A 144,179-nucleotide genomic window follows, 5' to 3' on the forward strand; every position below is an offset into this window, starting at 1 on the left:
CAGACGCTCAATGCAGGAGCTGCCCCTGGTGGTCAGTGCGCTCCCACAGGGGGAGCTCTGCTCAGCCACAAGCTGGGCTCATGGCTGGTGAGCGCAGCAGCAGTGGTGGGAGCCTCTCGCACCTCTGGTTCAGTGCTAAGGAGCAGTGAGCCAAGCAGTTAGGAGCAGCGAGCAGGTGGGCGGTAACGAGCTAGGGGTCCCAGACTGCAAGAGGGATGTCCCGGACTGCGAGAGGGCACAGGCCGGACTGAGTGATCCCCCCACCCCAGTGCAAGAATTTCATGCACCGGGCCTCTAGTTAGAAGATAAAGTGTTTTGCTTGACAATATGTGGAGAAAAGTGTTAGCTTGACAGTATGTGGATTTTTAAGTACATTCACAGGCTTTAATATATACAGAAGGAATCTAATGGGAGAAGATCCATTGTCAATGTTGAAATTAATAGTACATATGTCCATTCATCAAGTTTAGTTACAGTTCTCATAATACAAAACTAAACCTTGAAATGCTTGGTAAATATGCTGATTCTGGGTACAAATGAATCCTCCACTTCTGAAGGCTTGATATGGGCTGCGATTTAGGTCTCCAATACATGTCCAGCGATTTTTGGTGCCCTTTTGGGAAATACACCACTTAGCATGATCCTGATAAGAACTGAAATAAGATTGTCCAGATATCTTAATTGCTTTGACATTGTAGACATGGTAAGGAAGGGAGCAGTTTGAAGGAAGCTCTTGTCTCTTTCTCTGCCAGGTTTCGGTAAGCAAGTGTGTCTTCAACTGTTGAGCCATCCAGGCTGCAAAAATGTCTAGAGTTTATAAGGAGAAAGATAGTTAGGTTAGTATTTATATTTAGACTACAGGCCTGATGCATGAAATTCGTGCACTCAGGGGGTCCCTCAGCCCGGCCTGTGCCCTCTGGCAGTCCAGGACCCCCTTGGGGGATGTCCAACTGATGGCTTAGGCCCGCTTCCCACGGGGAGCGGGCCTAAGCCAGCAGTCTGGCATCCTTAGCACTGCAGCAGAGGTGGAAGAGGCTCCCACCACCACAGCTGTGCTCCCCCTGTGGGAGCACACTGACCACCAGGGGGAAGCTCCTGCATTAAGTGTCTGCCCTCTGGTGGTCAGTGTGCATCATGCGACCAGTCATTCCACTGTTCATTTGATTTGCATATTAACCTTTTATTATATAGGACTAGAGACCGTTTTCAGTCTGGCCACACCCCCTTCAAGGTGGGGGTCCCCACTGGGGTGCCTAGCCAGCCTGGGTGAGGGGCTGATGGCTGTTTTCAGGCTGGCCAAGCCCCTCAGCAGGGACCCTCACCCCATGGGGGTTTGGTTAGCCTGAGTGAGGGGCTGAGGGCTGTTTTCAGGCTGACGACAGCCCTGGGCTGGGAGCAGGTATCTGAGATTTATTTATCTTCTATAATTGAAACTTTGTAGCCTTGAGTGGAGGTCAGGGCTAGCAGGGCAGGTGGGAAGCTTGGCTTCTTCCATTGCCGGGGGCAACCTAAGCCTCCTGCTCACTCCAGCTCTGTGGCTGCCGCCATCTTAGTTGGGTCAATTTGCATATTTGGTCCTGATTGACTGGTGGGTGTAGCAGAGGCACAGTCAATTTGCATGTTTCTCTTTTATTAAATTAGATAAGTATCTGAAAATATCCTCAGGAATGAAAATCATCATTCATCTCTGATATGTGGATGTCACAGATAACAATAATAACAACATAACTGAGATAGTGGATGGAAGAACATTTTGTAAATGCTAAAGTAATATGCAAATAAAAGTTATTATCATTATTACTAAGATGATACTTGTGTCTGAAAATGTTCTTTCCCCCCCTTTTGTACTTCTTTTCCCCTGAATAATCATAATATTTCCTTTACACAATCCCAAATGAGTTCAATAGCAGAGTTATATAGCATATTGTTTGATGATGGTCTTTCATACCATCAATAAAAGAATCAGACTTTGCAAAATGGAGGAAGTTTTGTCCCTGGGCTGACTGAAGTGTGGCCAGGTGCCGGGCAGGGGTCTCTGAAGAGCTGGACCTGGCACACAGCTGGGGCATGTGAACGAGCTCCTGCTGAAATGTAGCCGGGATGGAACAGCTATAAATGTTTGGGTTGCAGATCAAGAGCTGAGAGTCTGAAAAAAAAAAAAAAACGATCAAGAAAATCTGAGAATTAAGATACAAATGGAAGTCTTGTTATATTATAGATCTTTTGTGAATTAAAAAACAGAACAAAAGTATTCCCTTCTTTAAGAGCCAATAGCTTTCACATAACTTTTGAGTTAAGATAATTGACATCTATTCAGCATTTGCTACTTTGCAGGCATTGTTTTACAAATTTTACGTGGATTTACTAATTAGTCCTCATAGCAATCTTATTATTAGGTAAGTTCGTTTATCATGATCCTCATTTTATAGGTGAATTAATGGACAATTCATGTCACATGCCCATAGTTATAAAGCTTGTAACTGATGGAGTTGCTATGTAAACCCAGGCAATTTGGTATCAGAGGCCATATATATATATATATATATATATATATATATATGGCACCCATGTTCCAATCTCCAGCTTCAGGAATGATCAATTCATGATGTGCACACCTAACCTTTATGTTATTTGGCTGTCTAATGATTACATGAACTCCACTAGTTAGACTGGGGTTTGATTTGGCTCAGAAATCCTTGTCATAAGATGAAAACTGGATGAAAATATTTCTAAGCCTTTTATCTAGAGGCAAGTCACTCTTTGCTGCTATTTACTAGTAGCAGCCACCTCAGTAAAAAGTGATTGGTAAAATGGTGTTCCTTCTCCTACTCCTTGTCTATCATAGTTTTCCAAAGCCAACTAATTGGACCATTTGAGCTTGAGGCCTTAAAGGAAGATCATCTGGGGACTCAGATGGGTCAGATTGGCAGGCTACAGGCAACATGAGATCTGTACTTTTTTTTTTTTTAAAATCTTGAAACCATATTTAAAAAGCAGTCTCTCTCTCTCTCTCTCTCTCTCTCTCTCTCTCTCTCTCTCTCTCCTTTGAGAGAAGCTGGGGAGAGTCAGCACCCCAGTTTGTCACTATACCCAATGCCCATTCAACATTCACCTGTTTTACCCATTTCTGTTACCTGTTTGGCCACTATAGACATTTGCAACTACTATCCCTGATCAAGTTCATAGAATTCATGGAAGGACCCAAGAAACCAAGCTCTAGTAAATGAGCTCTCCCCAGGCCTCACCATGGCAAAGCCAAAATCAGAATGTAGGTTTCAGAAGATCTATGAATAGAGAAACAAATGAAGTGACCAATTTATTCATATAGCCCAAATCTATATATATAAAAGGCTAATACGCAAAGTGTCCCATCAGGAGTTCGACCAGGAGTTCTATCACTCACTATGATGTGCGGTGACCACCAGGGGGCAGCGCAGAATGAAGGAAGGTCCTGGCCGGCATCTGGAAGGCCCTGATTGGCCTTGATTGTCGGCCAGGCGTAGGGACCCTACCCATGCATGAATTTCATGCACCAGGCCTCTAGTACACTAATATTGCCCCTTCTCCAACATTGCTATCTCTTTTTGCACACACTAATGTTACCTATGGCTTCATACTGGTTATACTTGAAAGTTACACAGATGCCAGTTTGTCCATTTCGTCTCCCTGTCGGTGGGTAATCATAGCCTTCTTCAGGGATTGGAGGAAACTGGGGAGTAGAATGAATCAGCCAGAACCCCTGGACTCTGTTCCACAGCAGTAAACCTACCAAAGACACAGTTAATTCAGATACATTAGAAAAGCAAATCTCCTTTTTCAAATAGAGTTCAAAGTTACATTTAAGCCCATTTATACTTCAGGCTAATATATTATTAGGCCAATAATCACAAGCTATTTTTTTCAGATTTCAAAACCAATTCAGGCACAATTGCCCCATTTCTGATAATAAGCCACCACAAAAGGGGGCCCAGGGCAGCCATCCCTTGAAGAGTTAAAGGAATTTCTTGTTGAAACCACAGAGAAAATTTGTTTTGACAGAATGCAAATTTGCTAAATTGGAATTTGACCTTGTTAAACTATATAGTTACCTGGTAAGCTTTAGATATGCCTTCACTGCTAAGCAGCTAAGTTATTTTTAAAAGCTGGCCAAAAAGCAGAGTTGAAAGAGAAAATATCAAATGAAGAAATGTACTTGCACTAATTTGTTGTAAGGAACTAGTGATCATATATTTGCAGAAGAATCATCCAATTCCACAAACCAGGAAAAAAAAAGAATCAAAGAGAAAAAAAGGAAAACCATGCTGAAGCATTTCAGTTAATTGTGTTTATAAAAATCTCTAGAGCCAAATAACATGAAAGCCAGCAAAGAAGAAAAGAAATTTTCATCATCTTGTGACACGGCAAAAAGAACTCGGTCTAACAGGTATCTATGACTATTTCTGTGTTTATAAATATACTAGAGGCCCGGTGCATGAATTCGTGCACTGGTGGGATCCAGTCGGCCCACTCTGATGGGGACTGATCAGAGGCGGGGCCGGCCAGGGCGAGGGGCTGCAGTTGTTCCGGTCATTCAGTCATTCTGCTATTCAGTCACCGGGCTTTTATTAAATAGGATTAGTCAGCTCAGACAGCCAGAAGAAAATATCATAAATTTGTGTGGCCTAAACAACAGAAATGTATTTTTCTCACAGTTCTGGAGGCTAGAATTTGGGGTCAGATTACCGGCATGGCATCATCCCATACACCAGAAAGTGGTGAATTGATTGCCAGTCAGGGCACATGCCCAGGTTGCAGATTCAATACCCAGTCCAATGAGTGCAGGAAACAACAGAACAATGTTTCTCTCTCTCTTCTTCTTCTTCTTTCTGGGATCAATTAAAATGAATGATAAATAAATAATATTCTATAAGTATGGTTTTAACAAGAAAGACATTAGTGATCTATGAAGTGAAAAACTCGTTATAACATATATACAGCTTGACCCCATTTAAAAAAATATTTATTGATTTCAGAAGAAGGGAGAAGGAGAGATAGATAGAAACATCAATGATGAGAATCATTGATCAGCTGCCTCCTACACGCCCCTACTGAGGATCAAGCCTGAAGCCTGACCAGGTATCATATCATAACCTCCTGGTTCATAAATCAATGCTCAACCACTGAGCCCCACCAGCTGGGCCCCATTTTTATCAGTACCAGGCACATGAGATACATTGGCAAGATCTCACTCCTAGACAAAAGTCTGAAATTGCCCAAACTCCTTTGCAGCTAGGTTTCTGGATATGAATTTATTTCTGCCGATTGGATGCGCTTGCACAATATTTTGAAGGCAGAAGTGGGGCAGAGGCATCGTCCTGCAGTTTGGGCTGTTTGCTGCTGGTGATCATGTTTGCAGAGATGTGAAGGTTTTCTGCAGCGGAATCCAGGCTGTGCACAGGCAGCTGTGGCAGAGGCAGTGCCCAGTGACCTGTTTTGTGGGAGCTAGAGGGCACTTGCAAGGGCAGCAGTTTCCTGAACCCCAGGTCACAGCTGTGCCAGAGTGTCCTAGAATTCAGTTGTGACTGAGGGGGCAACTCCTTCCGCTGGGCAGGGAGTCTTTCCTGGGGGCCTAGCCTAATACCTGCTCCTCCAGCTTTCTGATGATTTCCCAAGCACCAATTTCCTGTGCTAAATTCTTTCCTGCCTAAAATAGCAAAGATCTTAAAACATTTCGGATCCTCTATTTTCAATGAAAATAATGCTGCACAGGGTCAGATATGAGAAGTGGGTGAGGTGTTGCGGAAGGCTCCTTTCTTTTAGTCTCAGCTTCCTCTTCTGTAGAATGGAGACCAAAGATTATCTGTTCATAGTTACTGAAGACTGTGGCAGTTGTGTTTCCTGGAGATGGCCACAACATTTCCTATCCCTCCTGTAGCCTTGCCATTTTCCACCATGTCCTCTCCCTTGAAGCAGGGCTGGTAGCCAGTACACGTGTTGCCCGCAGAATTCCAAGGCCAAGGCTGAAAAGGTTCGGGGCTGCAGCCCTGCCCACTCTGCCAGGGTTTCCATCTCTGGCCCCGCCCACAGTGCTTGGGGCTCTGGCTGGCGCGAGGCCTTGCCTCCTGGCTCGCTTCCCCTCCGGTGGGCGGCCCAGCACCTTGCTTCACACCATGGCTCACCTGCTGGTGCTGCTGGGCCCAGCGGGCAGGGTAAGAGCCCAGGTCGGGCCTCACGCCTCCTGGCTCCTGTGTGCCACTGCCCCCTGTGCCCCGCAGCCCCTATTCCTGCCACAGCTCCAACTGGGGCCAGACACCTGGGTGCTGTGCACAGCCCACAGAGACTGCTGTGGCCACCCACCGGGAAAGCCTCCCCACCCCATCCCCAACTCTGGTTCCCTGATCCTGGGTCCACTTCTGCCAAAGGAGAGCTTTGCCCTTGCAGCTGCCCAATACCGAGCACCTCCCAGTTCCTGGACCCCAAATTTCTGCCAATAAGGCAGTTGGCTGGCTGGCCCCACCCTGATTGGGGTGTTGGGGATGATCCGGCCTGGATCAGGCTGGTTGCCTGCCACAGTGCATATCATAGTCACTGGTCATTCTGGTCGTTCCGCTGTAATGGTTGCTGGGTTTCTATATATATAGATTAGGGTAGTTTTGGTATGCTAACAAGACTTTCTGGTTTGTATATGACCATTCACGTTTGCCTTATTTTTAAGTGGAAACCAAATGCTTGCCAGTTCTTTCTCTTTCAAAAACACACTTAAGAAAGCACAATATTGCTCTCTCAATGCATATAGAATCAATACCTGTGTATGAATAGAAAATGTTCAAAATTCTGTTGCTTATCTGAGCTGGATAACTTTCAGGGGCTATCTTCTGCTCAGATGAGTGTACTATTTGGCTGAAATCTTGACCTCCTGGTATGAATGCCACAGGATGTCAAGACACCTGCTGGCAAAGAGAACTCCTCCACTTGACATTAAGTCCCAATCCTTTTCCAGTTGCTCTCCTCGCCCCTGCCCGCCCCCCCACCCCCCACCGCCCCCGCGCGCCAAATCCCTGTAGCAGCTAACAGAGTGGATGAGAGTGGTGGTGGGAGGTTGTTGGTGAGAAGTTGGAGGATGTGGCATATTATAAAAATTGTTGGGTTCCATACAAATAGGAGGGCAACTTGACTAAATCAAAAGCATTCAATGCTCATGACATTTGACAGCCATTACAAATTATATTCTTAATCAGAGGTTGCAAACTGGCAGCCCACAGGGCAAAACTAGCCCACAGATCCATATTATTATGCTTGCAGAGTATTTTTAAAGCTTTGAATTAATTGCCAACATTTACACACTGGGGAGATTTCCCACAAATACTAATTTTAAACATCCTCTGGAAAATTGCATTCCGATAAGACATGCTAAGTAGTAACTGCCCTTTTAGACCAAGGACAGTTACCTTGCTTCTTCCACCCACTTAACTTGCTGACATCTCTTGCCCGTTCCTGAAGACATTTGGGTTTGGAACCTTTTGAATGCTTGCTGCCATGAAAAGTTATTCATAAGATATTAAGTTGAAAAAAGGCTGAAAACTAGTCGTAATGATAGTTTTACAAAAATGCTTTAAAATATGTCTGATAAATAAGGTGGTGAAGACCTGTGAGCGGTGGGTAGGGGCTGGGAGAAGGGGGGCAAAGGAGGAGAAAGTGGCAGATATCTATAATACTATCAACAATAAAAATATATTTAAAAATTAAAAAAATATGCTTGCTAGAAAAATTTAGAAAACATTAAGTGTGATTATCTAATGTGTATTAAGATGACAGATTTCTTTCTGTTTACTGGCATTTTGAATTTTTCTAAAATGCATGTATATGTGCAGATGCATAGCTTATAAATAGAAAAATACTAAAAGTTACTATAATAAAAATTACTATAATATGTAATAACAATATATAACAAAAACTACTATAATGTAAAAACTAATTAAAATAAATTTCTAAATTTATAAACATTTAAAAGCAAATGTTCAAAGGCAACTAAACACTAAGAAGAGTAAGTTTTACTCTATGTAAATTATAACTTAACAAACCTGATTAAAATGTGTGGGTATACACACTGAGACACACATACATGTATATATACTAGTGGCCTGGTGCATGAAATTTGTGCACATTAGGTGGGAATTAATTAGAGGAAATATTTTAATATTGCTATTTGCCCTTTCTCTATAATAGAAGTGTTAGAGATGAAAGAAAATCAGTAAAATGTATATGAAAATCTTCCTCCCATCAGAGTCTGGTGTGCGCCATGGGACACAGAGTCAAGTCCCCACCCACCTGTGTGCACCTCGAAATCGCGTGAGACCCAGACCCGGCTGGCCCCACCCCCATCAAGCCCCACAGGGCAGGGGGTACAGCCTCAGGTCCCCCGGTCCCAGCGTGACAGCATGATGACCATTTGCATATTAGCTTTTTATCATATAGGCTAGTTTTCCCAGTAGTCAGTACATGAATTTTTGTTATAAAGCATATATCTAAAAATATGTTAAGAGAAAGGCATTTGTGAAAAGGAAATTGTGTAATTATAACTTGTGATAGAGAAATCCCATTTTTATAACTTAAAATAAAGCATTAAAAAATAAAAGCTCTCTTTTTAGTGTGGAATATAAGAATATTGAAGACAAAATGTTTAAGAAAATGTTGACTTTCAGTAAGAAAGAGAAACTAAGAGCCTTTGTCATACCTTTGGAGTGTCCATATTTTCTGCTGTAATTCACAGATTTAGGGACTCCGTCATTGTACATTAGATAGGCGGTGTTGTTATTCTGCAGGAACATGTTAGGGTTACAATGGTGTAAATCTTCCACTTAAAATGCTCACAACATTTCTACCAGCTACCTAGCCTGCAATGCAGAGCTTTCATTAATATGCATGAGAAATTACCCATTCTCCTAATGGGCAGCTTCCCCATCAGTCTGAATTCTGGGACCTACAAGACCAGGGCCAGAAAGTCCATTCACACCCAGGCATGGCTTTGTCCTGTTTGACAGGAGCCCTATGCGTTGTGATGTGTGTGAGGATTGCATTTCTATTTCCCTTGGTTATTTTGGATCTATGCTTCTGATTTGGCAACCAGTGTATAATAAAAAAGTAGTTAAGTATTTGTTCAGGAAATGAAGTAGGAACAACCAGTAGTTAAGGATTACACCAGGGATTCTCCCATTGATAGTGCAGGCACGATGCAGAGCAGGTTGTCAGGATCTGATTTCTTCTGCCTGCTTTGTGCTCCGCTGCTTGGTCGCGGTGCTGTGTTGAATCAGGATTTCTCATTCTCGGCTCCTCTACCTCACTGACCAGAGAGGATTTTCCTTCGGTCCCTTTCTCTATCGCTTCATCTTCCTAAACTGGTATTTTCCTGCTTAGAAAAAGTGGTGAAACTGAAGGCGTGGTATTGGGTTTCCTCTGGTAACCCAAAATACTAATAAATTCTCCAAAATTAAGCTACCATTTTGAGAGTGTCTCAGTGTCATGTTTTAGAAACTTACTTCTATTTGCTCTGTGTGGTTTCATTTCATTTCTGTCATGAAGCAGTGATCTTTATTGAATCCAATAATGTCGATATTTTTAAAAATCTGTGACAATGAAAAGCAGAAAAGGACAATCCATTTCCTTAAGAAAGGCCTTTGCTTTTCTCTTTGAAAAAAAAAAAGTCAATAACTGAATCTCTTATAGCTGCTTAATTATTTGATGTAATCTAAAAACATTTGTAAAAAATTGTGCAGTATAATCTGCATAGCATTCTTGGCTACTGTAGTTAGAAACATCAGGGCGGTAAGCTGTTTTCTCACCCTCATTTTCCACAGTCAACCATAGCTACCGTTGGCGTTTGCATCCTTCTCTGGAGACCTCTGACAGTTCTTCGTTAAGCCTGCAGCAAATGTGGTAATGAGGGCAGAGGTGCTTTTGGGGTGCAATGTGGAGGGGCTCTGGAAAGATTCAATGAGGAAATGTATTTTTTATAATACGATGACATGTATTATTCTAACCAGGTTTGAACAGCTAGCTAAGGTTATAGGGATTGTAGCTGTAGTTGGAATAGCGGCTCTCTGGAAAGATCATGGACTTAAGAATAGGCAGATGTAAGCATGTGCCTTTGGACAGCTTTATTCCTTTAACACATACGTTGAGTCTTATTTTGACAAGTGGATGTTGAACAAGAAGGGTCAGGTCTCTGCCTCCAGGCTAGCCGGAATATAGACAGACAGGTACAGACAACAGCAACATCATTTGGTGTTATTAGGAAGGTGTATGGAAGATTCTTGTTTACAGAGGCAAAAGAAGAGAAACAATTTTAAATGTAATCCAGATATTGGTTTAGGTCACCTTCACATGTGAGATTTAAAACCAGTTGGTCTGGCCTTGCATTTTACTCTCAGAAGTTCAACTCCATATCAAAAGGTGGGGAATTATGTTCTCACGGTCACATAGTTCTAGTTTCCAAAAAGCACCCAATCTCACCTGGATATCACCCACTATTGTCATTCTTCATTTGGTTCCACGCCAATCAGACCTGGAAATCAGCCCTTTACTGTAATTTCTTCCCTAGAACCATCACTGAAGGCATTGTGTATGAGCAGGTTTTCATGAAGGTATGAACATTGAATAGTTGTACATGATCATGCTGACCTGCCCCCAATTTCCCTCCACGTTTCTTTTACTTTTTAATTCCTAGCTCCCATCTACCCCTTTTTCAATATTGCAGAGTAGTTTAGCTCTCTTGCCCTCTTAGTCACTGGAGCTACTTTTGAGCCTCCAAATATCAATATTATATTCTGCCAAACTGAGAACCTCTGCCCCAACTAAGGTTGCTGAGAGAGGCTCAATGCTGCTCGTCTCCACTCCCCCGTCTCCCCCCGCCACCCACCCCTATTCAGTCTCTAAGACTAGAAGGGAACAATGTGTGTGTGTATTTTATCGCTGCTGAGTTGTGTTCTGGGCCTTCAGCCCCAGCCTTGGAAAGCAGAAGCAGCCGCGGGCGATTTTGACTTTACATAATAATCTATTCAAAACGGAGTTGTGGCTGAGATAAAATATTCTTTGTAAAGCACCTAGAGCAGTACCTGGCACAGCACAGGTGCTCAAACAGCTTACAAGTAAGTTTTGACTTTGAAACTTGGCTCTGAAGGCTGGTCTTAATGGCAAGTGAGAAAAATGAACGTTAGCAAACACAGTGACAGCCTCTGCACATTTTGAATAATACTCAGATCCACATGCACAGCAGTGTCAGAGTCTAATAGTACTGCTGGGGGATTAATTAGTTAATGTGTGGAAAAGCCCAGAACATTGTAAGTGCCGAGTCATTTTATGTATTTACTTCTCTGTAAGTTGTTTGTTAGCAAATGCATACCTGAGTGTAATTGGATATTGATTATTGTTTGATTTTACTCATCACCCCTGATGGAAAGCGGTATCTTGTCACTGAACCGCAGATTGCCAGGGACACTGGGAAACTGCCCACGTTGAGCCAGCAGCCTACTTACCTCACGTCTCTTTTGCTGGTTAGCTCATCGCCTGATGAAGTTCAGATAGCAGGTTTAATCTCCATTCAGGCAACTTAGATCTAGGGTCTTGAACAAGCATCTAGCCCTCAACCTACCATTTTGAAAAAGATTAATGAAAAGAAGACTGGGGGACCCCTTACATACATAGTAGGTCACCCCCATTCGTGGCTTAAACAACTCCATAACTAATGCCACATTGATCAAAGATCTGCATTGCATTGTTCCAGGAGCGGGTTCTTCTCCATAGTTCCATTAGAGGGATGAGATAGCAAGCAATGAATTTGGCAGCCAGAAGACTTTGCTATTTAATTAGTTCACACCTTGCCCAGTGATACCATTGGACATGGTGCTGAATGTATCAACAATTTGCATTACTGCAGAGCAGTGATTTTCAACCTTTTCCATCTCATGGCACATATAAACTACTAAAATTCTGCGGCACACCAAAAAATATATTTTTTGCCAACCTGACAAAAAATAGGTATAATTTTGACTCACGCACACAAGATGGCTATTGTTGTCTTAGCAGTGGTCATTTTTGATTTGACAATCTAAGGAAAAAGAGGTCAGTGCCCCTGACTAACTAGTCAGGTATTGCATGTTTTAAAAATTCTTGCGGCGCCCCAGTGCGCCTGACGTGGCACACCGGTTGAAAATCGCTGCTGTAGAGCCCAATGACATATTCCCTGAGGTCTTGCTCAAATCGATCCAGACTGTGGTTGGGGGTTGGGTGGCTGAGCAATTAAAATTTTTTTGGAAGCTTTGGATTCTGTTTTGTGCATTTTTATATGATTTAAACGAATACTTAGCTATCACATACCTTGGAGGCATAGGCTTCATACAGCTGCTCTAATGTCCTTCCCAAAACGCTCCCGGTGCTGTTCATTAGCTGCTTGCTCTTCCTCCAGCTTCTGGTTGTAGAGTCCAGGTACAGGTACTCTAACCCAGTCCTTCTGCTTTCCTCATTTTGCCTTTTAGGTAATTTATAAAAGGTAAACCTAGCAAAGGCAATCATTATGAATGACTGACATATAGTGGCTGCTTCCCTGATGGCAGCCACAGTGTTTATCACTTAAATACATCATTTCACTTACGTTTCACAAAGGCCTCTGAGTGTTAGGAAAGGAATATGCTCAAGCCCTCAGCCTTTTTCCCTACCCTTATTCTTTTCTTTTTTAAAATATAGTTTTTATTGCATTCAGAGAGGAATGGAGAGGGAGAGATAGAAACATCAGTGGTGAGGGAGAATCATTGATCAGTTGCCTCCTGCATGCCCCCTACTGGGGATTGAACCCACAACCAGAGCATGTGCCCCTGACTAGAATTGAACCCGGGACCCTTCAGTCTGCAGGCCAGTGCTCTATGGGCTCCCACCCTTATTCTTGCTTGTTCCCAGAGAAGGAAAGTGAATCTGACTGGCCATATTCTAAGACATTAACCGGCCTGCTGGTGGGATTCCTACAGTGATAGTCCAGGAATATTGAGAGTGCCGCTCTCTGTCATTTCCACAGTCCATTTTGCCACACTGGGGAGAAGGCCAAGGCCCAGGCCTAGACTGGAGACGTCTTTGATGTATTTTTTCTCATCTGCCCTAAGTTCTTGGATGCTCACCTTTGTGACTGGCTGACTGGGTCTGAGATTTGGGTTTGGGCTTTCAGGTAGGTGGAGGCTCCCCTGAGCCTCTGGCCTAAGCCACATCCTTCAGGTTGTAAGAATGCTCTCCATTGAGAGTTCAGGGCCAAGTTAATTTGAGCTGAGCAGACAGTGAGACAGTCTAAAGCTGCTACAACTTACTGTGAGAGTTAAAGGTGGAGTAATACCGGTTAATTAAGTAGGCACCACGCTTTCCTTCACTACTGTCTCCTGTTTGTGTATCTCCTTTGGGGAGGAGAGGTGGTTGGGCCAATGTAGCATGTGGGCATGTTTGGATCATCTAGCTCAGGGTTTCTCAATGTGCTCTATTCACATTTTGAACCCGATCATTCCTTGTGGTGGAGGACTGTCCAGTGCATGGTAGCATCTCAGGTTGCCACCAATTAGATGCCAATAGCACTCCCCAGTTGTGCCAATAAGCATTGTCTGCAGACATTGTTGAACGTCTCCTGAGGGCAAAATCACCCTGGTCCAGCCAAATACTCCCTAATGGTACAAACCCCACATCTAATCCTCCAACACTCACAGTAAAGCAAACGTTGTCATGAATTTACTATTACCCCACAACAGTGCCTCAACTGCCCATAAAAGCCTCTCACTATTTACTTGGTTTTCTTTAATCTTAGGCTTCTAAGTAAATTTTTTCCTGCCCTGACCGTGCTTTCTTACTTTCAGGGCAAGCTCCTCACATGTGGTAGGAAGCAAGAAAATTATTCTTTGGTGCTGACTTAAGTAAGTTGTAGCAGCTTTAGACTGTCTCACCGTCTGCTCAGCTCAGCATTCCCTCTGACTGACATTGCTAAGTAATAAGTACATTTAGTTACAGCAAGAAAAAATTTTAAATATTTATAACAATTTGATGCCTCCCCCTTCCCCCCTCCCCCCAGTGAAAGGTGTGTAAACTATCCATTTGCCATGGCACAGCAGTTGAGAACTAGTGCTTTTACATATATTTCCTGGGTGAGCACCTCCAATTACATGTTGATGATTCCCTAAATCAATTTCTAGCCCTGATCTATATGCTGAGGTCAGATAAATCTAAATGCAAGACTGTTCCAGAAATGCTCATCATTATATTTTTGAAACCAAGTTTGTGATATTTTGCTCCAAATCTCCTCACCGCCCCGCCCCCCCCCCCCCCCCCATTAGGGAACACATTCCCGCAGTCACAGAAGCCAGCAACCTGCAAGTTATTTAACTTCTCCCTTTCTCTTACGACCTTCAGCCATCCATTTCTAAGTCTTCTCAGAGTGTCCCCTCCTCTCTGTTTCCATGACCACTTCTCTAAGTTGTGTCTACTCCTCTTCTCATGTGTAATACTGCAAAGGTCCTATTGGTCCTCATGACTCTAGACCAGTGATGGCGAACCTTTTGAACTCGGCGTGTCAGCATTTTGAAAAACCCTAACTTAACTCTGGTGCCGTGTCACATATAGAAATTTTTTGATATTTGAAACCATAGTAAAACAAAGACTTATATTTTTCTATATTTATTTTATATATTTAAATGCCATTTAACAAAGAAAAATCAACCAAAAAAATGAGTTCGCGTTGCCACCTCTGACACGTGTGTCATAGGTTTGCCATCACTGGGAATGATCCCCAGCTGTCCAGCTGTCACAGCACTGCTAGCGGGCTTTCTAAAATATGAATCTGGCCACATCACATCTCTGCCTGAAGTCCTTTAGTAGCCCTTTCAAAGTCAAGTTCAGACTCTGTGGGGCTCAGCACATGAAGCTCTTCACCTATCTCCCTAAACTCACCTCCTACCATCTCCTCACCTTCTCCGTATGAGTCAGCAATATTGAACTGCTTTCAAACTTTCCCCCTTGTTTTTTGCCTCTGGACCTTCTTATTGCTCCTTCTTTGGCCTGAGAAGCCCTTGCATCTCCCTTGTTTTCCTAACTTATCTTTGTTCTTAAAACTTACTTCCAAAAACTACTTACACAGAGAAACCTGTGGGCTCTACGCTCCCCAATGCGCCACCTATGCCCTTCCCACATAACTATGAGCTCATTAGGGCAAATATGTTTTGTTTATATTTGTATATTCAAAGCTCAGCACAGGGCCTGCTATGAGCTCAGAAACTGTTTGCTGAGAGGCTGAGTGAATGTGCCTGCGTTCTCCAGCCTGAAGTTTACACAATGCTTGACGCCAACCACAGTGGCAAACTAAAATACCCTAATTAAAGAGTGAGAAAGTGATCAAAGCTTTGGGGGAATCCATGACCATGATGCAAAGCTGTGTTTAGTCTCTTTGATATTGCTCAAGAGGCCACTGACCTACCCGCAACGCCAATAGCTGCTTGTGCTGCCTAATAAGTGAGGCGAACCAAACAGGACTGTGTACGATCGTGTCCTCTTCCTCATTGTCACAATGAGAAGCGTAAGCTCCAGCGTCAGAAAGAAAGTAATTGGACTTCTCTCCTTTGTCAGTCTCTAAAAGGATGCTGGAAGGGTTCTGTTAGCAAAGCCACAATGCAATGAAAGGAAATTGCCAACCGAGAGAAACTGTCAGCTCTGCCCCACACCTGTGCCCACCAGCTTTGCCCGCTGAGAGCAGTGAGTCAGGCCCACAGGGCTGCTCAGCTCTTTCTCAGGGGGGCGCTCCCTCACTCAGAAGCCGATCTGGATATTTGGCCCATTTGCCCACTTTAATTTCCTCTCTTTTTAAGGGAGAGGCGGGTGGAAGTCCCCCTGGGGAACTTCACAGTGAACCAGTTTGCCTCTACACTCTGGCTTTCTATTTGCATACACAAAACCTTACATTTCTTTTACCTACCAATCCACAGCGTCACCGTCTTCATTTCTGCATGATATTGTCGCTTCCAGGACCCCGAAGAGGCCAAGGAAGAGCAAAGCAAGGGTTGTTCTTAGAAGACTTGCTGTCATTTTCCATCTACCACCTCCACTCAGTGCCACAGCAGAGAACTTTCCCTATAGATTGTGGAGTCTGAGTTTCAGGTCTCTCGCAGGCTGTGCTGGCTCTGACATGTGCTTTCATTTACCTCTGCTGTTCGTGGCATTTTCAGAATGGGACGAATCCCACATAGTCCTGTGATTCTGTCACAACACACTAGCGTGACTCCGGATGTCTTTGTGCTGAATTGTTGACTGGTCTGCAAAGTCATCAAAAAGTCCTAGAGAGAAAAAGGGACATAACTTAACCCTTTGGAGTGAGCGTTGTATAATATAAAGTTCAGTCGACAAGGGAATTCCATGTTGATAAATAGATGCTGAATTAAATGTATTTCATGTTTTTCCCCTTCATGATTGTCTCTCTATGATTTTGTGGTTTACTCATTAAATAGAAATGACAACAACTTATGGTTTAGTATTAACTAAGATCTATCACTTGTAATATTCTCTATCTTGAGGAAACGGTTCCTGAAGGGTATTTCAAAGGGTTGTTTCAAAGTAAGAGCAAACTCAGTTGTATTTTACCAAAGATGTTTACATATGCTCTCCACCTCCTGGTTTTAGCCACTCAGCCTGGTACTTTAGTGAGGCCTTGGTGTCCAATTGGCTGTAATGCAATCAGGTAAACATATCGACCGCTTACTATTTAGGCCAAATAAAAAATGTTAGAAATATCTGTTTTGCCCAAACTAGTCTTTCTCATTTTTGAGACTGAATCTGAAGTAGAAGGCCAAGAGAAAATGGCACATTACCATAACGACTATAAGAAGGTGAGACCATTCTCTTTTTAGAGGAGGGGAGGGGTAAAGAGGCATATGAAAAGAATTCCTCTTTGATGCTTTTGAATCCGTTATTAAAGATGCTGTTATAATAAATAGCAGTTTACCTCACACTTAGAAATCCTTGTGGCTCTGATAGTTCCTATACGCATGGATCCAGATCAGAGCCACTTCATGATTCAGATCAAACTGGACCCTTGTGAATCAGATGAGTTCTGTGGTTAAATGGGAGTTGTTCAGGGCTCTCAGGGTTTATAGGAAAGGGAGGGCTTGGGGTTCTATTTCTCCTAAAAAAGTATTTTGTGAGGGATGTCTAGACCGCCCACTCACATTTTCCCGTGGTGCCTGTGAAAAGGGCAAAATTCTGGGCTTTACCTCAAACCTGCTAAATCAGAATCCTTCCAGTTAAGCTCAGGAGCCTACTTTTTTCACAAGGTTTTTGGTAATGCTGGTGTACCTTAGACTCTGAGACTCGCTGCCCGAGGCCAAGGCTATGCTGTGTCTGGTAGATGCACAACCCACCAAATTGGTATACCAAGGAACAGTTTTCTGACCATTTCTCCATAGGTACTGTTTTGTTTTATATATGTTTTTACTGCATTCAGAAAAAAAAAAGGCATCTCAACAACTCCAACCTTTTCATCAATTTTAAAAAATTTTTATAGTCTGAAGTTTACTTTTCTAAGTTAAAATAAAATAAAATTAATTTTATTTATCTTGCAATACCTTTTGGCATTACAATGGTAATAGCTGAGTATGCCAGGCTTACAATTCAGTGATACATTTAGAGAATAAAGAGAATATAAGCATCTTGTTTTTAGTTATGTAGGCTAAACATTTGTTGAATAAGATAGAAAATAATTTCTGCTTTCTCCTCATTACATGCTTAGCCCATTGCCTGGCAAATAGAAAATGATCCACAAATATTAGCTAAGATGATTTTTATTACAACCTGTGCCCTTTCTGTAACTGAGCTGGGGTACATCTGAATTAAGATGGTTTTTGCTAAATCTAATTTTATTTCAAGGTCTGGAAAAATACTGGTAGGTTATTTACTTTCAAATGTTGCTTTCAGTAAGCTTTCTTATCTCCCATTGTTGCTGACGAGATCATGCCGATTTCAGCCAACAACCTTCCTTATGCAATCACTAGCGGTTGCACACTGTATTGGATGCTGTGGGGCTCCACGGATTTCAACATCACCCTAAAGCCTAGATTCCAACGTGTCCCAGCTTTTACTAAAAATAGCAAAATAATCTTGTGGACAGAAACACAGTGAATTTGGTATAGGGAGAAAATGTAACCTGGGCAGAATGTTTTTCACAATATTTCCTACCTTTTAAGCCCAAGCAATGCAATATTATAAATATACCATCTCTGCCTCACAACATAATCACATCTAAAAAATAGTAGAAAATCCCTTCCTTGTAACTTGGCCAAGTGTATTGAACAAGAAAGAGTTCTTCACTCATTAATGGGCTTCTTATTTTATGGTTAAAAGTTTACATTCATTCATTCGTCCAGTAATTCTAGAAAATCTCAGTCTTGATCTCTTGGAATTCTGCCTCTTTCACATTTGCTCTATTATATATTTCTAGTACATTTTATATCTCTTCCATGTCTCCCGTACATCTGCATTAATCCCTGCTTCTTTATTTGGATCTATCTTCCATTTCTTTCTTTCTCTCTTTGGCACCATTAATCTGTTACTTAATCTGTCCCTTCCAAATAACTAATCCACTTATCAATGAATTTCTAGAAGGGTCTACTGCAGCCGTGGGCAAACTATGGCCCGTGGGCCGGATCTGGCCTGTTTGAAATGAATAAAACTAAAAAAAAAAAAAAGACCGTACCTTTTTGTGTAATGATGTTTACTTTGAATTTATATTAGTTCACACAAACACTCCATCCATGCTTTTGTTCCGGCCCTCCGGTCCAGTTTAAGAATCCATTGTGGCCCTCGGGTCAAAAAGTTTGCCCACCCTGGTCTACTGGGTTCTTTTTCAAATTTACTTGGTCTTTTTCATGGTCCCTTGTTTCTTGTTCAAGAGAAGCTACACTCTTATCTCAAAAAAAAGATAAATTCATTCTTCTCTCTTATGTCTATAAAAATATTAAGTATACATTTTTGTACTTTATGTCTGATAATTTTAATATCTGAAGACTTGGCAAGTCACACTTTGCTATCTGTGGTTTCTACAACCCTCTCTCTCTCTCTCATTGTGTACTTTTGATTTTGGACTATGAATTCAAGCTCCTTGAAACTTAATCTGTGATAACTTTTTGAGACTGAGATAAAGTTAAGTTTTTCCAGATCCTGGTCTGTGTTGGCTTCATCAAAGTTTAGTCATCCTGCCTGGTTGGTGTGGGTCAGTGGTTGAATGTCCACCTATGAACCAGGAGGTCATGGTTCAATTCCTGGGCATGCAGGAGGCACAGTCCCCATAAGGGGTGTGCAGGAGGCAGCCAATCAATGATTCTCTCTCATCATTGATGTCTCTATCTCTCTTTCCCTCGCCCTCCCTCTCTGAAATCAATAAAAATATATATTTTTTAAAAGTTTAGTCATCCTGTAAGGACTCCTGGCCTTATTTATTTATTTTCAATAGGCTTGTAAGGTCTGATTTACATACTATAAAGTTTATCTAAGTTCAACTTTTATTTTTGTTCAAATTTTTAAAAGACTGCTGATGTATGGAGTAAAATCTAGAATGTGACAGACTGAGGGAAAAAGTTGATGCACTTGTTGAGGGAGGAAGGGAAAGGGACTTGAATTATTTTGATAAGAAGGGATGAGACAAGCAAAAAGACTCAGATATTTATAAAATAAGGAATTGTTCCTTAGAAATGTGGTTGAAGGAGAACATAAGTGAAAGAGGGCCAGAAAAATTTTATTTGGTTAATTCCTCTCATTGTTCAGGTGGTTTTGTGAATGCCAATTCCTCCTGGAAGCCATCCTGAATCTCTCTCCAACTGGCTTAGGTGTCTCTGCAATATAGGCCCAGAGCTCACTGTATTTTTTCAATTAGAGTAATTACAAGAATGTGTTCTGATTACTTGATGACTTTCCTGGGTTACTTTAGAGAGCAGAGGTCAGCAAACTCCTGTGAGCCAAATCTGGCCCACTGTCTGTTTCTATAAAGAAACTTTTATTGAAACACAGTCATACCCATTCATTCATGTATTATGTAGCTACTTTATGCTATTATGGCAGAAATGAGCAGTTGCACCAGAGATCATAACAGCTTGCAAAGTCTAAAATACTAGCTTTCTGATTCCTTACCAAAAAAGTTTGTTCTAGTCTCTCTATCAGGGTAGAACAGTGTCTGTCTTGTTTACTGTTGTTTCTAGAGAGCTTACTGTGGTGCTTGTCACATAGAAGAAGCTAAGAAAATATAGGTGAATGTAGGAATTTAATGGAAAAGAGTTTAGGGTTATGTGAGTTAGAATGAATTAAAACTAATCAGAGAAATAAATAAAAGTGGTTAGGTAGGTAAAATCCCATTATAAAGAACTTCATTGTAATGTGTGAAGGCAGCGGGGATAGAATGCAAATAATCAGGCCTGGGTTCCATGCCTGCCCCCGATGCTCATTAGCCAAGTGGTTTTGACCAAATGAAAATGATGAACATCAGCTTCCTTTGGTAAAGGTGGGATTCATGCTCTGCACCTTTACAGAGCGCTGTCAGGATTTGGTGAGATGCTGTGTGCACAGCCTCTGACACATAAACGGGAGCTCATTCACTGCTGATTCCTTCCCACCTTGTTTCCTTTTCTTCCAAGATGCACCCACTTCTTTGTCCTTACAGATGGACTAAAACCAGTCCATTGGCAACATGGTTCCAATGACCACACATAAGTCTACATCAGCCAGATAAACATCAATGTTTAATCCAAACATAGTGCCCTGTGGTTAAAGGCATGAAGCTGAGTTTTGATCCTGCCCCAAAGGGCAATCACCCTTCGATTATCCCCTTACTTCACAGCCTAAATGCTCTTGCAATAAACACAGAATCCATCTGAGCTTATACTTAGCCTGTAATTAAAAAAAAATGACTGAAGTGCTAGAAAAAGTGATGTTTTGGATGGGGGGTGGGCATCTCTTGGTGTTGGGTAAGTTCTGCCTAGCATAGTGTAAGTAAAATAAAACTTGACAGTCTCAGCAAGCTTTTTCTAGTATTCCTGTCTGCCTATTAGCTGTGTGACTTTGGGCAGCTCTCTTAACATCTCTGAGCTAGTTTATTTTTATATTTTTTAAAATATATTTTTATTGATTTCAGAGAGGCAGGGAGAGGGAGAGAGGGATAGAAACATCAATGATGACAGAGACTCATTGATCGGCTGCCTCCTGCATGGCCCCAACTGGTGATCGAGCCTGCAACCCAGGCATATGCCTTGGACCAGAATCAAACCTGGGACCCTTCAGTCTTCAGGCTGATGCTCTATCCACTGAGCCAAACCGGCTAGGGTAAGTTAGTTTATTTTTAAAACCAGAGGCTTGGTGCATGAGTTCATGCACCAGTGGGGCCTGCAGAATCGGGCCAAAACCGGCTTTCTGACATCCCCCGAGGGGTCCTGGATTGCAAGAGGGTGCAGGCCAGGCCAAGGGATCCCACCAGTGCATGATCAGGGCTGGGGAGAGATGTGGGAGGTTGACCAGCAGGGGAGAGGCCACGAGAGGGCTCCAGGGCATGTCCGACCCATTTTGCTCAGTCCCTATTGGCGGGACCCCAGCAGCAAGTCAACCTATCGGTCAGAGCATCTTCCCCCTGGTGGTCAGGGCACGTCATAGCAAGTGGTTGAGTGGCCTTAGTATATCATTAGCATATTACGCTTTGATTGGTTGAATGGCCGATTGGATGACCGGATACTTAGCATATTAGACTTTTATTATATAGGATAGGGAGTCTGTCCACCAAATTACAAGGTTTTTGTGAGGAATAGATAACATACCGTAGGTCTCATTGGGTGGAAAATTTAAAAATGATGCAGAAATAAAGGTTTCTGCAATAGCATGGCCATCCCCCCTCCTGTTGGGATCAGAATGCTTTTTTTTCTGTTCCTAATGAGTGGAGAGGCTTGCCAGCAAGGGACGTAGGGACTCTGAGGTAGTGGGTAAGGGCATGTCATCTGGAGCCAAATGGGCTGGGCTCTCCTCCTGTTCTGTCACCTAGTAACTGTCTGACTGTGGCAGATTACCCGGCCCTGGTGTCTTCCTTGGTCAAACGTGGATAATATAACTACTTTACAGGTTGTTGTTTTTAAAATAATTAAATGAAGTAATATATGCAAAGTTCCTGATGCATATCAAACCCTCACTAAATGGTTGCTAGTATTATTTTTATTTTCAAGACTTATACATTAGGAACAAAATATCTTGTTGTTGTTGTTGTTAAAAATATCAATGGATATTTTCCCATTGATTTTTAGAGAGAGTGGAAAGGCAGGGGAGAGACAGAAAGAGAGAAATATTGATGTGAGAGAGACACATCAATTGGTTGCCTCCTGCATGTACTCCAACCAGGGCTGGGGATCAAGCCTGCAACCAAGGTATGTGCCCTCAACCAGAATTGAACCCATGACCCTTCAGTCTGCAGGCCAACTCTCTATCCACTGAGCCAAACCGGCTAGGGCGAGATATCTTTTAGTGTATGCATTTCAGTAAAATTTTCTTAACCGCCTTTTTGGAGGGCTTCATCAATTCTTTGTTTGTGGGGTATCCTGCCCCCAATTCTAGAGACACCTCAGGGCCCTGATCCAGTTCCCTCCCGTAAGGCTGCTTGGTGCCCTGGAGAGGCTGGCAAGAAAATGAGCATTTCCCCTGGCATTTAGTGACGACTCTCTCTTCTTTTGTAGCAGGCAGAAGTATGAAAATAATGGAGCGCCTGTAAATGGAGTCTCTTCATTAAGCAGCAGGCCACCCTTTCTCGCTACCATATTAAGTGTATACATTATACTGTTCCTGGAAACATCTGCTTGACAAACCCCGCTAGGGTCACCCTTTGAACATAACTCAGGGCACATCTTCCCTTGATGGCAAAAATAAACTACTCTATAGCCTAAAGCCACATGACATTTTCCACTAGATATCAATATTTTCCTATGTGACATTTAGGAGATCCTAGGCAACCAAAAAAATACCAGCTGCCTCTGTGGTTGTTCTATGCATCATTACTGCTCTTCTCATTCCATATTGCTAGAATTCACCCAAGTGATATTAATATGGTTCATTGGAGTGCTCCTTTCTCTTATGTTAGTTCAGGATTTTCTTTCCAAGTCCTTTTGTTCACAAACGTGCAAGAAAATAGCCAGGCAAGGGGCAAACCTGCGCAGAGAATGGAAGACCTTCTCCGCCACATTCCACAGGCTGTCGCCATGCATAGTTCTTCCAGTTGTCACAGCACAACTACAGCTGAATCGATATTCACACTTGGGTGATGGGTCCTAAACAGCTAGCCCTTTTGTATTCCTCTCTGTTATGGAGGGTAGAGATGCTGCTCTTGAAAGAAAATTCTAGTTATTTTAAAATTTACATTTGTAAAAGTTTTACCTCATCGTTCCTAATATTTTTCTGCCTCGAATCCATCCATGGGGCCCTGTAGAGGTTAACAGACTCCAGGCTAAGACCCCCTTACCAGTGATTCTCAACCTTCGGGCCCTTTAAATACAGTTCCTTATGTTGTGACCCAACCATAACATTATTTTCGTTGCTACTTCATAACTGTAATGTTGCTACTGTTATGAATCGTAATGTAAGTATCTGATATGCAGGATGATCTTAGGCGACCCCTGTGAAAGGGTCGTTCAACCGCCAAAGGGGTCACGACCCACAGGTTGAGAACCGCTGCCTTAGACTGTAGTGACAGCTTCCATCACTTTCAATATGACCTGGGAATGAGAGAACACTCACTATCTCATTACAAAAGTGAAACTTCATATGATTTACTTAAAATCTCTGAGAGTTTCCTCCAACATTATTTGCGGGCAAATAATGAGTCTCCATCCTTTTGTATTTCAAAAGATGTCTAAGAAAAGGGGATTTTTCTCATGTGGAGCCAGGAAAAGATTATTCCTGCTGATAGTTTGTCCAAAGCGTTTCTCTAGGAAATCGAGTCCTTTTGTACCATGTCCTCAAGCCACACAGCCTGGGGCAGGACATCCTAGCAGAAGTATGAAGGCTGACTCAGGCCTCATCACAGCAGCAGTCTTTGATTTTCACCACCCGGGTTCTGGATTGGTGTGCAGTCTGGCTATTTATTGCGAACAGTAACCACGGGACCCTTTGATGCAAACATTTGAAATAGAATTATCATTGATCAATGATAAGTATAGCTAACATTTATTGAACACTTACTATTTGCCAGACACTTTTCTAAGTACTTGATGTTTTTTCTTATGTAATCCTCACAGCAATCCTAAGAAATGTGCACGGCTATCATTCCCATTTTATAGATGGAGAAGTTTGCCTCCATTCACAGAGCTACTAGGTAGCAGGACAAAGATCCACACCTGGCCTGCCTGACTGCAGAGCCCAGAGCCCACGCTCTCAGCCCCTGACCACGCGCCAGATGAGAGCGGCCTTTGCATTTTACTGTGCAGCGGTCTCGGATGTGCATCTCTGCGCCATACTGGGCACGATGCACAGCGGGTTCTGGCCCTTCTGATTTCTCTGGCGATGGAAGTGAGGAAGCCTTATTAAAAAGAACAATGTCAGCTGTGGTCCAGGCTACCACCGTGTTGTCGGGTCCTGCTGAGAGACCCTCGGGCGTCCCACATCGTTCCTGTTCCATTCTGTTCCCGCCTCAGACGGTTGTGTCCTTTTTATTCGGACTCATTGCTCGGCAAGCTTGATTACTCCAGCCTTGCTCGGGTGCCGAGGCCTAGTCAGGAGCTGGCTAAGGACCACTGACCTCTCTCGTGTGTGACGTGCATGAACTCTGGGACGGCTGCACTGTGCTGGAGCGCTCGGTCTTGTTAGCAGTGCGAACACTTTGTGCTGCATCGCTGACTCTGTCTACACCCAGCTCTGCCCTTCCTGGGCCTTTGTTGTCTGGCCAGCTGTGCCTGTGATCTCCGGGCTGTGGTGATCAGAGGAAACAAGGGGCCTTCCCCACCTTCCCAGGAAGAGGAACTTCCTGATTGAGCTAAAGCAGCTCTTCCTGCATTGAAATCATTGGGTTATTTTCTTGAACTATTCTGTGTCACCACACAGGGGTGGAGGTGGTGGTGCACCATTCATTCATTCAAGACACATTTATTAAGCACTTTATTAAGTACCTCTTGATGTTCCAGGCACTGTGCGGAGCACTGGGGTTGCCATAACAACTAAGATAAAAATTGTTCCTGCTTCCATAATTTGCCATTCCTGAAGAAATTAGACACAAAATGAGGCAATTGCAATACAATTTGACAAAATAACTCTTTTGAAAGCGCACTGAAGGGCACCTACTCCAGACCTGAGGGGCTGGGGCACATTACCGGGAGAAGTGACATCTGAGATTGGACGCCTAGAAGAAGTTAGGCAGGTGAAGAGGTTGATAGTTGGGTAGTGAGGAAGGGAAGGAATGTTCAAGAAAGAAAATTCAAAGGTCTACAGGCTGAAAAGCATGCAGAGCCTAGGCAACCACAGTCAGCTCAGGACAGCGAAGCAGTTCAAAATAGTGTGGCAAGACATGAAACTGGAGAGATGAGCAGGCTGGGGCTAGGAAGAGTGGCTGTCATTTAATCTTCATGTATATCACTTAGGGACCACTTGCTTTCACAGACTAACCTACTGTACCTTGAGGATTTTGTAGCAGAGGATAGAACTGAGGAATAACATTGGTTGAGTCTTACTGTGCACTGGGGACAATGGATAATTTCAGAGACTTTGGTTCTGGATCCCAGACCGTATCATCCAAGGGCCCCAAGCCAGCCGGGTGCCTCTCTCCCCCAGGTGGAATCTCTTGTTGCTCAATGCACATCAGGGTCTTTCTTAGCTGCTACCAGTAGTGCTCTCCACTCCAAAGACGGGGCCTTCTCAAGGTCCCCTTGGCTCTCTCTGCTGCGGCTGTGCCCACAGCCAGGCCGGATGTGACCGCTATTATTAGGGTTGACCTCTCTGCATCGCTAGGTACTAGGAACTGAACCAGGTCTTTCACACTCACCAGCAACCCTACAAGAAGGAGTGTCTATTTTCATTGGTACAAATGGGAACGCTGAGGCTCAGAGACATCAAATCATTTGTCACAAGCTACAAAGCTATACTAGTAAGTAGGAAGGCAGCATTTGGGCCTGCTCTGATCCCAAAGCCATTATAACTATACAACACGCCCCTTTCCCTGTCACTATTGTAGTTCTCATTAGGATCCCTTAAGTCTGCTCCTTCTGTTTTCTTATTGGTCCTGTTTTTGAATTATAAGTCTCCCAACGATTGGGTCAGAGGCTTTTGAGGGGGTCTCTCCAAGAGTTGTCCCTTCAATGTGTCCTTCCCACAGAGAAAGGATTGAATTCAGACACCACGCATTTTTAGGGTTTATCCCCAAGATTTAAGACAGCCTCCCATCTCATTGTGATTAAGAACATTTCAATAATTTCTGATGTTGGCTAGAATTTTAAAAACTTTCCCAGGGGACCCGGTGATTTTTTATGCAAACATTTGCAGGCAGCCCTGGGGTTTCCCAGCGTATCACCTACGTGCCATGAGCAGGCCAGTTTCCTTCCCTGTGCCCTTCCCCACATTCTCACTGAACGTTGTTTTTTTATTTACTTTTGTCCCCTTCTTTCATTAAAGTTTTAATGTGCAAGGTCAATGCTGAAAAAAAAATGTGTTTTTGTTCCTCTGCTCCCTCCTGCCTCTCCTCTCCAACACCAATAAAGCCCAGGCACAAGTCCTGCGGAACCCAGCAGTGGAGACGGACGTATTAGCTAGTGAGGGCTCCAGCTTCAGACAAGAGCACTAATGACTCAATCAGGAAGCTTTTATTAAGTGTCTCTGCTAAAGCGTAGCTTTCCCTGCGTCAGATGGCCCTGGCTCTGCACCCCTGAAGGTAATCTGGACCCTGTCACTAATTACCCTGCTTCCTGCCAGCAGGTAGAAGAATCAATTTTCCAATTGTTTTTATTGATCACAGGACATTTTCTCCAGAATATCACTCTCTATAAAAAGGGGAATACAATGATTTCCAGTTCACATAGTCAAAGCATTTTATACAAGAAAGGCTGTTTATGAAGTGGTTAGGAGTGCACAAGGTAAAGTCAACAGACCTGAGTGTGAGTGCTGGCTCTATCCTTTACTAGCTATGTGTAGGAGGGCAAGTTGCTTAAACTTTTGGAACCTCAGTTTCTCCCTCTGTAAAATGGGAATAATACTAGTTCTCAGAGCTGTTATAAGGATTACCTTAGCAGGGATTAAATAAAACAGAGTCGTTTAGCCCATGAAGTACAGTTATTATTATTACTTATTATTATCAAGAAAGCCATCTACCTGTGTTCAGGCCAATCTGATATAGTTTCATCGGTTACTTGTAATTCTCCTTTCTCCCTTCTTCTTCAAAAGTAAGACATGACCTTGCTTTCAAGAATACTCTGATTATTACAATTATAGTAATTCCTCACTTAATATTGATAGGTTCTTGGAAGTATAGTGAAAAACATCATTATGTAACCAGTTTTACCACAGGCTAATTGATATAAATAAAAGTTAAGTTAGTATGGCATCTGATCAATTATACCAGAACGAGGACCTGCTGTATATGATACAATTAAGGCTTAGACAAATTGCAACTGACCTTTTGCTTTCACTTAGCCTTTATCAACAACTATGTTTTCATTGCAGAATGATGAGGTGGAGTTTGTCCGAACTGGCTACGGGAAGGATATGGTAAAAGTTCTCCGTATTCAGCGAGATGGAAAATTTCACAGCATTAAAGAGGTGGCAACTTCGGTGCAACTTACTCTGAGCTCCAAAAAAGATTATCTACATGGAGATAATTCAGACATCATCCCTACAGACACCATCAAGAACACAGTTCACGTCTTGGCAAAGTTCAAAGGAGTATGTGTTATTATTCTTAGATGCTGCCAATTATGATGCAGAATTCACTATTCTATAACATAATGATATTGCTTGCTTATTTCAAGTTCCCTTTGTGATTCTCCTTTCTCCATTCTTCTTCAAAAGTAAGACATGACCTTGCTTTCAAGAATACTCTGATTATTACAATTATAAACTTATTTTTACATTTAAGCCATTAAAAAAAGTTTTTTTTTCATTCTAAAGTTCCCAGTCTTACAGAAAAGCTTGGTTGTTTTTGTTTGTTTGTTTTTAATTCACCTCTTTGTTCTCTTTTCTTGGATCTCAACACTTATAACACCTTTTAGATAGAGAATCCTATTAAAGAATTTTATGCTTACCTTTTGATTAGGACCATGACAAAATCAAGGTCCTGAGAGCGTTTCAGACCATAAATTTACACATTTTTGTCATACATTTCTTTGTCTAATTATTTATTTTTTCATCTTAAAATTTATAGAAGAAAATACAATTTCTCTTCTTGGTGTTGCTATAAAAGAAAATCTTATGTACAAGATACACTTTGAAATATATTTGTCCAACTTTTAATGCTTTCCTGGTCTTCCTAACTCCATGACCATTTAGTATCCATATATGGCAGCAATTATACTCTTTCAAAGGGCATTGGAACTGATAGAGTCTGATATGTTAGCACTTTCACCTCAAGTTTTTTTAAGTGTGAGTGAAGCTGTGCTGGTCCACCAGCAGATTTCTGGGCAATTCAAGAAAAAATTTTTATTGGCTAAGAAGCCTACAAAGACAAGAAATGTAGATAGGAAAGCTTCTTTTCTCATGCTTTTTGGCATGAAATCCACACCCATGAAATGAAGAAATTTAACTGAAATACAAATTCTGCAAGGCATATCTCCGCTCTGAACCGTTCTCTTGCTAATCAGAATGACCCAGCAAGCACAGACCTGGCTATGGACAGAGGCATTGCTCTCTTAAAAACAAATTGAAAACAGGTGTTTATACTGCACCAAAAGAGAGAGCTGGGTAGCACAGATTCTCATATTTTCTGTACTGTGTGAGAGGTGAAGAGAAGTGAAGGAATGAATCTGGATGTTTGAACACCAAATTAATTCATGTTAGATAAAATGATCACATAATTTTTATCCAAACCAGAACACATTTTTCCTATTTTTTAAATTGAAATATAATGGACATATGACATATATTAGTTTTAGGTGTACACTATAATGGTTTGCTATTTGCCTTTATTGCAAAATGTTCACCACAATCAGTCTAGTTAACATCCATCACCATGCATAGTTACAGAATTGTTTTTCTTGTGATAACTTTTAAGATTTCCTCTCTTAGCCACTTTCAAATATGCAGTACAGTCTTACTAACTGTAGTCTCCATGCTGCACATTATATCCCATGATTTATTTATTTTACAACTGGAAGTTTGTACCTTTTGACTCCTTTTATTTATTTGACTTCTCACCCCTGACCCCTCACCTCTGGCAACCACCAATCTGTTCTCTGTATCTGTGGGCTTGGTTTTATTAGTTTGTTTTAGATTCTACATATAAGTGAGATCATAGAGTGTTTTTCTTTCTCTGTTAGACTTATTTCACTTAGCATAATGCCCTCAAGTTCTATTCATGTTTTTGCAAATGGCAAAATTTCATTCTTTTAATGGCTGAATAATGTTCCATTATATCAGTGGTTCTCAACCTGTGGGTTGGGACCCCTTTGGCGGTTGAACGACCCTTTCACAGGGGTTGCCTAAGACCATCCTGCATATCAGATATTTACATTATGATTCATAACAGTAGCAACATTACAGTTACGAAGTAGCAATGAAAGTAATTTTATGGTTGGGTCACAACATGAGGAACTCTATTTAAATGGCCAGAAGGCTGAGAACCAATGCATTATATATATCATATTTTCTTAATCCATTCATCCATTGATGAACACTTAGGTCATTTCCATATTTTGACTACTGTAATAATGCTGCTATCAACATGGGGGTGTATGTATCTTTTCAAGTTAGTCCTTTCATTTTCCAAATCAGGAAACTTTTGAGAGTGGAATGGGATGCTATTAATAATTATTCTAGGACAACAGGTAGGATATGTCTCAAAAATGTCAGATTTATCCTGAGGAAACCTGTATAAATAGTCCACCTTAATTATAGGAAAGCCCTAACTAATCTGTAGATTATGATAACACCATCACACATTGCCTGGAGATTAATATGAAGAATTTGTGTGGAAGTGAGGAGCTGCTTTATGAGGGTGAAGAGCTGAGGATGGATGGTCAACAGAAAGACTGTTTGCAAGGCAAAGACAGCTGAAGTGACCCTTCATTAACATTTTTCCTCGGAAAACTTGGAGGCCTATTTGCCAGCCTCATAGAGTCCAGAGTGTTTTGGAGTATAATGTAGTACTGTACCTGGTGTAGGTGATGGCAAGCTCATTGTGAGAAGCATCTGAACATGTTACTTTTGCTCATCTACTGATTGACACATGTCCTACAAAGCAGGTTTCTTAAAAAAAATGATAGTCTCACTTGGTGATGGTGATTTATCAATTACACTTAGGAGCCCTTGTGAAAAATTGGAATAACAACCAATTCAGCTCTCAAGATTCTTTCTAATTTTACATTTCTCTGTCTCTAGATAGCACTTGATTCAAAAGGGAGATCCATGGATATTAAAAATTATTTTTAAGTGGGACAAGTATTTCTGATCACTAGCATTTTGTTTCTTTTTTAAAATGTTTTTTTTTAAATCTTTATTGTTGAGATTATACAGATGTCCCTCTTTTTCCCCCTATTGCTCCACTCCACCTGGGTCCTGCCCCACCCCAGGCTTTTGCCACCCTATTGTCTGTGTTCATAGATAATGCATATCTATATATATAAAAGGCTAAGTGACTGTCCAACTGTCTGACCATCTGACTGGCTGGTAGATATGACATTCACTGACCACCAGGGGACAGATGCACAGGAGCTGCTGAGCTGTGGTGACTTGGCAGTGGTGGTTCTAGGGTGATGCATCCCGGAACCAGAGAGGAGGGAGCCCAATTCCTCATGGGGCTGTGAGATTCCACCTTTGGCCATGGGTTAGGTTGTTGCTGGGGCACTGTCGGCCCCAAATCTAGTTTACTGTGGAGCTGTGGTGACTGCAGATGCCGTTCGAGCCACAGTGCCACCCAGGTACGGTCAGCCTGGGAGGGACAATGGGAGGATGGCTCCAGGGCATGTCCAGCCCATCTTGCTCAGTCCCACCCTGCCGGCCACCTTCTAATTAATATCCTTTCAATGCACACAAATTCATGCACCGGGCCACTAGTATACACATAAGATCTTTGTTTAATTTCTTCCTGCCCACCATCCTTCCTTCCCTCTGAGAATCATCAGTCTATTCTATTTCTATGCCTCTGATTCTATTTTATTCACCAGTTTATTCTGTTCATTAGATTTTTGCATTTGTTTATTCTGATTTTTAGATTCAATTGTTGATAGATATGTATTTGTTGCCATTTTGTTGTTCATATTTTTTATCTTTATCTTTTTCTTCTTCTTCCTCTTCTTAAAGAATACCCTTCAGCATTTCATATAATACTGGTTTGATGGTAATGAACTCCTTACCATTTTTTTTGTCTGTGAAGCTCTTTATCTGACCTTCACTTCTAAATGACAGCTTTGCTGGGTAGAGTAATCTTGGTTGTAGGTCCTTGCTATTAATCACTTTGAATATTTCTTGCCACTTCCTTCTGGCCTGCTTAGTTTCTGTTGAGAAATCAGCTGACAGTTGTATGGGTACTCCCTTGTAGGTAACTAACTGCTTTTCTCTTGCTGCTTTTAAGATTCTCTCTTTGTCTTTAGCCCTTGGCATTTTAATTATGATGTGTCTTGGTGTGGTCCTCTTTGGGTTCCTTTTCTTTGGAATTCTCTGTGGTTCCTGGACTTTTAAGTCTATTTCTTTCACCAGGTAGGGGAAGTTTTCTGTCATTATTTCTTCAAATACATTTTTAATATCTTGCTCTCTCCCTTCTCTGGCACCTCCATAATGTGGATGTTGGTATGCTTGAAGTTGTTCCAGGGCCTTCTTACACTATCTTCATAGTTTTGGATTCCTTTTTCTTTTTTCTCTTCTGGTTGGGTGTTTTTGCTTCCTCATATTTCAAATCGATTTGATTCTCAGGATCCTCTAGTCTACTGTTGAATTCTTGTATATTATTCTTTATTTCAGTTAGTGTATGCTTAATTTCTGACTTGTCCTTTTCCATTTTTTGGCATTTTCAATAAGACCCTTAAAAGTCTCACTAAGTCCCTTGGAGGTCTCAAAAAGATTCTTGAGTAACCTTATAACTGTGATTTTTGAACTCTATATCCAGTAGTTTGCTTTCTTCCATTTCTTCCATTTGTGACATGTTTCTTTGTCTCTGCATTTTTGCTTCTTCCCTGTGTTTATTTTTATGTATTGGGTAGAGCTGCTATGTCTCACTGAGTTGATAGAGTGGCCTTGTGTAGTAGGTGTCCTATAGGGCCCAGTGGCTCAGCCTCCCCAATCACCTGAGGTGGACTCTCTTGGTGCACCCCTTTGTGGGCTGTGTGCACAGTCTTGTTGTAGTTGAGACTTGATTGCTGTTGGTGTCACTGGGAGGAATTGACTTCCAGGCCAATTGGCTATGAGGACCAGCTGTGACTACAGAGGGAGAGCTGCTGTCCAGGAAACACCCTATGGAGTAGGACTTGCTTTAGTGGGGCTTTGGTGTTCACTGAGTCTGCCCCTTGAATGTGTTATTTATTGGTGTGTAGAGTTGTAATCTGGTATGATCTGACACTGGGTACACTGGCTCTTGAGTCTCCAGAGAGGAGTAAAGGCAGCCACTGCCTGGGGCCACACAGCAGGAGCTATAGAGAGATCTGCAGATTCCTTTTCTTTGTATCAGGTTTGGAAGTGCCCAGATGAGGCCCATCTGTGAAGCAAGGCAGGTGGGTGCTGGTGCCGGGTCTTGGGCCATTTATTGATAGGTTTGGGGCTCCCTGACCAGCTGCAGTTTGTTTGACAGATATTAGCCTGAACAAGGACAGGCTATTCATATGCAAAATCCTCTGCACACTGGTTGGGTGCGGCTGGAAATTGGATGAGGCGGGTCTCAGGGATCACCAGGGTGGAGCAAACAGAAATGGCTGTCAGTCAGCCCTGTGACTGGGGACGTCCCAGCATAAGAACAATGATCCCTGCAAATACCTCATCTGGGAGAACACCACCCCCGAGTTCCTGCCCCGATGCCAGACAATCCTGTTCCTCCTTGTATGTGTCTGTGTCCTGAGAGCCTTGCCCTGGCGCTGGAGCTCAGAGGAAGTGGGACCTTGCAAGTTCAATTTGTCTGCCAACATTTTAGGAGGAGCAGCTGGGTCTCCAGCAGCCTCTGTGTCAGTGAGCCCCAGTCTGCACTGGGTTTTACAGCCGTAGTTATGGGGACTTCTTTTCCCAGCTCTGGGACCCTGGGCTGGGCATCTGTTGTGGGGCTGGGGCCCCTTGCTCCTCTGGGCGGCCCCCGCAGAGACAGTCTCCCACCTAATTAGAAAAGTGGCACATGTGGGTGCTGGGACCCCTTGCTCCTCTGGGCGGCCCCCGCAGAGACAATCTCCCACCTGATTAAAAAAGTGGCACATGTGGGTGCTGGACCAGCCCGTCCACGCCTCCACACCTCCCAGCAGTCTCTGTGTTCTTTCTTTTTTACCTCGTTCGTTGTAGGACTTCCATTCAGCCAGCTTCCTGATGGTTCTGGGTGATGGTGGTTCTGTATTTTAGTTGTAATTTTGATGTGGTTGTGGGAGGCCTGCGCCACCATCTTGGTCTCACCCCCATTTTGTTTCTTTTTACAGATCAAAAGCATAGAAACGTTTGCTATGAATATCTGTGAACATTTCCTTTCTTCTTTTAACCATGTCATCAGAGCTCAAGTCTACGTGGAAGAAGTCCCTTGGAAGCGTTTTGAAAAGGTTACTTTACTTATGTGTGCTCTCAGTTTAATTAAAGAAACTGGCTTTATGACATACTGAAATTTTATTGGAAACAATGTTGGTTTCTAATTTCCAGAATGGAGCTAAGCATGTCCACGCGTTTATTCATACTCCCACTGGAACGCACTTCTGTGAGGTTGAACAGATGAGGAGTGGTGAGAAAATATTTTTCATGTTTTGATTCTGCTATAGCAATTTCAGGTTTCTCTTCTTCTAAGTTATTCTGTTTAATAGGAAACTGTAGAGAATTTTGAAAGCTTTTTAATCTGAGATGAGAATGAGCATTGTGACTTTAAGTTATATTTTAAAACAATCTACTTTTTTTCTTAAAAATGAAAAATGAAATAATAGCTTTTGCAAGAAATCTGGGAGTTAAATGGAGTGGATCGTTTTTATTACCAGGTTTTGAGGTAAGGAAAAAAGGCTCATGCTGACAAACCCCCAAATTTCTGATATTTCTGACCAGTACTTTAAATATCATACTGTGCTTTAATTATAATAAGTATTATAGGAAATAGCTAGTAAATAACAGTCCAAGTTTCCCTGACACATTATTTGCGTACTATTACTATAAAAACGAACCTCACTTAAAATAGCAATGACAATGATATAATTCTTAAGAAATTTTAAAATTAATGGTGGAACATAATTACAATAACCCCAGGCCTGAAAGTAACACATAGTATTTCTACTTGAGAGCAGCCAATCACACAGCCTCACCTAACTGCAAAGGGAGGCTGGGAAAAGTAGTCTAGCCAGGTACCCAGGAGGAAGTGGAAGTAGATTTAGTGAATAGCTAGCAGTCTCTGCAACTGGAAGGTGAAAAGAAGACTGAAGATAGAGTTTGGCAAATAGAACATTGGTGACTTCTATAAAGAATATGTTAGCAGAGCCCTGGAGTTGGAAGTGGGGTGGTCAAGTATAAGGTTCTTCTGATCATAATAAGAAACCGGCTGCTCTTCACACCCTTGTTCTTTCTAGGAATTTCTAGGAGTTATCATTAGCCTGAATTGTAGTCACCTGGCTGCTGTAGGGTGGAAAAACTAGTCACCATAATTAGGCCAGAGCTTTTTCTTTCTGCAGAAAGCTACAGAGCTTCAGGGTATTACGATCACTGTGGCAGTGTTCCCAGAAGCTCGGCTTGACTCATCTGGAATCCAGTGCCTCTCCAATATGCCCTGGGGCTGGAGGGATCAGAGGAGGGCAAGAAGCATCAGTTGCCTCAAGAGTATGCAGTATGTATGTGCACACATATGTGAGTGCACACACATATCTTCCAGTGTTGTGTGTATGAAGATGACATTTGTACTTTGTGCCTCTTTGGAGAGTAAGGATCTGGTGCTCTTTGGGCAGCAGATTTTAATTCTTCATTTGTTTATTATCTAAGAGTTGAAACTGTGAGTTGAGCCAATATACAATTATTGTCATAAGAAATGCCCTTGTGTAGGCTTAACTGAAGAAAATAATCATTTCACACACACACACACACACACACACACACACACACACACACACACACACACCAATCCAAAGTGAAGGCTGTTGTTATAAACCCCTAAGTAGGGCTTTTGGTGGGGGGCTGGCTAGGTTGGTGAGAATTCTGCCCCCTCAAACACATGCACTTAATCACACATTCAGCCATGCAACTCCCAAAAGGGACTTTTCCCAGCAGAATATGTAACTGGGTTTCTCTTAGTGGACTGGATTCATTCTTATCAATTGAGCAAACATTTATAGAATGCCTACTGAATCTCAAACACTGTTTTGGGCCCTGAGAATTGCTGTAAAACTCCCATTGCATCATTTAGTGTACTTTAGGCTGTCTCAAAGTCTGCTAGTTCCATGGGAGAATCTGGAAGAGTGAAAGAAATTTGTTCACCCAAAGGAATGAGGACTGTTGTGTTTGTGACTTCCCCAGCTCTGAGAGGAGGGCTGGACCCTGCATGTGGGGTGCAGACTGCTGGTTTAGGTGTTATTTGGAACTTGGATCTTCCAAACTCTTTCTTTCATGTGTCTCTGTGAGCTCCAAGCTTAGCCATGCCTTGAAGTCACTAGGATGGTTGAGTTACTAATTTAAACTCTATTGGGCCCCAAACCTCTTCACTATTTGAATCATAACTCATCAAATTTCTCCCAATCTGACACTAATTATAAAAATTCATGGCTAAATAGAGGAATGGAGGATGCAGATGAGATCTCAACTGGCTGTGAAAAATAGTCTATTAACATGGAACGAGTGGGAGTAGGAAGATGGTTTTAAGGAAGGGATGATGACAGGGAAGTCCTGGAGGAGAAGAGACTTAAGAGATGTCAAGCTGAGCAGACCATAGAAGTGAGATGGGACAAGTGGGAGACTCAGGCCAGAGACGGCCTGAGTATGTCCAAGAAGGCTGTGTATGTCCTTTAGATATCAAGACTAAAGTGCTCTCCAGTTCATCCAAAAGAAGAGTTCTTGGCAAACCCCAGGTCTTTTAAAATCACCTTGATCATCACCTAGTGGTACAAAAGCCCAGTTAACTTCCTTCCTCTGGGTGATGTCAGCTCTCCCCACCCCAGAAGTGCACAGAGGGAGCTTTCGCTCTCCCTGCATGTGCTAAATGGACTCTCAAGGCAAATGACATTTAATTGATCTTCATTTTTTTGTAGCACTTTGTAAGTTTGAGGTTTTCTACTAGAATGATTTCATATAGTTTTAAAATATTCTGCTTTTAGCTATTTGTGTCCTTTTTGGAGGTGTTAAATGTGGAAGCAATTATCCTCTTCATGACAGGATTTTTTCTTGGCTCAGTAAAGCTTTGTGCTTTGTGACACCTGATGCGTAGGTAAGGAATTGGACTTTTATATTAATTCCCAGTGAGTGTCTTTCCCTTGGAGAACTAAGGGGGAGGATGTATGCTTCTCTGAGAGATACACCACAGTCTGTGAAGTGTGTAGGAGGACACTAAAAGCTGGAGAAGATTGTATTCGAGCAAAGTGAAATGTGAAAATCTTCCTTGTGCATTACTCCATAACCATGGCAGGCAGACAAAAAAATAAAAAATAAAAAAAAATTTTAAAAAGCTGATTAAGTGGTTTAATGGGAAGTAGCCTAGAAAAGGACAGTCTTTGGGGGTGAATTCACTCTTGTTAGTCTAAATTGGAATCTTTTTTAAAGTGTGTGAGGCATCACATTTTTAGTTGATGGGTCTATGAATTTGAAAGGCTCAGGTTCTTACCAGTGTTTAGGAAGCTGGGGCACTGCCAACAGAGGAGATACAATAAGCTCTCTGATTTCATCCAGAGTCTAACGTCTGCCAAGGGAAAAAATTCACATTCAAAGAGTATAGGTTTTCTGTTGTTGTTTTTGTTCATAGAATGATGAGTGCACCGGAGTAGATGGTTTGTGTTCTGCCAAAACTGTAGCAAATAGTTAACTGTCCTTGGGAACATGAGACATTTTATTCTGTGTGAAACCGAGGCCAAAACAAATTAGAAAATGCAACTGCTTTCTCCATTTTCTTATTCTAGCAAGAAAGGAGATCATTTCAAAGTTGCCTAGCAGGAGTGACACTCCTGGAAGATGAATAAATCTCGTCCCTGGCCGGAGGTGGATAGTGACGGCTCATCAGAAATAGTTTTCAGAACCCAGTGAGCCTTTGTGAAACCTGGGGAATATTTACAGGTGGTAGAAGTTTTAAGAAGTCAGTTCTGGCAAAATCATCATAAAAACCCTTATAGAGCATTTCTATGGGGCAGCCATTTTTCTTTACAAGTTTTTCTTAGACATCTGTCAACTAGGAAATAAGCATGGTTACCATCTCCATTTGACAGATGAGAAAATCAAGGTAGAAAGAGTTTAAGTAACTTTCTCAGGGGAACAGTGCTCATAAACTGGGGAGGAGAGGCACAGAGAGTGCTCAGATTTGAATTTAGAGATTCTGAGGCCCAAGGCTGTGGTCTCAACCATTATGCAACAGTATCCAGGAATCCTCTTGTAATTAAGACCATTGGAGGAGCCAAAGTTTTTTTTCATTACATGGATGCTGGCAATCAAGGCCAGCTGTTTAGGAAAAGATAAAATAGATAAAGTTTGCCTTTGCTTCTCCTTCACCTTCTCTTTATCTCCCTTCAAGGGTTCCCACTACTTTTTTAACACTACTTCTGATTGCAAACCCACTTTCATTTCTATAGGGTATTTTTTAGAAGGCAATTACTATTGGAAATAGATTATAGTTTTAATTTATAAAGGTTTAAAGAGTCAGTCCTTTAAAGGGTCTTTGTATTTCAATAGGACATTTTTAAGGAATAAAAAGTTTTCAAGACATGTAGGGGCCACTCTGAAAATGATGCTTCACATTCCATTTCAGAACAATGGAGATGGTATTTTTTCAGTCGAGGCTGTATTAGAGGCCCCCCAAAGTACACTATGGAATGGGAAGTGGCAACCCCTTTATCTCCTGGAAAGACCTCTTATTGTAAAGAAATGGGGAGAGTTAAAGGAAGGAGAAAACTTTGTGTAGAAGAGAATAATCCAAAAAGGAGGAAGAGACGTATGGAATCTCAAAATGGGGTATTGATTTCAAACTCCACTTCTGCCAGTTCCTAGCCAGGTCACTATGGGCAACTGATTAGAAGTCCCCTGGGTAAAATTACTTATCTAACAGAGATGTGAGAATTCAGTAAGGTAATGACTGAAAAAGATAACAAAACTCATACTGATAGTCAAGACTTTCTTAGAGGATATTGATGCCCTCTCCCCCTCTCCCTGCCACACTCTGTATTAGAGTTGTGGGTGAGGTGATCAGGAAGGGAAATGGTAAAAACCAATGGAAGAGAACTGTCTAGAGAAAAAGAGACTAAATTGTGAGACACTCATTTCTTGATGTGAATAAGACATGTTGCACTCTTGCATTCACTCATTCAACAGATGCTTATTGATTACTCCTACACTTCTCTCAGATTTGGGACTTAGACTCACTTGGATCAGCTCCACATTGCATTTAGAAATGCTGATTTTTCAGAACCATGTCTTCATCTAGAATCCGATAAACCCAGACAACCTAATAGCATTAAGGCATTGCTGGTGTCCTTCTCTTGATTCTTCTGCAGATATAACTTCCAATGAGAACTTCAGAATCTATATATATAAAAGGCTAAGTGACCATCCGACCAGTAGCTATGACACGCAATGACCACCAGGGGACAGACGCTCCAACCAGTATCTATGATGCATACTGACCACCAGAGGGCAGACGCTCAACACAAGAGCTGCCAAGCTGTGGCGAGATGTCAGAGAGCCAGTTTTGGCTCTATCCCTGCAGACCAGGCTGGGGGACCCCACCTGCCGGAGGGACCCTGCTCACTCCGCAGACGCCTTTCGAGCTGCGGCGCCACCACAGGTGTGGCCAGCCGGGGAGGGACCATGGGAGGTCCAGTCCCACCCCACCTAGTCCTGCCCTGCCGGCCACCTTCTAATTAATTTCCTTTCAATGTGCACAAATCCGTGCACTGGGGCACTAGTGTTAAATAAACATAATTTTCAGTTTTACCACATTATCTTGGAACACTCTGGTCGGAACACCTTATTTAATCAGTACATGTTTCATCAGCAGATCTACCACTAACCCCTGGCCATTGCTCTCTCTAGTAGATGCACACTTGTGGCCAGGAAAATATCAAAATATAGTCATTATTCATCTACTTCTGAAACTCCACAGCTCCTGAATTAACTGAGGCGTTAACACCACACAGACGATGTAAACCACTGGATTATTAAAGCTGCCCTGGATCGTAATTGAGGATCATGAGTTACATTCTTATTATTCACCTAAGACAATGTAGAACATAGCAATGCCTGACACCTCCAGCCCTTGATTTATTTACTAAGCAGACCAGGAAGGTTAGATATTAATCAGGAATAACTTTAAGACTGAATAGAGGTGACCTTTGTCATCTTGCCATGGCACTGTGCTAGTGGGTATGTATACCCAAGTGTCCCCTGAATGTCCAGCCTCACCAGACTGCACATACAAAGCAGGCTATAGTGATGTTAATTCCTGAAATTTCCTGGCCTTGTAGCTCTCTCATTACAAAACTTCTGGGCCTCTCCAGCTAAACTCTCCCACCTTCTGGCAGCCTGAGGGGCTGTCTCATGTGCTCAGGGAGAAGTTGGCACCATTGGGTACAGCTTCTGCCTCGCTGGCTCTGCTCAGCATTTGCAGAGTTATCACTGCTCCTTGGAAAGAATGATGTTCTCCACAGAGCATTGTGCCTTGGGGCTTCTCAGTGTGTCACCTGAAGCCGTGGTTTCTTTAGGCTTCACCAAACTGTTGGAGCTACAGTGTGTTCCATTTAGAAAAAGAAAAAGATAATTGTTCCCTCACTAACTCTGTGCTTCACCTGCCAACTGGACCCTGGGCTAAAACTGCCTGGCACACAAGCAAACAGCTTATTCAGATTATGCCTCTCACCCCTCCACCTCCCCCGTTCACCTCACAAGGTGACATCAGGGGCTGTGGGGAGAGCCACATCATCCCCTCCACTGTTTTCAGCTCTGCACTCTTTCCCCCAGGTCCTCAGGAACCAACTTTGTCCTTTCTCCTTCAGTCAAAAAACTTAGGCAGACCTATGCCTTGCATGTCATCAGCCTCATCTTCCCTATCTCTATTTAGGCTCCGTCAGGCTTACACTCTTGTCCCTTCATGAAGTTGTCTGGTTTCGCTGAGTTCATAACCACAAGGGAACTGAGGATCTGGTGGTGACTGGAGCCATAAGTCAGTATAGACAATCCTCATGAGGACTACCCCCAAACAGGGAGTCCTAGCAGCAGACAGAACTGCTTATTAAGTCATTTCAGCATGATTTTCTGTTGAAAGAGATGCAGCTCAAAAAATAGAAGGTATTTGGACTAGGAAACAACCCTACTTGTAGCTGAGAGGAAAGTATTCATTTCTGTGGGCTTCAACACAATATGGAGGTTTAGTCTCTGACCTTCAGTCCTCCAAGGGCAGGAGAGGGCAGTGAGTCGTGGGATCCAGATGGAGGGAAAGACATACCATCTTCATCATTTGGACTTCAGAGGAGTCAGGGAGACAGAAAACATGGGCAGTGATGTAGTTCTCGGTATAAGCATAGTGTGCCATGTTTTAATGACCAGAATCCTCAGGGCTAGGGATCAGTAAGAAGGCACTGATCCCCTCTTACCTTTTTACTTAAAACAGGACCTCCAGTCATTCATTCAGGAATCAAAGATCTCAAGGTCTTGAAAACGACCCAGTCTGGATTTGAAGGATTTATCAAGGACCAGTTCACCACCCTCCCTGAGGTGAAGGACCGGTGCTTTGCCACCCAAGTGTACTGCAAGTGGCGCTACCGGGGCAGAGACGTGGACTTTGAGGCTACCTGGTATGAGCATGTGCTAGGGCCTAGCGCTGGCACAGGTAGTGTCTGCCCTTGTCCTTGGGGCCTGGAGTTCATGAAGTCTTCAATTTAAAGGGAACCTTGGAGGCCACTCAATTCAACTTCCTCACTGTTCAAAATCCTTTTTGTTGGGCAACAGAAAGCCAATGGTCTTGCTTTGAGTTGATAAATCTGCACTTGAATCTCAGATTCTATTAGCAATAATGACCTTGAATGGACCACCTAATTTCCATGACCATCTGCTTTTCATTGATGAAATCGGTAGTTCTAAAATATGATTGTGTTCACAGAATCACATGGAAGGCTTGTTAGGATGTATGTCACTGGGCTCACCCCCCAAAGGTTCTGACTGCAGGTCTGACGTGAAGCCTGCCTGATAACTTGCATTTCTAACAAACTCCCAGGTGATGCTGATACTGCTGGGCCAGGGCCCCATGTTAAGAACCTCGGTATCAAGTGAGGATAATGATATTTGTCTTTACTACTTCATCGTAGATGCAGAAAGGGCTAAACTTTCTGCATCAAGGATTTTTCTAATTTTCAAACTGAAAGTCTCATGTCCCAGGAAACCTCCTGGTCCCCAGCAAACTGTGACAGTTGGTCACTCTAAGCTACACTCAAAATGAGATAACATTCACTGAAGCACTTTATAAATGATAAATGCCTTAACAATATAAAGGTATGATTAAATAATAATATCTTTACAAGCTATAATTAAGCCTCTGTACCCCCAGAGTTTACTTTTTGACCAGGTATCTCATTTCTTTGCTGAAGCTCTAATTGTTCAAAACTTCTAAGCTATGATGAGCTGGAATCTGACCCCGGTAGCTTGCTCCCACTGGTAACGCTTAGCTCTGCTCCTTTGATGATGTGACAGGCTGGGAAATGCTTAAAGAGAAACTCACCTCAATCTGTGTTTCTTTTTTTATTTCAAGCATTTCCCATGGGCAGCAGCCTGATATATTTTTGTTGAAAAGAGTACAAAATTGAGCATGCCAGAGTTAGGGTGCTAGTTGGGCCTCCCACTAAAGAGAAGGACTTCAAGTGGATTATTTAATTTTTAAGCTCAGATTCCTCACCTATAAATTGGGGCTAATAACAGCACCTGCCTCAGGTATATTAAGAGAATTCAATAAAATAATAAAATAAAATATTTAGTGCAGAGAAAAACAAAAAAAAAAAAACACCCTAAAACAACAATTCAAAGAATCAGCCATGCTGAGCAGTAAGAGTGCTGGAGTGCTTGGGAGTCCCCTTCGTGGGTTCTTCAAGCACAGAAGATTTATCCTGGAATTCCCACTGGGCCCTGGTGCCAGGTTAGGAAAATAGCCCAGTGACACCCAATATGTTTGTTGAGTGGTATTTGGCTTTACTACTAATTCAATTCCTGAAAATTTCTGGGCCTTCTGTGTGTGTGTGTGTGTGTGTGTGTGTGTGTGTAAGGAAATAGGAAGTGAGGTTTTTTTAAATATTACAAGATATTAATCTCTTCTAAAATCAACAATAAAATTGCTTTCTGAGGGACAGGAAGGTCACCACTTCTCAGCTTTATAACGCATTCCTAAAGACCACCCTATGAGCCTTCAGTTCTCTTTTCTGTGTTCTAGGGACACCATTAGGGACATTGTCCTGGAGAAATTTGCTGGACCCCATGACAAAGGCGAGTACTCACCCTCGGTCCAGAAGACCCTCTATGACATCCAGGTGCTCTCCCTGAGCCGGGTTCCTGAGGTATGTTTTATCACTTGCTGTTCCGAGGACTGAGAGAACTTGTTGTGTCTCATGTCAACTCTGAGAAAGAGTTGAGAGTTAAAATAAGAAAGTGGGAGACACATGAAAAATGACATCTGTTGTTGTTCAAAAGCTTGTTATAGCAAGTGAGGAGAGAGTAAAAAATGGAAAAAATCTGTCCAACCTGAAAACACAGGCCAGTGCTATATAGTTCTTTAGCTTTGCTGAAAATTCTTTGAGTCTTTTCATCTTGCCATGTTTAAGTTTCAGGAGATCCAGAAAATGAAGGATAGATGCAGAGTGATTTTATCTATCCATCCAGCAACCCAGCCAGCCATTTGATATTATTGAATGCTTATTACGCCTCTGTCAAAGCATGAGGAATACAAAGATACATTAGACATGGTCCCTACCCTCGAAGATAACATCATCCAGTGAAAGAATCATATCAGTAAACTATATGCAATAAAGAATAAATTATTATTGAAATACAGAGGAAGGCACCTAACTCAGGTACAGGGGATAGGACCTTCCAGGCTTTCTGGAGGGAGAGGTGTTTGAGTTGCATCTTAAGGAACAAGTGGGGGTTATCTGGGTTCACATTCAGAAGTGAGGGAGCAGAGTTGTATGGAGACAGGAGGCAGCGTGGAACAGTCATCTATTGCCGAGGGTCTGCCGCATGTGAAGTTCCGCGAGTGAGTGTCTTTCCATGTGCCTAGAGGTGAGTCAGGAGCTAGATCAGGAGGGCCTCTGTGGTCTTAGTGACAGTCTGTACTGTATCCTGAAAGCTCTCAGGAGCCACCCAGGGGTTTAAGCAGGGTCTGATGCCACCATATTTGCACTTGAGAAAGATCACTCTGAAAGAAGTAGTAAATTAAAAGGATACAGACTTCAGACAAGAACTGTTGAGAGGCTGTGGCAGAAATCTAAAAAATGGGCCTGAACTGTGGCCATGAGGGGCTAGACGGGAACTACCCTTGGACCTGGGCAGAGGGGCTCCTGCCGTGGCCCAGCACCCTGGAGGCTCGCTTCAGGCTTTCTTCTGGCTGAGCTTCTCTCCGCTGGATGAAAAGTCAGTAAGACCAAGGCAGGAGTCCGTGCATCCCCCCTAGACCATTCTCTGGATAACTGTAGCCCAGAATTTCCTGCCCAAATAACCCTGAGACTAATTCCAGAGCCTGATCAGTCTCTTCCCTAGATCCATCCTCTGGAGGGCAGATCATGCCATCGGTGTGTGTACCCTTAGGCCTGAGAGTGGGCAAAAGTCAGATGTTTGCAGGAGGTATGAATGGACTTGATATGTAAGCTGGGATGTCCACTCACCTGACGTAAGAAAGAAGATGGGATGGGCCAGGGCTGGGGACTGACTCTTCACATGCTGCCATGTCCTGGCATGGCCCTGGGAGAAGTCAGAGAACTTTAAATCTGATCCTGGCCTTCCAGGTTGCGATGAAGGTATATTTGTCAAATTAGAAAGATACAACATATTTTACAGAAAAGTTTTTTTTTAGCTTGATTTATAACTTCTAAATCTTTAGACATCTGGTATGTGGGCCTCCAATTATACTCTTACCTCAGGGCCCACACATGTTAGGGAAAGGCCTGGAGCATTAGGAGTGGAATGAGGAGGGAATTAGGAGCTTGACTGGCCAGGCCCAGGAGACCAGTCAGATGCTGAAGAGGTCTCCCAGGTTTCTTTCTTTAAAAAAAATTTTTTTTAATGATTTCAGGGGGGAAGGGAGAAAGACAGAGAGATAGAAACATCAATGAAGAGAGAGAATCATTAATTGGCCTCCTGCACGTCCCCTACTGGGGATTGAAGCACAACCCCAGCATGTCAGACTGTCACTAAGACCACAGAGGCCCTCCTGATCTAGCTCCTGCCTCACCTCTAGGCACATGGAAAGGCTTTCACTCGTGGAGCTTCACATGCGGCAGACCCTCGGCAGTAGATGACTGTTCCACGCTGCCTCCTGTCTCCATACGACTCTGCTCCCTCACTTGTGAACCCAGATAACCCCCACTTGTTCCTTAAGACGCAACTCAAACACCTCTCCCTCCAGAAAGCCTGGAAGGTCCTATCCCCTGTCCCCGAGTTAGGTGCCTTCCTCTGTATTTCAATTCCCTGACTGGGAATTGAGGTTACAGGTTGACGCTCAACCCCTGAGCCACACCGGCCAGGCAGTGTCCCAGGTTTCTGATCTGAGAAGCTCTTGCTTTTCTGAGAAGCAGGTTTTGTGCATGGAGAGGAGAAGAGTGGGCCCACCGTCTAATAATAGGACCAGGAGAGGAGAACAGTGTTGGGCCGTAGAGGACCATAGAGGTTGTTTCAGAGATAGAGGGGGAACCTGAGTAACGGACTAGTGGGCAGGTTGGGGCGGGGGTGAGTGGTGGATGGATAGATGGATCCACAGCTGCCCAGGGTGATGTACACTATGGTGGATTCCAGATAGAAGACATGGAAATCAGCCTGCCGAACATCCACTACTTCAACATCGACATGTCCAAAATGGGACTGGTCAACAAGGACGAGGTAAGAACTTTAAAAATATTTAAAGCGCATCTACCCCCCCCCCCCCCCCCGCCCTCCTTATAAACTTGGGTTGATAATGTCACCGACCAAAACTCTTGAGAGCCATTGCTTTTGGAGTATTTATAGTTGCCACGGATGAGCGCCCTGACTCTGGGCCTCTCACTCTCTGAGGCTGGAGCACCTGGAAGTGGGTGAGTGATTATAGAGGAGGGTTGGAAGTCGCCCAGAGTGAAGACAGAGAAAGAACAGAGTGTGCCCAGGGAAACAGCCCTGAGATCTCCTTCTCTGGAAAGTGCCACACAAGGTCACAGCTTCATTATTTTCCCATCACGAGGCGATGAGGAGATATAAAAGGTTCCATTTTCATCTCGTCCATCATCTCTAACTTTTGATTAAGTAGTCAATTCCGTAGCATACAATATACACAAAAAAAGGATGAAAGCGTTTTTGTGTTTCTACTTGCGATCATGGAAGGCACGATGGGAAAATGCAGGTTTTGAAAGGAAAGCTAGTCTTGGAAAAAGCGCTCACCCTGGCTTATTTTTAGCCGTGGCAGACGGTTAACCAAGTCAGTGTGTCTGACTAGACAGCTCGAGGTCCAGACAAGCAACCTGTGGCAGCCAGTCCTGGGAGATCAGGACCCCCCCACCTCCCCGGCCCTGTTACCCCTCCCGCCCACCTTCCCCCACCCCCCGACACCCTCGGATCACTTTCAGAATGGCTGAGTTTCTTCATTTGATCCATCCTTCCACAGACTTCTAGCATATGAAAAACACCCATTTTGGTAGCTTTGCTTAGTGTGTGGGGGGAGGAAGATAGAGAAGGGCCATCAATTAACATGGCTCTGCTGCCATAGACTCATATCCTTTGGTGAACAAAGACCCATAAAGGGTTGTTCAGAAGGTCCTACATTCTGCCTCCCGCCCCGGGACCCAGCAGCCTTATTAGCCGCCACCCTCCTGGCCAGGAACCTTGTTTCTCTGCAAATCACGTCGCTGGCACCAGCAGGCTGTGCACCACCCCAGCTGTGAGGGGGGGCGGAGGGGCAGCACTGGGAAGCCAAGGCCAGCTCAGGAGCCTGCTGGTGCTGACACGGAGCCCTGAGCTGCGGAGGAGAGCAGCCCTGACCCCACACGCTGCTCATTCAGCTGAAAGGAGAGGATGTTGATGATCACAATGCCGTTAATTAGGACAGGAAGATTTTTTAAACGATTACCTTTCATTTTTTAAAAAATATATTTCTTTATTGATTTCAGAGAGGAAGGGAAAAGGAGAGAGAGATAGAAACATCCATGATGAGAGAGAATCATTGATCCGATGCCTCCTGCACACCCCCTACTGGGGTTCGAGCCCGAAACCCAGGCATTTGCCCTTGGCCGGAATCGAACCTGGGACCCTTCAGTCTGCAGGCTGATGCTGTATCCATTGAGCCAAGCCGGCTGGGCAAAAAGATTACCTTTCAAAGGAGAGGGACCTAAGTGTAATCCTGGCCATGTCCACCAACAGTGAAACAGAAAAAGGCCTAGGCTTGGTGAGGAGAGCGAGGCTTAGTTCAGAGTCCCCCCACCCCACTGCAGAGAGAGGTGCGGCTCGTCTGACTTTCAGGCCTGCACTGATCCCAGCTCAGAGCCTTGCCCAAGGGCTGAGGCCACAGTGTCCTTGCTCTAATGTCAGACCAGAAGCTCCCTCCTGGAGCCCAGCAGGGGATCTGAAGGCAAAAAGCCCTGTGTTTCTTTGGATCAGGGCTCTGCATGAAGGCCCCTGAGTGACTGAACAAGCTGTCCCCGTGTCTGTGGCTGCACTGTCAGGCCCTCACCCAGCAGGTGTGTGCAAAGGGAAGGCAACACATGAGAAGCAGGGAGTCAGGACACACTGACTACAGCAGAGAAGTGACAATGACAGGGAGGGGAGAAGAACTCCAAGTGTGCAGCTGTCTGGAGCCATTTGGCACTGGGATAGCAGCCCTGTGGCCCTCACATGCTCCCGAGGGCACGGGGGTGATAGCACTGCACAGTGACTGATGCTCAGAAGGAGTCATCAGGCAAAAGCCGAATTATGTTCACTCCACTCCATTTAAAAGGCAGGGATATTTAATGCATGTGAGAAACATTCCTATCCCAATGACTAAAATTTTTCTAAAACTCTTTAATTTTCTGGAGAATTGGCTCATCGCTCAACTATTGCCAGAAAAATAAGGTGTGGCCATGCTTGACGACACTGGGTTTTAGGGCACATACATGTTCCTGCTTAGCAAGCTGTTGTTTTTGTCATTGATTGAATATTGATTCGTAGACTCAAGGAGAGGTCTATTTTAATGTCTCTGAAGTCCCAGTGTGTTTTTTCTGCAGGTCTTGCTCCCGTCAGACAATCCGTATGGCAGAATCACTGGTACAGTCAAGAGGAAGCTGGCTTCAAGGCTGTGACGTTGCAGCCACCATTTGGACTCCATTCCCAGCTGAAGACTTCCTTAGGCCACTCGTGGTGCTAAAAATCATAGCATTTTTAACCTAGTATGTTGATTTATAGTGCGCATTTTCCTCGTGTATGAACAGATTCTTCTACGCCTACCTCAGCAAGGTGTTTTATGATTAGTAGCTGTAACATGCTTTGGGGATACAGTTTATTTCACAAATGCTGAGCAGTATAGAACAATCATAAATTAATATTTCTTTTTAGTTGTCTTGTGTCTTTCTATCTTAGAGAAACTTGGGAATCAATTCACAAAGAATCATGAATTAATGAAAGTGTCATATCAATGAATTGGTGCACAAGTTTAAGAAGCAAGCATTGTTTTCATGCGACTGAGGCTAAAACTTTGCTTCTGGGTACTGAAGAAAATGTCAGGACAAAATCGCGTTTTGAAATATATCACCACTTTGACTTCAATTAGACTGAATATTTGAATTTTTAAGAATCTTCTAGTTTATTCCTACTCTAAAAGTACTTTTGTAATCTTAATGTACTGGCTTTATGTATTTTACAAGCCTTAGAGAATATTGAGTACACATTGGGGCTGTGGAAAAAAAAAAGTATAAATTGCTTTCTTTGAATAATGCATCACTTTGTCACAAAGAACACATTTAATAAAAGCTAAGTCAATACACCGATGAATGAATATACATGTAGAAAGAAGACTAGAGACTCTATAGATGGAAATATCAGTGGTGATGATTTCTGGATGGTGGGATTATGAGAGATTATTATTTTTGGCCATGTACTCTTCTGAATCTTTCAAACATGAACATTTACTACCTATGTAATCAGAGAAATAAATATAATTGATGATTTAAAGATGCATACAAATTGGAGTGGTGATTATATCAACTGACTAACTCTACTATTGTGTATATCATAAAGCTTCATAAACTATAATTTCAGAAACCCATTATGAAAACCTGTCCACTTGAACATTCTAGATAACCTTCCTCCATTTAAAACACTCAATTTATTAACTTAAAAAATCTCCATTTTAAATAAATGCTTGCATGTGAGCACCTAGTATAATCTGATACTTTTGCTTCTTTAACCTTTATAATATTACTACTTAAGGATGCATGGTATAGTGTTTAATTTCACAGGCTCATTTAAATCCTGGTTCCACCTCTTAGTAGCTATATGACAAGTTTCCTCATGTATAAAATGGAGATGAAAACAGAACTTACCTCAGAGGTTTTTGAGGATTAAAAATGGGTTAAACAATTGTAAAGTGCTTTGATAGTATTTATGCCTGTCGCACAGAGATATGTATGTGTTTGTTAAAAGAAATATCCTACCTTCTTTTTCTTTGTTATTGACCCAAATAGAAAGCCATGGTTGGATTTTGTGGGTGGGGTGAGAGATGGGAGGGCTGAGAGCAGCAAACCTTAGAAGATGCTGGAGGCCATTCACCTGCTGGAGCCTGAAAGAACAGGAGATAAGAAGGATGAAGTCATTCGATAAGGAAAGCTCTGTGCTGTATCAAATACTCAGGTTACAAAATGTGCTTCCGCATCACAGACCTCGCATGGCCCAATGGCTAGTACATTTTATCCTCCTACTGATTTTATAATTCTGTTCAAGGAGGAATTTAGAGTCTAACATGATTTTTCCTAAATAAGCAAACAAGAGCAAAACCCTTTCCCCTTGATATTCTCTTGGTCACGTAAGTTATAGAAACACTGGGGAGGCTTCAGAGGAGAAATCCATGCTAGAGCGCAATCCTTAGAAATGCTGGCCCATTGTATACATAGCTGCATTTGCTTCCCTTGAGCTCTTAAAACATTTATTGTGATGGTTGCAGATGCGCTATTGTATCCCAGATGTTGTATCACAGGTGTGCGGCAGGAAGCCTGTGGCCTGTGAATTTCCCACCAGGTTCCTGTTTTGTGAAGGATGTTGTTTTGTGGTTAGGATTGTAATCTGTGTGCTGCTAACAGGCTTTGGGTTTCTCTTGCTGCATTCAGGGCTGGCAGACGGAGCAGGCCGGTGAACTGTAAGTACCTCTGAGTTATTTGTAATCAAACGCTTCGTAATTTTGTTATGGAAGGCGACAGGGGCTGTGTTCCAATATTCTGGGAAGCAGAGCTGCTCTCACACACTCTCCCGTCTTCTCTCCCCATCCCCGCCCCGGCCCCCCACCCCACCTCCAGTACTTTCAAGGGGGAATAAAGCAGGTGCATTTACCACCTGGGGAGCAGTTTGCATAGCACACAAAGGAGTAGCCATTGTTCAGGGCTTGTGATCTTGGCAGCCAAGCATCTGGCCAAGACTTGTTCCAAATCCTCTAAATTCCATCTCCTGACTTTTCAGTGAGACGGGCTTAGAAAATATGTCCTGTTCCTTTTCCTTAAAAAGAGTCAGACTTAAGGCCATACCATTCTTTACTTTTACTAACCTGCTTTTCCTCCCTTTTTGCTCCACAGTAGAACTCCTTTGGGACAGCATTTTACTCATTTGTCACTGGAAGAGAATTAATCTTTTTCAATCACCTGCAAGGTTTAACTCCAGAAACCTTAACTTCCCTCCAACCTCCTCACCCTCTGTCCAGAAAGAGCATTTCTTTTCCTTCGGACTCTGGGCTAAATGGGGATTGCCTTTTGTCATCTTCTTTGTAAAACCGTTGCCATTTCTGCTTCCTCACCTGCATTTGTGAGAAAACCAAAGCTTCTTTCTAAAGGCATGGATTTCAAGCCTTCTAACCAGACACGCTGGGTCCTTCCTGCTTCCAAATAATGGAAACTTAACCTCTTTGTGTTTTCATATTCTTTGTTCTCATTTCCTAAAGAACTCAGCTGCCTCTCATTCTTCCATTTGCCCAGACTCTTTCCCAGACATTCTTCAGGTCTTTTTTTGGCTCTCACTGAGGCCCTTTTGAGAATATAATGGCGATGGACCTACTTCTCAGGAGAACGCTCATTCACATCCCCAGAGGTGCCATAGCATCTGCTGAGGAAGCAGTTGCCATTCAATCCTTAAAGTATAAAGGATTCCAATAGAAATTTACCACATAAGGAATATAGTCAACCAAGCTTAGAACAAGGGCATACTGATTACCTTTATATGAGAAAGGGAAATAAGTCTATTTAGAATAAAAGAGAAGAACCCAGGTGCATTGGTGTCCTGAGGCTGCTGTAACTAACACAAACCTGATGGTGTATAACAGCAGAAATGTATCCCCTCATTGCCTGGAGGCCGGAAGTCCCAAATCAAGGTGTTGGCAGGATTGTGCTCTCTTTAAGATCCGTAGAGCAGATTCCGTCCTTGATCTTTCCTCTTCAGCTTCTGGTAGCTTCAGGGCTCCTTGGCTTGTGGCTCCACCACCCCAACCTCTACCTCCATGTTCACACTGCCTCTTTCTCTTCTATCAGTCTCCCCTGGGTGACTCTTGTAAGGACACTTGTCATTGGATTTGGGGCCCACCCAGATAACTTATGGTGACCTCTCCAGCTCAAGATCCTTAATTTACTGACCTCTAAAAAGTTTCTCTGTTCCACATATGGCCACATTTACAGGTCTGGCAATTAGGATGTGGACATAGGACTTTGGAGCAATCACTCAATCGACTATAACAAGTCAGGGGACTGTGAGCATCTTGAAGCAGACCTATTAGGCCTTTAGCTACATACAGGCTACTATTCTGTTCATATCTGGGGATGGTGACATTCCCTTTCCAGTTTGACCAGCTGTCACACAGATGTTTATAAAAGGTTGAAGAGCAGAACTTTGGATGTAGATAGTGCTAAGTTTTAGATCGGGCTCCACCAATTTCTAGCTGTGTGACCTTAGACAACTTACCTTAAACTTTTGCACTCTAATTTTGAAATGGGAATAATAATAGTACTTACCTCAGAGTCACAGAGGAGTAACTGGGATAATGCATGTTAATTAGAATGCTGTTGGTTTCAAGTAACTGAATACCTAAGGGTATCTTAACCTGAAAGGACCTTTTATTTACTTAAGAAGTTGAAATAGATTGACCCAAGAATGGTTTGTCCATTTGGTAATAGCACAAGTACTCAGGCTCATTCCGCCCCTTGCTCTGCCATCTTCAGTGTGTGGTAGTGTTTCCCCACGAAGTGGGCGGTAAAGCTCCTGCTAAAGCTGTTTTGGTGCATCACCCAGATCTCCCTTGGGACCAAAGTACTCAGCTGCCAAAAGTGTTTCCCTCTGATGGCTTATAGTTAGATCCCTGCACAGGAATTGCCCTTGACTAAAGGAAGCTGTCTCACCCAAGTTCACACTCACTCCCCTGCTAGTCAATGTGGGAGACACAAAATCCTGACCCCTTTGCCTCAACTGGGATAACCCTGCAGGGACATTCCAGCTCCAGAGCTCCTGGTTGGCTGAGGCCTCTGTTGCAACTGCCTCACAGTTCAGCTTCTCCCCCTGTCCAATCCTGCTTCCCTTACTGCTCACAGGCATTGTTTCAGAGATCACCCCTCAATCAACCTCCTGCATGAAAATCTCAGGGTCTCCCTGTGAGCTTCACAGGCAAGCTAACCTGGGTTGCCAGGAGTAGTTTAGGGATGGGTTTTTGGAGCTGGACCACACACTGGCCAGATGGCAATGAGCCCATGAAACGTTCACCAGAGGTGAATTGGGAGGGGATAATGGAGAAAGGGAATACACTGGCAGGGGCAATATCTTAGATGCTTGAGAGATTTGGGAGAAATAATTATCACAAGGACTATCGAATTTGGATGGATGTGCTAGAAACCATTAAAGCATTTAGAAAGAATTAAAAGCTGAAGATGATTAATAACCAATAGAAGGAAAAGCATGAAAGCAAGAGGGTTCTTTAGTAGTGTACAGGGTGGGACAAAAGTAGGTTTACAATTGTTCATACGGAAAATAATACAATAATAAATAATAATACAAGAATAAACCCTGTTTTGAGTACCCATAACTGTAAACCTACTTTTTCCATACCCTGAATAAATAAGACTCTATGGCCAGATGTCAGAAAAATCTTAGGATCAAACACAGGACTTGATTATAAGAAGAGCAGAGTTCCAAGGAAGATTGCATTCTCAACCCTAAGGTTTCCCCACCAAAACCAGGGACCTGATTGATGGACCCAGAACCTTGAATCCTCAGATTTCCCTGAATTCTCTGGCCTCTCCTCCCTATTGAAAGCTGGCACTGCTCCCCTTTGCTTAAGACCAAACAGAGGCTTCTGCCTAGCAAGGAAACAGTGCCCCCTGGGATTTATCCCCACCTCCCCTCCTGGCTAACAGACCTATAATTAGGGTCAAGTCACATCATAAACCAGACAGAGATATGCTGGGCCCACTCAGGGAGGAAAGGGACTACAGCTCAAAAGAATGGCAAAGAGTCAGTAATACAGGAGCTGGAGGACATACATGAGACTGAATCCTGAGGATACTGGATAAAACCCATCAGACTTTCAAATTAAGGAGGAATGGAAGCAGTTTCCATTCACATGGAATGGACCATTGTATTCATTTATGGCCTTGCTCCTAGGACTACATTAAGTCTCCTGTTGTTGGGATATGCCAGTGGTCGGCAAACTCATTAGTCAACAGAGCCAAATATCAACAGTACAACGATTGAAATTTCTTTTCAGAGCCAAATTTTTTAAACTTAAACTATATAGGTAGGTACATTGTTATTAACTTAATTAGGGAACTCCTAAGCTGGCCTTTGCTAAAAACATCCTCAATCTGATTGAGGTACATTCGCTGAGGTCGGCCCCTTACAACTCTCCAATCCACACTCGTCTTGTATACTTGTTTCATCTATCTCCTTTCCAAAAACCGACTTCTGGGCATGGGCCACGAAGTTTCAATGGCACTGTACGTGCGCGCCTGCATGTGGTATTTTGTGGAAGAGCCACTCTCAAGGGGCCAAAGAGCCGCATGTGGCTTGCGAGCGCGGTTTGCCGACCACTGGTATGTGGGATCTTGATCATCTAGATATTCCAAAGAACATCACATTGGTCCATTGTATCCATATGTTATCATGTTAATTGGACTGGAGGAGCAAGAAGTGATGCTTGTGCATCAGAGAATGGTGGAGAAACATCGCGGGGCCCACCTTCTTAGTGAAGTTTTTAGGAGAGGTTTAGGGTAGGAGTTAGAAACATCTCTCCCACCACATGCAGTTTGCAAATAAAATTTTATTGGAACACAGCCAGGCCCATTTGCCTATGTATTATCTATGGTTGTTTTCATATTACAATGGCAGTTGAGTAGTTATAACAGAGACTATTGGCCCATAAAGCCTAAAATATTTATTCTCTGGCCTATATAGAAAAAGTTTGATGATCCCTGGTCTAGGGCATTCCAGGATATTTCTTCCAAAATAAAGAACACATTACTGCATCTCAAATTTTCTACCTGTAAGAAGAAAGCACATGCCTGGAAGCCTCTTCGGATTTTGGAGGCATCACATTCCAATGGAAACACTGGTCCAACCCGTTTTCTGGGTGCAAAGGAAGGTTTCCAGTTTTGTGTGAGGCCCAGGGCAGTAAAAGGCTGTGCCGCAGGTCCAGGCTCAGTACCAACATGCCTGCTCGTTGGGCCATATGAACTAGCAGACCCTATTCTATTAGAAGTGTCTCTCCTTGGGAAAGACGCTGTGCAGGGCTCACAGCAAGTCCCAAGAGGAAAATTACAACATAGACTCCTAGGGTTTGGCGCATGCTATCTGTAGCAGACAATTATTCACCATTTGAAAAATAGCTCCTGGTGTGTTACTGGGTCTTAGTAAAGACAAATGTATGTCTATGGGATATAAGGGACTTTGTGGCCAGAGCTACTTATCATTACAGGTTTCTGTCAAACCCACCACGCATTAGGGTCTGGTGAGCCCAGAAGGAGTCCATTGTAATACGGAAATGATAGATCTGGGATCAAGCACAAGTAAGGACAGAGGGCACAAGAAAGGTATGTGGGCTTCACCCTCCATGTCATTCAGTAGTGGCCATAGAGGAGGGTAGCTTTTATGACAGTGTCAAAGGGAAATACTCCCAATGAGTAAATATTTAGGAAATGCACCAAAAGGTCATCTACTTTGTATAGAAAGAAAAGTAAGAATATATAAAAACTCATGGGCAAATGGCTCAGTTGGTTGGTCAGGCTTCTGGAAAGAGAAAGAATGACAGATTGGGGAGAAGAAAGACCCTGGTGAATGGACCTGTATGCATTAATCATGTTTTTTAATCTCTGTAGCTTGTGATGTTTTGAGATGTTGAGGGGGACTTAAGAACCCAGGGAGAGCCCTAACTGGTTTGGCTCAGTGGATAGAGCTTTAGCCTGTGGACTGAAGGGTCCCAGGATCGATTCCGGTCAAGTGCATGTCCCTTGGTTGTGGGCACATCCCCAGTGGGGCGTGTGCAGGAGGCTGCTGATCGATGCTTCTCTCTCATCGATGTTTCTAACTCTCTATTCCTCTCCCTTCCTCTCAGTAAAAAGTCAATAAAATATATATTTAAAAAAAAAAGAACCCAGGGAGAGATTGCCCTTGCCAGGATAGCTAATTCCTAAAAATTAAAACGTATTTGGGTACATGCCTCTCACAGACAATCTAACCACTTCCTTTAGCTAACTTACATACCATGCCAGCATTTCCCATGTCCTAAGTCAACCCAGGGCCAAGAACCAAGCAGGCAGAGACAGCCCCTATGCCCCAAAGCCTGTGGCAATTATTCAAAACAACCAATCCTAAACTGTTTATTTTGCCTTGGTTTGCCTTTCCCATGGAAACTCCAGGTAAGGCTCTGACCCAGGCTTTCCCTTTGCTCCTGATTCTGCCTCCTGGCCCAAACCTAATGCTTTCCCTGTGGCCCTGCATGGTGTGGCATGTCCTCTTTTTTCCAAGAAATATAATTCTTTTTAAGTGGCATTGACTTCTCCATGTTGTTGCTCAGTCACCTTTATAAATGAAGATGTCACAAGTCACAGTGGGAGTGGGCAATAAATGTGAAGATATTCATATTACATAATGTCTATCAAAGGGCATCAATGATGGAAGAGGCACTGTCCAGTCAAGTGAACAGAATGACTTGGCCAGTTGATGTCAGTCATCCTTTGTCACTGGTGATCCCAATGCCGGCACAATGAGCTCATGAATGTAGTAGTCATAGTAGCAGAGATGGAGGCCAAAAGCATGGGATTCCACTTTCCATTACAGATCACAACTGTTGCTAACAAATATCCAACTTTAGAGATCAATATCAAGTAAGACTTGATATGCCACCACCAATCCTTGAGAACACTAACGAGCTACTTGGCAGCAGGTTGAATACATTGTACCCCTTTCACTCTGAAAGGGGCAGTGACTCAACCAGAATTGGTACATGCTTTGAATATGGGTTTGCTTTTCCTGCCTACAGGAACTCATCTGGCAGCACCACTCAAGGGTTTATACACTCTTGTATAACATTGCTCAGACCAAGGGACTTACTTTAAAATAAAATGATGGTCTGTATATGACCACATGACTTTCTGGTCCTATCACATACTGCTCCATCCAGAAGCTGCTGGCCTGATAGAGTGATGGATGAACGGTCTTTTAGGATATGCCAGTTTGGAGATGACACCATGTGATGATGCAGTACCATTCTCCAGGATACAGTATATTCCGCAAATACTTGTATGATGTTATGTCGCCAGACAGTAGAACACATGGGTCTGGTAACCAAAGGGTAGACATGGGAATGGATCCACTGGGAAATTCTGCTTTTCTATCCCCTCAACTCTAGGCTGTGATTGTGGGGAAGTCCTCTTTCTAAAACGGAGGCACTTCCTCCGGGGATCCAGTGACAGTGATTTCAATTCAAACCTATAGGCTCATACAATCAGCCAACTCAACAATTCTCAAGCCCACTGTTCCCAGCCCACTGCACAGCCAAGAGAGAATCAATCAAACGAAAATCTTAGAACATTTATGAAAGGGAAATGACATTGTAGAAGATGAAAATGCTGAGTTTTCACTGAGTGGTAAAGGAGAGGAGGGACACATATAACTCAAATAATTGCATTCTCAGAAAATCACAAACATTAACTGCTAAATTTAATAAACTTATGGTTGAACTTATTTATTTTACATGGGAGGCAATTGAACCAACAGAGGCTGAGAGACTTGTTCAAGGTCTTACAGATAAGTCTGTAGCAGACCTTGGACCGGAACCCCAGTGTTTCCTTGCTCCTCCACTGTGGATTCATAGCTCCAAAGTTTTCCTTTTTAACCACATGTCCATTAGGCAATATTAACTTACTCTGCATTCTGTATGCATACCATATGAAGACTGATTAATAACCTACATTCTGGTGGCTGGGAGAAGTCACCTTAGCATTAAAAATTCATTGCAAAATCTGCCCAGACAATTAAACATACTGATGTCAGCCTAATTGGCTCAAATAAATGAATGCAGATCTACAGATTTTAAAACTTTATTATTTTAAATTTTTTTGCTGTTTGTTATTTTCCGAAAGGTATCAAAGGTCTCCTTTTCATTAGGCTCACAAAACTATTTTGAATGTCATTGAGTGTTCATCTTTAATTAGGGACAGGATGTATTTAGAACTCACCAATACTTCAGACTAACCTCTCTAGGTCTTTGGGGATGAATAAAAACATGCATTTTGCTTAGCACATTTCCCTTAACTCAGCATAACAATTTGTTATGGAACTGAAATAATGCAAGGTTGTTGTTTTTATGTGCCCTTATGAAGATAAAACTCTAGAACCACCCCAAATCCAAGGACCTAAGAAAGTAATTGTTGCCCTAACCGGTTTGGCTCAGTGGATAAGCGTCGGCCTGCGGACTGAATGGTCCCAGGTTCGATTCCGGCCAAGGGCATGTACCTTGGTTGCGGGCACATCCCCAGTAGGGGGTGTGCAGGAGATAGCTGATCAATGTTTCTCTCTCATCAATGTTTCTAACTCTCTATCCCTCTCCCTTCCTCTCTGTAAAAAATCAATAATATATATATATTTTAAAAAGAAAGTAATTGTTTTACTGTTTAGTAATATTAAGATGCATCAAATGAACAGTATTTGGGTTCTGCATATTTGTTAATCCTGTGATTTAGCTGGGTTTGAAATGGAGTGAGATCATAGTAATAAAACCATGCTTTAATTCACTTTTCACATAATACTACTAGAGGCTCAGTGCACGAAATTCGTGCATGGGTAGGGTCCCTAGGCCTGGCCGGCCATCAAGGCTGGTTGGGGCCAGGCTGATCAGGGCCAGGCCGATCAGGGCCTATAGGCCCCAGTGGGGTTGAGAGAGAAGGTGATGGTCGCGGGGCTGGGCACAGAAGGAATGACGCCAGATGCGGACGCTGCCATTGGCACCCCGCCACCACGCAGTTCTCCACCTCCCCCCCCTCCTCCCTCCCTCACTGCCGGGCCACCATCAGGGCCTGCTGGCCAGGGGGAGGGACGGGCCCTGCTGCTGGGGGAGGGACGGGGGAGGAATCGAGGAGGTTGGCTGCTGGCCCCAAGGAGGGAGCAGGCCCTCGGCCCCCTTGAGAAAAGGGCCGCATCTGCTGCCACCCACCCCCAGTTTCCTGTCTCAGCCTGGGGCCTGAAGGCCCCAGCAGGGTTGGGAGAAGAGGCAATGAGCTGGGCACAGAAGGAACTGACGCTGATGCCCCTGCTAGCAGCCCGCCACTGCACGGTTCCCACCTTTCCTCCCCCTCCTTCCCTCACCACTGCGCCGCCACCACTGCAGGTGGGTGGTGGATCGGATCGGGGCCTGCTGGCTGGAAGGAGGGACAGGGCATAGGAGGTTGGCTGCCGGCCCCGAGGCCCTCCTGGGAAAGGGTCTGTATCTACCACAACCCATCTGCAGGAGGTTGGTCAGCAGGGAGAGGTTGGCTGTGGGAGCATACTGACCACCAGGGGGCAGCTCCTGTGTTGAATGTCTGCCCCCTGGTGGTCAGTGCACGTCATAGCGACTGGCTGTTCTGGTTGTTCGGTTTTAACAGTTGCTTAGGCTTTTATGTGTATAGATTAACTGTACGATGAAGTCTAAATCCTCCATCAACCATGGCAGACTGGTGTTATGGAAGGATTGCTAGCTTCCCCACAGTGTCCATCCTCCTGTCATTTAGCTGGCTACTTGGCTGCCTGAAGTAAAGACCACAGTTCCCAAACCTCCCTTGCAGGTAGGTACAGCCAAGGACTAAGTTCTTATTAAAGAGATGTCAGTGAAAGTGCTGTATGCAACTTTTTTTTCTGTTTTCTTCTTGGCTGGAATATAGTTGTGGTAACTGAAGCTAGAGCAGCCATGTTGGACCTCACAGGAAGATGCAGGATGGTGGAGCAACCCCCGTAGGAGAAGTCTGGGACCCAGTGACTATGGAATGATCATGCCAACCCTGGTCCGCTTACCTTCAGACCTCATATACATGTTCAGGAAACTCTGTCTTGTCTAAGTTACTGTTACTTGTGTTTTCAGCTGAAAGTGATCCTAATGGATACGCTTGAGCTGTTCTGTCCCTGTGGAGATGTGCTGTAGTATAAAATGCAGTGAATTTTGAAGGCATGAAAAAAAGATTGTAAAGTAATAACTTTACAATCATTAATAACTTTTGTATTGATTTTATATGGAAGAGGTAAATTTGGGATATATTGGGTTAAACTATTATTTAATTCTCCTGTTTCTTTTTACTTTTTTTTTTTTTTAAAATATATTTTATTGATTTTTTTACAGAGAGGAAGGGAGAGGGATAGAGAGTTAGAAACATCAATGAGAGAGAAACATCGATCAGCTGCCTCTTGCACACCCCCCACTGGGGATGTGCCCGCAACCAAGGTACATGCCCTTGACCAGAATTGAACCTGGGACCTTTGAGTCCGCAGGCCGACGCTCTATCCACTGAGCCAAACCGGTTAGGGCTTCTTTTTACTTTTTAAAATGCGACTACCAGAAAACTTATTGCATACGTGGCTCGCATTATACTTTTATTGGACAGTGCCAGGCTGGTGCTGCTTTGCTCTGTCTCTGTATCTGCCCTTAGAGCAGCGGTTCTCAACCTGTGGGTCGCGACCCCTTTGGGGGTCAAACGACCCTTTCACAGGGGTCGCCTCAGACCATCAGAAAACACATATATAATTACATATTGTTTCTGTGAGTAATCACTATGCTTTAATTATGTTCAATTTGTAACAATGAAATTAGGGGTCACCACAACATGAGGAACTGTCTTAAAGGGTCGCGGCATTAGGAAGGTTGAGAACCACTGCCCTAGAGAAAGATGAGGCACCTGAGGCTGAGGGGAGCCATACAACTTGCCCAAGTTCCCATGTCCAGTAAAGGGTGGGGCTGGATTCAAGTTCAGATTCATCTGGAACAGCCTCAGTGCTTCTACCCACTGCACCACAGTGTATCAGCTAGTGCCCCTAAGCTCAGGCACAGGAGAGACAAGACTGCCCCAAACACTACTTTTCAATCGTAGGAAATGCTGGCTGCTTGAAGAGTTTTACTAAGTTCCCCTCAAAATGATGTTCATAATCACATGAGTCTTATTTTCAAATGGTATATTTCCCAGCACATAAAAACAGAGTGTAATCCCCTGAAAAAGGGAAGGAAACACAATTTATGGGATGATTCTGCCACCTTTAATGCAGGAAGATGTTTAACTTGAAACCTTTGCATGGATATGGCCCACAGATGACAGAGCTGAAGACCCTTATGGCAGCTCTTTCCCTGGTTGCATTACCTGACTTTTCTGGAAGCTTAAGGCCTCTAAACTCTGTGACCTAAAATGCCCCACAGGTGATGCCTGGGTGATAGTATGTACTATCTCATGGCACATGTTCCCTTATCTTGCTGTTTATAGATCTGGCTGCCCGGGGCATAGCCTGCTCCACAGGTAACACGTATGTGTAGTATTATTTACACTTTTACTCACTGACCTCTCCCCTACCTGAGCTATGACAAAGGTGACAGGTCTGCCCAATGTACTTATTCTACGGAGGAGGGGCCTGTTTTCTATTTGGAGATTGCCTACCATCCCCAGCTTTCCTGATTTCTCCTTAAAGATAGCGGTAGACAGGAAGACCCTGTCTAGCTGAGGTAAACAGGCATTAATTAATACAGCTACCTCCTTGCTTCGCTCACAGGCTCCTCCATTAATCGGCCCCAATGCATGCTGCACACAACTCTCTTCTTGAGGGTCACAAAGATATAAGACAGCCACAGTCACCAAGTGAATTTGGATGTGATCATTTTAATCTCTTTTTCTATGGAACTGCCACTGCTGGCCAGAAATGGTACCCAAGCTATTTAATTGCCTATGGAGCTACAGCATGAAGCTAACGAGCTGCTCATTAATGCAACCATGGCTCTCTCCCTTCTTCCCGTGGCTTCTATTCCTGGTTTAGAAGTAGAATTAACAAGTTTTCTCCTAAGAAGCATATCTGTTCTACAGCAGTCAGCTCTTTGAACGTTTAACTTCCTCCTCCAAATCATTACAGAAAACAGTTAATGGCTGTGCGCCCAGACCTGACCCCTGCAGATCCCATTTGCAATGACCGTCACAGGCAGATGGATCACCACCAGTAAGTACTTTTTGTATTTGGCTTCCAAATATGGCAGCGGCTGGGCAACTGTGGGTCATTAGATTTCCCCAAATTAATTTCCTCCACAGATATATTTCACTAGTGCAATGGAAGGACTGTGTGTGCCCTGACAGGGTACACTGAACTCAGAGGAACACAATTTATGCTCACATGTGATATTTGTTGAGGACAGAATGAGGAGATTGCCAGCAATGGGTCTCTTTTTCATCGTATTCATCATGTCCACTAAGCATCAAAAATGATGCTCATATCTGCTGCATATTCCAATGTAATACGCCAGCTTGTTTTCAATGAAATCTACTTGCAATCTCTAGTTCCTGAATTAACTCACTCTAAGGAGGCTATGTGTTCTTAGCTTTATTTTCAGATCAGGGAGTTTAAATTTCATCATACCTTCAGGGGTCCAGGCAGTTAATGTAAAAGTGTGCACCTGCTGGTTACAAAATATTAGGAATTAAAAGATCGTAATAGCCCAACCGGCATGGCTCAGTGCTTGTCAACCTATGAACCAGGAGGTCACGGTTCCTGGTCAGGGCACATGCCCGGGTTGTGGGCTCTATCCCCATTGTGGGGCATGCAGGAGGCAGATGATCAATGATTCTCTCTCATCATTGATGTTTCTCTCTCTCTCTCCCTCTCCCTTCCTCTCTGAAATCAATAAAAAATATATTATTAAAAAGATTATAATAAATGGGAGCTTTCGGCCTTGCCAGGAAGAATGCAAATGTAGTTGTAAAAACACACACATTCTTCACTGGCTGAAGGAAAACATGTCAGCTTAGAGTCCACTGAAAAGCGACCCGCTTGTGACCTCGCCTTTAAATCAATTCATTAAATGTCCTTTCTAGAGTCTGAAAGGGGAGGTGGAGTGGCAAGTACTTTTTAAAACTCCCTTGTGGTTCTGATACCCTGTGGGGCCCTTTGGTTGAAAATAATCAAATTCCAACATTAGATTTTATGTGAGAACATAAAAGCTACTGGCATTAAGGCATGCTCACTCCCACTCCTGAAGTGCTTCTGCACGTGGTATGTGTATTTGCTGTACTAGTCGCAGACCCAGGTCACATTAATAAAAACCCAGTGCGATCTAAAAGAGATCCCACTTCTGGGAATATATCCCAAGAAACTAGAAACACCAATCAGAAAGGATATATGCACCCCTATGTGCAGAGCAGCACAATTCACCATAGCTAAGATCTGGAAACAGCCTAAGTGCCCATCAACAGATGAGTGGATTAAAAAACTGTGGTACATCTACACAATGGAATACTATGCTGGTGTAAAAAAGAAGGAATTCTTACCATTTGCAGCAGCACAGATGGACCTGGATAGCATTATGCTAAGTGAAATAAGCCAGTCAGAGAAAGATAAATACCAAATGATCTCACGCGTTTGTGGAATATAATGAACAACATAAACGGATGAACAAAAACAGATCCAGAGACAGGGAAGCATTGATCAGACCATCAAACCTCAGAGGGAAGGTAGGAAAGGGTGGGGGTAAGAGGGAGAGATCAACCAAAGGACTGGTATGCATGCATATAAGCCTAACCAATGGGCACAGACACCAGGGGAGTGAGGGCATGAGGGAGGGGGTGATGGGGGGACAATGGAGGAATAAGGACACATATGTAATATCTTAATCAATAAAGAAAAAAAAAAAAAGAAAAACATTTTTCTAAACTTCCACCTAGTACTGGGATTTTACTATGTAATTTGTAATACCTTCACCACGTAAGAGCTTTCTTAACACTGGAATAAAGAATGGACTTTCATTTTTGTGCTGGAAAAAAATAAAAATAAAACGGAATCAGACATCTATGGTTTCACTGCCGTCTGGAGACAAAGGCTGCCTACCTGCTGAATTTCAAGGACTCCCAGCCGCTCTCCAGGGCCTATTTTGATCACACTGATTTTCGCCTGGACTGGGGGTGGGCGGGGACAGGGAAGGAAGCAGCTTCAGTGTCTGCCAAGGCTCTCAGGCTTGCCTGTCACGGCCTTCATTCTGGGCGTAGGAAAGGCGGACTGTCTTTAATTTGCCAATATTGCTCGAAAGTTGTCGATGGAGGCTGAGGGGAATGATTTGATTCTTTTTGGTTTGTTTTTCTTTCTTTTTTTTTTTTAAAAAAATTATTGGTTAAATGCTAATTTATTGTAGGTATGGTGAACACTGTGGTGGTGTTAAGGGAAAACGAGAGAGCCAAGGAGCTAATACAAAACTAGAATGGTAATGCGTGGAGACGAATGAACTCCTAACGCCTGTCTCAGGTGACAAGTAAACAGAGAGGCCACGTACCAAACCCTACATCCCATTCAGCTTGTTCTGAGGCCTGCATTCTGACTCCGCTGCTCTCCACCATTTATCGGTGTTAGGGGATGAGAATCCTGCACCCTACATTTCCCAGACAGAATGTAAGGTATTGTTTTGAGGCCCCACTGGGAGTCATTTTTCATGCAATCCCACATGAGCCAATCCTTCTACATTAGCATTTCTCTGCAAAATACCCCACTGCCATCTCCTGACCTCAGAATCCTTATTTCCTAGCTGACATCAAGGTTCACAATTTTCTCTCTAAAAATATGCACTTTGTCAAGCTGTCTTCCACATTGATGGTGATAATACTCTTGCTTCGAGAGAGGGCTGTGAATGTCAAGTGGCCCCCAAACGCCAAAGGACCAGAGAGACCACAGACGAGGCAGACAGTCCTGGTTGGTTAATAAGTTTGAAAGAAAACTTAGTGCAAAAACGCAGTCCTGGACAGCAGGACACTGGGGTCTCCGCGCCCACACTCAGACACAGAATTTTATGGCTGAAGCCAGGGGTCTGCGTGTCTGGAGAGGAAGATGGACAATAGTTTGCTTTTCGGTTAATTTACCCCCTCCTCCCCCCTTTTTTTCTTCTGACAAGCATTTATAAAGCAGTCCAGGTCCGAAGCTTAGTTGAATTAGGTTGGGATTAGTGAACAAAGTTTCCAATAGTGGTGAAAGGTGGCTGCTATAAAAACAGACTAAAAGGAGTGTGAGCCCAAGTTCAAATCTAGAGAAAAATACAGCTAAGGACACACTTTCAGTGTCATATCCCCTGCGTTCCATGGCCAGCTGACTGGTGACAGTAAGTCATCCCTCAATATTCTTTCTCTTTTATCTGTAGAATAATGGGACTTTTGAATTTTAATTGGGCCTAGGGTCTCTAAGGAAAAAAAAATATTTCCGCTTCCCTTGCAGCTTAGTTATGGCAATGTGACTGAATTCTGGACAGCAAGATATAAGAGGAAGTATTATGAGTAATTTCTTGGAAGGAAGGAAGTATGCACCTTTCTCCTTTTACCTCTTCCCACTGGTTGGAATTCAAGTGGTGATGGCAAGAGCCAAAGCAGCCATCTTGGGCTATGAAATTCTAGGAATGAGTATCATGCATAATAGGGCAAAAGAAAGGTGGAGTCTGTGTCCCTACCATTATGGGGGACCATACCAGGGAATGCCTGATTCTGGACATTTATAAGCCTCTGTTTTGCTTACATTATCTGTGGGGGTGGGGTAAGAGCAAGGAAGGCAGGTGTTCTTTTCTAAAATATATTTTTTACTGATTTCAGAGAGGAAGGGAGAGGGAGAGGGAGATAGAAACATCAGTGATGGGAATCATTGTGCTATATTGTAAATCAGAAGATGCCTTAATCAATAAGCCAAATTTATTTGGAGTACTATTCATTTTCAGTAGTACTAGCGGGCCCAGAGGAACTCTTGCTTCTCAAATTCTGAGGCCCAATATGGTGGAAGTCTTTTCAATTTATATGTTTTTCAGCTCTTTGTTTTCCAAATTTGGAATGAGACTTCCGGACCTTCTGAGAAAAAGTCCTGTTGCTGGGACAGGGCCGTGAGACCATATCTCAAGTCCTGGCCTGGCGCCAGCACTGACAACTCTGTCTGGGGCATAGTTTATGGCCTCTCTGGATGGGGAGTAGTCTTATTTTCCCTATTAAGCAAGCAAATGTTTACAGAAGCCAGAATAGCAGGGTTAAAATTTTAAACAGCAGTTTTTACCCAAGATGGAGGTTACTATACTTCATTTTAAACAGCGGTTTTTACCCAAGATGGAGGTTACTATACTTCAATTGATCGGCTGCCTCCTGCAGGCACCCCCACTGGGGATTGAGCACGCAACCCAGGCATGTAGATTGACCAGGAATGAAACCAAGACCTCCTGGTTCATAGGTCGACATTCAACCACTGAGCCACATGAGCCGGGCTGGGGAGGCGATTTTGATCATTCACAGCCAAACCCTATTCCAAGCTAATACAGGAGGTACCAGGTGGATGCATGGAAGCAGGGCCTGGACATTCCTCAAACTATCCCTCTGAGGTAGAGGGTTCAATCATCATCACTATTTCACTTGTGGGAAACTCCTTCAGAAAGGTTAGTGAAGTTCTTCATTCCAGCGCCCTCCTGCATGAGCTCCTGTCTCTTCTTTCCCACCTTTTAGGCAGTGCTCCCCTCTTATCAGTCTCTCTCACAATCCTGAACAATATTCTGCCTTTTACTCTCATATGTTTCTGTTTTCTGTCTCAGGTAGACTGTGAGAACTTGGGGATAGAAAATGTCTCCTTTGTGACCCCCTCTCCTACTTACAGCGCAAAACAAAGCACTACTTAAATTTCAGATACTTCGTAAACTCCATATTCCAATTAATTTGGAATGTACCTTTGAACCCCACTCACTATACTGATTCCTGTGTTTTTCACTCTCATCTTCAGACTTTGTATTCTTTAGAGAAATGACCTCCACAGGGGACTGAATTATAACACTCAATAAAACAGTGATTCTTAACTTGAGAAGAAGAGGGAACTTCAGGGAGTCCAACCACTCTGAAAAGTTTTGTATATGGGAATATGAGCTTTTGTCTGGAAGAAGTTTCATAGTTTACATCAGAAGTTCCCTCCAAAATCACGACCTCCCCCCACCCCGTGCCACTGACCTACAGCAAAAAATTAAATAAAATCTTTGGCTAAAAGAACACCTAAAATATGTTGCTGGGTGGATAAGAGAATGAACAAGGCATACTTGGACAATTCCATTTGTAAAGAAGATAAATCCACATATAAATCTCATGTTTCTTATGTCTGAAGTGTTGTTGTTTTTTAAGGTTTAACTTTCCATGGTTTTAAGAAGTAACCTTAATCCTTAATCCCAATTGCAAAAAAGATCAAACATACACCAGGAATAAACTGAAGCAATGCTTTATTGCAACCACAAAACACAATCCAACAAGGCATCAACACACAGAGATTGAACAAATGTCTCTTTGAACAGAGATGTAGCAACCCCACCTTTTCAAGTCCTTAAAAACAAGTACTCAAACCAGGAATCAAACAAAGCATCAGAGCAATTTTAAAAATATTACACCATCATGAAGGAATGTATATAAAAATATTCTGTACTAGTAACAAGGCTTTTTGATCTGTAACTCTTGGCAAATTTCTTCAGAAACAAATTGTTATAAATACAACCATAAAGTGAAATAATGCTTTTTTTTTTTTGGAAACAACCAATTTAAAAGCAATTCTATGCAGAAAATACCATTACCCCCTGTGAAAGCCAGCTGAATATGGATGGATATCCCCAATACACAACAGGGTTTTTCTTTTCAGAGCTATGGTTCTGCTTCTAAAGGGGCCAAGATGCATGTTCATTTCAAAAATCGCAGCATATCCCAGTGAAACCTTAATAAGGTCAAGTGGAGGACCCTCTGTAAAAAAGGGTGTCAGCAATTCCATCCCAGTAACACAAGCTCTAAGGAGCAGAGGAACTCAAGGGAGACAGCAATCCCTTTCTCTTTCTCCCCCTCCCCAAGTCTGTAATCAAAACATGCTCATCCCATTGAATTTTTAAAAGAATTTTGGGAAAGCCATCTATGAAGAAACGAATAATGTCCTTATGACCTCAAAGCTTTTCTGGGGAAGGGTATCTACTCATGTCAAACATTGATTTCTTTGTGCTCCCTTTGACAAACTCCACAAAGAAAACCATCCTATCCACCTGTGCTCCTTGCTCCTCCTAGCTGAATTCAGGTCAGCTGATGGATTGCCTAGTCTATCCAATAGGATAACGTTTCATTTGGTTGAAATTCTTTACATATACACATGTATGTATTCTGTTTACAAAGTTTCATCACATGAAACTAAATTATGTCATTATGTATTTTTGAGGTCTGAGACCCCAATTTGACTGTACTATGAAGAGTTGTTCTTTAAATGCTTTGACTGCAGAGGTTTTACATGATACTCATAGATTTTCAGAGCAGGCCCCAACTTTAACTGAAGTCCTGTCAGCACATCATTTCTTGTCATCAATAGCAGGGATTTTCCATCAATTTCCTATAATGGAAGCACAGGGGAAAGTCAACATGTAAGTCCAAAAGCTCAAGAATAATGAAACAAAAAGGAAGTTCAAAGGAAAAAGTCATATTATTGTCTCCAAACTAAAATCATGACTTGTTCACTTATGCCAAAATGGGAAAAATTGAATCTTCTATTTTTATCTTCCATCTTCTATTTTTTTGGATTAAATACAAGAGGTAACTGTTCTTGTTTTCAAGATCACATCACAAATATCTTTAAAAACTGACAGTAAGTTTGGAGTACATATCCTTAAGGATAAAAAATATTGCTTCCAAAAGGAATAATGACACTTTCCACTTATAATATATACTAGAGGCCCGGTGCACGAAATTCATTAATGGGAGGAAGCGGGGGTGGGGGGGTGGGGGGAAGGGGAGGTGGGGTCCCTCAGCCCGGTCCATGCTCTCTTGCAATCCAGGACTGCTTGCACCTAACTGCTCACCTGCCTGCCTGCCTGCTCGCCCCTAACTGCTCACCTGCCTGCCTGCTCAGTGCACATCATATTGACCAGTCATTCTGGTTGTTCCACTGTAATGGTCACTTAGGCAAATATATTAGAGGCCCGGTGCATGGGGGGTCCCTTAGCCCAGCCTGCACCCTCTCCAATCTGGGAACCCTCTCGCAATCCGGAACCACTGGCTCCTAACTGCTCACCTGCCTGCCAGCCTGATGGCCCTAACTGTTCTCCCCTCCTGGCCTGATCACATTAACTGCCTAACTGCTCCCCCCTGCCAGCCTGTTCCCCCTAACTTCCCTCCCCTGCCAGCCTGATTGCCCTAATTGCTCTCCCCTGCTGGCCAGATCCCCCCTAACTGCCTATCTGCTCTCCCCTCCTGGCAGGGTCCCCCTGCCTATCTGTTCTCCCCTTCTGGCCTGATTCCCCCTAACTGCCTATCTGCTCTCCCTCCTCTCTGTGTCCTTTGGACCTCGGCACAGGCATGCTGAGAGCTCTTCGCTGTGGCCCTGCCCCTGTCCTGATTGGTCATTATGTAACAGCATCCCGGCCAATTTGCAAATTCCTCTATTATTAGTATAGATTATAGTTTATGCAGAATGTTGGGTATTTAGTTCCTAAAATAACTCTATAAATTAGGACAGGCAGGGATTATCATCTTAGTTTTACAGGCAAACCAAGAATCAAGATTAAGAAGTTAGGAAAGGATGGCACAGGATCTGAACTCTCATCTGTCCATAGCCAAAGCCGATGTTCTTTTCATAACTTAACCTGTTTCTCTTGACACTTAGAAGTAAATATGTGTTGCTTAGATGTACCACTGGGACTTAGGTTTTCTGGAATCTTGTCAATCACAACAGTGGACATTGGAAAAATGACTCACTCACTCTGAACTCCTTTCCTGCCCTTTAAAAGGAGAACCATCCTGTCGCAACCTAAAAATCAAGCTCTCATGCTGAGGGCCCCCCCATACTTCCTCATAATGGATCATTGAGATTCCAAATAAGGTAGTGAGGGGTAGCGCTCTGCCCACCACAAATTCCCTCCTCTGTTCTCAGAGTCCACTCCCCATACCCTTCAGATACCCAACCAGGTATCCTGCACCTCAGCTACCCTGGAGACTACAGAGCTTTGGGGTAAATAAAAATGGGCTTCTCATGCAAGATATGAGGACAGAGTGTTGAAATTGGTGTGAAACTTTTGGAAAGGAAACACTGAGAACGCTGACTGCACCTTATGTTTGTTATCACTTAATTGTGGGAAGAAGCTGAACTAGCTTTTAGGGAACCTGAAAGAGATGAACCAGCTGTGCATGCTTGGTAAACTTTGACACATCTGTTTCATCATTCTACCCATGCACATCTGTACCCACCTCCCCCAATGATGGACAGACAAGGGGACACATGTGCACCAGGAAGAGAAGACGCTGCTCTCATTACTATACAACTGAAGCTACATAAAACTGTGACCCCTCCTACATCAGGGCCAAGGGGGCCATTCCTTCACACTCCCTCATGTGCTTTGCTAGGCCAGGCAGAAAATTTGCTTTGAAGGACTCTGTGTGGGGGAGAAATATCACTGGGCTAGGGGGCTGGAGAAACACCCACTCTGTGACTTTAGGCAAGTGTCTTCCTCCCCTCTCCTCGGTAGGTAATAGGGGACATGGGATTTGGACAGGATTCCATGAGATACCACCTTTGCAAATGCTCCCTGAGCTGTAAGTTATACAATTACTTGTCCTTATTCCTTCACAGAACCATGGTCCTCATTTCAAATACCTAACATGAACCACAGCAAAAGGACAAGGAATTACTTCAAACTAGTCTGTGGTGTTTCTGAGTGTTAGAAGCCTTTATTTCATCATCTACTAGAAAACAAAATACCCCCATTAATATGTAGGAGACAACAATTCAAAACCATAGCGCATAACAAAGCAATTTGTTGATAGGGCAATTGGAAAAGTAAGGACATAGGGATGGAATTTCTAATTCTAAAGTATTTTTCGAGGAGAGAAACCAAGATGGCGGCATAGGTAAACACTGGAGTTTGCCGCCTCGAACAACCACTTCAAAAATACAACTAAAAGACGGAACGGACATCAGCCAGAACCACAGGAAGGCTGCCTGAGTGGAAATTCTACAACTAGAAGGAAAGAGAAAAGCATACTGAGACTCAGAGGAGGCACAGTGTGGAAATAAAATACTAAGGTACAGAGGTGCACACGGAGCGGGCTGGCGGCTGACGGTGCAGTTGTCGTTTTCAATCGGGAGGGAGTCTCAGGCTCGGAGAGCCAGTTCCGGGTGAGTCTCTAGGGACTCAGACTCATACAGGAGAAACTGGACTGTCTGGCATCGGTCAGAACTCGAGGGCAGCTTTCTCTCGGAGGGGCTTGCAGAGATTACCGGGACATTGAGAAGCGGAGCCTCTGAGAGCAGCCATAACTGCTAGCCCTGCCCTGTTGATCCTACAGGGCCTGCCCTGCCCAAACCCTGCAGGGAGGCTTTTGCTGGATAGCCTATGGCAGAGGCTAGATTAGCACCTCCCTAGAGATCCAGGAGCCAGTGTACCCAGAGGTCAGAGTGGGACCATCCAGTTTGCAGCTCCATGGAACCATAAAGGACACACTCAGGGGGCAGACTCAGTGAGCACCAAAGCCCCATTGAAGCAAGTCTTGCCCCAGAGGGGTGTCTCCAGCACAGAAGTTCTCCCACTGCAGACACAGTTGATTCTCACAACCAATTGGCCTGGAGGTCAATTCCTCCCAGTGATACCTACAACAATCAAGGCATAACTAAAACAAGACTGTGCACAAAGACCACAAGGGGGTGCACCAAGAGTGTCCTCCTCAGGTAATTGGGGAGGCTGAACCACTGGGCCCTAGAGGACACTTAGCACAGGAAACAACTTTATCAACACAGGGAAGCATAAAAAATGTGGATACAAAGAAAAAAGACACAAATGACAGAAATGGAGGAAAGCAAACTACTGGATATAGATTTCAAAACCACACTTTTAAGGTTTTTCAAGAATTTTCTAGAAACTGCCGATAAACTTAATGAGACCTACAAGAAATCTAACGAGACCCTCAAGGTTGTGATAAAGGACCAACTAGAAATTAAGCATACACTGACTGAAATAAAGAATATTATACAGACTCCCAACAGCAGACTAGAAGATCACAAGAATCAAGGCAACGATTTGAAATACAAAGAAGCAAAAAACACCCAACCGGAAAAGCAAAATGAAAAAAGAATCCAAAAATACGAAGATAGTGTAAGGAGCCTCTGGGACAGCTTCAAGCATACCAACATCAGAATTACAGGGGTGCCAGAAGAAGAGAGAGGGCAAGATATTGAAAACCTATCTGAAGAAATAATAACAGAAAACTTCCCCTACCTGGTGAAAGAAACAGACTTACAAGTCCAGGGAGTGCAGAGAACCCCAAACAAAAGGAATCCAAAAAGGACCACACCAAGACACATCATAATTAAAATGCCAAGAGCAAAAGATAAAGAGAGAATCTTAAAAGCAGCAAGAGAAAGAAGGCCAGTTACCTACAAGGGAGTACCCATACGACTGTCAGCTGATTTCTCAACAGAAACTTTGCAGGCCAGAAGGGAGTGGCAAGAAATATTCAAAGTCATGAATGCCAAGAACCTACAACCAAGATTACTTTATCCAGCAAAGCTATCATTCAGAATAGAAGGTCAGATAAAGAGCTTCACAGATAAGAAAAAGCTAAAGGAGTTCATCACCACCAAACCAGTATTATATGAAATGCTGAAAGGTATCCTTTAAGAAGAGGAAGAAGAAGAAAAAGGTAAAGATACAAATTATGAACAACAAATACACATCTATCAACAAGTGAATGTGAAAATCAAGTGAATAATCTGATGAACAGAATGAACTGATGATTATAATAGAATCAGGGGCATAGAAAGGGAGTGGACTGACTATTCTTGGGGGGGGGAGGGGTGTGGGAAGAGACTGTACAAAAATTGTGCACCTATGGATGAGGACAGTGGGGGGGGGGTGGTAAGGGCAGTGGGTGGGGTGGGAACCGGGTGGGGGGAGCTATGGGGGGAAAAAGAGGAACAACTGTAATAATCTGAACAATAAAGATTTAATGAATCAAAAAAATATTTTTCTTCTTTTTCAGCAGCTAGTAACCCCAAAGATGGCCCATCAGTCAAATCTGCAAGTATGAGAGTTGGCAGAGGAGCTTCCAACACCTGGAAGTCACGGGAGCTGTTCTGAAGGCACTGTGAGGTCACAGGAATCTGAGTCACAGGTCACTTCAAAGCGCATGCTCTCGCTTACGCGCTGAGATGACACAGACCTACTTGGAATGCTTTAGAAAGCCGCCAAGCCCTTCCTGCTCTCCATCTTTCCTTTGCTGATGTCTGCTCTTACTTCACTTATTACATATTTCAAACCGGCACCAGGAAGAGATGACACTGCTTTCATTGCTATACAACAAGAAAATTTCCTTGATTAACTGAAAGTGAATTTTTAAAAATGTTTGCTGGCAAAAAGTCCTACAACTCAGCATTTCTGTCAAAAGCCAAGTATGTCTGTGAAAAATGCTGAAATTGGGATTTTATTTGAGACAAAATGGAAAATCATATTCCACACTCCAATTTGATTTTCCCTTTGTTCAGTAGCCACACTGTAATTCACCTCAGACTAGGGTTCAAAAGAAAGCTCTACTTGGAAATCCTCATTTTAAAACTTTTGAAATGAATAGAGTTCAACAACAGAAATTTCCTATTAAATCAAACTATAATAGCTCAGATGAATGGGAGTAGAATTCAGCATAATGGAAATGTGAGCTTCCAGGTCAAACCACAGTGTGAACCTTGTCTCCACAACTTACTGTGTGACCCTGGGTAAGGGACCTAACATCCCTAAGCCTCAGTTTCCTCACGTGTGAAATGGAAGTAAACCCATGAAGGATTCTGGAGATAAAAAATGATGCATTCATGTAAGGCAACTAGCACAGTGCCAGACATATAGGAGACTCTCAATGCTACTAAGTGGAAATGTGCGCGCTTTGAAAGAAAGGAGATGTATTTCTATTCCAAATCCCTCTTCTGCTTCCTTTCTGGAAGAGTGCTCTCTACCTGAATGCTACCCTTGGCCAGAGGGATGCAGGAATATTCCTGTTCAAGTTTTAAAAATTTATTAAAATTTAAAAAATTCAAAGGCTCATAAAACATTTATCTCATAAAAATCGCAAACACAGGAATACTCCTTGAATTAAGAAAGCTACTCATTTGTTATGTAATGTGTATAAAAGTTTGCCAGTCTGTATGGTGCACTAGAATGAGCCTGAGAGTGTAGACTGGAATACAGGAGTTCTAATGCAGACTCCAGCAGTAACTCTCCACAAGGAACCAGTTCCCTGGACCCCATTCATTTAGTATAAATGAAGAGTCTGAAGTGTGACCCAATCCCATGATTCCATGTATATCATGATTAAAGCCCAAATAAAAATATAATTCACATCTTGGGATCCTGTCCATATATCTGTGTTAAAGGGATAATCATTTGCTAGTTTCAGTGAAACTTTTTTTTAAAATATATATTCTATTGATTTTTTTTTTTTTACAGCGAGTAAGGGAGAGGGATAGAGAGTTAGAAACATCAATGAGAGAGAAGCATCAATCAGCTGCCTCCTGCACACCCACTACTGGGTATGTGCCTACAACCAAGGTACATGCCCTTGACCGGAATCGAACCTGGGACCCTTTAGTCCGCAGGCCGACGCTCTATCCAGTGAGCCAAACCGGTTAGGGCAGTGAAACTTTTAACATTACTTCTGTCTTCTGTCTTCAGGGAAGAATAACCAAGTGCCTACTGGGCAATAATATTAAAAATGTTTGTAGACTTAATAAGTTCCAGCAAGTACTCATGCATGGAAGTAAAGTTTAGAGATGACAGGTATAAATTCCCAAAGAGGACAAGACCCTAGATCTAAAAATAAATGAGTAGGATCCACAGATATTATACCTCGGTAGATAAGCATGTTTTAGAGCAGCCATTCTCAACCTGTGGGTCTTGACCCCTTTGGGGGTCCAACGACCCTTTCACAGGGGTCGCCTAACACCATCGGAAAACACATATATAATTACATATTGTTTTGTGATTAATCACTATGCTTTAATTATGTTCAATTTGTAACAATGAAAATACATCCTGCATATCAGATATTTACATTATGATTCATAACAGTAGCAAAATTACAGTTATGAAGTAGCAACGAAAATAATGTTATGGTTGGGGGTCACCACAACATGAGGAACTGTATTAAAGGGTTGCGGCATTAGGAAGGTTGATAACCACTGTTTTAGAGCAAGACACTATTTTATTGCCTACTAGGTTGGGCCAAGGACAAGTTACTTAATCTCTCTAAGCCTCATTTTCTTATCTATATCATGGGGGGGAAAGTTGCTACTGTATTTCACTATTGAAGTATTATTGAGGTAACATATGTGAAGTAGAATTCCTGACATCTGCTTAGCACTCAATAAATGCTATTAAAAAAGTATGTGAAAAATCTTTACCTATTTACTTTTCACTCTTTCTCTCTGCTAACAATCCACTCCTAGGTAACTCTTTCAATTGAGCCTAATTTTGGTATGGTGCATTGGAAATGTACGGTAAGAAAGATGAGGTGGGAAGAGAAGAAGCTAAGAGAAAGGCTAGAAAGAGAAAAAGAGTGACCATCAAGAAAGTGGCACAATAGCGAGGTAGAGCAGGAAAAGAGTTGAAGATAAGTCAATGGGGTTTATGATGGTAGGGCCCTGACTCAGGAGGTCATATTCATGGTGGTGGTCTCTAGTGTCCCAAATACAGTGCAGAGGGAAAGAAGGGTCAACTTAGAATCAGAAGACTTTGTCCTAAATTAAAGGTCAAACTCTGCTCTTCCTAGTTCCTTATGTAACATGTGGCCCATTATTGTCCTCCTCTGCAAAATGAGATGTTGGGACTAAGCTGACTGCTGTCCGTTCCAGTTCAACACACTCTCAGATTCCAACTCTGGTCTCTGATAAGCATCAGACTCACCAGCCTCCCAGGAAAGACTGCTGTAAAAAAATACTGCAGCAACTCCTTACCAACGGCGTAGAGGAAGCTGATGAAATGGACTTTCTTCTTCCACTTCAGTCTTCTCTCTCACATTTTCTCGAACTTTCTTTGTAACAACTCTCCTGCCATTCACTATCTGGCTGCAAGTGGTGACCAGTCTGAAGTTTCCCATTCCACTGCTTACAAAGGGGACAAATTTCCCAGAGGAAGGGGAACCTGGTCTGGAGCCCAGGGATACAAAAGTGGAAAATCCTGTGTCCAAAATGGGGGTCACATCAAAAAAGGAAGAGTGGAATCTCCTGGATCTACCCACATGGCCAGTGGGGAAATAATCTCCCGAAAAGAGGTCTTTATCTTCAAAGGCATTGTGAGAGCCACAGTGTGGTCTCTCAAACCACTGTTCCTCCTTCAAATCGTTCTTGTTTCTGCCATCTCCTCTATTTTCTCTTTTGATGTGGCTTCTTATAGACTTGTCATAACTGTTGCGTTTCTCGGCATCAGACAAGACTGCATAGGCCTCAGACACTCGTTTGAATTCCTCCTCAGCTGCCTTTTTGTTTTCCGAGTTCTTGTCTGGGTGTACCTGAAGAGCTAACTGGTGATAAGCCTTCTTAATATCAGAAGAGGAAGCATTTTGAGGCACCCCTAGTACTTCGTAATAATTCACCATGTTTCATTAAAGGATCTTTCCTCACCAAGACAGAGTTTATTTTCTGAAGCGTTTCCATATGACTTTGAAAAGGAAGATGGTGAGCTACTCAAGTCTATACCAAGACCCTTTGAATCTTATAACAGGGTTCCGGAACAAAGTCTCTTTTGGGAGAAATTCCTCTTTGCTGTAGGTGTCCTTTGCAGTACCTCCTCCCCTCCCTGCCCTCTGTAGCTCACTGTGGGTGGAGTGATTGTGATGGAACATTATTAGCCAATGACTCTTGGCTGATGCTGTGCTTGCCTTGTATTCCTATTGGTGGAAAATTTTGGGTGGATAATATACATGCTGGGGAGATTTCACCTAATTTAAATATATATATGTATGTGTGTGTGTGTGTGTGTGTGTGTGTGTGTGTGTGTATTAATTTCAGAGAGGAAGGGAGATAGAAACATCAATGATGAGAGAGAATCATTGATTGGCTGCCTCCTGCATGCCCCCACTGGGAAGAGAAGCTAAGAGAAAGGCTAGAAAGAGAAAAAGAGTGATCATCAAGAAAGGTGGAAAAATAGTGAGGTAGAGCAGGAAATTGAGCCTGCAACCCGGGGAATGTGCCCTTGACCGGAATTGAACCCGGGACCCTTCAGTCCCCAGGCTGATACTCTAACTACTGAGTCAAACCAGCTAGGGCAGATTTCACCTAATTTAAATATCCAACACTGAGAAGCTTGTTAACAGGGAGAGAACATTTGTGCGGCTCTAAAAAGAAGTCTTACCTCATTTATTAAAGTAACAGTCTGAAGCAAAATGGGTCTTGCACTTAAATCAGGCACAGAATTTATTTTGGATCATTTGAGCTGATGCCTTCAGTGACTTAATGGTATCTTTCTGTATTATTTAATATTTGCTGCTGGCACAAAGTGGTGATAAAAGGGTTCTATCTCACAAAAAAATCTTGTACACATTTTTGATGAAGGAAAAAGTATGAAATTCAGTTCATCAAATGAGGTAACTGGGTTATAGAAATCTCTGACTAGATTTTTAAAAAAGAGTAGGTTTACGAAACAGAATTAGAAATGAATGTTGCCCATGCATGATCAGATAAAGCTTCTTCACTTCAGGTGCTTTTTTAAAGTTAGCCTTTTTGAAATTTCTCTGTATTTAACTAACAATACCACAAGAAAAGCTTTAAAATGGCTTTAAAGTTCAAGTGTAGCGAGGGCTGCCGGTTGCTTTTTTCCTAGGACACACAACTGCACATTTCCCAGACTTCCTTGCAATTTGGTGTGGTCATATGACCACATTCTGGCCAATGAAGGGACTGATGTGCACCTCTTTCAGGTCCTGGCCAATGAAACCACCTAGGTGAACTCCTCCTTGCTCCTTATCCTTATAGCAACTAGATAGCAATACCCAGATAATCTTGAAAACTTCTGGTTGAAGATGATAGAACCTCCATCCTGGATCCCTGAATTACTATGAAGCAGACACCCCCAGAATGGACTACCTATATGATCAAGAAATAAACTTCTACTTTAATTAAGTCATTATACATGTTTTCATCTATTGTGCCAGCAGTTAGTCTACTCTAATACACCAACCATTCCTACAACTTCACCTTCATTCTTAGAGCCTACCCTTATACTATCATCAACCAGAAGAGTCCCACTTCTACAACACTGAAAGTTAAATATCTGTTCTCTCACTCCTCACTCCCATTTATACCCACCTTTTCATTTCAACTCTACTTTCTCACAGCGGTTCTCAACAGTAGCAAAATTACAGTTATGAAGTAGCAACAAAAATAATTTTATGGTTGGGGGTCACCACAACATGAGGAACTGTATTAAAGGGTTGCGGCATTAGGAAGGTTGAGAACCACTGCTAGGGTCAAAAGTCCCCTCAGGATGCTCTTTCATACTAAGTCTGCACCCTCTGGTTGGCCCTCTTAGGCTATTAGCCCTCTACTGTGCTCAAGCCACAAACACCCCATCCAGGAGCAATGTAGCTTTTCTACTTCTATACATGGTGCAGCTGAGGGGGAAAACCAAGAAATCATGAAGATGAAACATTATACTTGTGCAGTGTACCAGTATCACTCGGGTGTAGAATACCTTAACAGTTCTCTTATTTATCCTTGGTCAGCTCCCTCTTCCATTTCCCTTGGTGGTCACTCTTAACCTTCATTTGCTCTCCTCTAGTTGCTCATTAAAATTCTACCCATCCTGTCCACTCTAAGCAGAGGAACTTAGCTCTTGTTTAACCAAGGAAATAGAGACTGTTAGGAGCTACCTAATGTCCCTGAGGACGAGGGCAATTATAGCTGTAGCTACATACATCCTCACCTATACCCCAGAGCATTGGAAGGATAGGGAGGATAGAGGAAGATATCCCAGTCTTGCTCAGAATTAATCCTTTCATATTCTCTCTGTTAAAAAAATAAAATAATTGAACTTATTTGAACTACCATGTATGTTATGGCTGACATTACGTTGTATTGTGGTAAAATATATATATAACATGAAATAGGCCAGTTTAACTATTTTTACATGTATAATTCAGCATTAATTACATTTGCAATGTTGTATAATTGTCACCACTATTTTTCAAACTCTTCTGGATGTAGGCAAGTGGAGGAAGAACCAGTAGCTTAAGGGTCCTCTAAGCATGAAGAAAATCCATTAAATAATAACTGCCTCCTCCTTCTCAGCCCTTGATAACTTAAACAGAAAATCCATTAAATAATAACTGCCTCCTCCTTCTCAGCCCTTGATAACTTCTAATGTACTTTGTGTCTGTATAAGTTTGCCTATTTTAGGTATTGCATATAGCAGTAAATGGAATCCAGGCACTATTTGGTTTATCTTACTTAGCATACTTTCAAAGTTCATCCATGTTGTAGCATATATCAGAAGTTCTTCCCTTTTTATGACTGAATAATATTCCATTGTCTGTGTATACCACATTTTGTTTATACATTTATCTGTTCATGGACACTTGAGTCGTTTCCACCTTTTGGTGATTGCTAATAATGCTGCAATGAAGATTGCATGCAAGTATCTGTTTGTGTCCCTCTTTTCAATTCTTTTGTGTGAAATTTCTGGGTCATGCAGTAATTCTACACAACTTTTTGAAGAACTGCCAAACTGTTTTCCATAGCAGCTACACCATTTTGTATTCCAACCAGCAATGCATGAGGGCTTCAATTTCTCCATATCCTTACCCCTCCATACTCTTTTGACCTCATCCCTTTCCTTATCCTCAGAGAGTTTTGCGTAATTTAACTGTCCTCAATTTCATCCAATTTTAACTTGTCCAATTCTTTTGGTTACTTTCCTGCATGTAAATCAGATTGTCTCTTCCCTCATGAGGAAAGAGCCTTCATGCTTAGAGGACCCTTAAGCTACTGGTTCTTCCTCCACTTGCCTACATCCCATGTCTCACGTCTCAAGTCTCACTCACTCAACTTGGGGGAAAGTGTCATTCATATTCCTCCCCCCAACTCCATTGTTATGCACAAGCTCCATTGGGCTTCACCTTTTTGACATATTTGACCTTGTTAATCACTGCATTTTCCCTGAAACTCTTCCCTTTATGAGTTTCTATACAACCTCTCATTACTGGTTCTCTGCCCACTTCCCTGAGTGTTCTTTCTCAGTTGCTTTTTCTGTTGCCTTTCTTCTCCTATAAAAACCGTGGTGTTCTCCTTGGCCTTTTTCTAAGATCCCCTTCAAAATGCCTCTCTCATTCTTACTCCCTCCTATGAGTGCTGATGACTCTCACATTTCTGTTTCGAGGCCTTACTTGAGCCCTGAGCTGTATACGAGATATATCTACTGACAGGCCCTCACATTTAATGCACTCAAAACTGGGGTCATTATAGCCCTCTAAAATTTTCCCACAAACATCCTGGTTAATGGCAATACTTTATAACCACCAAACTAGAAACCTGGCAGTCACCCAAGTCTCCACGGTCTCCCACCTGTGAGCACTGAGCTCAGTTCTGGGGTTATAGCAGAGAACCAGGATAGGACAAATCTTCAATCTCCATTGTTAATGTTCCACTAAATTATTCTGACTGCCTTCCTAGACTCTCTAATCTATCTCTTACCTTCCATCCCCAATGGAACTGTTATAGCATCTTTCTCGCCTTTGGTCTCCATGTCCTCCAAGCCACTCTCCACACTACCACTAGACTGATCTTTCAAAAACACAAGTCTCATCATGGCACACCCCACTTACTATCCTCTCTTAGTGCCTGACAGGCACAGTCCTCTTAAACCAGACTGTCTGTTAACTGGACCCCTATTTACCTTTCAGTACAATCCCTGGACATTCCCTGGACCACTCCTCTTACTCCAAGGTATTTGGAGTTCTCAAGATAAACTATGTTATTTCATGTCCCCATGCCTTGTTTTTTTTATCCTTCCTCTGCCCGAAATCCTCTGTGCTTCCTTCAGATGGTTCTCATACCTATAATGGTTTCAGGTGGTTTTTTATTATACTAAAAGAATCTACACTAATAAAAGAGAAACATGCAAATTTGTGTCACTCTGCTACACCCACCAGCCAATCACAGTGACTATGCAAATTAACCCACCAAAGATGGTGGTTAATTTGCATATGCAGGTGTGGAGCGAAAACTGAAGGCTCCAGCCAGAATGAAGACTGAAGACTGAAGATGCTTGGCTTCTCTGCTGCAGCCACACCAAAGGCCTAGGTCCTGGATGCCAGAGAAAAACCGGTGCCAGCAGCCAGGGGAAGGAAGGCCTATTGTGCGAATCTTCGTGCAATGGGCTTCTAGTACTTACAATAATTCTTTTACTGTAACAGTCTTATATTTATTTTAATGAATGTTAGAAAAAGCTGTAACAACCATGGAAACAATATGAATAAGCCCAAAGAAGTACCAGATGCCTGTCTATATCATAATGTCTTACAACTGTTCTCATTTCAAGTGAATGACTTAAACAACCTTTTAGGATTTTTGGTTTATGGAAATCTATTTCAATCAAGAATTCAAAAGATTCTTTCCTTATCAGTTTCACTTTCAATTATCTTGGCCATTTTCTTATTTGCTTTTTAACTTTTTTCTATGTTTTTATGAGATGAAAGAACATATCAGCAGAGTGTGAGCTGACACTTCCCATGTTCATTATGCTACAAAATATTTTAAGCATTTCAGAAGCCTTCAGTTGTGAAAGAAATATCAGGTAGCAGAACACCTTGACTATTTTCAGTACTTAGTACTATGAAATGCTGATAAAGTAATAATAGTTATTTCCAATTTGTGGGGTTTCAGCTGGTCTGATTCAGAGCTAGATTTACCATGAAGCTAATGAAGCTTAAATCTGCGGGGGCCCTGAGGTGGTCTGCTAGAAATGCGTAAGCTTTAGACACCCCTCCCCACAAAGCCTGGCTTTGTCCTGAGTCTTATTAGAAACAACAGGCCTGGTGAAAAAATTCATGCATGGGTGGAGTCCCTTGGCCTGGTTGGTGATTGGGGCCAATAGGGGGTGGGGGTAGGACAGCCTGCCAGGGTGAGGGACCATGGGAGGTTAGCTGGCTGGGGGGAGGGACCGCAGGAGGTTGGCTGGCTGCGGGAGGTTGGCTGTGGAAGTGCACTGACTACCAGGGGGCAGATCCTGCATTGAGCATCTGCCCCCCTGGTGGTCAGTGCATGTCATAGCAACCAGTCGACTGGTCATTCAGTTGTTTAGGCTTTTATTTATAGAGATTATCCATCTGAAATCACCACAGTTGAAATCCATCTGGCCATGACTTAGAACACATGCCCAGGGTCGCTCTGACAGGCTTCCCCACTCGACTACTCCATCTGATGTGGTTAGTGTTACTTGGCACTTTGTAGCAGTAAACATTTTTACTTACATTTATTATGTCAGTGGTCTCAGAAACATATCAAAATTTAACCAAAAGTTATCTGAAAAGAAATGCCAATCTCTGCATTTCAAATTAATGGCTTAAACAACCAGTCAGGCATTTCAGAGTGAAATACTGTTCTTATTTGGTTTAGGGGAAATGAGGAGATAACAGAGAGCAAAATTAATTTGTCACCTTGCATTGCACATTATTTTGTCATGATGCTCTGAGAAAAAATTATCTCATTGATACACAACTGTTCTTAAAACATAATCACTGATGTCATTTACTTATAAGTTTGAGGAATCTGAACAATGTAAATTACATGACATTGATTGAATGGCAGATCTTCTTTAGAGTATGTATTCAGTACATATGAGTATGTGAATCAGAAAAAGGTAGAAATGACGTGACTACACTACAAATGGGCAGAACTATCTTTGTGGCTTGCAGTTGGGGTCCAGTTTAAGTGATAAAATTGCTGAACTGTACTGCAAGAATGCTTCCACTGGCCACTGCAAGTATTGTCAACAAAGGCGGCTTTACACCAACGAACAGTGCTCATTTAGCCTTCAGAGTTTTACAAAAATGAATCTGATCCTCACTGTTCTGTGAGGAAGGTGGCAATGTTCTTGAATTAGCTTAGTTAAAAGGTCTTCTCTTGAAAACTAATGCTCTTAGAAAAGTAAAATTTCTAAAAATTTTTTGACTCTTATAGCCAGGGGCAAAAGCCAATTTGTTATCATCTAGTCATGAAAATTCAGCTGTATATACAACAGCTGAAATGGTTCTGTGCCCTATGCTGTGCCTAAAAGCATGCTTCATGAGGGCAAGTTCTAAAATAACAACTGACTATTAAAGCAGGAGCTTGAGCATATGCTGCTTGGTTAACTCCACAGCCACTACAGAAATCTGACTCCTAGAAAAGCAAACCCTCCAGGATCACCCAGTGAGTCAGTCAGTCAGGAGAAAAGAAACCAACAGTCATGACTCTCACACATGCCCCTCGCCACGGCCCAAGAGGTCTGTCTGTTAGAAGACACGTGGGAACGTGTCACCACTCCACCATGTCTGTGGGAAAGAGAGACAGGAGTGACAGTGCTGGAATCACTGCCCTCTTTAGGAAGGGCTCCCACTGCCTCCGGCTCGATGGGTCAGTGAACCCTTTGAGCACAATGTTATAACGCAGCCAGTGGACCCAACTCCCCTGATGACACAAACTACATGCCAGCTTGAGAGAGAATGACATCACCGATCATAAGACGAGACTGGCCAGAACAGCAACACAACCCAGCACACACACACACACTATGGACACTAGGTCACTGGTATGGTTGTAGACAGGGGGTGGTGCAGGAGCCCAGGCCTTCCCTTTTGACAGTTAGGCCTGTAGCTGTTGCTCACACAAAAGGCTCAGAAGAGGCTTGCCAGAAGAAAACTTCACGGAGATCACTGTACCAGAGGGAAATTTAATGGAGATAACTATCATGTGGCAGTTTATCTGCACAGAGAAAAGGAGGCTTCACAAAGATCACCAGCTTATTCCAGATGCCTCTCTATACCACAGGAACATGGACACCTTTCCTGTCTTTTGGACAAATGTCACTCAACGGCCTGACATCTTCCAATGGAGCATGCTGCTAGAAAACCACATCAAGTCTAGTTGCTAAGGCAACACAGTATCCAGGTGTGTACTGTGAGACCACACTATGAAGACAGACACTCTCCTAAAAGTCAGCCCATCTGAGTGGAGACATGTGTGGCATCACTGTCAGTGCAGACTGCTATAACAAGACACCACAAACTGGGTAGCTTAAACAACAGAAGTTTATGTTTTATAGTCTGGAGGCTAGAAGTTCGAGGTCACAGTAGCAAGGTGGTTGGGTTGCTGTGGAGGACCCTTTTCCTAGCTCGCAGATAGTTACCGTCTTGCTCTGCCCTCACATGGCAGAGAGAAGGAGCAAGCTCTCTGTTCCCTTCTTTTCAGGGCACTAATCCCATTATAAGGGTTCCATCTTCCTGACCCCATCTAAATCTAATTATCTCCCAAAAGCCCCCAATGCCATCACATTGGAGTTAAGGTTTCAACACACACACATCTTGGGGGGACACAAACATTCAGCCATAAGACATAGCCATGAAACTAAGCTCCCACATCATTGGGAACGTGGGAACGTGTCACCACTCCACCATGTCTGTGGGAAAGAGAGACAGGAGTGACAGTGCTGGAATCACTGCCCTCTTTAGGAAGGGCTCCCACTGCCTCCCATTGGCACCCTCTCTGGATTTGGCCTTTTCTAAGGTGGTTTAGGGGATGCTCTCCATGTGTGCCTGGCAGGGAAAAGCTTTCCCTGCGGATATTTAAGGATCTGCCTGCTGTGACCTAGAAGATGTGCCTGGGAAGGTCACGTGTTTGGCCTGGGGGTGGCCTGCAGTTTTCCCATCTAGAAGGAACTTGGTGAGTCACTGCTGACTGCTTGAGGTTCATTGCCAGGGAGGTCCTTGGAGGTGAAGCACTGAAGGCCTCTGAAGCATGATGACGGGGGAGGGAGGCTAATGTGGTGGAGGATCCTAACCCTCAGTCCTCATGAAAACACAGCAGCTACTTGTCTTATCAGCCTCTCGCCCTCTTTTAATGAGCAGAGAAGGCAATGAGAATTTCACAGCAGCAGGAAGATTTGGATCACTTCTGGAGAATAATTCAAGGCAGACTCTTTCCCCTACCCAACCACCCTTCCATGAGAATGAAGGAACTCCAGCTTCTGCACCATGTTTGCAAAACTCCAGTCCCCTGGGAATTCTTTTCTTAGGCTTCTGAGTTCAGGCGGGTTCAGCACAGTAGCAAGATGATGCTCCTTCCCTCCCCCTCCCCCCCCCCTCCCCCAAAGACTTCTGAATGAAATGCTTTGGGAGAGTCTGTTCCCTTTTGCTTCCAAGTGTCTCTAGGGCCAGAGTGATGTCATCCCTGGGATAAGGGCCTGCTCCTGAGCCAACCTCAAAGCCGGCCAGTTCCATTTCTGAGGTCTGTACAGAATCCAGAAGGCCCAGAGAACACTCCCACTTCAGTCTGGGACATATTCCTCTGAGAAAGTCTGAGTAGATGCTTACTCAGAGAAATGCTTTTGGGCAGCAGGGAATCTGGCCAAGAGACCTTTTTTAGCTAAGTCCTTTTTTTGTTAATCTTTTGCAATATTGTTCAAATTTACTCAACTACAATGATACAAGTGGACTTTCTACCATTACAAACCAAAATAATTTATGTTCCAGTTGACCAGTCTTTCACTTTCCAACCTGAGCTATTTCCCCCACAATTTTATGATAAAAACTTCAAACATAAAGAAAAGTTGCATGTATATTATAATGAACATCCATATTCTCCCCACCTAGATTTATAATTAACATTTTCTCTACTTACTACCCATCTACTCATCCCTCTCTCCAATTGTCAATCCATATTTTGACATATTTCAAAGTAAGTTATATACATCAATAAGTTGTAAACTAAATGCTTCAGTTTGTATGCCATTAATTTCAGAATTTTTCAAATAATTCTTTTCCTTTTGAGGTGAAATTTAAGGGTTATGTAATGCACAAATTTGAATCATTTGTATATACTTATGCATATGCAGTGACAATGCATACACCTATAACCTAAACTCTGTCAAGACACAGAAACTCTCATCACCCAGAAAGTTCCCTCATGCTCCATCCGTCATTCTACTCTCCCACCTATCCAGAGACAACCATGGTTCTGATTTTTTTCTACCACTGACCCATTTTCCCATTTCAACCTTTATCTAAATGAAACTGCTATGGCCTGAATGTTTGTGCCCTCTCCCCCACCCCCCCACCCCAATTCATATGTTAAAACCTAATCCCCATGAGGTAATAGAGGTATTAGTAATGATATTAATAGGTGGGGTCTTTGAGAGGTGTCAGGTCATGAGGGCAGAAGCCTCATGAATGGGATTATTGTTCTTATAAAGGAGGTGCCAGAGAGCTCTTACTCCATCCTCCCTATGAGAACATAGCAATGCTCACTGTCAGGAAGTGAGCATTCACCAGACACAAAATCTGCAGCCGCCTTAATCTTGGACTTCCCAGCCTCCAGAACTGTGAGAAATAAATATTTGTTGTTTATAAGCCACGCCATTTATTGTATTTTTGTTATAGCAGCACAGACAGACTGAGACAGGAACCATTCAGTATGAACTCTTTTGTGTAAGGCTTCTCTCACTCAGCATAATCTTTTGAGACTCATCCAAACTTATATTCATCAGTAGTTCATTCCTTTGATTACTAAGTAGTATGCTATTGTATGACTATAGAGTTTGTATATGCACTATCTTATTAATGGCACTTCAGTTTCCAGTTTTAGACTATTATAAGTAAATCTACTAAGAACAATTTTGTACAAATCTTTTGTGGACATATGTTTTCATTTCTTTCTGGTAAGTAGGAATGAAACTGCTGGGTCATGGCATAGATGTATGACTGGTTATGTTACACTCCCACCGACAATGTGACAGAGTGTGGTTGCTCCACATCCTCACCAACATTTGGGTTTATCAATCTTTCTAATTTTAGTTATTCTGGTGGGTGTGAAGCGACTCAACCTGCTATTTAGCAAATGTTCCAAATTTTTTAAAAAAACAGGAATCAGGTTAAAAGAAATACTGGTTGAAGAAAATCTAGAGGTTGGCATATATGATATTAAAAAGTTCAACTATCCAAACCCAACTTGAGAGAATAAGAAAGGGCTAAAAGTATATGGAAGAAGCAGGCAGACACATTCTTCAGTTCATAATATTCTCGATTATATTATAATATAAAATTTAATGCTGGGAAAATGGCAGCCTTTATTGATAGGGAGAAAGCTGGTCTGGTGTGCACCACAACCTGCTTCCCCAGTTTGCTTCCTCTTGGCAAAGCCCCTCTAGCACTATTCCTACAGATCTGAAAAATAGGGCCAGGGATCACTCAGACCATCAGGAGGGACCCCTGCTTCTCTCTCTCTCTTCCCAATACCAACCCTGGACCTAAGGGAAGGGAATTAACATTTGGGGGCATCGACACTGTTAGGGACACTGTGCACACATTGTCCTTGAATCCTCACACCACCCCCCATCAAGTGAGGCATTGATAGCTTCATGTTGTAGATGTGAAGCCAAGACTCAGAGATGTAGTAACTTGCCCGGGTTACACAGTGTGAGAAGAACCAGGATTTAACTAAATCCTGTGCTCTTTCGACTCTACTTTGCTAAGCACTGGAAAGCAAATTGGAGGGGGTTATTAAGATCAGTTGGTGCAAAGGCCACTAGTAGATAGGGCTGCGTGTCTCTGTCAGATTTGTCTCTCCTTTTTCATTCTTTTCTGTTTTCTGCTTTCTAGTGTGTTTGTGTTGGAGGTAGGGCTGTTGCATCTTTCAGAATATACACATGTAAATGAGCTTTAACCCTCCTCTCCGCAGCTGTGATTGTCTCAGGGCCTGAGTGTTCCTCTTGACTTTTAGCTTGTCACTTTTTTCTGCCCTTTCCCACCCTCCTGGGGTTGTTAAGGCCTGATATGATTAGGACTTGGTATGGAGGACATGCGGAGAGCCTACGGATCCCTCACTATTCTCTGGTCCTCTTCCTCCTCATTTCCTTCTGCTTCTGTGGGAAGGGAGGGTAATTGTGTTCATCATGTGTTTCTCTAGACACAGTTACCTGTTCTTGAAAAGCATTAGCTTGTTCCTCAAATCCCGCTGTCCGGAAGTAATTGACGACATCCACCACGGCCCAGTCTGCAGGATCGGGTGGTCTCCCGTTATCCAGGGAACTGCAAAACACAAATCCAGACTGCTGGTCAGGACAGAACATGCCAGTGTGGAGCCAGGCTCAGGACTCAGCCTCCCTGGCTCGGTCACTGCTTTCCTAATACACCATTAGACTTTCAATATAAAGCATTTCCTCATGTACTGTTTTTTTAATCCAGAGCTATAAAGAGTGGTCCAGTGATTCTGGCAGCCCACAGCCTGAGTCAAGAACACCAGACCCTTTAAAAAGTAGCACTAACGTGCCTGTCTTTTTCCATCTCCTACCACCTTCCTCATCCCCCTTCCCATGCATCCTCTCTGCCACTGTGAAACTGCAGGGCTAATGCCATTTACCGGTCTGCCATGCCCTTTTACAGCTCTGGGACTTTACACATGCTGTTCCAGCCACTTAAATGGCCCTCCCCATTTGTTTCTACCTGGCAAAACGCACAGTTCTTTCCTAGTTCATCCTACTTCAAATGCATCCTCCTCTGTGAGGCCTTTTCTTATTCTACCAGGGGATTGTTTTAGCTATGACCTCCTCTGCATTCAAGAACTCTGTTCAAACTCCCCTGGTATCACTTCCCATGCTGGAGTATACTCTCTGCTTATCCAACAGTCTCCCACCAGGGCAAGAGATGTGGGCTAGAGATACACATTTGGACCTAGACCATTTCTGACTTTATTGTTCCTAGTGTCAAGTGCGAAGTTAGGAACTCAATCAATGTTCAAGTGCCTAGATGGATCAAGTAATTGTTTTTGAGGGTTGGTGGGTGAGCTGCTGGGCTGGATTTTTTAAAAAATTTATATATATATATATATATATATATATATATATATATATATATATATAGTTTCAGAGAGAGGAAGGAAGAGGGAGAGAGAGAGAGAATCATTGATCAGCTGCCGCCTGTACACACCCTACTGGGAATTGAGCCTGCAACCCGGGCATGTGCCCTGACCAGGAATCAAACCATGACCTCTTGGTTTATAGGTCAATGCTCAATCACTGAGCTACACTGGCTGGACTGGACTGGATTTAAAGAGGAGGGACAGGAGAAGTGGAATAGAGAAAGAATGGTAGGGACCTTCAGTTACTGTGACTCTGCCTCACTTCTCTTTGGGGAGTATTTGTCTGATATCACTACTCCTCATCCAAGATGATTCTTCCAAAGTAAGCATCCAATCACACTGTTCCTGCTTAAAATCCTCCAAAGACTTCCCACTGCCTTTAAGATAAATTCCAAATACGATTCACTTGGCTTAGGAGAGCCTTCAGTACAGAGCTCCTGCTGGCTCTCCAGCTAGGAACACACTGGTGAGTAAACAGACATGGTGCTTGCTCTGTGGGCCTTCAGTCCAGTGGGGAAGACACTGACTGATCAGTAACCACACAATTAAATGTGCAGCTGCACACTGTGGTCAGTGTAAGGGGTCAGGGAGGCTTTTCTGTGAAAGATTCTTTTGAGGTATGGTCTAGAAAGCAGCCAGAAATTAACCAGATGAAAAAGTCAGGGAAAAGATTATTCCAGGCTCTTTGAGAGGAATATACACTACAAGGGAGCTATGTAAGTCCTGGAGGCCACATTGAGGATTCTGGATTTTTGTGCACTAGCAATGGGGACTTGTTAAATGGGCTTATGCAAAGGGTATGACCTAGTAAGATTCAGATTTTGAAGAGCATTGGAGAGGAGCCAGAAGGAAAGAAGGGGTGCCAGTGAGAGGTCTATTGGAGTCACCTGAACAAGAAATCATGGTGACCAAGACTAGAGCAGTGGCTATAGAAAAGAAGAAGTGTGCAGACTTAAGATATATTTAAGCAATAAATTAGCATGACTTGGTGGTGGACTAAACATTGAGAATGAAGGAAATGTAACTGGATGAATGGTTACTTCACTTAGATAACACCCTCAGGATTAGTTGGATGTACTGAATTTAGGGTACCATCTATAATCAAGTAGAGATTTAATGTGGGACATGAGTCTGAAGCTCAAAGCATCTGAGTGGGCTAGAGGTACACATTTGCGAGGCAGAAGCATTTAGATCAGCAGTTCTCAACCTGTGGGTCACAACCCCTTTGGGGGTCGAATGACCCTTTCACAGAGGTCGCCTAAGACCATCGGAAAACACATATATAATCACATATTGTTTTTGTGATTAATCACTATGCTTTAATTATGTTCAATTTGTAACAATGAAAATACATCCTGCATATCAGATATTTACATTATGATTCATAACAGTAGCAAAATTACAATTATGAAGTAGCAACGAAAATAATTTTATGGTTGGGGGTCACCACAACATGAGGAGCTGTATTAAAGGGTCGCGGCATTAGGAATGTTGAGAACCACTGATTTAGATGGTAATTGAAACCTTGTAGAGGATAAGAGAAGTGGACCTGGAACTAGACCTGGGGACGTTCAACATTTAGTGAAAGTTGAAAAGATTCATATTACTTTTAATGGAAATCAAACATCCAAACTTCCAAAAATCCAGGGTCTAGCTGTACCTCTCCTTCCCTTTAAGTACAATGTTTTCCTCATGGTAGGAACTTAAAATATTTGGTGAAAAAAGCAAACTTCTGTCCTAGCTAAAGAAAAGGGAGTCATTAATAATGGCACTTGTGATCAATGATTTATCACCACAGCACTTAATTTTAAACCATTTAAAGTGAATGTTTACTAGTTAGAGGTGTCTTCCATTTGGGGGTTAGGGACTGTGAATCCATAAACAATGCATGCCCATGCACACATACACTTGTGGACATGCATGCTCACACATACACACACACACACACACACATCTTTTCTACTATTAAAGAGGCAATCTACATAGGAAAAAACCTGCTTTACACCATAACGTTGTCAAACATTAATTATGTATTTTAATATCAAAGCTACATAGGTTTTAAAAACATTATACACGTGCTGGGATTTTCTACCATTAACATAACAACATGAGCGAACACTGGGGACTCTCTTTGAGGTACCATTTTCCTTCTCTTGCTTAAGGCAGGCTTGAAGAATGTTTGGAAAGGAGTTCATTGTTCTAACAAACCTTTTAAGTCTTCTAATCAGCTCACTTTCTAGCAGTGAGCACATAGTCCCATCGGATACACTTTTAAGTGCCACAGAAAACATCTGAATTCACTCTCTCTGTGGATGGTTTCCATTAACTATAAAGAATAGTTATCTAATTACAATAACAAAGTCTGCTACATTCTAATTTTAGGGTGGGAGGCTTTCCTGATTCTTACTCTGCTGGGATATGACATCATCTCATCCATAATTCTGAAATATTCGTGAGTACTAGCAATGCAGCAGCGAATAAGAACTTGGCAAAGCTGTTGGCAGTGTATCATGAGGAACAGGAGCAGTGGGAGCTGCGTGCTCTCTCATTCTTAGGGTGGGGGATTCCACGCAGAAGAAAGAAGAAGTTAGAAACCAATCAATGCTTTTAATAAGTAATCCACCTAAATTTAAGACTGATAGCTCCCTGCCCCTTTCCCCCCAAATAACTTAGAAGAGAAATCACCATGTTGGACTATTCACATCCTGAAGGGAAAAACCTGTCTATCTTCATCTCTGTAGCTCTCAGCACCTGTAGCACAGGTCTGATGGTGCATAATCAATACACAGCAAAGATCTGTTACATTAATAGACTTGCAACCAAAGAGCACTTAAGAGTCTAAAATATGCTTTTCACTCATTACTTATTATCAGCCTGCCAGCTGCTTTTGAACTGGCTACTGTATCCTGTTTTTAGGAAACTAAGGCTCAGAAAGGTTAAGACACTCACCCAAAATCACAGAGTAGACAGAGCTAAGATTGGATTCCCTATATGCTTGCCTCCAAATCTATGCTTTTCTACTCTTCTTATTCACTGATACAACAAATATTTACTAAAAGTCTTCTCAGTACTGTGCTGGATGCAGGGCTACGGAGATAGGAATGCATAGGCAGGCCCTGCCTTCAAGCAGCTGGCAATCTGGGGAGAGGAAGCTGGCATGTGAACAGTGAACTCTAAGTCATTCTAGCACTGAGGGGCGAGCAGGTGCCATTGAGGATGCATGCACAGGAGGGCCCATATAGTTTTTTTTTCTGACCAGGACACTTGAAGATTTTCAAAGGCTATTTTGAAGGTTATCTATTGCTCCAAACACCCTAAATTAGGCCCTGAGAGGGGAGGCTTGCACAGGCAGATACATGCAGGCACACATGGTCACTTCACAAGCATGTCAAACTTGGGGCCAGCAGGCCGCGGGCCGCATTTATTTAAATGAGGCATGTGGCCCACTGGCCGCAAGTTTGACATGCTTGTGAGCGTGCTGAATGATTTCACTAGGCCCTTCCAATGGTTTCAGCAACAGTTTTAAGGAGAAAACTGGAGATGATCCAAGGCAACATGATGGCAGGCTTGGCGAGGCCAGAGTGCCCGGGCTGGGAAAATAATGAGAACACTGCAGAGGAGAGATTTCAGTGTCACTTTTCCCCACTGGGAAAGCCACATTTCTCCTCAAGGACTGCTGTTTGTGGCCAAACTGGGACACTTTGTTTCCTTTTAAATGGGCCATTCTCTCCACATCTTTTCTTATAACTTGTGCATATCAAATTCCAGAAGGAATTTAAGGGTGCTGTTTAAAATACCTCCTAAATGGTGGTTCCCATTGTGGCTGCTAATTTTGCACTGATGAAATGAGATGGCAGATATAAAAGTACTGTTATCATTTAATATTATTTATTCACTAGCGTCGTAGCAAAATGTTTCTTAGAATACAATGTATTAAGGTGATCAACTCCTGAATACTTTTCCAGGAATTTTACTTTATTATAAAAAAAAAAAATAGCAAAAAATGTGGGCAAAATTTGTCTACAATCCCATCACTTAATCAAATCAATGTATCCATTTAGCCCACTCACCTTTTGGTCCCTGTGGATATGTGGATATGGTTAGGTACATCATGGATTGATAAAAATTATATCATGTGTGAATAAGTCACACTGGGAAATGATTATCCCTTAATTAAACAATCACCTCACTTTTAAAGATAGCTAGAGAGACATCATCCTGGGAACAGAAATGCAATAAATAACAAATTTGGCAGATATATGCAGATTGGGACCTTATAATGAGCGTTTTCATGTTCCCACATTATAATTTTAAGTGCTGGTAGCAATAGTATCTGTTTCTTCTTTATTTATTAGTGAAGGCATGTGGAAAATAGGCATGTGGAAACTCTTTCTCTGAATCTAGTATGTGTATATTTTACAGTACTTAATGGTATTATAGAGTTTGAAGGTTTCTCAGAACAAGAGAAAACTGGATAAATACAATCCATATGTGATTCAAAATCCCATTATACTCAGTAATTGCATTTGTGCTTTAAAGTTCAGAACAAAAGTTACTTTAGACACTGGTTAATATATTATGGTGATATATATGTATCACATTACTCTTCTTATAAAGCTAATTCTCTATGTTACTTAATTTTCCACTCAGAAATGCACTCTAACTTTGTACTGCCTTGACCTTTATAACTTACTTTCAAAATTAAATTAGCTTACTCTTTGCCTGTCTTAAAATAACCTTTGGCTTAAAGCAATATAATTCTGATTGTAATAAATTAATATTGATCTCTTTGCCTATGACATATCTCAAAATGTAGCAACTAAATGAGCTTTAGCTTTATCTCCTTTCCTTTCTCCCTCTCCCTTCATCCTAACAAGCAGGGATCTGGCTACAAGGCAGGGAGGCCCCAAAAGAGAATGATTCAAAGGTTCTTGACAGGCCATTTTTTATTTTTAAATATTCAGATAAATAAACATTGACTGCACTTAGCTGAAGCATACCCAAGCAATGAAGACATTGAAAAAGCAATTCTACAAGTCTTCTGTATATTTCAAATTCTTTAGCTTGGTATTCAGGGATTTGATTCAGACATAACTTTCCAGGCTTATTTCCCATCCCTAGTATGTACCGAAATTCAACTGAGCAAAATCCTGGACTTTCTATGGTCACCACTTTGGTAATGCCACTCAAAGCTCGTCTGTTTAAGTTCCAGGGATTAGCACCTTACTTGTTTTTAAAAGGTACTGGTTCGCCCAGCCTGAGTGGCTCAGTGGTCGAGTGTAGACCTATGAACCAATCATCGCACATACTTGGGTTGTGGGCTCAGTTCCCAGGAGGGGGTGTGCAGGAGGCAGCCAATCAATGATTCTCTCTCATCATCAATGTTTTTAACTCTCTCTCTCTTCCTCTCTGAAATCAATAAAAACATTTAAAAAAAAAAAAAAAAAGGTACTGGCTCAATGTCCCCATAGGAATAACCCCAGTCAATCTTGTATTCCAATTACTCATTACTTTTAACCTGCCTATTATGAGCCAGTCATTTGATGAGTCTCAGAAACATTCCAGCAAAGAGGAAAGTCTCAAGTCAGCTGCATGATAAAGAGGATCATGTGCATTCCCTGCCTTATTCCAAAAAGCGGTGAAGGAGCAGGAGGAAGAGACAAGTGGAGGAAGGGCACTGAGGTAGAAGTCATCACGGCAATGTGAGTCAGGCCGTGCTCGGTGTGGGGATGAGAGGCTTGGGAGGCCTGGAACCGCAGCAAATCCAGGAGCAGGTCCCAAGGACAGAGGGGTGACTCCCTGCATCATTTCTTTCCACTATAACAGGTCTCTTCCCTCAGGCTGACGGCTTTCCTCTCAAGTGGCATAACACACTGTCCTTGGATATGTCTGCTGGGAATGTCTCCCCAACACCCCACCACATCTTTCTGAAAAGAAAGGATCCTACAGCTGCCTCTTTTCCCACCTGTTCTTAACTTTCTAGTGCAAATGAAGGCCTCTGAACTTGTGTAAATAAGGACACTCCTCCCAAGAGGACTCAATGAACTTCCGGTTTTTATTCACTATCAGATACAATTTATGCCAAGATTCTTGCTAAACACAAACATATGAATGTTTCATATCCCAAGCATTAATACTAAAGACAATTATGTAAAGACTAGAGGCTCAGTGCATGAAATTCATGCACGGGTAGGGTCCCTAGGCCTGGCTGGTGATCAGAACTGATCTGTGGAGCAATTGGCAGGGCAATCAGGGGCCCCCCACTGGCACCCACCTTGGCCAGCCTGGCACCACCTGTTTGCTGGCCCTGCCCCCTACCACTGCTGCTGGTCGTCTCTCTCTGTGGGATAACCGGTGGGGCAATTGGGGAGTCCCTGCTGGCACCCGCCTTGACTGGCCTGGGGCCTGAGGGCTGGGGGCAGCTCCTGTGTTGAGCACCTGCCCCCTGGTGGTCAGTGCAAATCATAGCGATCGGTCGTTCTGCTGGTCGGTCTATTTGCATATTAGGCTTTTATTATATAGGATTGACCAAAGAACTTCCCCTCCCTGCTCTGAGCCACAGCACAGTGGCACCATCCCAGAGGACTTAGGTGTGGCTTCATTGCTTAGACAAACTCAGTTTTCTTTCTGTAAGGACAGAAATAGCACACCAGAAACTAAGTAGAAAACAGCAACCCTTCAAGGCTACTATTGTATAAAAGATAAATGATGCAAGTTTGTGAATTCTGCTGGCTTTGATGGAAGCTCCTGTTATTTTCATACTTAAAATATGACATTATGCTTGGCTGACTGTAGTTTTATGCATTTTACACTTTTGAAATGTTCAATGTATACTTCTTTAAGACAGTTATTTGCAATGGACATACTGGTATAAATCAAAACAGTAAACACAATTCTTAATTCAAGTTATAATTTGATTTAGGGAATAATCAAACATTTATCATAAGACAATATGATAAGACTGAATGTGCAGTCCCCTCTCCAATCCTTATGTTGAAGCCCTAATCATCAACATGATTATATTTGGAGATAGGGCTGTTAGGAGATGGGACAATTAAGGTTAAATGAGGACATAAGGGTGGAGTCCTAATTCAGTAGGCTTAGTGGTCATGTCAGAGCCACATGCATGCACTGAGGAAAGTCGGTGTGAGGACATAGTGAGAAGGTGGCCATCTGCAAGCCAGGAGGAGCACTCTCTCCAGGAGCTGAATCAGCCAGCATCTTGATCTGAACCTTGCCAGCCTCCAGAACTCAGAAATAAATTTCTGTTGTTTAGGCCACCCATTCTAGGGTATTTTGTTATGACAGACCAAGCTGACTAATACACCATATATCTGAATAAAGAGCCAGCCATAAATTATTAAGGAATACATTTTAGCTTCATGAAGAAAACTAAAACTGTACCAGTTACAAGTATCACTGTTAACCCATATATATCTGTATTCAGAAATATAGCACTCTAACTTGTCCCACCAAACATATCTGCAGAAGGGTTACATCAGATACTCATTGGAAAGGTCATTTTTCATGTTTAAATTAGTGGCTCAGCTTCTCTCTTCCCGCCCCTCCCCTCTTCTTTCTCTCATCCCTCCCTCCCTCCCTCTCTTCCTTCCATCTGTTAAGAAGTATTTGGTATTTAGCCACTTCAAATGTCTTAGGAGTTTTATTTTGTTTTTCTCTGGAAAGAACAGCATCCCAGGAACCATCACTCACTGCATTCAGGTACAGTGGGGCAGGCAGTGTAGTTGTGGGGTCTGGGAAAGGTAGACAAAACAGATGAGAGGGGTAGGATTAGGAGATTGTATCTCAGAACTACCTAGCAAACTAGGTACAATCCCTCATTGCTTTCAAAGAATATACATCTAAGGACTGCTGATTATGTATGTGATACCACAAAAGGACAGGATTAAGAGTAAATGAATGAAAGCTAGAGCCAGTGATCAGACACACAAGTACTTCTATCAGTTTCCTTGTCCTCTTTCCTTAAGGAGCCAGGCAAGGCTTCCAGGCAAATTACCAAATATTCCGTGAGGTTATTTATTCAATCCTAGAGCAATTGCTTGCCACACAAATGGAGAGCTGTCTGATGTGTAGATTTCTGTGCATGTGAACATTGTTAGATTGTAATAAAGTAAGTAATAGTAGCCATTGTTATTGTTATATGAAAAGTCTCTTGATGATAATTCTACATTGAAATCAGAGTTTTGGAATTTTAGCATACCAATAATAAATTCTAACTTGACCCTAACATTTTACTCCTACCTTCATCTCCTAACCTCTAAATTCATGTGGGCAAAATGATAATTTATTTAACTTAATACTTAGCTTAATAAATGGTGTTGGAGAAACTGGACAACCACATGAAAAATAATGAAACTGGACCATTACCTTATATCACACATGAAAATTAACACAAAATTGATAAAAAATTTGAACATAAGACCTGAAACTATAAAACTCCTTAAAGAAAACATAAGCAATAAGCTCCTTGACGTTGATCTTGGTGATGATATTTTGGATCTGACTCCAAAAGCAAAGGCAACAAAAACAAAAATAAATAAGTAGGACTACATCCTATATCAAACCAAAAAGCTTCGGCAAAGCAAAGGAAACCATCAACAAAATGAAAAGTCAACCTGCCACATGAAAAGAAAATTTGCAAACCACATATCTGATAAGGAGTTAATATCCAAACTATAAACTCATTAGCAAATTAAAAAAAAACCCAATCAAACAATCCAGTTTAAAAGTGGGCAGAGGATGTGAACAGGCACTTTCCAAAGAAGACACACAGATGGCCAACATGTGTATGAAAAGGAGCTCAACATCACTAATCATTAGGAAAATGCAAAACTAAACTGCAAAGAGATAGCACTTCACACCTATTAAAATGTCTATCATAAAAAAGAAAAGAAATAACAAGTGTTGGTGGGAATGTGAAGAAAAGAGCACTGTTGGTAGGAATGTACATTGGTGCAGCCACTATGAAAAACAGAATGGAGGTTTCTAAAAAATTAAAAACTACCATGTGATCCAGCAATTCTACTCTGGGTATTTAGTTATCTCAAGGAAACAAAAACACTTGATGAGATATATGTATGACAATGTTCAATGCAGCATTATTTACAATAGCCAAGATGTGGAAGCAACTTACGTGTCCACAATGGATAAATTGATAAAGAAAACGTGGTATATACACAATGAAATGCTTTAGCCATAAAAAAGGAAATTTTGCCATTTGCTACAGCAATGCTTTGAGAGTATTGTGCTAAGTCAGACAGGGAAAGACAAAGCCAGTATGATCTCACTTATATGTGGAATATGAAAGTAAAATATTTCAAGAAAATTGAAAAATCCCAACTCATAGATACAGAGAACAGATTGGTGGTTGCCAGAGGTGGAAGAGGGTGAGAGAAATGGGTGAAGGTGATCAAAAGGTACAAACTTCCAGTTATAAAATAAATGTCATGGGAATATAATGTACAGCATGATGATATAGCTAATATAGTGGGGCCTGGGTTCTTGAACTTAATTCATTCCGGAAAGCTGTTCCAGAAGTGATTTGTTAAAAAACAGAATCATTTTGTCCCATTAGAAATCATGTAAATTTAATTAATCTGTTCCAGATCTCCAAATGATTCCCTGTTTTAACCTTTTTATATACAGTACATGTCTAAGCTCTATCATTATTCTCACAACTTTCCTTTTCACTTTGCTGCTATCACTAATCTTCTTAGGACCAATGGTGACTTATTGAACATCAATACTAATAAAAGGGTAATATGCTAATTAGACTGGGCATCTTCCAGACAACCTTCCAGATGTCCTTCCCGACAAAGCTGCCATGGCTGCGAAGGGCCAGAGAGAGGAGAAAGAGGGCCTTCGCCATGGCTGCCAAGGGCCGGAGAGAGAGGGCCTGGCAGCTGCCGTGTACCAGAAGTCCCACCTCTGCGCGTGAGCTGCACAGGAAACACCTTTTCTGACCGTTTATTAGCTAAGCTTACAGTACGCCACTCGTCTTGGTAATAAGAATCCAAGAAGGTGATCTAGGGTTTTTCCACCTCATTCCTGGAGGAAAATACAAAGGTCCGCTAGTGGAGGGGCTAAGAAATGTCATATTCTGCCCTAGCCGGTTTGGCTCAGTGGATAGAGCCTCGGCCTGTGGACTGCAGGGTCCTGGTTCAATTCTGGTCAAGAGCACATACCTAGGTTGCAGGCTACTCCCTGACCGGGGCCCAGGTCAGGGCTCATGCAGGAGGCAATCAATCAATGTGTCCCTCTCACATTGATGTTTCTCTCTGTCTTTCCCTTTCTGTTCATGCTCTCTAAAAATCAATGGAAAAATATTCTCAGGTGAGGATAAAAAAAAGAAAGAAATGTCATACTTTATGAAAGAGACATCTTGAAAATGCCTTAAAAAAGTTGTCATTTTTTTCGTGGTGAAAAGACTGGAGTCCATGTTGATGAAAACACCTTGGCAGCTGTGAGGCCCAGGTCCCAGGCAGCTGTGGGCTCAGGCAGCCGTGAGCCCTGGCAGCAGCAGCAGGGTGATGGGGGAGGTGCCTTCCCCTGATCAGCCCGGTTGCCTCCTGCAGAGGGAGGCCAGGCTGCGGCTTAGGCCAGCTCCCTGCTTAAGCTGTCAGTAGGACATGCCCTGAGGGCTCTTAGACTGTGAGAGGGGGCATGCCAGGCTGAGGGACCCCCCCCCACAGTGCACAAATTTTTGTGCACGAGGCCTCTAGTCCTATATAATAAAAGCCTAATATGCTAAGTGTCCAGTTGTCCGTTCAACCAAAGTGTAATATGCTAATGATATGCTAAGACTGTTCAACCGCTTGCTATGACGTCCACTGACCACCAGGGGGCAGACACTCTGACCAATAGGTTAGCTTGTTGCTGAGGTCCAGCCCATCGGGACTGAGAAAGACTGGCTGGACATGCCCTAGAGCCCTCCCGTGGTACCTCCTTGGCTGGCCAACCTCCCGTGTCCCTCCCTGGCCCCAATCGTGCACCAGTGGGGTCCCTTGGCCTGGCCTGAGCCCTCTCACAATCCGGGACCCCTCAGGGGATGTTGGAGAGCCAGTTTCAGCCCAATCCCGCAGACAAGGCCGAGGGACCCCACTGGTGCACGAATTCGTGCACTGGGCCTCTAGCATTTAATAATAAGCAGCAACAAAAGCAAAAAAACATGAAAATATTCATAGCACAATTTCCTGAGCTGTTAACAACATGAGGTTTAGCAGTAAACTGACTCATACACATGCATTCTCTCCTTTGTCATCGGACAGATGCATGACTGATCACACAGGTTGTCAGCATGAAAGGATTATCAGGTCAAGAACTGAAGTTTTGTTAGACAACTGAGACATTTTTCCATCAAGAACTGAATTGTTTGAGGTGGGAGACATTCGAGAACCAAGGTTTGACTATAATACTATATTATATATTTGAAAGTGGCTGAGGAAAAAAAATTGTAACTCTGTATGGTGACAGATCATGGTAAACATTTCACAATATATACAAATAATGAATCACTGTGTTGTACATCTGAAACAAATGTTATATGTCAATTATATCTCAATTTTTTTAAAAAGCTAATAGTGTAATATTAAAGCAAGTTTAAAACATCATAACCTTCATTACTAAAAAAAAAAGTTATCACTTTACTAATTATAAAAGAAATCTTAGTTCTAAAATTCTAAAAAAATCTTTCATAATGAAACAACACACTGAACACAAAGACAGAGAAGGATAGTGAGATACACATGCAACAATATAATGTGTTTGATGCAAACAGCACAGGTTATAAGGATCTCTGTATGTTGTAATTGGAAATTAAGTTGACCTTCTTCCTATTTTAAATATAATAAAATGTTTTTTAGTTTAAATAAGTTTAATCAAATTTTAAGATTTTAAAAAAGAGGTATATTCCTGATGCAGAATCAAAAGGTGATGCACTAGAAATTAGCACTAACAATAAAGAGAGAAGAAGAGTGAGTGAAAGCATATTGGAAATTTCATGATGAATAGCAATTGCAATTTGTTGGAGCAGAACAAAAGGAAAAAAAAAGCTGTATGTTGTGTAAAAAATGGTAAAGAAAAAAATGGAAAATATTGAGAGACATTTTCAGCATATATAGTGAATTTTGGTAACTTTTTTTCTCAACAATCAAAAAGAAACTGATGAAGTCAAGTTGCGTGAAATAAAAATTTAATGCCCCACAAAACATTCTGAAGTGGTTTTTAAAGAATCCAAGCTTACAAACAGATTGGTTTTTGGCATAAAAAAGAAAATAGTTTTTTGACGGATATGTGGTTACATTCACATTTGTTACAATATTATGAGGAAAGACTAAAAAGGTACTTCACAAAAAAATGAAAGGTTCTTTCATCAAACCGCAAAAAAATTGTGTAAGAATATAAGATTTACTTAACATTATCTAATATCAATTGATTTTCAAAATTTGAAAAACACAATTCCTTTTCTTTAGTTTTCGATGAATAGTACAGCATAAAAGACACTGCCCAAATAACTTGGAGTGTGCTTTGTCTCAAAAGACACCCAAATTTATGAAGAAATTATGTCAATTTATGGCCTGAAAAATCAAACTCATAGTTTAAATATTTTCAAATCTTTTACATCTAAGAAGAACTTCAGCTAGATTGGCAAAAATTAAATTCTATCCCAGTGGATGGAACTTCAGCCACATTAGGTAAAAAATAAAATCTGGACTTAATGTAATTTTAAAACAAGTGACTAAAAAATAAATTAATTAAAAAAAATAAAAAAAGTGACTTATGTTTTTCTTATTGCTTCATTCTACTGTATGATATTCATGTTCAGTTTTCAAAAACAGACTTGTGAAAAGTGTCATAGATACTATTGTTAAATGAGTCAGTGTATATTTGCCAATGCTATGGATGAATGCCAGATAATGTAACTCTTAAAAGAAATAGAACACAATAAATTTAATAGACTGTGTTCTTTGTCAATGATTGTTGGACAAGTCATGGAAGAATTTTGCAAAAACCCATTGTACCGTTAAGTCCAATTCAAGACTTTATTAAAATAAAAGAAATACTTGCCAAATATTCAAAATTAAAGACTAAAAATGCCAGAGTAATTTATATTTTCTCATTGATATCAGACTACGTATAAATGATCTAACTTGAAGCTAATTTGTGACCTAGTTAAACAGGCACAAAATTTTGTATGGAAATGGAAACTTTACAGAATACAACAAAAATAATTTCACAAACTTTTCTAACATAAATCAATTTTTTAAAAATTAAAGGATGATTTATTCATATTGACAAACTTATAGTTGCTTATAAATTTTTCCCTTTAATTCTATAATATATATGTTTAAAATATATATTATAGAATATATAATATATATATCTAACAATATATATTTTTAAAATATATTTTTATTGATTTTACAGAGAGGAAGGGAGAGGGATAGAGAGTTAGGAACACTGATGAGACAGAAACATCAATCAGCTGCCTCCTGCATGTCCCCTATGCGGGAATCGAGCCCACAACCAAGGTACATGCCCTTGACCAAAATAGAACCCAGAATCATTTGGTCTGCATGGCCCTCTATCCAATGAGCCAGACTGGTTAGGACCTATCCTATCTAATAAAAGAGAAAAATGGTAATTGGCGTACGACGATACCCTTTTCATTGGCTAATCAGGGCTATATGCAAATTAACTGCCAACTATGATTGGCAGTTAACTGCCAACAAGATGGCAGTTAATTTGCATATGTAGGCACAATGCAGGGAGGCGAAAGGGAAAGCAGGAAGAAGCCCCCTGCCACTGACAGTGATCGGAAACCCAGGGGGGAGCTAAGAGCTGGGGGGCAGGGCAAAGGCGGCCCTGGGGCCGCCTTTGCCCTGCCCCCCAGCCATGATTGGAGAATCAGGCGCCTTTGCCGCCCTGGCCAGTGATAGCAGGAAGTAGGGGTGGAGCCAGCGATGGGAGCTGGACACGGTCAAAGCTGGCAGTCCCGGGAGCTAGGGCTCCCTTGCCTGGGCCTAAAGCGGAGCCCACGATCGCGGGGCCTCTGCAGCTGCGGGTCCCTGCTGCCCGGGCCGGACGCCTCAGCCAGAGGCGTTAGGCCTGGGCAGGGGTGGAGCCTGCAACCGTGGGGAGCTGGGGGTCCCCTGCCCAGGCCTGACACCTCTGCCGGAGGCCTCAGGCCTGGTCAAGGGGCCGATCCGGTGGTTGGTAATCAGAGGGTGATGAGGGTCAACTCCTCTGGCTGAGGCATCAGGCCTGGGCGGGGGGCGGAGCCGGGGATTGGGGGGATATGATGGTCCCCTTGCCCAGGCCTGAAGCCTGGGTCAGAGGCGTCAGGCTTGGGCGGGGGGTGGAGCAAGCGATCAGAGGGAGATGGGGGTCCCCTGCCCAGGCATGATTCCTGGGCCAGAGGCCTCAGGCCTGGGCGGGGGCCAGAGCCAGTGATCAGGGGGAGATGGGGGTCCCCTGTCCAAGCCTGATACCTCTGGCGGAGGCGTCAGGCCTGGGCAAGGGGCCGATCAGGTGATCAGAGGGTGATGGGGGTCTACGCATCTGGCTGAGGCATCAGGCCTGGGCAAGGGGCAGAGCCAGCAATCGGAGGGGTCTGGGGGTCCCCTGCCCAGGCCTGATGCCTGGGCCAGAGGCATCAGGCCTGGGCTGGGGGCAGAACCAGTGATGGGGGGAAATGAGGGTCCCCTGCCCAGGCCTGACGCCTCTGTCAGAGGCGTCAGGCCTGGGCAAGGGGCCGATCCTGCGATTGGAGGGTGAAGGGGGTCAACACCTGAGGGCTCCCAGTATGTGAGAGGGGGCAGGCTGGGCTGAGGGACACTCCCCCCCCCCACACACCCAGTGCACAAATTTCGTGCACCGGGCCCCTAGTAATAATAATATTAACATATGAATCAGTATATTTAACTTGGATAGGAGTAGTTTCAAAACTGATAATGCTTTTGCTTCAAAGTCAAATCAGATAGTCTATAAAAGAAGAAACAGTTGTGTCAAGTGTATGCATATATTAAAAGAAAATAACATTTTGGTACTTGATTCGTTTATTGGAATTTTTAAGTATGCTTGGAATTATTGGGGTATGTGATTCTACTTTTTCAATTAATTTTATTAAGTCTGATACAGATCAAAAACTGCTAATAAAAAATTATAACCAAATTGAGAAATACTCTAAGTATAAAATATACAATGGATTTAGAAATTTAGTACAGAAATGTAAACTATTTTATTAATAATACTAGAGGCCCAATGCATGAAATTCGTGCAAGGGGCTTTGCCCTCGCAGCCCGGCTTCATCCAGAAAGTCATCCCAGATGGCCGTTCTGCTGTTTGGTCTAATTAGCTCTTTATTATAAAGGATACTATGTTGGTTATATGTTAAAATAACATTTTGGATATTTTGAGTCAAATGTAAAATATATTAATTTCATCTGTTTAAATATGACCACTAGATCATTTTAAATTACATATGTGGCTCAAGTGTTATTTCTATTTAGCAGCACTAGTATGTATCCAGAAATAGAATGGTTAAGTTACAAAATATTTGATTTTTCAATACTTGAAGATAATATGAAATTTTTTTCCAAAGTTGTTGTACCAGTTTAAACTCTCATCACCACTATATCCTATAAATCCATATCCCAATGATTGTTATAGTCAGATACTAAAATTTTTGCCAAGTGAATGGGCATATTACTGTAATACTGATATTTTCTTGGTCAATAAAGATATTGAACACCTCTTCATATGTTAATTGGTCATATTATTTCCCCTTCTGTGGAATGTTTGTTCATATTTTGGTAACTTTTCTTTTTTTGAAAAATAATTTATTATTTTTTAATTACAGTTGACATATAATATCATATTAGTTTCAGATGTACACCCCAGTGCTTAGACATTATATAAGTCATTAAGTGACCTAGTACCCATTAGACCCCATACATAGCTATTAGGATATTAGTGACTATATACTAGAAGCCCGGTGCACAAAATTTGTGCACAGTGTGGGGGCGGGGAGGGGGGGACCCCTCAGCCCGGCCTGCACCCTCTCTAATCTGGGACCCCTCGCAATCCGGGACTGCTGGCTCTTAACCGCTCACCTGCCTGCCTGCCTGATCGCCCCTAACTGCTCCCCTGCCAGCCTGATTGCCCCTAACCGCCTCTGCCTTGGACCCTGACACCATGGCTTTGTCCGGGAGGAGGACTGGATGACTGGAAGAGGTTGGGTTGACTCAGTCTAATTAGCATATTACCCTTTTATTAGTATGGATTCCCTTTGCTGTACTATATATCCCCATGACTATTCTGTCACAACCAATGTGTACTTCTTAATCCCTTCACCCTTTTCATCCAATCCTCCAACTCCCTTCTATCCGCCGACCATCAACATGTTCTCTGTATCTATGAATCTGTTTCTGTTCTGTTTCTTTGTTTGTTTTGTTTTTTAGACTCAATTGTTGATAGATATGTATTTATTGCCATCTTATGGTTCATATTTTTTCCTTCTTCTCCTTCTTCTTCTTCATGAAGACCCTTTAACACTTCATGTAATACTGATTTGGTTGTGATAAGTTCCTTTAGCGTTTTACATGTCCTTATATTCCAAATGATAGCTTTGCTGGGTAGATTAATCTTGATTTTAGGTCCTTGATTTTCATCACTTTGAGTACTTTTTGCCAGTCCCCTCTGTCCTGCAAAGTTCCTATTGAGAAATCAGCTGACAGTCTATGGGAGCTCCCTTGTGGGTAACTAACTACTTTTCTCTTGCTGCTTTTACATTTCTCTCTTTATCTATAACCTTTGGCATTTTCATTATGATATGTTTTGATATGGGACTCTTTGGGTTAATCTCGTTTTGGATTCTGCACTTCCTGGACTTGTATATCTATTTCCTTCACCAAGTTAGGAAAGTTCTGTCATTATTTTTCAAATAGGTTTTCAATCTCTTGCTCTCCCTCTTCTCTTTCTGGCAACTCTTTGATGTGAATGTTGGTATGCTCGAAGATGTCCCAGAGGCTCCTTACACTATTCTAATGTTTTTGAGTTCTTTTTGCTCTTCTGTTTGGATGTTTTTGCTTCCTTATATTTGAAATTGCTCATTTGATTCTCAGCTTCATCTACTCTACTATTGATTCCCTACAAATTCTTCATTTCAGTTAGTGTATCCTTCATTTCTGACTTTTTAAAATGGTTTTCATGTCTTTTTTATGCTGTTGAGGTTCTCACTAAGTTCATTGAGCATCCTTATAACCAGTGTTTTAAACTTATCATTTAGTAGATTGCTTGTCTCCATTTTGTTTAGTTCTTTTCTGGAGTTCTGTTCTTTCATTTGGTACATGTTTTTCTTTGTCTTCTCATTTTGGCAGTCTCCTTGTGTTTGTTTCTATGTATTAAGTAAACCTGCTATATCTACCAGGCTTGGTAGAGTGCCGTTATAAAGAATTTGTTCTGTAGGATCCAGTGGCACAGACTCCCCAGTCACTCAGATTGGGTACTCGAGGTGTGCTCCCCACTACCGATGTGAGCTGTACAGCCTCCTATTGTAGTTGAGCCTGATTTACTATTGGCACATCAATGGGAGAGATAAACTCCAGGCCAATCATCTGCAAGGACTGGCTGCAACCACCAACTACAGAGGTGGATTAGCTGTGCAAGGGCCCCACCACAGAACAGGACTTACTTCATCCAGGTTCTGGTGCTGATATAGTCTGCCCCTTAAATGTGTCCCGGGGGAGGTGGTTTGGTAGTGCTAAAATATGATCAGAAGCTGTTCACTGGGTATGCTGACTCTGGGGCCTCCCTGGAGGTTCAAGTCAAGGTCAGCTACCACCTATGTTCCATCTAGGGCATCCCATCATGAGCTACAAAGTGATCTGCAAATGGCTGCTATTTGTGCTGGGCCTGGAGGTGCTGAGACTAGGCCAAGCTACAAACCACAGGCAGGTGTTGCTAGTGCTGGGCCTTGGCCTACTTAGCAAGAGATATGAGGCACTCTGAGGCCAGATACTGCTTGTTTGGGAGATTTTAGGAAAGTTTGAAGTGTGAGTCAAGACAGGCTATTACTATGGAAAAGCCACTGGAAACAGCTTGGGTGGGTGGGTGGGCCTGCAAGTCTGGTGGGGGCAAACTGTGATAGCCTAGTTGATGGAGAGTCAGATATGGCGCCTGTCTGCCAGCTCTGGGGGGAGGACTCATCAAATGAATAATGACCTCTGCCAGTACTTTTGTCTAAGAGAAAGCTGCCTCACACATAACTCTCACTCTCATGCCAGGCAATTCAGTTCTTCCCTTTATGTCTCTGGCACCTTTTGCGCTGTGATCCCAGTACTGAAGCTAAAAGCGAGTGAGTCAAAGAAAGTCCATGTGAGGCCCTTTAAGAAGAACTACCTGGGACTCCAGTAGCCTTCCATCTCAGCCCCAATTCCCGATGGTTTTTACAGCCAGAAGTTATGGGCACTTCTCTTCCCAACACTGGAATCCTGGACTTGGGGGTCTGGTATGAGGCTGGGACTCTCTTGCTCCTCAGGTGGAATCTCCGCAGCTGAGATATCCCTCCTGATTTTTATCCAACACATGTGGGTGTGGGACCAGACAATTCTGTGTCTCCGCCCCTCCTACCAGTCTCAACCTGGCTTCTTCATTTTCATTATTTTTATTTTGCTAATCCTCACCCAAGGATATTTTTCCATTAATTTTTAGAGAGAGTGGAAGGGAGAGATAGAGCGAAACATCGATGTGAGAGAGACACATAGATTGGTTGCCTTCTGCAGGCACCCCAACCAAGGCCAGGGCACCTGCGGGCCAACGCTCTATCCCCGTGGTTGGCAAACTGCGGCTCGCGAGCCACATGCGGCTCTTTGGCCTCTTGAGTGTGGCTCTTCCTAAGCCTTAGGAGTACCCTAATTAAGTTAATAACAATGTACCTACCTATATAGTTTAAATTTAAAAAATTTGACTCTCAAAAGAAATTTCAATCATTGTACTGTTGATATTTGGCTCTGTTGACTAATGAGTTTGCCGACCACTGCTCTATCCACAGCCAAATTGGCTAAGGCTGTAGCTTCTTCTTTAAATCTCTAGTTGTAGGACTTCTATTCAGCTGGATTTCAGGTGGTTCTGAGTGCTGATGGTTCTGTAGTTTAGTTGTAATTCTGATATGGCTGCGGGAGGATGCGAGTACTGAGTTTACCTATGCTACCATCTTGACAGAAGTTTTGTCACTTTTTAAATGTAATTTTTCAGTGTGTGCTTTTCCTATCAACTTTTTTGATTTTTACTGAAGACCCTGAACTAAAATTAAGTGTCAAGGTAGTATTTATCCTGTCACAGTCATTTAGTTAACTTTGCCAAATTGAAGGCCTGAAGCATAAGTTCCAAAAATCTTTTTCCCTTTCTTACAACAATGACATAAGAGCTTTGCCGGAGGAGCTGCCAGCCAGGGCCGCGTCGGAACCATGTTTCGCAACCAGTATGACGATGTCACTGTTTGGAGCCCTCAGGGCAGGATTCATCCAATTGAATATGCCATGGAAGCTGTCAAACAAGGTTCAGCCATAGTTGGTCTGAAATCAAAAACCCATGCAGTACTGGTTGCATTGAAGAGAGCACAGTCAGAGCTTGCAGCTCATCAGAAAAAAATTCTCCATGTTGACAACCATATTGGTATTTCAATTGCGGGACTTACTGCTGATGCTAGACTGCTATGTAATTTTATGCGCCAGGACTGTTTGGATTCCAGATTTGTATTTGACAGACCTCTTCCTGTGTCTCGTCTTGTATCTCTAATTGGAAGCAAGACCCAGACACCAACACAAAGATATGGCTGAAGACCATATGGTGTTGGACTGCTTATTGCTGGTTATGATGATATGGGCCCTCATATTTTCCAAACCTGTCCGTCAGCTATTTTGACTGCAGAGCTATGTCCATTGGAGCCCGTTCTCAATCAGCTCGTACTTACTTGGAGAGACATATGTCTGAGTTTATGGAGTGCAATTTGAATGAACTGGTTAAGCATGGTCTGCATGCTTTAAGAGAGACACTTCCTGCAGAACAAGATATAACTACAAAGAATGTTTCCATTAGAATTGTTGGTAAAGACTTGGAGTTTACGATTTATGATGATGATGAGTGTCTCTATTCCTGGAAGGCCTTGAAGAAAGGCCACAGAGAAAGGCACAGCCTGCTCAACCTGCTGATGAACCTGCAGAAAAGGCTGATGAACCAATGGAGCATTAAGTGATAATCCCCTGTCCATATGTGTATTAGCAAATGCGTAAGAATGCAGGAATATGTACTGATGACAATATTCTATACTTTGAACCAAATGGTGCAGTGGTGGAATGGTATGTTTTAGGAATCAGTCCAGATGTGAGGTTTCAAATTGCAAGCAGCTTCACTAAAACCATATAATGGGATGCATTTTTTTTTTTGGAGAGGGTCTATATAATCATTTTCTAGAAAGTAAAGTTGCCTTTACTAATGTTTTTATATGAAGAACTCAGTGTCTTTCTGGTTTTAAATACAACTGTGAAATAAAATTGTTTCATCGGCTGGTAAAAAAACAAAACAAAAACAAAACAATGACATAAGAATCCATGGTCTGTCTGGCACTAGAAGATACCTGTCCCAACACTAAAGCCAGACTCCATCCAGTTTATGAATTGAGTGAGGATAGTTATAAGACAAAGTTGTTTGAAAGGAAAAAAAAGTCATCTTGGGGCCCTAGCTGGTTTGGCTCAGTGGATAGAACATCAGCCTATGGAACAAAGGATCCCAGGTTTGATTTGAGTCAAGGGCACATACCTGGGTTGCAAACTCCTCCCGGCCTGGGCCCTGGTCAGGGCGCATGCAGGAGGCAACCAATCAATGCGTTACTCCACATCAGTATTTCACTCTGTCTTTCCCTCTCTTCCACTCTCCCTAAAAATCAATGGAAAAATATCCTCAGGTAAGGATTAAAAAAAAAAAAAAGGTCATCTTGGGGTCATAAGAGCGGGGTTCAAACCTCAGCTTTGCCACTTTCTCATGTGAACTTCAGTCACTTTTCTGAGACCCAGTTGTTCGCTTGAAAAAAGACTGCAATAATATTTACCATAGCTTATGTTGCAAAGATTAAATGAAGTAACATTTGTGAAGACAATTAGCAGTGTGGTTCACAGTAGGTGCTCTGGTGCTTTATGAATTGGGCTATAAAGACTGTCACTGCTACATCACTTTACAGTCTAAAGTGTCTTCTTTTCATCCTCACAACAATCCTCCGCTCCTATTTTAAATCAAGAGAGCCAAGTTAGAGGGAAATTAAATTATTTGCCTAATAATTATTCTTCTGCTAGTTAACAAAAACCAGGTCAAGCCCGGCTGCACAACCTGACTGGACTCTGTCCATTGCTTTCCAATGTCACGCTTAATTTCTCCCTGGTGTCCAAATCTGGGCTGGAAGTTTTGTTTCTGTCAGGTCCCAGTCCCTCTGCCAGATACTGGACTCCCTTGGATGCCAGCTATTTGACGGAGAAGCCATGAGGAGTTGTGGGTATATGAGAGTCTTTACTGTAGCCCAAGTAGCCATTGCTATGGCAGGCACTATTAGACAAAGCAGTTCTTCACAGTGAAGTGCCATAGAGTAGCCGTACACCGGCTGGGTAACAATACATCTTTCCTACAAAGTAGTTGTAGCCTCCAACATAGGAGCTGTACAGGAGCCATCCTTAGAGCTACTGCCTCACTAAGCAGCTGCCTCCAAGCGAGCTGCCTGCTGGTCAGTAGCATACTTTAATACTAACTTAGACAAAGAGGCTTCTTTCCAAACAGTGACCCCACTATTTTGGGTTATTGAAGGGCACGCTTGCGCAGTACACATACAGTACGATACTGTGTCCTTGCTTCTTGCACCTGCATATAGCAACTTAGCCTTGAGCACTCCTGATTATGATTCCTATGCTCAGAGTGGCCTCGAACATTCAGTGCACTCTAGATAGGGTCCCCACACTTTCTTTCCTAAAGGAAGATGAATTTTCCTTCTCAACTAATGAATTGGCTAGATTCTTTAAAAATCAGACTTATAACTGAAAAGTTGCAAGAGTAGTGCAAAAAGCCCATATACCATCACCCATAATCCTTCAAATATTTACATTTCACCACATTTGCTTTATTCTTCCTCTCTTTACTATCCTTTCCCTTTCTATATTAATCAAGAGGCAGAAAAAGAAAGGCAGAGGAAGCTTCACACTGAAATTCATGGTCTTTTAAGAGTCTTAAGCAGAAATGACAAATATAAATATATTAACTAGTCCTGATACCTAAAACCACCCTGTTACACATTTTTCATGCTGAGCTTAGCCTAGAGCAGTGGTTCTCAACTGGGTTGATTTTGCCCCCAGGAGACAATTGGCAATGTCTGGAGACATTTTTTATTGTCATGATCAGAGAAGGTGCAGTACTAGCATCCTATGGGTAGAGACCAGGACACTGCTAAACATCCCACAATGCACAGGGTACACCCCCACCAACCCCAGCTAAGAATGACTTGACCCAAAATGTCAATAGTGCATGAGTTGAGCCCTAGCCAGTTTGGCACAGTGGATAGAGTGTCAACCCATGGACTGAAGGGTCCAGGGTTCAATTCCAGTCAAAGAACATGTACCTCAGTTGCAGTCTCAATCCCTGGCCCTGGTCGGAGCTCATGTGGGAGGCAACTAATTGATGTGTCTCTCTCACATCGATGTTTCTCTCTCTCTGTCGCTCCCCTCCCTCCACTCTCTCTAAAAATCAGTGGAAAAATATCCTTGGGTGAGGATTGACAGCAACAACAAAAAAATAGTGCCTAAATTGAAAAACCTTGAGCTATCCTAGTTCAGTGGTTCTCAGAACATCAGCAACAACGTCACCAGAGAACAAGTAAGAAATGCAAATTCCTGGGCGCACCAGAGGCCTAGTGAATTAGAAACTCTGGAGGTGGGGCCAGCGATCTATATTTTAATACTCCTTCCAAGTGAAGCAAACCGAAGTTTGAGAAATAACTGGCCTAGCGTACTTAGCACAGACATTAAAATATTCTGCACTTACAAGACATATCCCATTTTGGAAAGGGAAGTCCTATCTTTGCTAAGTTATGGTTATATTATTAGACTAGAGGCCCAGCGCGCACGAAATTGTGCATGGTTAGGGTCCTTAGGCCTAGCCTGGCCTCCTCGCATGGCCTCTGCCGCCCTGCAACACTATGTGAAGCTCCACACTCTGCCATGCTCGGCCCCTCGACTGCTCTGCAAGGCTCCCCCCACCCCACCACTGCTCTGTGAGGCTCCCCCCACCCCACCACTGCTCCGAGAGGCTCCTCCCTCCCACCATGCTCCGCGAAATTCCCCCTGCCCGTCACTGCTCCAGGACCCGGGACTGACTTCCACAGCGGGTGGCCAGGACCCAGGACAGCAGTTCAGACCACGTGCCAGCCCCCATCCACCAGAGCCTGCTGCGTGTGCAGCCTGGCGTTTGGTCATCTGTTTGGTCGTTTTGGATGTTATGCACCTTGGCTCTTTATATATATAGATGTTTGTATCCATCTACAAATCTTGAAAACAAACAAAAAAAGGGCTTCTACAGCTGCACGCTTGCAGTAAAAGTGACTGAGAGCACCTCTGACAACCCAGTCACTGCAGTGCAGAAGAAAGCACTTGGGCGTCAGAGCCAGCCTTCATCTGAAACCCAGTCCCACCACTTAACTTACAGGCTGTGAAATCTTAGAAGGCCCTTAACCTCCTGGAGCTTTGATTTCCTCAGCTATAAAATGGGAATAATAACACGTACCTCAAAATAGAATTAACAAGGCTTACACAAAGTGCTAGACACATAGAAGGGACTCCATAAATAGTAGCCTTGTAAAACTGAAGCTCCGATCAGGAGCATGTGGCCCGTGAGTAAGGGCTATTATACTAGGCTTCTTTGGAAATGACCCTTTGTAACAACAGTACATTCCCCAGTAAGCAGCTATATTTTCCATACCTAGAAAGCAAATTGGAAGCAACTGTAAGCTCCAATTTTGGTAGATCTCAGAAATAGCATTAAGACACTGTGTTTAAAAAAAAAAAAAAAAAGACTATGTTTTAAGCCTTTGGGGATTCTGCGATATAATCTTACTGTGCCCTGTCCCATAGGTTAACCACTAATCACTTGTTGCTATACAAATTAACTGGAACTTCTATTTGTCTAGAATCGAGTAACAGGGCCCAGATTTACCCTTCTGCCTAAAACAACTAAAATATAGACAAAATATACGAAAGAATGACACTCAAGGCATTGGACATAGGCAATAAAAAATAGTGATCCCTGAGGGATGCGAAACAAGCAAGGTAAACTGTATCCAGTTACTACCTGGAAAATGATTTTAGGCTGTGCACAGGGTGGAGTCCTAGAAAAAGAAGAGCTACACAGAGAGAACTCTGGACATCTGAAGTTCTCAAGTACTTAGAGTAATGATTATCACATACAAGTGAAACTAACTGAGGCTAGAGAAAGAACCACTCAAAAAAAGTAGAACAATCCTTGGAGATCATGCAGGGATGGGTATAGTGTCTGTTTTCATCTGCCAGAGAGAAAAACCTCATAATTCAGGAGCATTGGCTAGAGCAAAGGTGAGTCTTACCTCGATGAAAGGGAAAAATACCCTTAGCCTAAACCATTCTTCTTCTTTTTTTTAAAATCCTCACCTGAGGATATGTTTCCCATTTATTTTAGAGACAAGAAGGGAGGGAGGGACAGAGGAGAAAGAGAGGAGAGAGAGGGGAAAGAGAGAGGGGGGGGGGGAGAGAGAGAGAGAGAGATCAACCAGTTGCCTCCTGACCAGGATTGAACCTGCAACCTGGGTATGTGCCCTGACCAGGAACCAAACCCTCTACCCTTCAGTGTACAGGACGGCACTCCAACCAACTGATCCACACCAACCAGGACAGTCCAAACAATTCTTAAAAGCAAGACTTAACAGGATCAAATTACCTGTTTCCTAGTAACATAAGCACATCCCAGGACAAAGATCAAGAATATTTATAGGAATACAAAATATCCAGCACTCAACAAGGTAAAATTCACATTATTGATATTCAATAAAAAATACCAGGCATGCCACCGCTATGGAAAACAGTATGGAGTCTACTCAAAAAATTAAAAATTACTACCCATATGACCCAGCAATTCCACTTCTAAGTATTTATCCAAATAAAATAAAAACACTAATTTGAAAATATATGCACCCATATGTTCATTGCAGCATTATTTACAATAACCAAAATTTGGAAGCTACCTAGGTATCCATCAACAGATGAATGAATAAAGAAGATGTGGTATATATTTATATATAATGAAATATTAGCAATAAAAGGGAATGAAATCTTGCAATTTGTGACAACATGGATAGATCTAGAGGGTATTATGCTAAATGAAATAAGTCAGAGAAAGACAAATACCATATGATTTCACTTATATATGGAATGTAAAACAACAAAACAAAACCAGAACAGATTCATTGAAACAGAACAAACTGATGGTTGCCAGAAGGGAGAGGTGTAAAGGGATAGGTGAAAAAGGTGAAGGGGAATAAGGAGTACACACTTCCAGTTACAAAATAAATTAGCCATGGAAATGTAGTGTACAGCAGAGAGAATGTGTGTAGTCAATAATATTGTAATTAACTTATTATGGTGACAGATAGTTACTAGACTTAGTGTGGTGGTTATACCGTAGGGTATACAAATGCTGAATCATTATGTTGTACACCTGAAACTAATACACTATTTTTTAAATATATTTTTATTCATTTCAAAGAGAAAGGGAGAGAGAGAGAGAGAGAGAGAGAGAGAGAGAGAGAGAGAGACATCAATGATGAGAGAGAATCACTGATCAGCTGCCTCCTACATACCACACACTAGGGGCCAAGCCCACAACCCAGGCATGTGCCCCTAACCAGAATCGAACCGGGGACCCTTTAGTCTGCAGACCAACATCATGAGAGAATTATTGATAGGCTGCCTCCTGCACGCCCCACACTGGGGATCGAGCCTACAACCCAAGCATGTGCCCCAACGGGAATCGAACCATGACCTCCTGGTTTGTAAGTCCATGCTTAACCACTGAGCCATGCCGGCTGGGCAGAAACTAATACACTATTGATGCCAACTGTAATTTATTTATTTATTTTTTTAAAATATATTTTATTGATTTTTTACAGAGAGGAAGGGAGAGAGATAGAGAGTTAGAAACATCGATGAGAGAGAAACATCGATCAGCTGCCTCCTGCACATATCCCACTGGGGATATGCCCGCAACCCAGGTATATGCCCTTGACCGGAATCGAACCTGGGACCTTTCAGTCCGCAGGCCGACGCTCTATCCACTGAGCCAAACCGGTTTCGGCATCCCAACTGTAATTTAGTATAGTTTTAATAACAAAAATTACCAGGCATGCAAAGAAGCAGAGAAATGTAACCCATAAAGAGAAGAAAAAGCAATCAACTGAAACTGAGTGAGAAATGACAGAATCTGTAGACAATTAGATTGAAACATGTATTATGTGTACATTTCATTTGTTCAGAAGCTAGAGGGAAGACTGAATATGTTAAGTAGAGACATGAAAGATATGGAAAAAGATTCAAGTTGAACTCTAGAGGTGGAAACTACATTGTCTGAAGTGAAAAATATATTGGGTGGGATTAACAAGAGATTATTCAGTTCTGAAAAAATATATTTGTGAACTTGAAGGCAAAGCAATAGAAACTATCCAAAATGAAACACAGAGATAAAAGACAAAAAAATTAATTGGCATTAGTGAATTGTGGGACAATATTGAGTGATCAAATATACTTATAATTGGAGTCCCCAAAGGAGACGTGGTGGGAAACCAAAATAAAAATTGAAAAATGGTTAAAAATTTTTCAAATTTGATGAAAACTAAGCCTACAGATAAAAACAAACAAACAGATTTTAAGCACCAGAAGCATGAAGAAAACTACACCAAGTCTCATAATTAAATTGCTTAAAAATCAATGATAAAGAATAAAAGTAAAAGCAGACACAAAATGACATACAGAAAAAAAAGATTTTTAAAAAGATTAAATGTTTTCTCTGAAGATCAGGAACAAAAGTAGGATGTCTAATCTCACTACTTCCATTCAACTTTTTATTGGAGGTCCTACTCAGTGCAATAAGGTAGGAAAAAGAAATAAAAGGCATCCACATTGGGAAGGAAATAGTAAAACTGTCTTTTCTCAGAAGACGTAATTGTTTATGTTAAATACCAAAAATCTACTAGAAGTAATAAGTGAGTTTAACAATGTTGTGGGATACAGGTAGATATAAAAGAATCAATTGCATTTCTAGATAGCAGCAAACATCTAGATAACAGCAATAAAAAAATTTAAATTTAAAAAGCAATACAATTTATCATAGAATAAAAATATGAAATATGTAGGGAAATATGAGAAGAGGTGTGCAAAACTTGCATATTGAAAACAACAAAACATAGCTGAGGAAATTAAAGAAGACGTAAATAAATAGAGAAAAATGGGTTGGGAAACAGAATATTGTTAAGATTTCAATTCTCCCTCATTTGATCTATAATTCAATGCAATGCCAATCAAATAACCAGTAGGCATTTTTTAAATAGAAATTGACAAGCTGATTCTAAAGTTCATATGAAAATGTGAAGGACCTAGAGGAGCCAAAACAAGTTTGAAAAAGAAGAATAAAGTTGGGTAGATAAGAAAAATTGATTTTGAGACTTATTATAAAGCTATAGTTATCAAAATAGTGTTGTATTGGCATGAATATCTACAAAATCATCAATAGACTATAAAATAGCGTCCAGAAATAGATCTACACATATATAATCAATTAATTTTTCAACAAAATTGCAGAAACAATTTAACAAATGCTGGAACAATGGGATATCCACAGGCAAAAAAACAATCACCACCATCAACAGAAATACTTTTATTCCTATCTCACACCATACACAAAAATTAACTAAAATATCATAGTCCTCAGTCTAAGAAATCATAAAAGAAAATCTTCCTGACCTTGGGTTAGGTAAGCACTTCTTAGATATGACACTAAAAACACTATCTATAATGTAAAAACTTGATAAACTGGACTTTATCCAAATGAAAATCTTCTGCACTTTGAAAGACACTAAAGAGAGAATGAAAATAAAAATCACATACAAGAAAATATTTTCTAATCACGTTTGTGAGGATACAGACTGGAATGCTCACATGCTGCTGGTGGGAACATAAAATAGCACAACTGGTTTGGAAAATAAGTTTGGCAGTTTCTGAAAATGTTAAACATACACCTACCATACAGCCCAGCCATTCCATTTCTAAATATTTATCCAAGAGAAATAAAGCATATGTCCACATATAGACCTGTTCACAAGTGGTCTGATTAACTTTATTTCTAATACCTAAAAAATGGAAACAACCCAAATGTCTACCAACAAGTGGAAGGATAAACAGTGAACAAATAATTATATATTTATACAATGAAATATTACCAGCAATAAAAAGTAATGAACTATTGGTACACACTATAACATGAATGAATCGCAAATTAATCATCCTTGGTGAAAGAAACTAGACCCCGTCCCGCCCTCGCTGAAAAAAAGTACATTCTGAAAAATTTCATTTGCACAAAATTGTAGAAAAAGTAAACTCAGCTATAGCAACATATCAGTGCTTGCCTGAGGATACGGAGCAGGAAAGGATGGTGGGGTTTGGGATATAGAATACAAAGCGTCATGAGAAAACTTTGGGGGTGACGGGTACATTCATTATCTTAATTGTAATGGTTTCATGAGTGTATGCAAATGTCAACACCTATCAAATCTTGTACTTTAAAGATTTATAATGTATTACATGTCAATTATATTTCAATAAAGCAGTTAACTTTTTAAATTGGTTAAAATGGAATAAAATTAAAAGTTCAATTCATCAGTTACCCTAGTAACAGTTCAAGTTTTTAATAGCCACATGAGGCTAGTGGCTACCATTGTGGACTTCACAGAACAGAACTTTGCCATCAACGCTCAAAGTACTATTGGACAGCACTGATCCAACGCATACATATAAAAGCACCTGTTCCCCCTGCATCTACCTACCCCAAACTTCAAGAATGGGAATAAGCATGTCAGCAGGACACTGATAAATGAATTACCTGGGAATTTTAAAAAGCATTTTTATTAAGTTTTATGTAACTTTAATGAACAATATACCTTCATTCATAAACACATAAAGCACAGTGTTTCCTCATTTAGATATTACAGCTTCTATAGATTACATTTAATTAGTTCCCCCCAAAGCTCAAGATGAAGGCAATTTTAAACTAAATGACATGGAAAGAAATGAAACAAATAACACTGGATTGGAACTTACTTTGTCCTTGTAATCAAAGTGGTTATAGCTTTAATATAACTCCTAAGTGAGAATATACATTTTTTCATATACTCACAGATGTCTTTGTGAGTTCACTTTTGTTTTGTTTCAGAATATGCTACACAATGCAACTGAATTTTCCTATTTAAAAAAAAAATCAAGCATATAACTCACAGCAAATATAATCAAAGTTTCAAATGTGAGAACAGACCTTAAAATAGAATGCTACGGTATACACTGAAATCTTAACCATGGAAAGAAAAGTTCATAAAATTAGGACAGGAAAGTTGTTAAAACTTAGTATTCTCGCTGAAGCTTTTGTCCTTCCCTCATTACAGCTCTCAGTTTTGAGAGAGGTAATTTTATTTAAAAAGACATGGAAATCAATAAAAAATGAAATTAAAAGACTTGAACTCTGTTTTCTGCCCCCACCGTTGTAGCCTATGGGCTTGGAAGGCAGAGTGTGCCTGCTCTGTGTTTTTGTTTCCATACACAGAATGCAGGGCTGAAATCCTCAGCCGTCCCTGTTCCAAAGCTGACCCACTGACCCTTTCTGCACAGTTTGGAGTCTGGTCACCTGTCTCAGACATGGAATATGGAAAAAGACTTTCGTAAGGGGGAGAAGGGAGGCTGGTGGCCAGTGCAGACCAACCAAGTACAAGCCCCCACCAGTGTCTTGTAGTAGATAAGCAGGAGTATAAAAAGAGAAGCCAAGTCCCTCTGTTGTTTGCAGAAGCAGAACTCACAAGCCAGTTTCACTTACTTTTTTACACCGACAGAGCCATTTTCCTTGTTTTCCATGTCAACAGATAGCATGGGAAGGCTGCAGGGTTCCTTTACTTCAGCAACTAATCAATAAGGGAGAAAAGCTTGTGTTTAATTCTTAGAAAGTGAGAGAAGAATATATATTCTGAACCGGAAACATAATGCTTCCTTCACAGCTTCACACCAGTGCACGTATGTTTGTTTAAATCTCCAGTTCCCTCGGCGATTGGAGAGATGTGATTAAACCTAAGGAGCTGGAGGAGTCGGATAGGGGTGCTTTCCTCTGTGCTGGCACTCCCTGCCTTGACAATAAGCATTTGCAAATGAAATTGAATCCTTGTTCAAAACAAGTTCTGTGTGAACTGGCACAGCTTCCTCTGGGTGCAAGCTCTCACTTAAGACATTGCAACTCACAAATGAGCCCAAGTCCTGGGGAAAAAAACCCACAAAAAACAATCCTTTTTTTCCTGCCCTTTCCCACCGTGGGCTGCACTTTCTTTTTTCTTATTGCATTTGTTTGGTTTGCTCCCACTCTTTCTATATTTTTTTTTCCATAGCAATGCCAAAGAGCACTTAAAGCTTTTGTCAGCAAGTATCCTCCTAGCTCACATACTCTCAATGAAAAAGCCTCAAAACCCTGGGAGATGGCCATGCTGGGAGCTCACAAAAATGTCAGATAGCCCTCAGCACAGGAAGCTGGTGCTGGTGGGAGCGTGTGCGTGTAAGAGAGGGAAGGCAGCTAATCAGATTTATGTTTAAAAAATCACCACAACATTCAAGGAGATAGAAAAGCATCCATCACTTTGTCTTTTTGTTTAGTAGGACAAGGACTGTGAAAAAAACAACAAACAAAAAAACCCCTCCGCAACTAATATGCAATTAGCAAGATGAAAAAGCTATGAACAAAACTGCTTTCAAAAAAACAAAAAACAAAAACACTAGTTCTGAAACGAGCTTGCTCTCGTACAGCTGAAGCCATGAATTAAAGACATTTCCTCTCCCATCACTTCACACTCCTCCTCCGGGGACGACTCTGACATGGCAAGTGCAGCCTTCGTGCCTCGCGAGCTGTGCCCAGTCCGAGGAGGAGGTTGGCAAACACTCCTGCGAGGGGCTCACCGCACCACGCGCACACTCATCACACTCATCACACACTCACACACACTCACGCACACTCACGCACACGCCCCCGCGCTGACCCTCCGACAGCCCTGGAGGAAGCCAGCCGCGCACCCAGGTGACCCGCGCGGACACCCCGCCGCGCGGCGGGGCCGGAGGCTGCCCCCGCCCCGGGCAGGCTGTCACTGCCGTGGCAAACTGTGGGCAGAGTCACCATTTTCTAAGCATCTCAGCGAACACCACAAAAACAAAACACTCAGAGGGATTCTCTGTAGCACCCCCCTACACGGTCTTATTAATATTTTCTCTTTCTTGTTTTTTTAGGGGAGGGGGGAAGAGTAAAAAGAAAAACCTACCTAGAAGCAACTAAAACATGTCACTTTTTTTTTTTATAGGCTTATCAAGAACAGCCAAAGAAACCCCAATGTTTTCTTTCACAAAGTAGGCTGGCAAAGGAATTCAACAAGGAGGGACAATTTGACACCGCGAAGCAGCACCGGCCTGGCGCGCGGCCAGCGTGACGTTGGGACTCGCACGCGAGCTGCACCAACTGCCGGGCGGCTCATGGCGGCCTTTTTAAAGCGACAGCGCCCTTCCCGCCCGCGGCCCGCTCGGCGCCGCCCGCCCCCTGCCACGCCCCCACGCCCCGCCCCGCCCCCACGCTCCGCCCCGCCCCCCGTGTCCGCCCCCCCCCACGCCCCGCCCCGCCCGGGAGGGCGCGCTCCCAGCCCCAACGCCTCTCCCTGCACCTGTATCGCGCAAGGAAAACCCAGCTGTCTCAGTGGCTTTACTTCCTCCCTCCCCTTCATTGGTGCTGCAGGATCAAGTGTGTGCTGCTGTTCTGAGCATCAATGTCATGTTTCAAACTCTCCCCCCCGCGAGAAAAAAATGAAGAGACATTAACAGAAAGAACCTGGTGCTTAGGGTCTGCTCTAACCAGTGGACCTGCAGAAGCGGCCGTCCTGAGTTACTCTCTCTTCCTAATACACTTGTGGACACAGTTCCCAGGGCTGGCTCTTAAGCAGTCTTCGTGAGGATAAGGAAAGCAATGCCCAGCAGAAAACCCTTTTACTTCATCGTGCAGGAAGTAACATATTTCAGAGGATGCACAGTGGGTGACCAGACCTCCTGAGAGCGCCCACATTCTTTCATTGAAGTAGTCATCCTACCAGATGAAATCAGCAAAAAATTCTAAATGAAACAAACCTTATTCTCCAACAAAACAATTCGCTCTGGGAGGTTTTTTTTTAAAAAATCCTCACCTGAGGATATGCTTATTGATTTTAGAGAGAGGGGGAGGGAGAGAGAGACATCAATGTGAGAGAGAAACATCAATTGTTTGCCTCCCATATGCGCCCCAACTGGGAACGGAACCCACAACCTAGGTATGTGCCCTGACCAGGAATACAACCTGCAACCTTTCGTTATACAGGATGCTCCAGCCAACAGAGCCACATCAGCCAGTGCCTGGGAGGTTTAATTTTAACTGTTTATCGCAGTTGCACAAACAGTGTGATTCCATACATTCAATTACCTCTTATTATCTATGAGCACCTGGTACTCTATTAGTCACATATGAAAAAGAAAATATTATGTCAACCCCCAAAGTCATAGTATCTCCTACCATCCTAAACCCCAATTCGGGAAATTGGGAGGTGGGGTAGAGGCTGGGCATGGTCTTTTGATGAAATTACCCAGTTCTCTTGCTTGGCTTGGGAAACCCCCTGTAGAGGTAAACATTCCCATTCCACAAACATGCTGCAGACAGACATGAAACATACATAGCTGCCACTGAAATAAACACCAATCAATATTTGGAAACTTTTGGGCCAAGATGTAAACAAAAACGCTCAAGATAGGGCGGAGAATACAAGTTTCCAAGAAGTCATCTGCTGCTGTAATACTGTATAGATTTTGGGCAGAATTCAGGAGAAATCTGTGGCTCACCCTTTTCCTTAGTAATTTTCAAGGGAACTACAAGATCAGCAATTATGATCTAAATTTGGAACCTGACATTTAAAGTCAAATTTTTTCTCTTACTTATTCCAAGGAATGATATTAGAAATTTCCAACTTCTTGAAAAATCATTGCTGAGGAAGATGTCTTTCCTCACCATTTTTGCGACTGCCCCTTGAAAAAGCAAACAATAATTTAGGGATGAATTCTAAGTGTTTACATATATTTTGAGCACCATTAATTGAGCATGAGTCAAATGGGTGGGTCCTTTTACTACAGCTGATCAAAATGATGAACTCTTCTGAGTGAGACAGCTCTTTCACCAGCACATGTTACAGACCTTTTGGAATTGAAATTCCTGAACTGTTCTCCCAACTAAACTCAAATGGGAGAGGGCGGGCCTATGAGTCCTGGGGGCGAGGAAGGTGTCCTGACAGTATTATCCTGCCACTACTCAGAACAAAATGAGGTTCAGCTCTCTGCTCTTGAAAGGAGAGGCAAAGAAAATGAAGTTACACCCAACTCTTCCTTAGACACAATCTCAGGAAGAAGGACTCTGTGAAGACTGTCCAAGAATTTTTTCCTACATATAGAAAAGGACATCCCTTGCCTGCTGTGATCAAAAGTTTGTCTGTTAGACAAGGGAAAGGGCTTACGAAGGTGTAGGAAATCAATTCCATTTTATTAAAAAAATGAGCCACAAAGGCATTCTAAATTCTGACACCAGCTAGTTTCTAAGTTTGGAATAAACTGACATTTGTGGGTATAAGTATATATACTAGTGCTAACCCACTTCCTCCTCAGTCCCTTCAACAAAATATTAACCTTCTTTTCTGCTAATAAAAATGATGTGTAGTGTGTGCATGGCGTTTGTGTGTAGCATAAATGGTGTGTGTGATGCATGTGTGAGCAATGTATGTGTGATGAGCGTCATATTTGTGCTATGTGTACTGCGTCTGTGCATTGTGCCTGTTTGTGGTGTGTGTGGTGTGTGGTATTTATCTGCAGAATGTGTCGTGTCCATGGTGTGTGTGTGTGTGTGTGTGTGTGTGTGTGTGTGTGTGTGTGTAAGTGAGGGTCTGAGATAGATGCAAACGAACAAGACTTTCTGTTCCAGGATATTATGGAATGTGCTAAAATATCTTCGTTATCCTGGGGTTCTGGAGCAGAGCTTTGGGGCACACTTGGGAATGGGCTCAGATGGGGGGGGGGGGGGGGGGACGGGTCAGGAGGGGATGGAAGCGGGTGCTTCGGATAGGCTTCTTTTATTGATCAGCAGTCATCCCCCAGAGAGCAGCCTGGCCCAGAAAGCCAGTGCCTTCTGGGGGAACCGCCGCCCCTGCCCCCGTCGGGGAACCAGCCCCGAGTGTCCAGCCCACGTGGCAGAGCGCAGGCGTGGGGCCCTGTGGCCGCAGAAGAAATCTTGAGGAGTCGCCTCGGACACCAGGGGCATCTCCAGGGAAAGCGAGGGGCGGCCTGCAGAAGGGGCGCTGGACGCGGACCGAGGGCAGGAGGGGGGACACCAGCAAGCCGTTGGGACCAGCGGCGCCGTCCGGGAGCCAAACGGCACGCGGGTGGCCCCGGCGACACAGGGAAAAGTTTCTGACCAAGACTTGTAAGAAGAAACGGTCGCTTTGAGTTTGGGGGCTCCCGGGCAGCCGGTCTCTGGAAAGGGTGTGTGGGGCGTGCCGCCACCCGGTTCCATTCTGCGAGCTCTACCCCGCAGCCCCCGGCGACCCCGCTCTCGGCCGGGCCGGGCACACGGCTGCCCTGCGTCCACTCCGGGGCGACAGGTTCCTCGCTCGTGGGTGCAACAAGCTGCAGAGGCACCGGACACACAGCAGAGAAAAGGGAGGGTTTTTATTGTGGTTTTCTTCGTGTCCTTTCATACTAGAGAGGGAGAGGGCGGGGCGTCCCCAGTGCCCTCGCAGCACGAGTGGATCACTTACCTCCCCGCGTGGCCGGCGCCGGGAGGCTTTCCCCCGCGCAGAGCTCCGGCCGCCACGCGCCCAGCCCCCAAGCGGCCGGCCGGGCGCGAGAGGCATGCCGGGACTTGTAGTCCTCCGCAGGGCGGGGTGGGGCGGGGCGGGGCAGGGCTGGGGTCCTTGGCTGGGGTCACTAGGAAGGGGGAAGACCTGCAAGTGAAGTGATGGGAAAGGCCTGGAGAAGGGGCCTTGTGAATGTAAGGGAGGACTTAAAAAAAACAAACAAAAAAAAAAAATATATATATTATTGATTTTTTCCAGAGAGGAAGGGAGAGGGATAGAGAGTTAGAAACATTGATGAGAGAGAAACATCGATCAGCTGCCTCCTGCACACCCCCTACTGGGGATGTGCCTGCAACCAACGTACATGTCCTTGACCAGAATAGAACCTGGGACCCTTCAGTCCACAGGCCGACGCTCTATCCACTGAGGCAAACCAGTTAGGGCAGGCAGGACGTTTTTAAGAACTTAAAACCCCCAGGGAGCTAGGGGAGAGCAGCACTCCTAGAAAGATTTTAAAATTGGGGCTTTTCAGACGAATACCATGTTTTACTTAGTGGGTTTTGGCAGGAACGAGAAAGCGATTTCCCCGGCCAAGTTTATATTCTTTAGGGCCATCCTCTCCCTTCACCTCCAACATACATGTGGCATTCCCTGCTTGAAATACCTATTCTGTTGCTCACAGAATAACTCAGTTGAAGCCCTGATATGTATGCAAAGGGAGGGTGAATAATTGCACCTTATATTGTAAAGCACTCTACAGTTTACAAAGAACTTTTTATTTAACTGGTTCATTATATTAGAATTATAAAGCAACACTGAGTTAGGCAGAGACAAACTCAAATATAGGGTTTTTTTTGTGTGTTTACTGGTACACCTACCAAGGTTGGCGCCACTCACTCTCCATTTCCTTCCCCAATAGTACCTTGGTGGGGGAAGGGGGGGAGAGAGTGGGGAGAAGCAGACAGACATGGTGGGCAAAGTAAGAGAGCCTGCTGTGAAGGACTTCCTTGAAATAGCTGATGAGTAAGTCCTTACTAAACAAGGAACTAAGTAAAACCAGAAGAAGAACCTATGGATTGGAAGAATAGGGTGGGAAGGAAAAGGCAGGTGGGATAGGGATAGAGACTGAGCAGAAGGTTGTGATTAGGCTAGAGGCCATAGGAAAGTCGAAAACAAACAAATTTTAGAAGCCAGATAGACCTGGAATCCTGGTGTTGTCACTTCCGAGCCAGCACTGTGACCTTAGGTAAGTTGTGTATACTCCCCAAACCTCACCTTTAAGATTCAAATAATAGTTCCTACTTTATGATTGACTGTGCAGATTAAAAGAGATATAAAAACTTAGTATAGTGTAATTATTATTATTTATTATTAAGTAAGTAAAATTTAAAAGTAAGTATTAATATTAGTGTGGTATAATAACTATTTATATTCTTACTAGAGGCCTGATGCACGAAATTTGTGCAAAAGTAGGCCTTCTTTCCCCCAGCTGCCAGCACCTGCTTCCCTCTGGCACCTGGGGCCTGGGCTTCCCTCGCAGCCCTGGTTTCGTCTAGAACAGCTGTGGGCAAACTACGGCCGGCGGGCCGGATCCGGCCCATTTGAAATGAATAAAGCTAAAAAAAAAAAAGACCATACCCTTTTATGTAATGATATTTACTTGGAATTTATATTCGTTCACACAAACACTCCATCCATGCTTTTGTTCCGGCCCTCCGGTCCAGTTTAAGAACCCATTGTGGTCCTCGAGTCAAAAAGTTTGCCCACCCCTGGTCTAGAAGGTTGTCCAGAAGGATGTCGGGAAGGTTGCCTGGTCTAATTAGCATATTATGCTTTTATTATTATAGATTATATGTCAGGTACTATACTAAGTATAAATAATTTTATATATATATTATCTGCAGAAACTCCTTTTGTGGAAGCATCAAAAGATGAATTGGAGTAGAAGTATCAATTAGGCTATGAAAATTTTCTAAGGAAGGAAGCAACTATGAGATACTTCAGAGGGAAAATGGACAGAGCAGTACAATCAATCAATTGGATGTGGGGAAAGAGGACTAGGGAATGAAAGATGGTTGTCATTTCTATATTGAGTAAATGGATATTGTCATTCACATAAATAGGTACTACTGGTGGACTAACAAGTTTTGGAGGAAAATGACTAGTTTGATGTTGGACATGTATAACTGGAGGCTTTCTGTGTATGAATGACAAAGTAGCAATTGGAAATATGGATTTGGATGTCATGTGTAGACTGGAACTTTGAGAGTCAATGACTTAGGCGAGGCTGTTGAAAATCAGATAATGAGGAAAAAGGAAGAGCACCACAGGTAGGTAGGCAGGGGGAGGTCAGGAGTTACACAATGACCGAGGCAGGAATTGGGGGAGGGAGGAAAAGGAAAGTTACAAGTATAGAAGTGTCGGGGAGGAGTGAGAAGGAGCTTGTCAACAGGTCAAATGTTATATGGAGGAAGCCAATGACAACAGATCAAGAGTCTATTGGGATGCAACTCCTTCCAGGAGTTGTTTTGAAACTTACCAGAGTGATTTTGTTTGTCCCAGTGATTGCAGAGGGGGAGCTACTAGAATGCAGCTGGTCCGCCAAAGATACTCAACATCTTGCAATGCCCAGAACTATTCTGCATAGCAAAGAATTGTCCTGCAGCCTGTGTGACTTGACCTTCCCACTGCTCATTCATGTAGATGAAAAACCTGTTTACATTTACCTGAGCCTAGAATCTATTTCATATATAAATATAAAGTATCTTTCACACAGTTTAAGATATATTAAATTTTCCTAGAATGTGGTGATAAATCGAATGGCAATGCCATTCTAGGAATTTGAATGACCAGTACAGTCCATTTCGTGGCTATTTCACTGCAATTCTAAAGATGGATACAAGCACCTATTTCATTGTGTCTTTTAGTTTAGGCATGCCCGAGCAGTTCTGTATTGGATCACACATTTACTTTATCCTTTATGTTATAGTTAAGGCATATCTTTGAATTTTTAAAAATTACTTGTGTAGGTACTTTATGATTTCCCCCCTCCCACTGTTAAACATTATGTGCCAAATATTTGTTATTAAAAGGGGCATTAGGTTTGACCAGGCTGAGAACAACTTGTTCAATCAGTCAATCAATATCTTTTGGGTGCCGACTATGTGCTAGGCACCATTCTAATTCACTGCCCTTACGGAGCTTACATTCTAATGTGAGTGTGGGAGAGGCAGACATTAAATAATTAACATAAACTAAGTAAGTACATTCTATGGTACATTCGAAAGTGATTTGTTACAAAAAATAAAACAGGATAAAGGAGATTGGGAATGCAGGAGAGAGTGTGGGATGATATGGTATCTACAGTGATCAGGGTGAACTTTGAAAAGAAGGTGACATGCAAGGGAAGATCTTGAGTTGGCAAGAGAATGGTCCTGGGGATTTCTGAGGGAAAAACATTCAGAAAGAGAGAACAGTTCGGCCTAGGCCTCAAGGTAAATGTGTGCATGGAGTTTTCAAGAAACACCAAGGATGCCATTGTGGCTGGATCGGAGAGCGTGGGGAGGGAGAGGACTGAGGGGAACCACGGGGTTGGGACCGGTGAGGTAGGACTAGTAGGGAACTGCAAGAACTTTGACTTTCACGCAGAATGAAATGGGCAGCAGCTGGGGAGTTCTGAGCAGAGAAGTAACATGATCAGGCATATTTTCAAAGGATTATTCTGGCTGCTCTCTCCAGGATAGATCATAGAGAGCAATGGTGAAAGCAAGTAGGCAAGAAGCTATTGCAGTAATCCAGGCAAGAAACATGAGTGGCTTGAACCAGTGTTCACTGGATAGTAGGGCTAAGTGTTTGGAGGTGAAGAGGTCTGATCATCAGATGGACTCTGATCCAGGTTGGTGGAATGTTGAAGAGGGGAGGACTCAGTCCCTGGGCAATGCTCACTCATGACTTCTGCCAAGAGAGGAGCTGACTTGTTTAGAGTGCATAGTCTTCCCCACTTCTGACCTTGATCTTTTCCATGGAGTTAACCCCTTTGATGAAACTGAGGGTTTGGGAGCAAGCTGGTAATTACTCTAAGTACAAAGACCCATAAGCAATATCGATCCGATAAAAAGTATGTCTAGAAGAGGTGGATTTGGAATTGTGGCAATGGAGGATGCAAGACAGAATTTTGACAAAGAAGGGCAGGCGGAAGCTAGGCCCTACGGGAAAGGATGCTCTAGGATTGGGAACAGGACACAACTAACTATGCTGATAAGGTGAAGTGAGGAAGCCAGTACAAGCTGAAACATGAAAATTCAGAGCATGGGGATAATTGATGATGGAACTAAGAACTGTTTAATCTTGGAAGGAAGGTGGAACAGTATTTCCTGTCAGAAAGGAAAGAAAGACAGGAATGGACTGATTTCAGGAAAATTATGAAGAGATAAGGACATGGAACATTTAAAAATTTTATTTGTTTATCATGAAAAATGAACTATGTGGTAAGAAATTAAAACAACCAGAAATTACTAACAGAATTCCCAATAAATCTATTCCTGGAGTTTTCAAGAAACACCAAGGTTGCCAAGTGTGGCTGGATTGGAGAGAGTGGGGAGTGAGAGAATTATCCCTGTGAAGTGTTTGGTATATATTGTCTAAAATTTTTTCCTGTGACTATGATTTCTTTTTGTTGATGTTACATGCGAACCTACAATATTAGTATCTTTTTTCTTCACAGGCTATAAGATTGATATAAGTATTTATTGAGCATCTATTTTATAGCAGATATTACCATCAATCTTTTTTGATCCTGTTATTCACATCTTCTATAACTATGTATAATTTTTCTCTTCTTAATTTTTCAAGAATTAAAAAAATTTACTAAGATCTCCCAACTTTTCTTTTTCCTCTTATTTCTTGAAGTTTTTCATTGTGTGTTTTAATGCTATAGTATTTGATACATGAAGATTTATACTAGCAATAACTTTATTGTGAGCTGTATCCTTTGCCATTATAAAGTGACTATCTCTGTCCCATTTAATCATTTTCTAAAAAGTTTATTACCCACTTGAAATTATTTAATTAGATATGTTTAATCTTTTTTAAAATCATCACCAGAGGATATGTTTTCATTGATTTTTTATTTTTTATTTTTTTGAGAAAGAGGAAGTGGGGGAGGGAGCGGGAGGGAGAGAGAGAGAGAGAGAAAGAGAGAGAGAGAGAGATCCATCTTAGAGAGATTGGTTGCCTCCCATACTTGCCCTGACTAGGGATGGAACCTGAAACTTAGCTATGTTCCCTGACCAGGAACGGAACCTGCAATCTTTTGGAGGACAGGAGGACACTTTAACCAACTGAGCCACCCGGCCAGGATCGTGTATCTAATCTTATCTGTTATATTTGTTTAAATTTTGAATCCTTATCATTCCTTGGTTTTCTCTTTTGATTTATTATCTGTTTTCTTTGGTCTTGTTGTTTTATTGTTTTTATCTTCCACTGTGAATTAGTTATCTATTTCTGTGTAAAGAACCACCCTAACATTTAGCACTTTCTGTGGGTCAGGAATCTTGGCATGGCTTAGCAGAGTCCACTGCTTTGGGTGCTCACAAGCTGTAGTCAAGACTGGACTGGCTCTGTGTTCAGCTGAAGGCCACACTTGGGGGAGGACCTGCTTTCATGCTCACTCATGTGGTTGTGGCAGGATTTAGTTCCTATGGGCCCTGGAGAGCCTCAGTTTCTTACCACCTGGGCCTCTCCATAGGGCAACTCATAACGTTATCAAAGCAAGTATGTGAGAAATGTCAGAGAAACCATGTAAGCAAGACAGAAGTAACAGTCTTTCATAGCCTGATTTCAGAAGTAAAATCCATCATTTTGCCACATGCTTTTAAAAAACATCCTCACCAAGGATATGCTTATTGATTTCAGAGAGAGGGGAATGGAGAAAGGGAGGGAGTTAGAAGGGAAGAAGAGAAAAAGAGAGAGAGAAAGAAACATAGATGTGAGAGAGAACCCTGATTAATTTCCTTCGAGGAATCCAACCAGGAATCTAACCAGCAACCTAGGTATGTGCACTGACCAGGAATCAAACCCTCTACCCTTTGGTGTACCAAAGGATGCTCCAACCAACTGAGCCACACTGGCCAGGGCTACCACATGCTTTTTTGGAGAAGCAAGTCATTATGTTTGACCAACACATAAGGCCATGAACACCAGGAGGTAGAGGCCATTGGGAGTCACTTTAGAATGCCATACTATACTTGGGCAATTTGGACATTGTAAAGTGTGTTAAATAATATGTTTATATTTATATTTCTCAATTTACCTTAGAAATGAAATGATGATGAAAGATAATGAAATTGACCTACATAGACTATCTTCTTTTTATTAGTTTGGAGAGAAAATCTGATTCTTGTTTTAATGTATTGTCATCAAAATATTATTCTTTATATTATGTAATTTTAAAGCATTATAACAATTATATTTAATTTTATGACTTAGGGTACTGGTTATTTAAATATAATTTTAGGTATAAGTAGACTCAAAGCTCATTGCCAAACCTTTTGTACCTCATGACTTTTTCATTCATTCATTCATTCATTCATTCATTCATTCATTTTGTTATTCACCTGTTCATGGTCTTGAATTTTTTCCTGAAAAAAATTTCAGAAGTGCATAAATGTTATGTATTTTTCAGTTTTGCATATTTGAGAATTTCTTTCTCTTACAATTGTATGTGAAAGGTGATTAGACCAGGTATAGAATTATTTCCCCCTTCAATATTCATTAACCACTGTTGCATTTTCTTCTAGCATCTACCATTGCTTGGAATATATCCAATTTCTTTGTTGTCAAAGTTGTCCGTTTCACCTCTGCCTAGATGGCTGCAGGATTTTTTTTTTCAATCCTTGAAATTCTAAGAAAAAAGCTCTTATTAAATTTTCTGGGAATGTAGTGAGCCCTTTCAAAATGTAATTTTAAGATCTGCTTTCTTTTAGAAAATTCTTCTATTATGTAATTTTTTTTCAGTTCCATCTATTCATGTCCATCTTCAAAGACAGCAGTCAGTCCAGCAATCAGTCGTTTGTCACTTCTCCATTGTCTGCTAGCCATATCTTTCATCCACTCTTTGATCACCTTCATTCTATGCCATTTCCCACTAAATTCTATGTGATCTTTTTTCAACAGCTTTGTTAGCAGTGGGAAAACGGCACCAGGGTACTAGCCTCAGTTCAGCAACTTCAGTTCTTGAGTTCTGGCAAAGAGAAGAATTCATAGCCAGGACTCAAATTATAAGAAAAAGTTTATTTGGAAGTCACAGAGGTAGAAGAAGTGAGCTGTATAAGAGGGAAGAGGAGAGGAGAGGGGAAGGCAAGGGAGGGGAAGGCAGGGGAGGGGAAGGCAGAGAGGGAGGGAGAAGAGGGGAGGGGAGGAAGGGGTGAGGAGGAGAGGAGGGGAGGAGAGTGGAGGGGAGGATCCTGGGGGAAATAGGGGGTGGGGAAAGTCCCATTGGGCATGCTCCATAAACAGAGCCTGCTAGGTCCTCTACCCTAAGAGCTTTTATCTGAGGTCTCAGGGGAGGAGCTCAATAGAATATTCATGAGCTTTTCCAGTTTGTCTTCTCAGGGTCTCCATGGATTGGTTGGCTCCAGAGGGTCATTAGTCAAGGCATCAGGTCCTGATGTCAGCTATGACATTACTTTGTCTGATTTTGCTGCTTCTCTGGGCCTGGAACTGAAACACAGTGGAAGCCTAGATGCCATCTTCCAGGGGTTAATGCTTAAGGGAGTGGTTGTACAAGGGCTTGTAGTTTTGCCCATTGTTACTTAGGCACCTAGGGCTCTCCGTCCTGGTGACCCTCTGTACCTGGCCCATCGTTCCTGATCTGCTCATGCCTATCTGACTGTCTACTACAGCTTGACTTCCATGTCCAATTTTCTTCTGTTTACTAGTAAGTTCTATTTTTGGGGGGCTTTTAGTGTGAATTTCAGTGATTTAATTTTTTCTCCTTGTTTAATATCTCTGCTTTTCCAGATTTCTTTTACTTTTACTGTTGCATGAGTCCCATGTTCTTTCTTTCTTTCTTTTTCTTCCTTCCTTCCTTCCTTCCTTCCTTCCTTCCTTCCTTCCTTCCTTCCTTCCTTCCTTCCTTCCTTCCTTCCTCCCTTTCTTTCTTTCTTTCTTTCTTTCTTTCTTTCTTTCTTTCTTTCTTTCTTTCTTTCTTTCTTTCATCTTTGAAGGAAGTCAGTTGATTTATTCAAGAATAAATTAAGTGATTGTCTTGCCTCCCCCTCCTTGTTTATCTGTGTACTGTTTGGATTATGCACCTGAAATGTAAGCTGGAGAACTGAATGCTGATGGCTTATAATCTTGAGTCATTCAGTGATGGATGAGCTGGGACAGAGGGAAAGTGCTGTGAAAGAAGAAGAGCAGGGACAGAGAGAGAGAGAGAGAAGGAGAGTAAGAGGAGAAGAGGAGAGAAGAGAAGAGAAGAGAAGAAGAGGGACTTATTTATTTGTTTTTTTTTGGCTTTTTTCCTAATAACTAGCTACATTTTTGCAAAAGTATTTTAGTGACTTGTAATGAGAACCATCTTTTAAAATTATATACCGTCCAAATTAAAATAAATGTAACATGAGAGGAGAAGGAAAAATGCAGATCATGTAGCTGCAGCATCCTACATAGTTATTAAAATTTTTAAGCTTCCTGGCAACCAAAGCAAGAAGTAACACATAAATAGATATATGATTCTCAGTGACTTTAAAGGAAAATATCCAAGTTATTCTGGGGGAGAATTTTTGTAACACTTAGTTCTGGGGAAAAAAAGTCAAATGGGGAAGGGTTCTTAATGAATTAGTAAATACAGTAGTGACATTCATCATGCTTTTTCTTAATTATTATTTTTTTAAATCTTCATCAGAGGATTTTTTTTTCCATTTTCAGAGAGAGTGGAAAGGAGAGGGTAAGGGCGAGAGTGAGAGAGGGGAGAGAGAGAGAGAGAGAGAGAGAGAGAGAGAGAGAGAGAAACGTGGATGTGAGAAAGACACATTCATTGGTTGCCTCCCCCACACACTCTGACCAAGGCTGGGGATGGAGCCTGCAACTGGGGTGTATGCCCTTGACCTGGAATCAAAACCGTGACCCTTCAGTCTGTGGGCCCATGCTCTAACCACTGAGATAACTGGCCACGGCTCATGCTTTTTCTTATAGCATTGTTTAATGAGAGGTGAAAACCTGGCACCCAAACGTAGTACAAAGAAAGCAAATTCCGATGATTCTAAGACAGTATAATCCAAGCCTATTTGGAAGACATACTCTTCTCTAGAAGGAATAGTATGTGTCATTGGGTAGAATTGTGTCCACCGAAGAAATATGTTGAATTCCAAATCCACACTACATTAGAATGTAACTTTATTTGGAAATAGAGTCATTGCAGGTGTAATTAGTCAAAATGAAGTCATAATGGAGTAGAGAGGCGGCCCTAATCCTACGGATTGATGGCCTTGTAAGAATGAAACAGATAGGAAGGTGTTATGTGAAGACACACAAAAGAAAGACAGAGGTGAAGAGTGGAGTTAAGCTGCCTCAAGCCAAGGAACACCTGGGGCTACAAGAAGCTGGAAGAGTCAATGAATGATCCTCCCCCACATGTCAGAGGGGTCTTGGCTCTGTCAACACCTTGATTTCAGACATCTGGCCTCCGGACTGTGAGATAATAAATTTGTGTTGTTTTAAGGCACTCAGTCTGTGGTACTTTATTATGGCAGCCTTAGGAACCTAATAGGTGTTCAACAATTCAATACTAATAAAAGAGAAAAATGGTAATTGGCGTACGACGATACCCTTTTCATTGGCTAATCAGGGCTATATGCAAATTAACTGCCAACTAAGATTGGCAGTTAACTGCCAACAAGATGGCAGCTAATTTGCATATGTAGGCACAATGCAGGGAGGCGAAAGGGAAAGCAGGAAGAAGCCCCCTGCCACTGACAGTGATCGGAAACCCAGGGGGGAGCTAAGAGCTGGGGGGCAGGGCAAAGGTGGCCCTGGGGCCGCCTTTGCCCTGCCCCCCAGCCATGATCAGAGAATCAGGCGCCTTTGCCGCCCTGGCCAGTGATAGCAAGAAGTAGGGGTGGAGCCAGCGATGGGAGCTGGACACGGTCAAAGCTGGCAGTCCCGGGAGCTAGGGGTCCCTTGCCTGGGCCTAAAGCGGAGCCCATGATCGCGGGGCTGCTGCAGCTGCGGGTCACCGCTGCCCGGGCCGGACGCCTAGGCCAAGGCGTTAGGCCTGGGCAGGGGCGGAGCCTGCAACCGCGGGGAGCTGGGGGTCCCCTGCCCAGGCCTGACACCTCTGCTGGAGGCCTCAGGCCTGGTCAAGGGGCCGATCCGGTGATTGGTGATCGGAGGGTGATGAGGGTCAACTCCTCTGGCTGAGGCATCAGGCCTGGGCTGGGGGCTGAGCCAGGGATTGGGGGGATATGATGGTCCCCTTGCCCAGGCCTGAAGCCTGGGTCAGAGGCATCAGGCTTGGGCAGGGGGTGGAGCAAGCGATCAGAGGGAGATGGGGGTCCCCCGCCCAGGCATGATTCCTGGACCAGAGGCCTCAGGCCTGGGTGGGGGCCAGAGCCAGTGATCGGGGGGAGGTGGGGGTCCCCTGTCCAAGCTTGACACCTCTGGCGGAGGCGTCAGGCCTGGGCAAGGGGCCAATCAGGTGATCAGAGGGTGATGGGGGTCTACGCCTCTGGCTGAGGCATCAGGCTGGACAAGGGGCAGAGCCAGCAATCGGAGGGGTCTGGGGGTCCCCTGCCCAGGCCTGATGCCTGGGCCAGAGGCATCAGGCCTGGGCTGGGGGCAGAACCAGTGATGGGGGGAAATGAGGGTCCCCTGCCCAGGCCTGACGCCTCTGTCAGAGGCGTCAGGCCTGGGCAAGGGGCCGATCCTGCGATTGGAGGGTGATGGGGGTCAACGCCTGAGGGCTCCCAGTATGTGAGAGGGGGCAGGCTGGGCTGAGGGACTCCCCCACACCACACACCCAGTGCACGAATTTCGTGCACCGGGCCCCTAGTCCATATATATAAAGAGCCAGGGGCTGTCACATCTGAAACAACCGAACGGATGACCAAACAGGCTGAGTGGGGCGACAAAGCCAGCAGGGTGGTTAGTAAGGGAAAACCAATCAACTGAGCAGCAAGCTGCATGGGGCAACCAGGCCAGCAGAGGGTGGCAGTAAGGGGTGACCAGGCTGGCAGGGGGATGGGGGGGGGCAGTTGGGGGCAACCAGGCCAGCAGGGGGGGAAGTTGGGGGTGACCAGGTCGGGAGGGGGCAGTTGGGGATAACTAGGCTGGCAGGGGGGACAGTTAGGGGCGGCCAGGTCAGCAAAGGAGGGCAGTTGGGGGCCACCAGGCCAGCAGGGGGGGTAGTAAGGGGCAACTGGGTTGACAGGGGAGGGCAGTTGGGGGCAATCGGGCCAGCAGGTGAGCAATTAGGCATCTATCAGGCTGACAGAGGAGTGGTTAGGGGGTGATCAGGCTGGCAGGCAGAAACAGTTAAGGGCAATCAGGCAGGCAGGCAGGCGAGCGGTTGGGAGCCAGCAGTCCTGGATTGTGAGAGGGATGTCCAACTGCCGGTTTAGGTCCAACCAGCAGTCGGACATTCTCTGAGGGGTCCCAGATTGGAGAGGGTGCAGGCTTGGCTGAGGGACACCCTCCCAGGGCATGAATTTCATGTACCGGGCCTCTGGTGTTTATATTCATACATATACACACACACAGACACACACATACATACAGGAGACCTTGTGCACGAAATTTGTGCACTGAAGAGGGGAGGGTGTCCCTTAGGCCAGCCTGTACTCTCTCTAATCTGGGACATCCCTCTCACAATCTGGAACTACTGCTTCTAACCGCTCACCTGCCTGCCTGCCTGATTGCCCCTAACCACTTCTGCCTGCCTGCCTGATCACCCCCTAACCACTCCCCTGCAGGCCCGGTCACCCCCCAGTTGCCCTCCCCTGCAGGCCTGGTTGCCCCCAACTGCCTTCCCCTGCCAGCCTGGTCACCCCTAACTTTCCTCCCCTGCTGGCCTGGTCACCCCTAACTGCCTCCCGACAACATGGTCGGCCCTTACTGCCCCCCCCCCCCCCGCCAGCCTGGTTACCCCCAACTTCCCCACCTGCTGGCCTGGTCACCCCTAACTACCCCCTGCCAGCCTAGTTGCCCCCAACTGTCCCCCCCATCAGCCTGGTCACCCATAACTGCCCCCTGCCAACCTGGGTGCCCCTAACTGCCCCCCCACCAACCTGGTTGACCCTAACTGCCCCCCCTGCCAGCCTGGTCACCCCCTACTGCCCCCCCCTGCTGGCCTGGTCATCCCCAACAGACCTCCCCCTACTGGCCTGGTCTCCCCCAACTGCCTCCCTTGCCATCCTGGTTGCCCGACGCAGCCTGCTGTTCAGTCGTCTGTCCAGTTGTTTCGGTCGTGATGGCCACTGGCTTTTTATATATTAGGATTAGTTCTCTCAATCAAGATTTGGTACGTGTTAGACAGTAAAAAGTTTGATAAGGCACTAAAGCAGGTTTTATGTGCTGATATCGAGGATAGATCCATATGCTTTAAATAAAAAAACTAAATATTGGTAAGGTAAACATTTCTTGTGAGCATTGCCATACCTGATTCACACCTGGAATGCTGGCTATCACTTCTACATGTAGGAAGTGCCAAGTAAGTATTTGAAAACAAATCGAGGTGTTTTTTTTTTTAATCTTTGTTTTAATAGTGTGGGGGTCTGTTTTCTTGTATGAAATAAATGAACTTTGCTGAAATTTAGTCTAGGCCAAGCATGTCAAACTCGGGGCCTACAGGCCGCATAACTTGTTTATTTGGCCCATGTTAGCTTTTGAGTTTGACATGCTTGGTCTAGGCAGTTTATAAAATAAGTGATACCTGTCCCTTACTGCAAGAATTGGATGGATATATGATTACAAGGCATAAATCAGTTAGAAAATGCATGATAATTTTGGTATAGTTGATAAGCCAGTATTTATATCAATGAGTACATAGCAGATCGAATTGTCTGTTGAAACTATCCCTAATTATTGAAAAGATGTCATTGGAATACAGGATACCTCAGTAATAGAAAGGAGAGGCTAAGTCTCTGAGAGTTAAAAATAAACTCCTGAATTAAATTAATGAAGTTTGCAGTAGCCATATGGCCAGTTGGAGACAGACTCAGTGATAAGAGAAATATACATTAAATAGCAGGCATAGAGTGATATTGGTTTACTTACTCAGGTTGTACAGTGAGAGCTGGGTCCATAGTGATGGCTGGACCCAGACTTCTAGGGGCAGGTAAGGATCCAGTGGTAAGATTCTTATATCCTAAGCTATAAGCATTTTTATTTTTATTTTTATTTTTTTATATATTTTATTGATTTTTCACAGAGAGGAAGGGAGAGAGATAGAGAGAGTTAGAAACATCGATGAGAAAGAAACATCGATCAGCTGCCTCTTGCACATCCCCCACCGGGAATGTGCCCGCAACCCAGGTACATGCCCTTGACCGGAATCGAACCCGGGACCTCTCAGTCCGCAGGCTGACGCTCTATCCACTGAGCCAAACCGGCTTCGGCTAGCATTTTTAAATAATAAAAATATTAAGTAAAAATAGATGACTTCTCTTACTCTGAAGCAGTTAACATGAGTGATAAAAAATATATATCATTTTTAAATTCTTTTTAATAAGTTCAAAAGTAAATTGAGTGTATTTAATATGTTAAATTATAAAGAAAGGAAAAATGTGAGGAAGGTGAAACAGACTATAGAAATATCCATTATATTTGAAACATAACAATATAGAATGTCTAAAAATGAAAAATGAAAAGATTGAAATTAAACTTCCAGTGGAAGTATTAACAGCAGAGAAGAACACAGCTGAAGAGAGAACTGGGGAGTGGAGAGTATAGATTGGAGGGCCTTACACAGAAGCAGCACAGAGACAATTGCTGGAAAATATAGCAGAGAAGTTAAGAGTCATTGAGGACAGAGGGTGAAGCTTTAATATGCCTCTAACCAGAATTTCAAGGGACAAAGCAATATTTGAAAAGACAATGAATGAGACACTTTTGGAATTGATAAAAGATAGTAACCTCAGATACTAAAACCTAAAGGGTCCCCAGTGAGATAAATCTCAGCACACACACACACACACACACACACACACACACACACACACACACCCCTAAGCCCATTGTTGAAAAACTTCAGAATACCAAAGACAAAGAGAAGTTACTAAAATTAGCCCAAAGGGAAAAATACAGATTATGAATCAATAAAGGAATAACAGTGAGACAAAGGAATAACAATGAATTCTCAGCAACAAAAATGAAAAACAAGATTGGTCAGTACACATCCTGGTTCATAGACAGCTAGCTGTCTTTTGGCTGTCTCCTCACATGGTGAAAGGGACAGGGAGCCCTCTCAGGCCTCTTTATAGGGCAGGAATCTCACTCATGACTGAATTACCTCCCAAAGCCCTACCTTCAAATTACATCACCTTTAGGATTAGGATTTCAACATGTAAATTTGAGAGGGGTGGGGGAGGGGGTGGGTGGGTAGGACAAACATTAGGACCATAGCAAGCTGCAATGGCATTAGCAACATTTCAGAAAAGTGATTTCACTGGGTTTGCTGTTATGCTTTGTTATATGTATAGCATGTTATTTGGTAAGTCCAAATATTTCATATTTTAAGAAATAGGTGGGAATAAAAAGAAAAAAAACCACACCTAAATGTACCAGAATGTATCATTGTCTTACAGTGTTTAAAATAATGAACTGAGCTGTTTGAGACATTACAATTGATGAGGATGCTCAAATGAGCATTAAGTATGTTATTTTTACATAAATTCAGCAACTGGGAATTACTGAGGCTTAATTGGCAGCTGATTCCAATCCAGAGAGTTAAAGCCAAGAAGCCAGCAAAGGCAGCCATCTTGTGGAGAGTGGCTTGGAGGCCAAACAGCCTTCCTAGTATCATCTCTAAATACTGGTCATTGCTGATTGCTTAGTCCATGAACTGTTCTAACCACTTACAATCTTCATAGCAACCCTTTTGAGGCAGGTATTATTATTCCATTTTACAGATGGGCAAACTGAGATCCACAATGGTCAAATACCTTGCCAATGGTTAAATACCTCTGCCACTCAGCTAGGAAGTGGCAGAGTCCTGATTCAAACACAGTTTGAGTCCAGCCCTATGTTCTTACCTATCACTTTATGCTCCAGCTCAATTTTTCTTTCACTTTATTGCAAATAAGATTTACACTGAAGCATTGGATTAAAATATAGGTTCTTCTGACATAGTTGCTCTGAAGTTGATATTCATGAGCTCTGAGTGGCATCTTAAGCATTTGTCACTAGTTTTACTTCTATCTAATTTATCCTTCCCACAAATCTGATCACATTTCTCCTCAACATTAAGCCTCAAATTTAACCCTCTTAGATTAGCACGCAAGACTACTCAAGCGCTGGCCCCTGAGCATCCCTTTTGTATCACAGCCATCTATTCCCCTAAACTCATGGTCGGCAAACTGCGGCTCGAGAACCACATGCGGCTCTTTGGCCCCTTGAGTGTGGCTCTTCCTAAGCCTTAGGAGTACCCTAATTAAGTTAATAACAATGTACCTACCTATATAGTTTCAGTTTAAAAAATTTGGCTCTCCAAAGAAATTTCAATCATTGTACTGTTGATATTTGGCTCTGTTGACTAATGAGTTTGCTGACCACTGCCCTAAACCCTATCTTTACTTCCATCACCAAAACCATGCATACTCGTGTTTCACACCCCCATGCCTTAGTACACTCTGCTTTCTCTGCCCAGAATTGCTCTGCCTACCTTCTTCTAGCTAACCCCTATCCATCCTTCAAACTTCTGAAACTTCACTCTATACCTACTTTCAATATTGATTTAGAAGCCTACCCTTTGCTCTTCAGCAACACCCCATGCTTTTTATATCATGAAGCTAACTGTGACCTTCAGCGTCCTCGGATGTCTCCTCCTCCAATAGTCTGTAATAACAGTAATACATGTTACTATGGAGCAGCCCTAGTAAATTTACATGCAACATTTCTAATTCCAAGTACAACTCCAAAGGTATCCATCTTCAGTTGCCTTTTAAGGTTGAGGAAACTGAGGTTTAGAGAGTGAGTTAGCAGGCCCATGGTTATACCATTATAATGGCAGCATCACACTCACATCTGGTTCCATATGTCTCCCCAGTGTCTGCCATTAGTGCTGACCCTTTCCTCGTTAGATGGATGTGGTTGGATAGATGACCTGGGTTGAAATAGATCCAGGTTTGTAAGATAGAAAAATTCAAATGTGAAGTCACCGTGCAAAGACTTGCACTTAGGCTCTGCCTCTGCCTAACTGTCAAAATAGGAGAGTACCCCGTTGCTGAGCGTGTCCAGAGGTGATGACTGTCAAACGAGCTTCTGGGAAGGGGAAGAACTTGGCTCTAGAGCAGCGGTTCTCAACCTGTGGGTCGCGACCCCTTTGGCAGCCGAACAACCCTTTCACAGGGGTCGCTTAAGACCATCCTGCATATCAGATATTTACATTACAATTCATAACAGTAGCAGCATTACAGTTATGAAGTAGCAACGAAAGTAATTTTATGGTTGGGTCACAACATGAGGAACTGTATTTAAAGGGCCAGGAGGTTGAGAACCACTGCACTAGAGGCTGAAAATCAACAGGGATTACAGAAAGAGTTAACCCAGAGGCAGGGTGCCCATAGTGCACATCTTCTTTGGGGAAGAACTATGTTGTCATGCAATCTTTATCGTTGCTCCTCAGATGGGGAGATAGCGATTTGCTATCTCTTCCTGCAGCTGTGACCAGAGGTTGATGTGGGTTTGGTCTCAGTGCGAGTGCGTGCACACCACCTGCCTTTTGGTTTATGTCCAAGGCTGCTGCTTTCTGAAAATAGAAGCTGATACTGCCTCTGACTCTGTCCCTTTCATCTCATGTTCTTTTTGGTACATTTGTCCTAAATGTGTCAACCCATCTCTTTCTTTGCTACATGTCAGATTTGTAAAATTTGTGAAAATGGTAAGTTATTGCTGAGAGATTTAACTTTCTTTTATTAATTCCTAGAATTTGGTGTCATGTGAAACGGAAGAAATATATGTCTTTGCTTATGTTGCCTCACTAATGATATACAAGTTCATGGGGCCTCCTTCACCCTGAATCCTTTGAATGAAGTAAGAGTTCATTAAGGCCACCTCCTTGGGGCTCTCCCCACCTCAGCTGGTCAGGGGGTGAAGGTCTACTGCTGGATTTGCCTTTTTCACTTGCTGTGACATGCTGTCCTCTCTTAACTCCCTCTCCACGTGGCTCCTCAACAACCTCTCTCCTTTAATATCTTCCCTTTAGGTGACTGTTTAACAAGGTCCTCCCTGCACCTGTGTAACTGCAAGTGGAAATACTGCAGGTTCTGAGCTCCTGCAAAGGCTCCCTCAGTTTTAGCCAGTGGGTCCCCAATCTCCATCCAGTGCCTCTACAAAGACCGAGTAGGATTCTAATTCTCCTGTAGCCCCCCTCCACACCACAACACCACCCCCCAAACTGTGAGACAAACAGTGATGATCACTTTCCAGCTCATTTTATATTTTCATCCACTGGTTGACTCTGGGCATTTAATTCCCTATGATGCACACTCTCTTAGTTTTATGTAACTAAGTTTGTCTATTTCTCTCGGATTTACTATCTCAATCAATATAGTGTTGGTTGGCTTAACAATGGAACCATTTCTCTTTTGTGCCTCTAACTCTCTTCTCTCTGACAGAAAAATCAGAGAAATGGGGCAGGCAGGTATTTGATACATTCAGTGACTAACTTTCTTCCCTTTTTTTTTTTTACATTATATATTTTTATTTTGAAAGTAATAACATGCTCACCATCAGAAAACAATGCAGAACTATACACATTTCGTAATCTCATCTCCCACTAACAGTGTGGTAAGTGTTCTTACAGTTATTCTCCAGGCATTTACTAAAATAAAAATAAAATAAATGCAATAAAGTCAAGCACAATACACACACAAAATGCACTTTATATACACAAATAGAATGCTACCAAAGATACTATTCTGCAATTTGACTTTTTTCATTTAATAATTGCTGTGATTATTTTCTATGCTAGTATATTTGTTTGTCTGTCATTCTTTTTTAATACTTACGGAATAGTTTTATTACTTAGAACATGCTGGTTTCAGGTTGCAGAAACCCAACTCAAACTATCTCAAGCCCCAAAGAGAATTTATTGGTTCACAAGAGTGGGGGAAAGAATGACAGGGCTGGCGTCAGGAAGGGTTATGTTCGAGACTCAATGATGTACTCAAGATACCTTCTCTTCCCATTTCTCAGCACTGATTCTCTGTATTGACCTCATTGTTTGCTAGAGCATCCCCCTGCCTCAGGACCTTTGCACCTGCTGTTTCCACTCCTAGAAAACTTTCTCTTCAATTATCTGGATTAGTTGTTCCTTAACCTTCTCTTTATTCAAATATCATCTTCTTAAATCTTATTCTGACCACCCTACTGGAAATTGAATTATTCATCCACCTCCACTCCTGCATTTACAGAGCCCCTTTACTAATTCATTTTTCTCCATAACGTTTGTCACCATGTAACATACTACATATATATATATATAGTACATATATAGTATATATATATCTACACTAATAAAAGAGAAAAATGGTAATTGGTGTACGGCGCTACCCTTTGCATTGGCTAATCAGGGCTATATGCAAATTACCTGCCAACTAAGATCGCAGTTAACTGCCAACAAAGATGGCGGTTAATTTGCATATGTAGGCACAATGCAGGGAGGCGAAAGGGAAAGCAGGAAGAAGCCCCTTGCCACTGACAGTGATCAGAAACCCAGGGGGGAGCTAAGAGGTGGGGGGCAGGGCAAAGGCGGCCCTGGGGCCGCCTTTGCCCTGCCCCCCAGCCATGATCAGAGAATCAGGCGCCTTTGCCGCCCTGGCCAGTGATAGCAGGAAGTAGGGGTGGAGCCAGCGATGGGAGCTGGGCACGGTCGAAGCTGGCAGTCCTGGGAGCTAGGGGTCCCTTGCCTGGGCCTAAAGCGGAGCCCACGATCACGGGCCGCTGCAGCTGTGAGTCCCCACTGCCTGGGCTGGACTCCTAGGCCAGAGGCGTTAGGCCTGGGCAGGGGCGGAGCCTGCAAACGCGGGGAGCTGGGGGTCCCCTGCCCAGGCCTAATGCTTCGGCCAGAGGTGTTAGGCCTGGGCAGGGGCAGAGCGGGAGATCGCGGCGCTGCTGCCGCTGCGGGTCCCCGCTGCCTGGGCTGGACACCTAGGCCAGAGGCGTTAGCCTGGGCAGGGGCGGAGCCTGCAACCGCGGGGAACTGGGGGTCCCCTGCCCAGGCCTAACGCCTTGGCCAGAGGCATTAGGCCTGGGCAGGGGCAGAGCGGGACGTCGCAGGGAGCTAGGAGTCCCCTGCCCAGGCCTAATGCCTCGGCCAGAGGCGTTAGGCCTGGGCAGGGGCAGAGCCTGCAACCGCGGGGAGCTGGGGATCCCCTGCCCAGGCCTGACACCTCTGCCGGAGGCCGCAGGCCTGGTCAAGGGGCCGATCCGGTGATTGGTGATCGGAGGGTGATGAGGGTCAACTCCTCTGGCCGAGGCATCAGGCCTGGGTGGGGGGCTGGGGGTCCCCTGCCCAGGCCTGATGCCTGGGCCAGAGGCATCAGGCCTGGGTGGGGGGCGGAGCCGGGGATTGGGGGGATATGATGGTCCCCTTGTCCAGGCCTGAAGCCTGGGTCAGAGGCGTCAGGCTTGGGCAGGGGGTGGAGCAAGCGATCAGAGGGAGACGGGGGTCCCCTGCCCAGGCATGATTCCTGGACCAGAGGCCTCAGGCCTGGGCGGGGGCCAGAGCCAGTGATCGGGGGGAGATGGGGGTCCCCTGTCCAAGCCTGACACCTCTGGTGGAGGCATCAGGCCTGGGCACGGGGCGGATCAGGCGATTGGAGGGTGATGGGGGTCTATGCCTCTGGCCGAGGCATCAGGACTGGGCAAGGGGCAGAGCCAGCAATCGGAGGGGTCTGGGGGTCCCCTGCCCAGGCCAGACGCCTGGGCCAGAGGCATCAGGCCTGGG

At 42.9% G+C, this 144,179-nt stretch overlaps 3 protein-coding genes and 1 pseudogene across 4 annotated transcripts; 2 read left to right on the top strand and 2 right to left on the bottom strand.

Annotated features, from left to right (window-relative positions):
- Positions 1-358: 358 nt before the first annotated feature.
- DNASE2B (deoxyribonuclease 2 beta) lies at positions 359-16,380 on the bottom strand. 2 transcript variants are annotated; one of them, XM_059689042.1, is made up of 6 exons: positions 15,965-16,374; positions 12,352-12,529; positions 8,714-8,795; positions 3,604-3,765; positions 1,949-2,146; positions 359-807 (listed from the first exon to the last, which is right to left on the bottom strand). In XM_059689042.1, the coding sequence occupies exons 1-6, from the start codon at positions 16,072-16,074 to the stop codon at positions 467-469; spliced, it is 1,071 nt and encodes a 356-aa protein (XP_059545025.1). In that variant the 5' UTR covers positions 16,075-16,374; the 3' UTR covers positions 359-466. The 2 variants fall into 2 exon arrangements, with proteins under 2 accessions (XP_059545025.1, XP_059545026.1); XM_059689043.1 differs by lacking the exon at positions 3,604-3,765 and having other exon boundaries at positions 15,965-16,380.
- A 383-nt stretch (positions 16,381-16,763) lies between these two features.
- LOC132230903 (uricase) lies at positions 16,764-48,879 on the top strand. Its single transcript, XM_059689054.1, has 8 exons — positions 16,764-16,871; positions 27,697-27,915; positions 33,789-33,905; positions 34,003-34,081; positions 41,126-41,309; positions 42,932-43,055; positions 45,505-45,588; positions 47,937-48,879. The coding sequence occupies exons 1-8, from the start codon at positions 16,764-16,766 to the stop codon at positions 48,009-48,011; spliced, it is 990 nt and encodes a 329-aa protein (XP_059545037.1). The 3' UTR covers positions 48,012-48,879.
- Positions 48,880-66,842: 17,963 nt separating this feature from the next.
- Positions 66,843-120,673, bottom strand: SAMD13 (sterile alpha motif domain containing 13). The gene is made up of 4 exons (XM_059689044.1): positions 120,428-120,673; positions 118,951-119,035; positions 87,800-87,911; positions 66,843-67,995 (listed from the first exon to the last, which is right to left on the bottom strand). Exons 2-4 carry the CDS (start codon positions 119,001-119,003, stop codon positions 67,852-67,854), a joined length of 309 nt encoding a protein of 102 aa, XP_059545027.1. The 5' UTR covers positions 119,004-119,035; positions 120,428-120,673; the 3' UTR covers positions 66,843-67,851.
- On the top strand, positions 108,214-109,345 carry LOC132230899 (proteasome subunit alpha type-1-like; annotated as a pseudogene).
- Positions 120,674-144,179: the final 23,506 nt, after the last annotated feature.

The sequence above is a fragment of the Myotis daubentonii genome, chromosome 3, assembly GCF_963259705.1.
Source record: "Myotis daubentonii chromosome 3, mMyoDau2.1, whole genome shotgun sequence".
NCBI lineage: Eukaryota > Metazoa > Chordata > Mammalia > Chiroptera > Vespertilionidae > Myotis > Myotis daubentonii.

Coding starts and splice junctions, on each gene's coding strand:
- LOC132230903 (XM_059689054.1), top strand. CDS start 16,764: ATGTTAGAAATATCTGTTTTGCCCAAACTAGTCTTTCTCATTTTTGAG. Junction 27,916..33,788: donor TCTTGGCAAAGTTCAAAGGA/GTATGTGTTATT, acceptor TTCTTTTTACAG/ATCAAAAGCATAGAAACGTT. Junction 34,082..41,125: donor GGTTGAACAGATGAGGAGTG/GTGAGAAAATAT, acceptor TACTTAAAACAG/GACCTCCAGTCATTCATTCA.
- SAMD13 (XM_059689044.1), bottom strand. CDS start 119,003: ATGCTATCTGTTGACATGGAAAACAAGGAAAATGGCTCTGTCGGTGTA. Junction 87,912..118,950: donor GGCTCTGTCGGTGTAAAAAA/GTAAGTGAAACT, acceptor TGTGTTTTGCAG/TTCCCTGGATAACGGGAGAC. Junction 67,996..87,799: donor CTAATGCTTTTCAAGAACAG/GTAACTGTGTCT, acceptor CTTCCATTATAG/GAAATTGATGGAAAATCCCT.
- DNASE2B (XM_059689042.1), bottom strand. CDS start 16,074: ATGACAGCAAGTCTTCTAAGAACAACCCTTGCTTTGCTCTTCCTTGGC. Junction 8,796..12,351: donor ATGAAGCCTATGCCTCCAAG/GTATGTGATAGC, acceptor ATGTTCCTGCAG/AATAACAACACCGCCTATCT. Junction 808..1,948: donor GTCTGATTCTTTTATTGATG/GTATGAAAGACC, acceptor TATAAACTCTAG/ACATTTTTGCAGCCTGGATG.